This window comes from Phascolarctos cinereus, unplaced genomic scaffold (genome assembly GCF_003287225.1).
Source record: "Phascolarctos cinereus isolate Bilbo 61053 unplaced genomic scaffold, phaCin_HiC Scaffold_3;HRSCAF=262, whole genome shotgun sequence".
NCBI lineage: Eukaryota > Metazoa > Chordata > Mammalia > Diprotodontia > Phascolarctidae > Phascolarctos > Phascolarctos cinereus.
The window spans coordinates 13,250,361-13,352,512 of NW_027555736.1; the positions used below are offsets into that span (position 1 = coordinate 13,250,361).

At 44.7% G+C, this 102,152-nt stretch overlaps 1 protein-coding gene across 1 annotated transcript; it reads left to right on the top strand.

Moving 5' to 3' along the window:
• Window positions 1–36,028: 36,028 nt before the first annotated feature.
• On the top strand, window positions 36,029–99,398 carry ASAH2 (N-acylsphingosine amidohydrolase 2). Its single transcript, XM_078150712.1, is given in 22 exon segments — window positions 36,029–36,155; window positions 39,470–39,484; window positions 43,361–43,425; window positions 43,428–43,523; window positions 45,788–45,937; window positions 51,139–51,315; window positions 55,103–55,230; window positions 55,787–55,864; window positions 63,623–63,743; window positions 66,510–66,635; window positions 70,515–70,601; window positions 74,973–75,077; window positions 77,291–77,372; window positions 78,878–78,993; window positions 80,088–80,182; window positions 82,512–82,551; window positions 83,871–83,966; window positions 84,081–84,176; window positions 87,104–87,250; window positions 92,203–92,262; window positions 96,216–96,304; window positions 98,842–99,398. Coding segments are annotated over 22 exon segments (2,307 nt in total). The 3' UTR covers window positions 99,053–99,398.
• Window positions 99,399–102,152: the final 2,754 nt, after the last annotated feature.

The following is a 102,152-nucleotide window of genomic DNA, read 5'->3' on the forward strand; positions in this document are numbered from 1 at the left end:
ATTTTCTAGTAATCTCTGCCCTCCGTATTACAACAATGGAAAACAAACTGGTTAAGAAGCCATCTTGGTACAGTGGCTGAAATCGACAAGTATAAGTGACATTCCTCACATGTTTCCACCACCTCTCTGCTGAGAAGAAAGAGTTGTGTTTCTACATCAATTGCCTGCAACCTGTGGTGTGGCACCGTGGAAAAAATACTGGACTTGGAGTCATGGCACCTGCGCTCCAGTCCCAGCTTGGTCACTTGCTACTTGTGTGACACTGGCCAAATCACTTAACCTCTTTGGGCCTCAGTTTCTTTTTCTGTAAAATGAAGAGTTTGTGCTAAATGACCTCTGATATCTGTTTTAGCACTAAGACCTATGATCTTAAGATTTCAATGCTCTTTTTAAAATGAGGGAAACGTAGTTTGGGGGTTAAAATTGAGGAGCTGGTACTTGAGGAATGTGGTTGTGATTTCAAACCTCCTTTTGTATGTAAAGATGTTGTAGTGAATAGTAGGTAACTAGCTGGCCTCACTGTCAAGAAGTTCTGGGTTAAAGGCTGAGGGACCCTGGGCAAATCCCTTAGTTTTTAAGTGACCCGAGCAAATTTCGACGACTATGTATGAATTGCAGAGAAAGTGCCCATGTATACATTTGCGTGATGGAGGGAGTTTCCTCTTCAGGAATTCCTTACACTAATAAAACCACCCTGGGTTTAGTTTCAAATGAAAAAGTAATGGATCTACTAACGTCTTCCTTGATGACTTATTGAGGTATAGACGCACCTCTGGGTTCTTGAAGTCTTGGCCCACAGAGTATGTGCTCTGGCTGGTCATGCTAAGCTCAGAGGACTTTCAGGATGGGTGGGACCAGTGCTAAACTGCAGGTAAGTTCACTGGCTGCCATCTAAGTTGCAGAGAGTTATGAGGCTCTCAGCCCCCCAGGCCAATGAAGTCATGGATGCTTGATGCATGGAGGTAAGGACATAGAGCAGATAACCAGGTGTGTGTGTGTGTGTGTGTGTGTGTGTGTGTGTGTTGGGGGTGGGGTGGGGTAAAGGGCTTATCCACGGATCTATTTCTACTTCATTCAGGTTTTTTTAAATGAGATTATCTTTTTTTTTTTCTGTCCCCAGTAACCTCCAGCTAATGGGTGATTTTCTGAATCTACAAAAATGATAATAACCACTATGCTCAGCAGAGGCCACTGCTCATGGTCCTCTGTCATGCTTAACTAACTTTCCATATGCATTTGCAATTTGGAATTTATCCAGCTGATTCTCAGGAAAGTAATTGATGTATCTACCCCCGCCACCCCCCCGGCCAGGAACAATTTAGCTTTTCTAATAATTGGTGGAATGGCTTTGGCCTTAAACCACTGATGTGGGAGGACTAGTAAATGGAGTTTTGGAAGGCAAGGAAATAGGCTTTGAAGATGAGGGCCTAGTAAGGGAAGAAGAAAGAATACTTCCTCTTTCCATCGTGGTTTAAGATTCCTGGAGCCCTTTGCTGCTAGAATGTGAGCTCCTTGTGAGTGGAGACCTTGCCCAGTGGTGGGCACGCAACTGGCACTTAATAAATGTGTGCTGATTAGTGGTGCAAGTATTACATTTCTACTTTTTCCATAGGAAAAAGCAAGCTCAGAGCGATGGACTGGCTTGATTAGGGTCGCAGAACTGGTGAATGAAGGTGCCGGTATTAGAACCCAGGTCTCTGCTTGACTTCATTTTGTGTACTTGACTGGTTGTTCTAATGTTAGAACAAAAGGAAACAGAAAGATCCCTCCCTGTGATGGTAGCCTTGACGGAAGCCGGGGAAACAGGAGGGGAAGAGAGGACCAGAGCACGCCAGGCCTGGGGGATAGTCACGTGTACTTGCATTCATACTGCTGTCCAGCCGCTTTGTAGCTTTGGAAATGCAATGAGTGAGTTTTGACTGAGGGGTCTTAGCTTTGCTGCTTTACCCGGAGACAGCTTTGGGTCTGATTCTGCCTGGCCCACAGTAAGTGTTCAGTAAATGCCCGTCGATTTGTTGACTGTACAATCCTGGAAAATCGCCCCGCCTTTCTGTACCACCTCTTCCTCATCTGTAAAATGGGGTTAATAACCCTCGCCCTAAGGTTCGTGGCGAGGAAGGCTCTCAGCCTCACGGGCTCTCAGAAGCTCTTGCTCCCTGGGCTGTGCCTCCTCTCTCTTTGTTGTCCTCAGACCAGCTTTTTTGTTAGAGGTTAGATTTGTTAATGCTGAGAAGCAGAAGACCTTGAGCCTGGGGCTCAGCCGTGTCTAAGCCGTGCTGGCTTCGAAGCCCCCAGCTTTGGGGCTGCCTTTCAGAAGGGCTTGGCAAGCCGGAGCAGCCTCTAGCAGCCTCTTGTGGTGAATGTGGGAACTGCCCGTGAACAGGCCTGCATTGTGGAGGCAGTTTCTCTCAGTCTTGAGTGCGCTCTGGTCATTTCAGAGCCTTGCTGACCTCGAGCGCTCCAGGCAGATAGATGTTGCAGTGGATAGAGTGGTGGGCCTGGAGTCAGGAAGACCTGAGTTCAAATCCAGCCTCCAACACTTACTAGCTGTGTGATCATCCTGGGCAGTCACTTCTGTTTGCCTCAGTTTCCTTGTCTGTAAAATGGGAATCATAAGAGCACCTACCTCAGGGTTGTTGTGACAATCAAATGAGATGATAATTGTAGAGCGCTTAGCTCAATGCCTGGCGTGTCGTGAGCACTATATAAATGTTAGATTATTATCGTTGTTATTATTACTGGGGGGGGGCTATCATGGCAAAGGGGATCAGGTTTGTTTTTGCTCCCAGAAGGCTGAATTAGGAGTGTTGGGCAGACGAGTCCTGATATCAGGAAAACTTTCCTAATGATAAGAGCTGCTCCACAGTGGGACCCTGTGTTGGGGATATCATACAGAGAATTATTCTTCATGTCTGAATTAAGCCAAGTGACTGCTGAGGTCTCCAGCTCTGTGATTCTGTGATAAGTAGAGTGACACCACACTTTGGAGGGCCTTGAATGGAAGCAGAAGTGTTTTAATCTTGACACAATAAGCAATATTTGTCCTAAATGAGGCAGCCGAAGGTTCCCCACCCCTGTAAATGTTCCCAGCATAAAAAGAAAATTGATTGGGAGGAGATGCTACTGCTTCCATAAGAAAAAGTGTTGTTGTCTTCTGCAGACACGTGAAGCCCACGTACTATTAACATGCACAAAGTGTGAATTTACAAACAAACAAAAACTTCCCCCAAATTAGACCTTTGTAGCTAAAATGTCATTTCAACACATGGTGGGTCTGGAGAATCTGGCTTCCTGCAAAGTCGGGCTGTCAGGCTGTCAGAAGTGCTTGAATTCCCCAAGATGCTCTTGATTTAATCACCAATTAAAATCAATCTCAACTTTGAGTTTTCTGAGGAACTAAGAAAACCATTTTCTTTTTGAGATCAAGGAAGGTGCCAACTTGATCCATCTGGGAAGATGTGGATGGACAAGGCAGGAGAGGGTATCAGGCAACTGATTTCTACCTTGGGTTGCTTTGGGAATCTCACAGATGCCTTGAAGATCTCCCCAACCAACCCCCACAGAGAAGTCTCTTCTCCAGGCAAAATAGTCTTTAGCTAAGTCAAAGACTTGAAGCCTGCACCCTCTGGCAGGATTGTGCCGGGTCCTGCTTTTACCCCAGCTGATCATCATATTTTCAGTGTATTTGCACATTAGAAATCAGCAAATGCTGTAAATCAAGAGAACTTACTGTTTTTGAGTGTCTGGACTTAAGAAAGTGATGGGAAAATGTTAATGATGCAGATTAACCTTCAAAGCGTGCCATGATTACACTGTCCTCCCTGTCTTCCCCTCCAGCCAATTGTTAATTGTACTAGCATGTCCTTGGCCTCTGGTGCCCTCTTCTCCAGCCCTCTGTGTGTCCTGACTAGGGCAGAGTACAGCGTGGCCTGCCGAGTCCTGGACACCAGGCCTTTCTTTATGAAGCCCACGATGGTGGTAGGTGGTTGGTTTTTGTCTACTGTGTCACTGTTGATTTCTATTGAGTTTGCATTAATAACTGCTCTTTGATGTTAGTCATTCGGCAAGATCTAAATCCACCTAATAGTACAATTATCAGGTCCACATCTTTTCCCAAGGTTGTCTCGGGTTGTCTCTTAGGCTCTTTACTTGCAATGTTGACTTTTATTTTTTAAAATCTGAATCTGGCATCTTAGATTTGTCCTGATTAAATTCCATTTTATTTCCTTTGACTCTATTCTAACTTGTTAAGACCTTTGTGGATCTGAGCTCTGTCATCCTGTGTTTGTAGCATCTCTGCCTTTGTTCAACTCGTGGAAAACAGACAAAATAGCCTCGGGTCCAGGACAGATCCCTGGGGCACACTGTTAAAGACCTCTCTCCAAGGTGACATTGAACTGTGAATGACTTCCTTTTCTGGTTTTACTCATTCAACAAGATCTAAGTCCACCTAACGGAACCACTCTCTGGTTCCATATCTTTCCATATTATTCACAGGCACAAAATTGCCCAGTGATTTGCTGAAGCCCAAATATGTTTCACCTATAGGACTCCCCTGATTTATTAATCTGCTCACCTAATCAGCAATGTAAATGAGTTAGGTCTGGCCTATCCTCTTCTTGATGAAACCATTCTGGCCCCTCTTGGCTCACTGATTCCCTTTCTGCATGCCCACAAACTGTCACTTTAATGAGCTACTCTAGAACTTTCTAGGAAGAGATGGCAGGCTTCCTGACCAGTAGTTTGTAGACTTCGAATTCTCTTCCCTCAAAGACAGGCTCTGTCTTTTCCTGCTCTGGCAGTACCTCTCCTCTTTTCCTAGATCTTTCAAAGATCAGGACATAGAGGCTACAGACAGTGGCCCACAATCCCATCTACCCCTTCTCTTGTAGCTCAGCTGGGCCTTTTCACTTGAACTGATGGACAGCAGCCAGGTACCCTCTTGCTGTGCTCTAACTTATCTAGGCTGCCCATTCCCTGCTTACAATTCCATCCTTCCTGTCTAAAGTTCATTCCCCTTGCAAAGAAAGCCTAAGCAGGTCAGCCTTCTTGTATCATAGCCAGCAGCAGCATTATCATCATGATAGCAATAATAACTGTCGTTTATATAACGTCTTAAGGTTTGCCGTGCACTTTACGTACTTTATCTCACTGGACCATCGATCATCATTGTCCCATCTTCAACCCCACCCCCACCCCACCCAATGGCCCTGTCCGTTCCTTGATCCTTCTCTTGTCCTCCCACATAACACTAAAAAGAACGAACGAATGAAAAACAAAAAAATAAACCAACAAAGCCTGAACAAGAATTCTCTTTCTAACATGCTTGACCACCTTCAGGGAAGGGAAACCTTGTCCCGGCAGCCCATCGTATTTTTGGATTGTGTGAACAGCTTGAGGGTGTTCCCTGACTCCGAGCCTGATTTTTTCTCTTGAAACTTTCGCCCGTTGCTTGTTTCCGTGTCCTTCAATAAGCAGTCCGTCAGGAGTCCGCCCACGCTGCTCTGGGCAGCCTTTTTCATCGGCCAGTGCCTTGTGTGAACGCTGCAGCCCGACTCTCCGCGTGAGCTGCCCTTTGGCATGGACTTCTGTTTGTATAATTCAAGTGATGCCAAGTGCCGCAGGGCATATACTTGAGCCGCTTGTGTGTCTCTGATCTCGGGAGATTCCCATCCAAAGTACAGGAAATCTAACCCTCTTCTACTTACCCATGAGGAATTAATCATCGTCTTTGCAGTAGACCATTAGCTGCTTTTAATTTCTTAGCTCATCTATTTAAAGTTTGGTTTTTTCCACTTTCATATTTTTTCCCCCAAAGAGCTCACTCTAAGATAATAGCACCGATGTTGTGCAGGCTGCCCACTCTGTCATGCCAGCTGCCTCCCAAAGTTATTAAATGTGGAGCATCCTTAGACTAATCATAAAAATCCTGTCCAGTACCATTCTGCCCCCTTGCCCACCCAGATGTAATTCTGCATCAGAATCTGGACCTGGGTTAGAATAATCAGAGACAGAGCTGCTTTCCCAGGATTCTGCTAGCCGCTGATGTTATATGGAGCCATAGTGGTGTCTGCCAGTATTCATAGAGAATTTGAGGAAGAAGAGGAGAGGAAGCTGGGCCAAGAGGATTCATCCTCAGGCTCACTCTCCATCTTCATGTCATGCGGAATTTGCAGAGTTGAACATTTGTGTTTCTTTGCCCCTTTCTAGAAAGATGTTGACAGCTGCTCTTTGGTATCAGCCCTGCTAGAGCAGCAGGTGGGGTCCTGGCTGAGCTGAGCGCTGCTCATAGACTGAGCAAGGATTGGGTAAGCTGGTCTTCATTCTTCCCTCCTTACTTCAGCTGGGCAGGATGCTGCCCCTTTAACTGAACTACTTCTCGGAAATCATGTTGTCCTCTTCCTCACAAAGGGAGAAGTTGGTATGCAGAGGAAGCCACTCTTGCTGTGGAAGTCAAACTGGGCTGCTGTTTTTTCCAACAAACTCTATTAGTTGGTCCTTTCCCACCAACTCCCCTTTTCCTGTACTTTCTGTCCTTTCCCTTTGTTGTTTATTCTTATTGTTATATGAAGAAATTAGTGGCCACTAACCCTTGTCTTGTGTTTTGTGTCAGTCTGGTGATGGAAAGTGTGAACCTTGGGGAGTTTGGATATAAGCAGAATCCACACCCAGAACTTGTCAAGAGGCCACAGAGTAATCCTTTCTGCCTAATCTTTTTGGTTATTCAGCTGTTATATCCTATCCCTTACTCTATTGAAGGTGGTAAGCAGAAGGAGCAATCAGCAGAGAGAGTAGGAACCCAACAAGAATCAAAGAAATAATCCCCTGTTCCAGAGATTTTTGCCAGCCGATACATTGGGCAGGACTGAGCCCTTCCGTGGCCACCAGGACGGTTGCTTTTGGAATCCTTGGTGGTGCTTCCCTGGGCCATCCCTTATTTCCCCTTCTGACTACTTAGTGGTGGCTGAGAATATTTGTAGGGTAGAGAACTACAACCACCCAATGACATCATCACGTAGATGCTATGATTTACCAAGTCTTTTCATGGAGACTGGTTTGTGCAAAACTCACATGATAGAGAGAAGGCCAAGCCTAGGCTGTCTAATCTCTGCATTTTATTTTACCTGTGGGAAACAAGCCCCCTTCATTCTATATGGAAGGTAACCATAATATAAACCACTTCCGTGGCTTCTGACTGGTTGATGGTACATAAAGCTTGGGTTCCCTGAAAGACAGATTCCCAGACACAGGAACGTCAGGACTCATCAGAGGTCGGGGAAGAATACCAAAGGCATTCGTGTGCCAGCCCCTTCTCCATCATCTTGGGTCCTGGCCACTTGTGTTATAGCCTTCCATAGTTCCCACTTGAATCTATGTTATACTCTGAGCTCTGCTTTCCCTTTTTGAAAGCATAGCAGAATCATTTACCCAATATCTACCAATTCAGAGGCTATTTGTTGTTAAATGTTGAGGAGAGAACAAGAGAGTTCCTCCTCAGCCTTTGAAACTCTTGCCTCAAATCCAAGATAGCAGTGTTCTGGGGTTCTTCCATCCAGCCCATGTACCCCAGGGGCTGTCTGTCTGTTACCCCTTGCTCTTTCCACAAGACCTGTCCACCTCTTGCCAAGCCCACCTTTCCTGGATCTTTTATGCCTCTTTTAAAGTGTGAGCCATAGAATGATAGTTTTAGCAGTGGAAGAGACCTTAGTATCGTCATGGATGAGGTGTTAGAGAATACTTAGGACCTCTGTGTATATTTCCATTGCTTCTCCATGACTCATCATTTGGATTCCTGGGAGCTTACCTCACCTTTTTGTCTTAGGATCACAGATTTCAGTCTGGCAGAGTCCTTAGAAGTCATTTGGTATAATTCTATCTTTTTGCAGGTAAGGAAACTGAAGCCTCAAGAGTTGCCTAAGGTCACCTCACTGGCTGAATCAAGATAAGAACCAGGTCATTTGGTTCCAAGTCCAATATTCTTTCCACTGCACCACACTCGAACCCAGGGTCACTGCCTCATCAGGATGAGGCAGCAGAGGAAAGAATAGAAGGCATACCAGCAACAGTTCCCTTATCCAGAGAGCTTTAATGGTTTATAAGGTGCTCATTTCTGTCCATCTCTGTTTGGTCTTTTTCACTCATGTCTGACTCTTTGTGACCCCATTTGGGGTTTTCTTGGTAAAGATGCTGGAGTGGTTTGATATTTCCTTCCCCAGCTCATTTTACAGATGAGGAAACCGAGGCAAACAGGGTTAAGTGCTTATCTCGGGGCTACCCAGATAGTAAGTGTCTGAGGCTGGATTTGAACTCAAGAAGATGAGTCTTTCTGTCTCCGGGCCTGGCGCTCTGTGCACTATGGTGCCCCCTAGTTGTCTCTCTTCAGCTTTAGTCTAAAGCTAGCATCGTGATTTGTTTTCATGCAATTCATTGCCTCTCTGGCAAAGATTATGGTTTGTCTTGGAGGAGCCCTAAGTCAGAGTCAGCTGGGTTTTTGCAAATGACCGGGCCAGTGTTCGTGATTTTCCTGTCTGTGGTGCTGCTCTCTCAGTGGGGAGAGGAGCGGGTCCTGGTGGCTTGTCAGCTTCCTAGGAAGTCAGAACAATACCCAGTCAGCTTGGAGTAAAACTGGTCAATATTTACCCATGACTGTTTTCTGTGCTACTTACAGGAACAGAGCTTTACAGCTAGGAAGCGACTCAGAGATCATCTAGTTCAATCCTCTCATTTTAGAGATCAGGAAACTGAGTCCTGCTAAGGTTAGGAGATGTAGCCAAGTGATGGAGGTGGCATCCAGATCCATATTTGCCACCCACATAAAACCTAATTTCAGACTAGGAAGAAAATTAACCATGGGGATTTACTCACTGGGAGTGAAATGGAGTGCAGTAACCTTTCTGGCATCTGTCCCTGTCTCCCTATTCTCCTCGCTCACCTGGACTGTTACCCCAAGCTTCTTTCTCATGGGCCTTCCTGGCTTCCAGGATCTCTGCTCTCCTCTGAACAGCTGCCACTATGACTTGGCATGATTTTCCAGGGTCTGCGGTGGAACGGCATCTCTCCAGACTGGATGACACTACTCATTTGTCTCTGCATAATGATGCTGTGATTCTCTGTTTATTTCCCATCAGAGCCTGGTAATAAGGTCAGCAGCAGCACAGGGTCAGTGGATGCCATAGCGGTTTAGTACTCATAGAAGGTGATCTGATTCAAGCCCTTTGTTGTACAGATGAAGAAGCTCGGGCTCAGAGAGGTGAAGAAATTTGCCCAAGGTCACCCACATGCCCTTCCATGTGGAATTCTCATCTTCTAACAACAAATCCAGCAGCCTTTCCTAGTTTGGTTTTATACATGAGGCAATGGAGCCTACAGTCACAAGGTCACAGTTGTGCCTGCTCACTGCTCTACTCTGTCATGAGCATCCCTGACATGCGTCCATAGTCCATGGAGCATCCTTCATCCTTGACTGCTTCTTCTCAAACTTCTTCCATATTCTTACATTCACCAAAACCTGGTCCTGTCCAGAAGATGCTGCATTCCTGGCCACCCTTTCCAGGAATGCTCATTCCATCCCTCATAGCCCTACCACAAGAAGCCAGGAGGACTGGGAAGGTAGACTCCTCCTCTCTCCTTCCCAATGTCTCCATCACTTTAAATCACTTTAAGTTTTACTCTGTCCATTTACACCAGTGGCCTCCAAAGGCTTTTGATCACACATCCCTATCAGTGAAAAACTTTTTTGAGCAGGAATATACAATATATGAATTTGTTATCATATAATATGAATAAAATATTGTTTTTATCATATAAATGATATAAATTATTCTGTAATAGAGAATGTACATAGTGAGGCATAAAATAACAAGGAATTTTAAAAGGATGAGAAAAGAGGGAATGCGAGCAATGTTTTTGAATATGCCTAATTATTAAAAAAATTTTTGTGTACATCCTAGGGGTTAGGGTGGACTTGTGAATGATAATGATTAGTAATTAATTATTTGGTTAGTTTGATCAATATAGTAGCCAAGCAGATGAATTTCTTTTAGATACTTTTTAAAATGGAAAGATATAGAATGTATCAAAGATTGGTCAGAATTGTTGAGGCACAGAATGACTTTTCCACAGAGCTCCATTTCTCTGTGGGTAGATCGACATTCAGGTAGATCAACTTGTTTCTGATTTTGACTCAGGAGAAAGTTTTCCTTTTTTTTATTTTAAATAAGCAATTGGGGTTACTAGTAAATGTCTGAGGCTGGATTTGAACTCAAGTCCTCCTGATGCCAGGGCTGGTTCTCTATCCATTGAACCACCTAGCTGCCCTTGCTTTCCATATACATATATATAAACACACATATATTTATACATACACGCATATATATATACACATATGTACACATATACGCACATATATACATACACGTATACATATATATACTCATAATATCTCCATTCATCTTTATGTACATGGTGCTGCCAAATGGATGATACTGTAATTTTGTTTCCTATTCACAAACCGGACATTTCAGTTGTGTTTTTGTTAGGAATTAAGCCACAAGAAGGTAAGCTTGGATAGATGATAGAGTGTGGAAAGGGGAGTAATGTATGATAATTCTGAAAGGTTGGGGCCAGGTGGAAAAGAGCTTTAGATTCTAACAAGAGGACTTTATCTCTGATTCCAGAGTCAATGGAGAACCACTGAGGTGTGTTGAAAAAAAAAATGGTCAGATCCAAGCTTTAGGAAAATCATTTTGGCAGCTATGTGAAGGATGGATTGGAGTGGGGAGAGACTTGAGACAGAAAAGCCAACCAGAAGGGTATTGAAATAGAGCAGGGGAAAGATGATGAGGATGTGAACTGGGGGCGGTGTAGTTGAAGGAATGGAGAGGAGGGGGTGGATGCAGAGGTGAAGATGGAAATGACAAGAGTTGGCAAATCCCTAGATGTGTGGTGTAAATGGAAGTGAGGAGTTGGTGATGATGGCAAGATTAGGAATGGGGATGATCTGAAAGATGGTGGTGCCCTCAACAGTTGACAGGGAAGCTTCAAGGAGAGGGTGGCTTTTGAGGGGGGAAGATAATATAGCAAGATCTGTGAGGGTGAGTACAGCCCAGGCATTCCTGTTCCTCCTATAGAAGTCTCTCTGTCCCACCCAAAACAAAAAGGATTCGGTGATGCTTTTTGTCCTTGATCACTTTGCCCTAGAAGAGAGCCCACCCTTTGAGAGGGTTCTACTGTAGCCATATGTTGATTTTGGTGTGAGGGGGTAGAGATTCTGGGAAGGAGGGTTTTCCATGGCACCTGTATAACTGTTGTATTTAGGCTATACCTGCTCTGAGAAGGTGACACTTAGTGCAGAAGGGGGCAAGAGAAGTTAAGAGTTTGCACAGTAATGGAGGGAGCAGAGTGAGGAGTGAGGGAGTGTCGGTGGACAATGGATGAAGGGTAGGTGTGGTTGTCTTGGAAACAAACCCTACACTTGGTTATCACCTTAAGGAAAGGATGTGACACATCTTCCCTCTCTCTCATTGGTTAATTGTATATCCCTTGGGATCATACGAAGACCCCACAAAGTTTAAGAACCCCTCTTTGGAGACTATTAATTTATGTCTCACCTTCTCCATAACTCTTTCCCATGGAATTCTGTACCTCTCAATCCTGACCCCTGTCCTGACATATTACACTGATGCTCCATTCACTTCCCAGGTGGTTAACCTCTCTTCTCATATCTTGCATCTCTGTTCCACCTCAGGTACCTACAGGTCACAGTGATGGTCACACCTTAGGTCTTAACCTTACCCCAAACCAAATATCCTACCTTCTAATCACCCTTGCTCTCCCTCTCATCTTTAGTCTCTCATTTATTGGCTCCTCTGTGGGCTGAAAACATTCCCGCCTTTCCCTCATCCTTTGGGGGAGGGGAGGGAAACACCTTTCATTTGACCTTTGCATCCTCTCCAGTCAAGACATCATCTTGTGATGTCACTGGTCCTCTTTGAAATGAAGGACAGACAACAGCATCCCTTCAATCTATTGCCCTTCATCTCTTCTCCCTTTCACAGTCGAAAGAAAGGGGTATGGACTGAAGCTGGGATTCAGTGTGTATAGAGAACTCTGGGGTGAGGACATCCACTTTACTAATACCAGTTGGCACTTTCTCTGTAACTTAATGGTCTTAGGGAAGTTTGAAAGATTGGTCCAGTAGGTGTCAGGTCCTCTTGGTTTCAGGACCATCTCTCTGTCCACTATGCCAGCTGCTTCTTACAAAGAGCTGCCCACCTTGGTTACCTCCCCCTCCCATTTACTTCTTACTCCTTTGCAAGCTGGTTTCTGACTCCCAAGACTTAGGGAAATTAACTTTCTCTATGGTAAACTTGAACCTGAAGCCTTCCACGGTCTGCTTCAGCCATTCATTCTAATCTCATTTCTCATGACTGTCCTTCATGTGCTCAACATTCCGTCCAAACTAGATAACAGGGAAGGCAATAGAGTTGGGGAGGATTCCTACCATTCCATGACCTTGACACGGCAATGCCTGCATCTCTGGATTTCTCCAAGCTGTCCCTATTATTTGGAGGCAACAACATCTACAAAGATAAACAAATAGAATAGAACTGGGAGGGGAGTGCTCTCTTGACCAAGGGAGTTAGGAGAGGGTTGCTGGAACCCTCTGAGAAGTGGCCCCGGGGTTGAGCCTTGAAGAAGTCCAGGGGTTCTAAGAGGTGTAGTTGAGTAGGAGGGGATGTTCCAGGCAGAGGGGACTGAGTTACCCCTCCTCTTATCTCTACCTCCCCTAAGCCTCATGCTCCTCTTTCAAGACTCAGATTGGTGGTCACTTATTCCATGAAACCTTCCTTTATTCACACACTCCTCCCCTCCCTCTGTACGCTGTCCTTTTTCAGAATTCCTTATATGAGCTTATTTGTATACATGCTCTATCTTCCCAAAAGAATAGAAGTAAAAGCTCTATTATCTCTGTCTCTCTGACTGTCTGTCTCTTTCCCTGCCTTTCTATCGAGCCACACATCCCATGTACCACACTCATCCAGCCCACTACAATGTGGCATAGCAAAAGAGCATTGGATTTGGAGAAGGGAACTGGGTTTGAATCCTGCCTCTGCTTTCTCCCTATGTGGTCTTTTGCAAATCACTTGTCTGGTCTCTGAACCTCAGTTTCCTCTAATGAGGGAGTTGGATCAGCCAGCTTATGAGATTCCCTTCCAGCTCTAGATCTATTATCCTGTGACCTCTGAAGTCCCTTGCAGATCTACATCAATCTCCCACGTGACAGAGGAAAGGGTGGGGGGAGAACGGTGTGGGGACCGGCTGGTCCAGCTCGGGAAGCAGCACACAAGTAGTTAAGAAGTGGCCAATCCTTTTCTTCCCTTCCCTTCCCTTCTCTTCCCTGGTTGGTGTCTCCAGCCTCCTAGCAGTTAACCTGCAGCACTCACTCCCTTCTTGGAGAGAGAAGCAGACACTGCTGCTGCGGGACAGCGGGACCACAGAGCTCCTGCCCTGTCGTGGGGCTCCCAGAGGGGGGAGGAGAGGCGCCTGAAGCAGCTGCAGCAGCCTGCCCGCCCGGTACGTAGCCTGCTCTCTGCTTGCTGCTGTTTGCTTTTCTCCCCAGAGAACAACCCCGCGGCTTGTTCATGTTTGCACACAAGGTCCCCTGGCCGTGGAGCAGCAGCAGATGTAGGTGAGCCTACGATTTCTGGTGACAATGAGGGCCAGGGGCTGGGGGAGCTCCTCCCTCTCCTCTCCCCCCAGCTCATTACATCTGCATCTTGGCTTGAATTCTGCCTGAAGGCCAGCACTGTTTGGTGAGGTCGTCTGAATGTCATTATCGTAGCAGCAGCATCCTGAGAGAACTAGTTCTTAGCTAGAAAACTCTTTTTGCATTACATACGCATATACGTACATCAATGTATATCAATGTACTTGCATGAGAGCTGGTAAGCCATAGCGAACCAAGTACTGGGCTTGGAGTCAGAGAGACCTGGCTTCAGGTCCTACTGCTGGCCTATACTGACCGTGTTGCCCTGGGCCAGTCACAACCTCTCAGTGCCCTAGGCTGCTCTCAGGAACCAGAAGTTGCAGGCAGATTACAGATCTGCATCAGTGGAGGGAGTTTTCACACCAGGAGTTCCCCATGCCGATGAAATGACGGATCTGGACCAAGAGTGTTAGGTCCAGACTCAGAGACCCCAGTGGGTCCTTGATCTCATAGATGTCATTGTTCCTTCCAGTGAGCCAGATCCATCCATCCATGCCTGGTCATCTAGTGCCACTCTAGCTCTGCTCTTCCATAAACTCAGTAGAGCAATGAAATATACGTACTCACTGCCACCACCCCATTATCCACAGAGAGCTGGGCTAGAGTCAGAGACTTGGGTTCCAATCCACCCCCTGCCTCTTCCTAGCTATGTGACCCTGACCAGAAAAGTCTCTTCACTTTTTTCAGGCTTAGTCACCTCATTTATAGCACTTACCTCCTCACAGGGTTAAGCAGAACATCCAATGAGATTTTATGTGTGTTTGTCTGTCTGTCTATGTATCTATCTAGGTATCGATCATCTATCTATCTATCCATCCATCCATTTATTTATCCATCTATCATCTATCTATCCATCTATCTGTCTATCCATCCATCCATCTGCCTATCTATGTCTTTGTGTATATAATTATATCTACACATATATATGTATAAACACATATAAGTATATATGTATAAAAGTGCTTTGCAAACCTTAGGATGCTATACATATCCTGGCTATTATTATAATTATTAAGGTTTATTTATTAATTGTCAGGGCCAAGTGGTTAAAATACATTGTTCTATAATTAGGAATATAGCATTCAGATCCTCTGGACTAAGAAAATGAACTTTTTTGAGTTTATCCTATACCTTAGTGAGAGAGAAGTCATCTGGAAGGAGACATTTCCCTTAGACCTGGGAGACTTTAGTCTCTGGCACATTTTCTGGCTGGAAATAACCTTTAGAATTCTGGCTTCTCATCAGAGATTTCACTCAATCATTGTCATCAGGGCCTTGCTGACCCCTCATTATCCCACGATGCTAATTGGGCTCTTTATCCCTACTCTACAAAGGATAAAATGAAGGTCCAGAGGGAAGCAGGAGCTTCCTCAATTCTGGGGCACGTAGGATCTTGGAGGACACTGAGATGGAAGTGGTTTGTCAGAGAGGACCAGCCCTTCCTGATGCTGCAGTCTCTTTTGGCTGGCTGATTGAAAAGGCTAGCTGACTTGTCCCAAGGTCAGTGGCCCTGGCTCTTGGGCTACCTTGAGCTTCATCCGCTGCTTCCCAATTTGGCAGCTGCCTGCCTCCCTACCTGTGGATGGAGGGAACATCTTTTGCCAGGGTTATGTATGGAATGTCCTGAAGACACTCCCCACCCTCAAATCTGCTTTACAGACTGTCTAAAATAGCACCAATTAGAGACTGATTAGTATGAAGGCAACCTCTTTTAAAAGACAAAAACTCCTTGGTAGGATTAAGCAGGTTCTCAGTTATTCATGCCTTAGCGTGAATTAGTTTAAGAAGTTTACTTTCAATGACCACCCACATGTATGCATATATACATAACACACATATGTACTTGTGGGACAGAACCCTTTCCTTACTGTTCGCCTGTGAAGTGGCTAACACAGATGTTAATTCTTACGAGCTTTTAAGTGATAGAAAATGAAAAATTGTCCATGGTTGTACGGGTTAATGGTCATTAGTCCTTCATTCTGGAAGAGGACCAATGACGTGGAGAGGGTGATATCCTGATTTGGATGCGAATTGGATTTAAGTGAGGCAGAGTTGTACAAAGGTATCAGCCTCACTTTCTCCTCCAGAGTCATCAAAGTCCAATGGCAGGACTATAGTCAAGGCGACTGGCGATGGCCCAGGATGCAGTAGGGCATCAGGAAGTGGCTTTCATCCAGGCCTTCCGCTGACTCCAAGGTTAATCTTCTGTTTACTATAAACCTTCTAGCTCAGACCAACCTCTCTGACATGGAACGTGTGGCTCCTGTGATGAACTTCACCTTGGTGGGACGATGCAGCCCGGTGCTGCCTGCTCTCCAAAGAGAGTCCAGCTGACACCTCATCCTTTCACTTGCAGTCCATCCCAATGCTCAGTGTTGTCATTCTCTTCCAATTGGAACCAGTAGATAGATTTTAATGTGAAGACAGGAGAAGGCACCAGGGAAGGAGGTGTAGCAATAAGGCAGTTTATGGGTCATTGCCTCTGTGGAAAACAATCACTGACTGCTGTTTCCCTCTCCTGCCCCTCTACAGAGAGGACAGGAGCTGAAACTAGAAGGAGCCAAGAGGCATACTGAATCAAATGGCCGGTTCCTTCCTTTGTCTGAAGGGGAGACATGGATTTCTGTGAAGTCTTTTGGTTATGGGGGCAGAGACCGAGGGGCTTGGGGATTTCACCTTGATGTCCTTGATTTTGCTGCCAAATTGGTTCTTTTGAGGAGGAAAATCTCTTTGAAATTTTCTCTTTTTCTTTGGCCCTGCATGACCAGAGAATAAAAATCTTGAATCAGTCTTTTTAAAAGCAAGCAAGAAAACCCATTTGTTCCCTTCCCATTATCCACTACTTAGACCTCCTTTCTAGGATCTTGGAAACTGTGCTATATTGGGTAATTGTCATTCTCTTCTTCTTTGCTCTAGTAGAGATGTTTTATTTCTTGGGATTAGCCAGCAAATCAGGATGTTAGCCAGTGGTCTGTATCCAGTCTTGACACTTGCCTATACTAAAGATTGACAGTGCTACTGTGTGAGGCAGCTAGATGAGGCAGCAGATGTTAAACCTGGAGCCAGGAAGATCAGAGTTCAAATCCAGCCTGACACTTACTAGCTTTGTGACCCCGAGCCAGCCACTTCACCTCTGCATACCTCAGTTTCCTCACCTGTAAAATGGGGACAATAATAGCATCGACCTTGCAGGGTTATTATGAGGATCAGATGAGATAATCAATAAATAAACATTTATTAAGCTCCTACTATGTACCAGGCAAGTGCTAGGGAGACAAAACAAGACGAAACATAGTCCTTGCCCTCAAGCAGCTTACAATCTAATGATAGAGTCAAAATTTAGGGATAGAGTATGACATTTAAGGAGGCAGCTAGATATCTCAGTGGATAGAGTGCTGGGCCTGGAGTCAGGAAGACCTGAGTTCAAATCCAGCCTCACACATTTACTGGATATGTGACCCTGGGCAAGTCACTTAACTCTGTTTGCCTCAGTTTCCTCATCTGTAAAATGAGCTGGAGAAGGAAATGGCAAACCTCTCCAGTATCTTTGCCAAGAAAACCCCAAGTGGGGTCATGGAGAGTTGGATACAAATAATTGACTCAACAGCAACAAACAATATTTGGGCAGTTGTTAGTGTTATATTATCATTGTATTAGTCATTGTTGTCTCCTGGCTGTTCCACGAACAGACCCTCCGTCTCTTGGCTCTGGCATTTTCTTTGGCTATTCCCCATGTCTGGAACACTCTCTCTCCTCTGCTTCAACCACTGACCTCCCCGACCTTCTTTAAGTCCCAACTAAAATCCCAGCTTCTATAGGAAGCCTTCCCCACCTCCTCCTAATTGCAAATGCTTTCCTCTGTTAATTATCTCCTATTTGCTTGCTGTGTGCGTATTCGTTGTCTCCCCCGTTAGACTGTAAGCTCCTTAAGGGCAGGGACTGTCTTTTGCCCTTTTGTATCCCTAGTGCTTAGCCCAGTGCCTGGTACATAGTAGGCACTTAATAGATGTTTGTTGCTTTGTTATTATTTAAACGATCCATGATTTTGTGGGGGACACAGCTTGCTATAATCTAGGCCCCATTCAATGGTGTCTGAATATGGCCAAAGAAACTCAGTACTCAACCCACTGTGGTAAAGTGGGTGGCAGAGCACTTTGTCAATGCCGGGGCAGGGCTTTGGATGACAGACACAGAGTTCATCACTAGGTTCCCACTCAAAGCTTTTCCAGCTCAGTAGAATCTTAGGTTCATTGATACGGAGGTGGAAGAGACCTTAGATGATATTGAATCCAAACCCTCATTTTTCAAATAAGGGTGGGGTTGGTTAATATTTTATCAACCAAGTCACCTCATTCAACTTAATGTAAGGAGTAAGATGCCTCATCCATCAGTTTCAGTCATAGGCCTTGGACTAAGAATGAAAAGTCTTTGAAAGCCATTTGATGGAATGAAATATAAGAAGCCTGTTCCAACTGGCTGTGGGATTTCATTACATTGTCTGGGTCTGCCATAATAGCATCAAGATGGCTGGGATTGGAGAACTGCCAAAAGTAGAGCAAGTGTGGCCGACCAGCACATCCTGGGTGAGGAATCACTTGGAGGGGATGGAGAGGCCTCAGCTTTATCCTGGCCAGGCTTCTTTCCCTCATTCTCCTTGTCTTTGGCCAGAGGAGGACCTTGAAAGTTTTAAGGAATCCAGAGGGTGCTGGTCTATCCCATCTTTTTATCAGCATCCTAGCGTCCTTCTGATACAGGGATAGCTGGTGGTAGTGTCTGCACTGGGGGGCCAAAGACAGACTGGGTACAAATTCACCCTACTTGAGGAGGGCTTTTTCAGGAGGACTAACCCTAACCCCATACATAGTAGAAAAGGATTGCGGCAACCAGGGACTGTGACTTTCTCACTTTCTTATGTGTACTCTCTAAGCTGGCGCCCACTCTCCCCAGAACTCAATGTGGACTTAGAGGAGAGGGTATCAGACTTTTTGGGAGGATATTTTGTGTCTCAACTAAATTTACTCTACCTCCTTAGTATATTCCCCTTATTAAAAACCACTTAAGGTCGGCTGACTACATTGATTCTCAACTGTTTATCTTGAGGAAAACACACTGGCCGGGGCTCGAGGCAATGGCATTAGAGAACACGCCCAATTTGTCAGCAACATCCGTGAGGGGGAGCGTCGTCTTGCCCTGGTACCTGATAGCCACCCGCAAGTTGGGAATGAGGTCTCCTAGAGCTTAGATGGGTTACAAATAGAAGAGGAAACTCAGTCTTTCACAGAGGTTAAGTGAAAGGACCTCAGAGGCCATTTCAGAGTCCAACTCCTTTATTTTGCAAATGAGTAAATTGAGGCACAGAGAGTGACATATCCCCAAGCTGGCAGTGTCTAGAGTGGGATTTGAACCCATGTCTACTACTGAGGAAAGATATAGTCCCAGACAAAGCATCATTCCAGCATAAAAATAAATTAACCCTGGGGATCTGCTCACTAGGGGATAGAAAAGTCCCTTGACCATTAGGTCCTTTTGTCTGCTCTTCCTCCATTCTAGTTCTGGCTCGGATACCTTCTGAGCTGGACTCTTATTAGCAGCTTCCTAAGTGGACTCCAGGCTTCCAGTCTCTCCTCTGTGCACTCAACTCTCCACCTTGCTGCTAGTAATCTTCCTACGGCACTGATTTAACCGTCTTCACCTTCCCGCCCAAAAATCTTCACCAGCTCCCTATTCCTTTAGGACAAAAGGAAGTTCTTTGCAGGTGTTATTTAAAGCTCTTCCCAGCATGGCTCCAGCCTGGCTTTCCTGGCTGACTCCGGTAGCCTTGAAGCCTTCTACATTCCAGCCAATGAGCCGACTTGTATTTCCTGAACTCAGTAGTCCATCTTCTGCCTCAGGGACAGCTGCCGGGATGCCCTCCCTGACTGCTCGCCTCTGCTCCTCGGAAGTCTTGGCTAGTGCCCATCAAGGCTCAGCTCAGCTGCTACTTCCTAGACAGGGCTCTCCCTGGTCACGCTGCTATTGGGTGTTCTCTTCCGCCTTCTGATGGTGTCATCACTTACTAGCCATGTGACCCTGGGCAAGGCACTTAACCTCCATGTGCCTCAGTTTCCTCATATGTAAAATGGTGATAATAACAATAGTAACCCTACCCCCCAGGGTTCTTGTGAAGCTCAAATGAGACGATAATTATAAAGCGCTTAGCACATAGTGAACGCTGTATAAATGTTAGCTGTCTTTACTTTTCTGTGTCAATGCTGCACATCTGGGTAGAATGAAATCTTCTTGAGGGCAGAGCCTGCATTTCATGTTTCTTTTTGCACCCCTGCCCCTTAGCATAGTACTTTGCACATAGTAGGAGCTTATTAAGTATTTATTGAATTGGAGGAGGTAGTTTGATACCGTGGAAAGATTCTTGGCCCTGTAGTGAAAAGTCCTGGGTTCAAGTCCTGCTCTTGCTGTGACTTAGGACTCACAGTTCTCTAGGGCCTCGGTTTCTTCCGGGTCTGTGGTCTGATAATGCAGCACATTCTGGAATTGAATTGAGAAAAAATATACAGCAATGCTTTCAACCACTTGTAGACTGTGTGACTTTGGGCAGGCAATTTATGTCTGTTCTGTTTCTCAGCTGTGAATGAGGGCTGGCCCCGGGTGACCTCCCACGTCCCTCCCAGCTCTTTGTTCTCATCCCCTTCTCTGGGATGGCTTGCTTTGTCACAGCCCTTATCAGCTCCCTTCTGTAAACACCGTGTGATTCATCTTGCTCAAGGGTCACGTTTGTCTCTGCTGGCACGTGATTGGAAGGGCAAAGGCTCACTTTGGTCTCTGCCCAGCCAAGTGAAAAGGGCTGGCACTTTCTGCCAGCTCGGGGGCCGACTTGGAAGCAGCTGGTTCAGTGCCCAGCAAAAGGCCTGAAGCCCTGGAGCATTTGTCCAAGAGTCTATCCTGCCACCCCCTTCTGAGTGAAAGGATAGGCAAGCACTCAAAGAACCTGGGATTCTGGCAGGGTGGGATACCCCACTGACCCTCTTACACCACCATCCATCTGGGAGTTAGTGGACAAGACCTGCAGAATTGAAATAGCTCAAAGGAAATGCAGGATGCACACATTCAGAGAATCCGCCCCAAATGTTCACACGGACTCTTTGTGCCCAGTCTGCGGTAGGGCATTCCAAACTTGTATTGGTCTGATCAACCACTCTAACTCAACTCTACTCCTCGTGATGCCATGTTAGTCCTCTTCGAGAACAAAGCACAGCAGCCAGTAGAAGAGAACTAGGCAGTTGCTTAAGAGACATACAGGTTATGAGGTAAGTCTAATGTCAGAATTGGTGTCAGCGACGTGTTAAGGCACAGGTCCTCCCTCTATGCCCCACACTCTTTCCACTATACTATACGTTTCAAAGTACAATATAGTGCACATAACTTAAACCTTTTAAAAAACTCAACCGTGTCTTACATGAATTTCAACGGTCCTAGGGTCAATCAACCAATCAATAAACATTTATTAAGCATCTACTATGTTTCACAACTGTGTGCTAAGCACTGGGGATACAAAAGGAGACAAAAAACAAGTCCCTGCCTTCAAGGAGCTTGCAATCTAATGGTGGAGACAACTGCAAACACACACGTATACAAAGCAAGCTACTGTAGGATAAGTAGGAATTAAGAAGGAGAAAGCATTGGAATTGAGTCAGAGAGAAGGCTTTCAATAGGAGGTAGGATTTTAGTTGGGATGTTACAGAAGCCAAGGAGGTCAGTAGTTGGGAGAGAGGAGGGAGACTGTTCCAGACGTGGGGGGTAGCCAGAAAGAATGCCTGGAGCTGAGAGATGGAATGTCTTGTTCATGGAACAGCCAGGAGACTGGTATCACTGGATTGAAGTGTACATGAGAAGACTGGCAAGGTGGGAGGGGACCAGGTTATGAAGGGCTTTGAATGCCAAACAGAGCATTTTATATTTGATTCTGGAGGCGATAAGGAGCCACTGAAATTTAGTGAGGGAGGGAGGGAGGGGGGAGTGGTCAGAGCGCACTTTAGGAAAATCACGTCAGTAGCAGAGGATGCATTGCAGTAGGAGAGACATGCTGCAGGCAGACCCACCAGTAAGCTATTGCAATAGCCTAAGCATGAGGTGCTGAGGGCCTGCACTAGAATTATAATATCAGTTATTGTACTAGACTGAAAAGTAGCATTTTCCCTTTTTTCCCCCTTGCTACCAGTCAATCAGTGTTCCTGTTTTCAGTTGCCTTTCCTGTGTGATTTCCCCAGTTTCTCTCTGGTTGGTGGCTAATTTTCTGATTTTAGGAATCAAATCACCAAGGTTATGAGATTTGAATGTAAACTGAGAGTCAACAGGCCTGGATTCTTTTTTTTTTCTTTTTCTTCTTTTTTTTTTTTTTACATATATGAGGCAATTGGGGTTAAGTGACTTGCCCAGAGTCACACAGCTAGTGTGTTATGTGTCTGAGGACAGATTTGAACTCAGGCCTTCCTCTCTCCTGGGCTGCTGCTCTATCCACTATGCCACCTAGCTGCCCCAAGCCTGGATTCTTTTACGGAGCATGAGTTTTGGGCATGGGCCTGGTTGTTGTTTGTCCTTTGTTTTCAAAGAGGACCAGTGACATCATGGGGTGATGTCTTGACTCAAGAGTGAATTGGATCTAAGCGAGGCAGAGTCGCACAAAGTCACCAGCCTCACTCTCTCTTCCACAGTCATCAGGACAAGTGGTGATGGCCTGGGATGCAGGCAATGACCTTGGCTTCTGCAGTGGGCTTTGTGATGATTGTTTCAGTGACTCAGAGACGTTTATTGCTTACTTCCTTATGGCTGAGGTTAAAGTTTGTAGATGGAGTTTTGGATAAGTTAGGGTGCTATTATATTTTGAAATACTACTTGGTTTTTGTTTTTAAAGGAAAATGCTTATAAATATCTATTGTCCAAGGGCCAGAGTGCTGGATTTGGGTTTGAAATCTGGATTTGAACTCTGGTTTAGCTGTTTACAACTTCTGTGACTTTGGCCAAGTTCCTTCACCTGTTGGAGCCTCAGTTTCCCTTTCTGTAAAATAAGGGGTCAGGACTGGATGACCACGGCATGGTGGAGTGGGTAGAGATTGGATATTCCAGTCCTAGTTACTAGCTCTGGATGTGGGTGTGGGTTGTGTGTTCATAGGTGTGTGTGTGTGTATGTGCATATACATATATGCACATACATGTATACATGCACACACATACATGTATGTACATGTATATCTTTAGCTTGGGTGGGATAGATGCCTCATCTATCTGAATATGTTATGAAGCCTATTTGCATAGCTCCTTAAGGTTTGCAGTGCATTTGTGTAGAACACTTCATTTGGCCCTCACAGCAAGCTTGTGAGCTAGGTACTATTAGTCAAATACTGTTTGACAGATAGGAAACTTAAGTCAGGGTTTTGCCCAGAGCTACAAAGCTAGGAAGGGTCTGAAGCAGGGTTTGAACTCAGGTCTTCCTGACTCCCAAATCGAGCACTTTGTCCATTGCTGCTCAACACGCCACGTGGAGGTTCCCTGATAACGGCCCTTAACCAATGGAACTGCCATTGCAGAAGCACAAAGCTCTCGGTTCTCATCAAGAGGAGTTCTCCTCTCCCTCTGCCAGCCACGTTCCCCAGTATGCACATTGCTGGGCACGGCCGTCTGAGCTGGGTCGGGACATCTTTGTACCGGGCTCCCCTGTTCCCTGATTTGCCTCCTTTGCTGGAGGGACCATGGGCTCAATGGCAGCCCACTTTCTTTCTGCTTCCCTCCCCTATTTGCTTTGCTCCTGACTGCATCCTGTCATGATGGACTTCTTTATAAGCAGACACAAGCCCTGGATTGAGAATCAGAGTCATGGCTTTGAATCTTGACTCCTCTGTTTCTCAGCTGTGTGACCTTGGACAAGTAACTTGGCCTCCATGGCCTGAGTTTCCTCTTCTGCAGGTGGAGGGGGTTGGCCTCAGTGGCGTCTGAGGGCCCTTTGAGGTCTGGCTGCAATGATCCCGTGGCCTTACAATGCACATGGGGGCTGCTGAGTTGTGGACCTTTGGGCCCAGGGAAAGGGGAAATGTTTCTTTGGAATATTCTGGCTTCGAGTCCCTGCAGTGATGACAAATAGAGCAACAGCCTCCTCTTAGCTCCCCACCCCCCATCCCATCCCAACATCTACCTTTGTAACCTTGTAGAGCAAAGCTGATGAGATTTACTTTTGACAGATGCAATCAATTCTTATCTGTAGGCTTGACAAGGGATAAATTATTGGCAAAGTATTTCCAAACGCTCCCTCCGAAGAAGGTTCTTTCTCACCAAGCTGTTGGTATAGCATATGCTAGCACCATTCTTTTTGGTTTTTAGTCATACACATTTCCTAAATGGTCTTTCTCCTCCCCCCCCCACTCCCATCCCCCGGCCAAATACCTCAGTGGAGAGTGAGCTGGAAATTTGTGGGTAGATTTCTAGGGCTCTCTGTATACATGGTGAGCATGAAGGGAAGTGAAGATGGAAAAGGCCTACTGACTCGCCCTTGGCTGTGGGCTCCCCCTCCTTGGAAAGCTCTCGTCAATCACCTGGCCAGATGACTAGGTCTGATGGAGAGAAGATTCTTCTCAGATACTGGCAAAGGTTCCTTCCAACCCTCACATTCTGGGATTCTGTGAACTGAGATTTTATATGGGAAATGTTACGCAAACCTCAAAGTTATCATATCAGTATGGTATTATTAGCTAGATCACCACAGTACAAATACTCACCTTCAGGCCCTTCAGGTCTGGAGGCCCCTGGGAGGGTTGAGGCCAGAGTTGTGAATAAAATAGAAGAGAGACAGGAGAGCGAAGCAATTGCCCTTTGTAGCTTCCACAGAGTTTCAGGAGGGGAAGGACAGGGACTCTTAGTTGCTAACAATACGTTGAAAGCCCCTTTCTTTTCTAGCAGGACAAAAAGGGCAGGGTATCAGCTCCTGCTTTTCACTACTAAACTTTGAAAATATCTCCTGAAGCAGCTCCAGAGGTTGATGAGATTCAATAAGTGACGGAAAGAAAAACAAAGCAGTCTTCAGAGTCTAAATTAAGGTGTATGGTGCATCAGAAAGAGCTGAATAAGGAGGCAGAGGAACTGAGGTAGAACGTGGCACTCTCCTTCTCTAGCTGCACGACCTTGGGCACATCTGGGTTTAACTCGGCTGGGCCTCCATTCCCCAGTCTGTACGACGAGGAACTTGGATGAGCTGACCTCTGAAATCTCTTCTGGCTTTATCGTTCTATGACCTCTGGGCTCTGCTTTCCTCACTGTAAAAGGAGGCTGTTGTACTAGAAAATGTCTAAGGTCCTTTCCAGCTGTAAACCCATGATTAATAATGAATGAGTTCTGGCCTTGTATCTCAGTTAATCAGGTTTCAAACTCATATTAAAAACTGAAGAAATGAGGTATCTCACTTAATTATTGAATCCAGTCAGGGAGTCTTAGAGTTTAGAGTTTCAAAGGAACTTAGAGGTTCTCTGATTCAGCCCCATTTGTATGGAAGAGAAAATTGGACCCAAAAAGAAATGATTTAACTGCCCAAAGCTATACAAGTATAAGTAGCAGAGGGAGGATTTGAACCCTGGTCTTCTGACTCAGAATCCAACTTTCCTTCTTGGTACCAGGCTGCAGATGAAACACTCAGAAGCTCTTGTATTAAACTCAGTGGGAGGTTCTCCCCACATGTCTTTTTTTGATGCTCATGGACATGACCTTGGGATCTGGAGGGAGAGGCCACCCTCTCAATCTCTAACATGTTCTATCATTTTGGGGAAGGCTCTGAGTGCAGGGACAGGCTCTGTGTCTGTCACCTGAGGACCAGCCTAGCTGAATTCAGCCAAATTCATATTTTGCTATTGTGGTAGTAGATGGCACAGCAGAGAGAATGCTTAACTTAGAGTAGAAGGACCTGAGTGCAAATCCTGCCCTAGAAACTTACCACATGTATGACCCTGGGTGAGTCCTTTAACTTCTCTCAGGCTTGGTTTCCTTATCTGTAAAAGAGGGATAAGAATAGCACCAACCTGACAGAGTTGTGAGGATCAGATGGGATAATGTACATAAAGAGGCTGGCAAAGCCTAAAGCGCTATCAAAATGTGAGCTGGGAGCTGATTGTTTTAGCTACAGCAATTCTCAAAGGTCATCTACCAAGACATAGAGGGGTCACTATCTGCACTGGTGGAGAGAGGCCACACGCTGGCAGAACCATTCCGTAGGTCCTCAAAACGTGGATGTGCCACTAAATCATTTTGAAAATTGGTTGTTTTAAAAATTAAATCTTGAGTGAGTCAAAGGAAATTGATGCCACTAATATTTAACACAAGAAACCTTGGTTAGAGATATCACGAGCCCTGCCAGGCAAAAATGAGAGTTATTCCTTACTACTCTTTTCTCAAGCTAAAGGTTTTGCTCCCTGGTTGCCTCTAATTCAGCCTAGAAGCATTTATCTGGACCATCCTCCCTCCTCATAGAATCCTGAGCATCCTTCTTAGCAAGTTCACCCACCGCCTTTCACATGAAGGCCTCCCTGATCCTCCAGGAACTCCCTCTTAAAATTACTCTGTATTATTTTGTATTTCTTGTGCTTTGTGATTACTGACTTTTGTCTGAGTTGTATACACCCAGGTGAATGTAAGGAAGTGTTCCATTTTTGCCTTCCTGACGCTGACAACTAGTATATGGTGCCTTGTACAAAGTAGGTGTTAATATTTGAATTGAACAGCATTTTAAGGGTCTGCAATGTGTCAGGATCTGTGCTGAGCCCTGGGGATATAAAAATGCAAAGTCTCTACCCCAAGAAGCTTACATTTTATAGCTCACATGGTTATTATGAGCATAAAACGAGACTGTGTATGTAAAAGGGATTTCTAACTGGAAAGTCCTGATTCAAAATCCAGTTCGACAAACATTTACTGAATAGTAGTACGTACAGAAATAGTATGGAAAAAAGTACTTTGCATAAGTATTTTTTTTCTAAATACTCATTCTGAAGAAGGTCGTGCAAGTAAGTTACTGTTAGAATTATTTTATAGACATGGAATTTTTTGGGAGGGATTGAGATCTTGCACTGTTCCCCTAAATTCCTTTACGTTCTGTTGAGTGTTCTTGGCAGTCAGGGAGCAAAGGTGAGAGCTTATTCCTTATATCAACAGGGACCATAGATTGAGTATTTTCTAGAAAAGTCCTAATTTCAAATGAAACCCATGTCAGATCCTGACCTCTCTGTCAGAGAGATCGGGTTTAATCTTGAAAGTCTGCCTCTAATAAATAATCAGCATGACTTTGCTCCCACCCCAGAGTTATCTGTGATACCACTATTCAGTGCATCCTGTCTTCATTTGTTAATTTACAAATTAGGGAAATATTTTCTTATGCTAAGGGGCTTGATGTGAGGGTTGGGAAAGATGCTTACTCTATTTAGTGGATGAGAGTCAAACGTGTGGATTTCTACAAACTCAGAGGTTGCTGTCTCCGGGGTTAGTGGCAAGTGTAAGCACTGGCCCAGGGGTTAGCAATCTTAGATTCTCATCCTTCTGCAGCCTTGGACTTGGTAGATGACATTATGTAAGTCCTGCCTGAAGGTTGGACTGGGACAAAATAAGGCCCTTTGGACTTCCAGGATCTAGGATTCTTTCCATCACTTAATACCTCGGAGCTTCAGTTTCCTCATATGTACAAAACAGCAACAATAGTTCCTATACCAATTTCCTCCCAAGATTGTTCCAAGAATCTTTAAAAATGAGGAGGTAAGATTTGACCTCTAAGGTCCCTTATGGCTCTAAATCTGTGATTCTTTGATATATGGGAAGACACAGAGATGGATCCCACCAGATGAGAAGGAAGGGGTTGCTATCTGTACCAATGGAGGAAATACCACGTGAATTAAACCATGAATCTGTCAATATGTTCTAGTACCCAGGTTCTCATCCAGTGGTTGTTTACAAATTTGACATTTCATATCAGCCTTTCTCATCCGCAAAGGGTCGCACAGCTCTTAAGTGCCTGAGGTGGGATTTGAACTCAGATCTTCCTGACTCTATCCACTGTGCCATCTAGCTCCCTCTGTGTGGTATGTGGTCTTCTATAGCGGCACCCTTCCATCCCTGGGCCACCATTGGAAGTGCGTCTAGCTTTTCAGACCAATCTGAGCTTGTCTTCCCACTCCCCAGCCTTTGAGAAGCCGGAGTCACCTTGGCACCAGGATAAGTCATCCAGGTGGGCTTCAGTGGGCCCATTCTTACATATGAGTGCCCCCAAATGAATGATTCACTCTCTTCATGGATATTACCAAGATGGCCAGATGACCTCAGGACCCCACATTGCTTTCCCCATAGAGATGATGACCTCATTAGGCAGCAGCTTTTGGCCAAGTCCCTCACTGTGAAAAGTCCTTGGACTGTATTGAATGGCCTGGTCTCCCCCTGGCAGTGTGACCATGACTAGCCGTGCTGTGAGAGTGCCTTCATTCGGGGACATTCTTCCAGGGCCACCCATACTGGTCTTCAAGCCAAAAAGCCAATGGAGGGGTTAGGCTAGGGTAGAGGAAGCTAAACAGTGCAGTGGACACAGCACTGGGGGCAGACTCAGGAAGACCTGAATTCAAGTTCCTCTTCAGACACTCACTAGCTGTGTGACCTTGTCCAAGTCACTTAACTTCTGGCTGCCTCAGTTTCCTGATATGTAAAAGTGGGCACAATAATAACACCCATTTCCCATGGTTGTTGTGAAGCTAAAATGAGATAATATTTGTAAAGAGCTCTGCAAACCTTACAATACTGTGTGAGTGCTAGCTGCTTCGGTTGTGCTGCTGTTCTGTTTGACTCCAGAGGGCAGAACCAGGGGTGGTGGGGGAGATTCAAGGAGGCCAGCTTAGGCTGGAGGTCAGGAGCCGCTTCTTAAGCTATGGAGCTCTCCCAAGGTGCACTGGGGGCTGCCAGACCGTTGCGTGGGTGACAGAGGGGACTCCTTCAGTGTCTGGGTTGGACCAGAGGCCTCTGAGGTCCTCCCCCTTCTCCATTTCCATGGTTTTGTGAAGGCCTCTCAGGCTTCATTTGGTTCTAGACTATACACATCTGAGGACTTTTCCCATTGCCTCTTTTTTTTTTTTTTTTGCTAGGCAGAGGGGTTAAGTGACTTGCCCAAAGTTACACAGGTAGTGTGTGTTCTGTGTCCGAGGTAGGATTTGAACTCAGGTCCTCCTGACTCCAGGGCTGGTGCTCTACCCACTGTACCACCCAGCTGCCCCCTCCCATTGCCTTTTGGGCATGTGGGAAGTGTTGGAGAATGGATATCTACATCCAGGATTTCATCAGTGGAGGAAACTCCCCGCACCAGTGCAGGTCAGCATCTCACTTCGGTTCACGATAAGTTTATTAAGCATCTCCTGTATACAAGAGATGGTGCTGGGCACTGGGGTCACAGAGACAAAAATTAAAGAATCCTGTCCTTATGGAGTCTGTATTTTACTGGTGGAAAAGAAAATGTATTCAGATAAACCCAAAACACATATGACAGAGCAATCTTGGGGCAGGGGCCACCCTAACAACTATGGGACTCAAGAAAGACTCCTCTTGGGAGGTAACCCTTGAGCTTATTACCCCTGAGGGGAACTAGGGATTCCAAGAAACACCTGTGAAGAGGGAGAGCACTTCAGGCATGGGGCACAGCCTGGGCAAAGGCCCTGAGGCAGGAGGTAGAAGGATGTGTCCAGGGAACCTCAAGTGGGCCAGTTTGGGCTAAACTTGAAATATGTGAGGGGGTGTAGCAACCTACAGAGAAAGTGAAATTGGAGCCAGACTATGATGGGCTTTAACTACCCATGAAAAGAGTTTGTGTTCAACTCTCCTAGAGATGATAGGGAGCTAAGGAGGCTTCTTGGGCAGTAACAAGGCCAGATGTTCTTCAGTAAAGAAGGAACTAAAGGGAGCTTAGAGCCTTTGAAAGCTGCCTGAGGCACTGAGAGGTTAAGACCCTTCCCCAGGGTCACACAGCCAGACTGTGTCAGGAGCAGGACTTAAACTCAGGTCTTCCAGTCTCCAAAGCTGCACTTTAGCTGTTCCTCCATACCATGCTGCCTCACTCATGCTTATATGTAAAATGGGTGCAGTGGCAACTCTACCACCTACCTCCCAGGGCTGTGGTAGGAGTCCAGTGAGGTTGTGGACCTAACCATTGCATGAATGTTACTCATTATTAGTGGGGTTCGTAAGAAGAACCGGCATGGACCGGGGTGAGGGATCCACCTGAGGACCTTTCCTCTGGATTTTAGCTGGCAAACCTTCAAAACTCCTGGCAAAGAGAAGGAGAGAGTTCCCTCGGCCCGAGATCCTTCCGCAGGTCACCTTCTTAACGAACTACCTGCTAAGTCAGAGTTCTGCCTCTTATCGACTCATCCTTATCTCGCGCTCCTTTCAGACTTAGGACAGTCCAGCCCTGCAGCAAACTGATCTCATTCCCTCTCGAGAGCCCGGACTCCGTGCAGAGGAGCAGCTCCGCCGGAGACCCGCCGCCTGAGTAGTGTGGAATGGGCAGGAGGAGAGCCTTCTAGGAGCCTGCTTCTGGGAATTCTCGGGCTGAGACAGTGTCCTCAGGTGAGGACGCCTGCTGTGCTTGACTAGAGGACGGTGAGGAGGGGATGGAGAGGGTCCTAGTCTGGGCTGGCCCTAAGGAGAGGTCTGGGTTCAAGCCTCGGCTCTGCCACTTATCATCTGTGAGACCTAGGACGCGTCACTCAAGCTTTCTCAGCCTCAGTTTCCTCATCTCTTAAATGGACACAATATTGACCAGTCCCTGCCTCACAGGGCTGCGGGTAGGAAGACATGGATGTAAAGTGCTACACGAATGTGAGCTCAGATTAATTCCGTCTTGAGGAAACACTTGTGTTGGGTTACTTATCCTTTTGGGGGCTCCAGGTTGTCATGTGATCTCTTTGAAGCATCTGACTGTCCTGAGAAGTCAGGACTGTGTCCTGTAAGATTTTAGCATGAGAGGGCAGAATAAATGCCGTATTAGGACCAGGATTCAAATCCTGCCCCTTCCATTTACTGCCTGTTTGGTCTTGGGCAAGTCATTTTGCCTCTTGTGACTCAGTTTTCTCATCTATGAAGCGAGGAGGCTGAACTCGGTCACCTCTAAGGTCCTGCTGCCACCTCCACCCGTCTGACCCTTGCTATGACCTCTCATGTGAGGTCGCACTATGACTGGGACTCCTGAAACAGGGGCAAATCCTAGATGTAGGGCTGTAAGGGCACCTTACGGGGCATTGAGGCCACCTGCCTCATTTTACAGAAAAGGACACTGAGGCCCATAGAGCTTACACGACTTGCCTAGCATCAAGCAGTTAGTGTGTCAGACAGGATTTGAACCCAGGTCTTTCTGACTCCAGGTCCAATTCTCTCTCCACCACATCCCACTGCCTGGGGAAATCCAGCCACCTAGATTTTCTGGGAAACGGCTCTCCCTAATTAAGGAAGAGATAGTTTGGCAATGGAAGCTCTCTAGTGCAGAAACCAGGAGAAGCCTGCATGTTTTCAATGTGGGTTTCCATGTGGGTGGTGGCAGCAGTCACCAATGTTAATGAGAGAGTCCTTCAATGTTTGCCTTAGAGAAAAAAGTGGCAGAACCCAGACGGACCCTGGCTGTGTCTAACCGGGAGTCCAAGGTCTCATCTCCAAGCCTCTGGCTCCACAGTGTTCTGCAGGAGGCTCGGCCATCCCTGGCACTGTCAGCAGTGCTGGCCAATGCAGCAGAGTGTGGGGAACAGGAGGGGTGGGTGTGAAAAGAGCAGGGCTGAAGCAGGGCTGACCATGGGCTCACGCTTGTAGCCCACTTGCTCAAGGAGACCCTTTAGAGCCCCCTCCCAATTTCTGGGTCTCCCCAGGACCACTTGTCCTTTTGAAAAGTGCCCTTTTTGTACGTGGCTTGGGCATCACTATTGCTGGGTATTTTGCATGAAGTTTCATGAAGCCTTGGTGTTTGAATATAAACCAAAATGTGTTCTTTTTCTTCTTGTCTTTCTTGTCTTTGTTTCTCATCTTTCTTTCTTTCTTGTCTTTGTTTCTCATCTTTCTTTCTTTCTTTCTTTCTTTCTTTCTTTCTTTCTTTCTTTCTTTCTTTCTTTCTTTCTTTCTTTCTTTCTTTCTTTCTTTCTCTTCTTCTTCTTCTTCTTCTTCTTCTTCTTCTTCTTCTTCCTTCATTCCTTTCTTTTTCTTTCTTTCTTTCCTCTCTCTCCTCCTCCTCCCTCCATCCCTCCCTTTCTCCCTTCTTTCTTTCTTTAAGTTTTCATCCACAATATGAGTAATATGGAAATATTTCACATGATTACACATATATAACCTATATCAGATTGCTTACCATCTCGGGGAGGATGAAGGGGACAGAGAGAGGGATAGAATTTGGAAGTCAAAGGTTAAAAAAAAAGAACATTAAAACATGTTAATTTGTCTTTTTCCATGTAATTGAGGAAAAATAAAATATTGTTTTAAAAGTTTATAGCCTTGGGGAAACCTGAGATTCTGGATCCAGACATCTAGTACTTATAGACACTATTTTGACAATATAGTCCATACCTATACAACAGAGACAATATCTTGCAATACTTAAAGGGAGTTCTCAGGTTGCCCCTGAGTCTTCTCTAAGCAAAAATCTCCAAGTCCTTTAATTAATCCTCCCAGGATGGAATCAATCAACCAACAAGAATTGATTCTTTTTTTAGGCAATTGGGGTTAAGTGACTTGCCCAAGGTCACACAGCTTAGTAAGTGTCAAGTATTTGGTCTGAGGCTGGATTTGAACTCAGGTCCTCCTGACTTCAGGGCCAGTGCTCTATCCACTGCACCACCTAGCTGCCCCACAACAAGCATTGATTAAACACCTACTATGTCTCCAGCATAGTTCTAGGTGCTGAGAATACAAACACACCCAAAAAGAAGCAGTTTATGCCCCCAAGTATCTTACATTCTATTGGGAGAGACAACAGATAGACATATAAATAAATACAAAGATTCATAACAAAGTAATTTGGAGAAAGATTTTGTTAGGAGCAGGGAGATAAGGAAAAGCCTCTTAAAGTGGGCAGCAATGTACTGAGCTTTGAAGTAAGCCAGGGATTCTAAGGGATAGATGTGAGAAAGGAGAGGATTCTGGGCATAGAGGGTGGCTCCGTGGGAGTCTTGTGCAGAGGCAGGGAGGTGGGAGAATATTGCTTAAAAGGATCAGCAGATGGGCCATTTAGACTCTCTTCTTCATCTTGGTTACCCTTCTTGGGACACACTCTAGCTTGCCAACATCCTTCCTAAATGGAAGTGTCCAGAAGTAAGCACAGTTCTCCAGATGAGGTCTGACTAGGGCAGAGTGCACCAATGCCCTCTGGTGGTCAAGAGATGCTATCTGTTAATTACTATGCAGCACAGACATTGAGCTCTTGGTAGCAATCCCAGTCAATATTCCTCATGCACTACAAGAAACTGCTGGCCTCTGGAAAGAGGTTTTTATGGTGCTGCTGGGATGATGGGGAGACCATCTAAGGGATGGGGAGAGAGAAGGACAGATTCGAACTCCTGTCCATCTCCACTCAGCCTGTAAGTGGGACCAGGAAAGATGGAGTTGTAGTCAACTTGGTCTCTCTTTGGACAGCAAGGACTTAGTTATTAGGCTATGCAGACACTCCTCCCACCTCTGGGCATTTATATAGGCTGTCCTTCATGACTTAAATGTAACCCTTCCTCATCTCTGCCTCTAAGGATTCACAGGTCAGCTCACTTTCATTTTGTGTAGGGATTCTGGGAGCTTTGGGTGGAGGAAAGGAGATGACCGCAGAGCCTCCCGAAAGCCCATAATATCAGATTCTTTTGAAGTGCAGGAGTGAGGTAGAGATGCCCTGCCAATTTGGAGGACAACTCTTTGCCATCGCAGGTGCTCTTAGGTATGCCAGTACCCCTAGAGCTAAAAAGATTACAAGGTGGTGGGCTGACAACAATCCCATGAGACAGGCCCTGTTTTTATTGAATTTAATTTAAATTAAATTAAATTCAACAAACATTTATTAATCAATCATCTGTTCTATGGATGAGAATAAAGCAGTTCTCCCCCGCCCCCACCCCAAAGGAGCTGACATTTCACTGGAGTGGGGTGGGCAGTAGGAGAAATATTCATCAAGCTTGTCACTTACCCACAGTAACAGGTATTTGAACTTACTCAAAGCCCAATACTGTATCTTCCATGACATCAACTCCCATAGTCCCTGGGGATGGAGAATCTTCCTCATTATGTCCACAAAAGAAAGTGCCCTGCAGAGTCCCCTAAGGCCCTGGGCCATTCTGGGTGGGCTTCTGGGACACACACCTCCATACCATCTGTGGCATCCTTATTCCATTTAGTGGTCAAGCATTGATTTGCCTAAACAATGGGATGTGGAGACAATAGAGAACCCATCTTCTTTGTATGTGATTTGATCAAACTAATGATTACTTGGTTAGGACTGAGTACTTAGTGGACCAAAATCATTGGTTCATTGTTTGTGAGAGCCATTTGGCTTCCATTGATACAATTGAGAAGTTAAGTGAAAGTGACCTAGGTGCCTAGGGTATGTGTCTCAGGCAGGACTTGAACCCAGATCTTTGGCTGAGTTCATCTTGCTCATTTTAAAGATGAGGAAACTGAGGCTGAGAAAATATAAATGACTTGCCCAGGGTCATGTAGCTTGTAAATGTCAGATTCTAACTTGGGTTTTCCTAACTCCAAGGTTTCTTGTCTATCCATTACACTATACTGCCTTACTCATGCCTTCACATTAGAAGTAACACCTGTTCTACTGATCTCACTGGGTTTGGTGAAAATATCATGACACATAATGGGTGTATTTGATATATAAATACCACAGCTTGAAGCTTTTGCCCCTACTGGTAAGCTCTCCAATGTATGTCATTGGTCCCAAGGTAGAGTGGAGCTGGATGAATTAGGGCAGATGGATGAACATAAATCCATCCCTAGTGCTAGGAAACACTCTTGGCCCATGACCTCACGATGAAGTCAGTGGCATAGTGAGATGAGTGTGGGATTTGAAATCAGAAGGTGTGGGTCTGAATCCTGGCCCCCGGTTATCAAGTGTGATGTAGGATAAGCTTTGTCACCTCTCTGAACCTCAGTGTCCTCCTTTGTAAAATTGGGTCAGATGTTATCATGGTTAGAGCTTCCTTCAAAGGGTTCCTACGCCCTAACTGATGGAGCAGACTCAGCTGGTTTGGGTTTTGTTTAAGGACACACTGAGGAGACAGGCAGATTAGCTGTCTAGAGCTGGCCCTAAGCAGTCATAGCTACATTGCATACTTCTCCTGGCCTTTTGACATCCTACATTGTGGGGTTATGCTGTTTAGTGATGGGAATTTGCTCTGCACAAGTCAGGACTCCTCTTGGAGATGATGAATTCACAGTCCTTAACTCTCTCTCCCCAATACATACTCATATCCACTTTTGGGAAGGTTGGGATTATGATCCAATCCTAGACCAAGGATTTGGCTTCAGCGGAATCTGGTTCATTCTGAAAAGAGTTTTGTCTACTCTGGCTTCAAATACCAGGCATGTTCCCAGGCTTGAGTGATCTATGAAGGCTGAGACTCTTAGCATGCACATGATTCCACAAATTCCATAATGCCTCAGTTTCCTTAACAGTAAAATGAGGGGGTTGGACATTGAGATAGCCGATATTTAGAGAGCACATTTGAGTTTGCAGCCCAAGTTTGCAACAGATGACATCTGTGTTTGCTTCCAGCTCGAAAGCTGGGATGGGTTGGTCGCATCCTCAGCTCAATGGGCACTTTGCATTTAGATTGGAACTGTATTTATCTTACCTATAGAATTTCTTGTATGTTAGGCAATAGTCAACACATGTTATTAAATGCCTCCTATGTGCCAGGAACTGTGCTGCGTGCTGGTTGTCTCCCCCATTACAATGGGAACTCCTTGAGGGCAGGACCATGTTTTTGCTTTCTTTGCTTGTGCTTAGCACAATGGCTGACACATAGTAAGATCTTACACATGCTTGGTGATTGATTGGCTAATGGACAGACGGCATGATTCAATCCACTAACTTGAGGATGCATCTCCAGTGGGAATCTCAGCCGATTAGGAAGAGGAGTGGGTTTTTGGAGAGGATGTATGTTGATTTTTGGCTGCAATTGACTTTCCTCTTTTGTTATTCCCTCCACGTTCCTGCTGCTATTCTGGAAGACAACAATGGCTAAGCGTACCTTCTCCAGCCTGGAGATCTTCTTAATTTTCCTCCTTTTGATGATGACAGCGATCACGGTGGCCCTGCTCACTCTCCTATTCACCACCAGTGGGATCTCAGAAGACAATAAAGGCAAGTGATATCACTTCTCTAATCTCTTGGGTGGTCCCAAAGCATCAAGCCTTGAAAGACCCATGGAGGTCTGGGAACATGGAATGAGACTGATGCTGACTCACTGGGAGCCCCCAGTGGAATTATCTGGGCAAGACCTGTCTTGGTGGGCAGCAGAGTGGCAGGAGATCTAGCTTTGGGATAGGAGAGCTTGGGTTTCCAATCCCAGCTCTGCTGTTTACTTTTGCGTGACCTTGGGTGAGTCACTACACCTCTTTAGACCTCAGTTTCCTCACCAGTAAAATAAAGGTGTTGGGTAGTGGGGTAGCTGATATTTGGAGAACATGTTTCAGTTTGCTATACCTTAGAATCTCATCTTGAGTCTCTGAGGTAAATGTTACTATCCCATTTTATAGAGGAGGAAATAGTCTCAGAGAAGTAAACTGGTTTTCCCACAGTCACACAGCTGGCAAATGTCAGGGGCAAGATTTGAATCCAAGTGGCAGCTAGGTGGCATAGTGGATAGAGTACCAGCTCTGGAGTCAGGAGGACCCGAGTTCAAATCTGGCCTCAGACACTTACTAGCTGTGTGACCCTGGGCAAGTCATTTAGCCCCATTGCCTCCAAAACAAACAAACAAACAAATGAACAGATTTGAATTCAGGTCTTCCTGACTCCAAGTCCAGGGCTCCATCTGTTGGGTGACACTGCCTCTCACAGATAATGCCCCAGGTCTCTCCCAGCCCCGTCTATGATGTGTAGTGGCCAGAACTCTAGTTTTCTCTGCCTCTAAGGAGTCCTGAGAGTGTCTTTTTCTTCCACATGGCCCGAGTTTTCTGCATAAACAACCTTCAGGTTTTCAAACCTCTGCTCATAAAACCGTGTGAGGTAGACAGACAGCATGGCCTGGAGCTGCCCCAGTGACAATCTCAGCTGGCTAGTAAGAGGCAGGAGTACTTGGAGAACATTGATCTTGGCTTATGGCCCCAACTGGCATCTTCTTTTGGATGTATTAGCATCAGATGAGGAAACCAAGGGTCAGAGAGGGACCACTGACTCTCCCAGAGTCACACACCTTGGCTGGATCAGAAGGAGAATTTGAATGCAAGTCTTTCAAAGCCCAACATTCTTTCCCCTCAGTCAAGCACTTAATAAATGTCTGTGGAATCAAATGGGAGATATGATAATTCCCCCTCTTTATAGAGTGCTTTATGAATGATTTCTTCCCAACAACCTTGCAAAGAGAGCTGTCTCCATTTGGTACAGAGGGAAACTGAGGCTCCAGGTGATTTTTCCAGGGTCCCAGCTGGCAGCCGGCAGAACTCAAATTGAAACTTGAGTCTTCAGTGTGTCTGGTCTTTGTTTCCTGCTGCCTTTCCAGGAGTTAGCTCATCTCTTAAGTGTAAAAGCATCTCCTTTCCCCACCAAGCCCCCTGTCACCCCAAATTTCTTACTACTATTAAGGGCAACTCATCCTCCCCATCACCTGGGCATGTAACCTAGCTGTCATCTTTGACTCCTCAGTACCTCTCACTATCCCCCATATCCAATCTATTGTCAAGTATATGCACATCCCCTTTTCTTCTCTGACACTGCCCTAACCCTGGTGTAGACCCTCATCACCTCACACCTGAATTATTGCAATAGCTGCTGGGGGGGGAAGGGTTCCTGCCTGCCTTAAGTTTCTCCCCACTCCAGTCCATCCTCTAAAATGATTTTCCTAAAGTGGAGGTCCGTCATGTCACACACCATCCTCAACCCCACCCCAGCAACCCAATAAACTCTTTGTTTAGTCATTTTTCAGTGGCATCCAGCTTTTTATGAACCTGTTTTGTGTTTTCTTGGCAGAGATACTGGAGTGATCTGCCATTTCCTTCTCCAGATCATTTTATAGATGAGGAAACTGAGGCAAACAAGGTTAAGTGACTTGCCCTAGGTCACACATCTAGGAAGTCTCTGAGGCTGGATTTGAACTCAGGTCTTCCTGACTCCAGGCCCAGCACTCTATCTACTGTGCCACCTAGTTTCCCATGGTAAACTCTAGTATTTCCCTATTACCTACAGGGTCAAGTGTAAAATCCTCTGACACTGAGAGCTCTTCCCCGGCCCCTTCCTACCTTTCCAGTCTTCTTGTACTTTATTCCCTGCCTTGCACCAATCCATCTACTCTGGCTTCCTCCTTGATGCCCTCTCCATGGCTATCCTCCATGCCTGGAATACTCTTCCTCCTCCCCTCAGCCTCTCGGATTCTCCAATCGACCTTCAGAAGAAAGCCTTTCCCAGTCCTTCTCCCTCAAATTCCAGTTCCTTCTCTCTGACATTACCTTCCACTCAAACCTTTTATGTACATAGTTACTTACATGTTATCTCCAGGCAATCAGTGAGTAAACATTTAAGTACCTTCTATGTGTTAGAAGGGGGCAGCTAGGTGACTCGGTGGATAGTGTGCTGGGCCTAGAGTCAGGCAGACTCATCTTCCTGAGTTCAAATCCAGCCTCAGACACTCACTAGCTGTGTGTCCCTGGGCAAGTCACTTCACCCTGTCTGCCTCCGTTTCTTCATCTGTAAGATGAGCTGGAGAAGGAAATGGAAAAACCACTCCAGTGTCTTTGCCAAGAACTGAGTCTCCTCCCTCCCTCCACGGGGTTACAAAGAGTCAGACATGACTAAAATGACTGAATAACAACAATGTATGCTTGGCACTATATTAATTGCTAGGGATACAAAAAGAAGGTAAAAAAGGCGCTCACAGATGAATGGGGGATACTACAAGCAAGAAAATATATGCAAACAGCCTATTGCCAGGATGAATAGGAAATAAGCCACAAAGGGAAGTGTTAGAATGCAGGAGCTTCTTGGAGAAGGTGGGATTTTAGTTGGGACTGGAAGGAAGTCAGGAAAGCTAGGAGACAGAGATGAGGAGGGAGTGCACGACAGGTGTAGGGGACAGGCAGTGCAAATGCCTGGAGATGGAGTGTCTTGTTTATGGAGCAGGCAGGAGACCAGAGTCATTGGATGGAAGACTACATGTTGGAGAGTAAGGAGAAAGAAGCTTGGAAAGGTAGGAGGGCCAATACCACTACTAGGTTTGTATCCTGAAAGATCAAGGAAAAAGGGAAAAGACTTATATGTACAAAAATATTTATAACAGTTTTTTTTTTTTGTGGTGGCAAAGAGTTGGAAATTGAGGGAAAACCCATCAGTGGGGAATGGCTGAACAAGTTGTGGTATATGATTATGTTGGAATACTATTGTGCTATAAGAAATGATGGGTGGGATGCTTTCAGAAAAACCTGTTAAGACTTACATGAACTGATTCGAAGTGAAGTGAGCAGAACCAGGGAAACACTGTACCCAATAACAGCAATATTGTATTGCTGCAATATGACTTAGCTATTCTCAGCAATACAATGATCTAAGACAATTCCAAAATTATAAAGAGCTTGTTATACAAACAAAATCAGATTTAAATAAATGAAGAAATATTAATTGTTTATGGGTAGACAGGGTTAATATAATAAAAATGACAATTTTCCCTAAACTAATTTATATGTTCAATGCCATCCCAATTAAATTACCCCCAATTTTTTTTTTACTGAATTAGAAAAAAATTAACAAAATTCATTTGGAAGAACAAAAAAATCAAGAATATCAAAGGAACTAATGAAAAAATGTAAAGAAAAGAGGTTTAACAGTACCAAATCTTAAACTATATTATAAGGCAATAATTATCAAAACTATCTGGTATTGGCAAAGAAATAGAAACATAGACCAATGGAATAGAGTAGACAGCAATATAGTGACCTTGTGTTTGATATGTAAAAACTTAAGTTTTGGGGATAAGGATTCATTATTTGGTAAAAATTGTTGGGAAAACTGGAAAGCAGCCTGGTAGACATTGGGTATAGACCAATATCTTACCAAAATATTTACCAAAATAAGATCAAAATGGATACATGACCTAGATATAAAGAGAGATATGACAAGAAAATTTGAAGAACATGGAACATTATTGCCTATCAGACTTATGGATAGGTGAACAATTTATGAATAAATAAGAGGTAGAGAGCAGAGTGAGGTGTAAAATTGATAATTTTGTTTACATTAAATTTAAACATTTTCATACAAATAAAACAAATTGGAGTCAAAATCAGAAGGAAAGCAGAAAATTGGGGGATGAGTTTTTATAGACAGTTTCTCAGATAAAGGTCTCATATCTCAAACATATAAACAACTTTGTCAAATCTATAATAATGTAAGCCATTCCCCAATTGATAAATGGTCAAAGGCTATGAACAGAGAGTTTTCCAATGAAGAAATCAAAACAATTTGTAGTCATGAAAAAATGCTCAAAATCTTTATTGATTAGAGAAATGCAAATTAAAACAACCTTAAGATATTATTTTACCCCTATCAAATTCGCTAAAATGATTGAAGGGGAAAGTGACAAATGTTGGAGAGGATGTGGTAAAATTGGGATGCTAATTCCTTACTTACATGAACTGATCCAACCATTTTGGAGAAAAAGCCAGAATTATATCCAAAGAGTTATTAAACTGCCTATACCTTTTGACCCAGCAATACCACTACTAAGTCTGTTTCCCAAGATGATTAGGGAAAAAGGAAAAGAACTTATGTATCATAAAATATTTATAGCAGCTCTTTTTGTGGTGGCAAAGAATTGGAAACTGAGAGGATGCCCATCCATTGGGGAATGGCTGAACAAGTTGTAGTATGTGACCATGATGGAATACTGCTATGCCATGAGAAATGATGAGCTTGATGGGCTTAGGAAGACGTAGACTTTCAAGAAATGAAGAGTGAAATGAGCAGAACCAAGAGAACATTGTTTACAGTAATGGCAATATTGTGTGAAAGTTTAAGTAAGTCATTTTGGCTATAGCAAACACTCAAATTAACTACAAAGAACCTATGAAGCAAGACACTATCTGCATCCAGAGAAAGAACTGATAAATAGAAGTATGTATAGAATGGTTTTAAACATAAATCAATTAATCTATCTATCTATCTATCTATCTATCTATCTATCTATCTATCTATCTATATCTATTTATGTCTAATGGTAGCCATCTCTAGGGTGGGGCAGGGGAAGAAAAAGAGAAATTTGCATGTTAACTTTATTATATATTTAAAAGGAATAGCAAGTTGTAGGTAATAGATTTGCAGTTTCATGTGCAATCTTTTTTTCTATTCTATTTTACTATGTTATGAAAATGCTTGTTTTATTTCTTAAGTTCAGAATAAAATAAATCAAATTTTAAAAACAGAAAGAAAAATGTAATCCACTTCCAGAGGAAGAACTGATGGAGTCTGAATGCAGATCAATGCATACTTTTTAACTTTATTATTCTTGTTATATTGGTTTGTGTTTTCTTTTGCAGCATGGCAAATATGGAAATACTTTGCATGACTACACAGGTTGTCATCTATATCAAATTTCTTGCCTTCTCAAGGAGGGGGGAGTAGATGGAAGGAGGAAGAAAATTTGAAATTCAAAACAAAAAAACCCCAAATGTTAAAAATGTTTGTTCACATGTAATTAAAAAAAAATAAAAATTAAATATATGAAAAAGGAAAGGTAGGAAGTGGCCAGGTTATGAAAGACTTTGAATACCAAAGACAACATTCTGTATTTGATCCTGGAGGCGATAGAGAGCCAATGGAGTTTATCGAGTAAGTGTGTATGTGTGACATGTTTGGACCTGTGCCTTAGGAAAAGCACTTTAGTGGCAGAATGGAGGATGGACTGGAGAGGAGAGACTGGACACAGGCAGACCCCCAGCAGCTGTGGCCATAGTCCAGGCATGAGAGGATGGGGGGGGCGTGTTAGAGGAGAGAAGGGGCCGTGTTTAAGAGAAATTGCAAAGGTCAAATTGACAGTAGAATGTGACTTCCTTGAAAGCAGTGTGTGTGTGTGTGTGTGTGTCCCTAGTGCTTAGCACAGTCTATCATTCTTGGTAAGCATTTAATAAATGCTCGTTGACTGGCTGACAGACTGCCTGGGTTCCAGTCCTGACTCTGGCACATACTGACTGAGCATCTCAGGCAGCTCCCTGCTTAAAAGTCATTGTTGTTGTTGTTTCTTCGTTCTCAAAGAGGACCATGATATCAGGAATTACAAGTGAATTGGACTTAAGTGAGGCAGGGCTGTGCAAGGTCACCAGCCTCACTTTCTCCTCTGGAGCCATCTGGGTCCAGTGGCCAGATATGGATCAGGATGACTGGAGATGGCCCAGGATGCAGTGGGGAACCTTGGCTTTTTTAGGTCACTGCGCAGGTGGGAGGAAGTTTCTCCCCTCAGAATCCCTCATCTCAGTGGCATCACAGTTCTTCCCTCTACCCACTTTATCAGCCATTGTGTGGAAAGCAATTTGTAAACCTGAGACTGAGATGGGAATATGGGTGTTCCTCAGGAGGAGAGGGGGGGAGGGAGGGAGAGTATAGTACCGAATGTGTTTCAGAGTAGCTCTGAAGGTCTTAGAGATGGGTTGTGGAGAGGGCATGATTGATAGAGAGAGTGAGATGAGTTGGGATTTGGCAGGTTGTTTTCTGCGAAAGTGGAAATTGATTTGCTTTGACAGAGTGGAGGAACTGGAATACTGAACCACAGAAAATGAGTTTAATCAAGTGTGGGATGAAGGAAAAGGGACCATAGAATTAGATATTTAGAACCAAAAGGAACCACCCTCCCCCATTCGTTAATTTTAGGCCCAAGAAAGTGCAATGACTTAGGATCTTAGCTCTAGAGTCAGAAGGGACTTTACAGACTATCTACTCCCATGCCTTCATTTTCTAGGGGAGAAAAGTCAGTCCCTGAGGAGTTCAGTGATTTCACATCGCTCAGGCAGTAAATGATAGAGCCAGCATCTGAACCCAGATTGTCTGACTCCTTGGTACCCTTCTGTTTTCGTAGGGCTTGAGAAATAGTTTCCATCCAAGAAATAAAAGACTTTGCTTAGCTCTGAGTTGGGAAAAGATTACATTGTTAATTGGATGCCTGCAGTTATCACTCACCTGACTGGCTTCAATGTGAGAGGTTGAGTAAAATCATAACTTGTGTGTCTTAAATCCATGAGCCAACCATGGAGAAGGCTTAAATATTGACTCAATGTTCACTGCAGCACGTTCCCTGCAATATCTTGCTCTATATTTATACTCAACAGGCCCCAGTTCTCTTGCCACCCAGGGCCCCACAGCCACCCAAGATTCTTCAACAAACACAGGTCCTCTACCCACCCAACAGCCTCCAGTCACCCATGGTCCTTCAACAACCACCACCAAGGTCCTCCTATATTCCAGAACTTCAGTGGCTACCATATTGGTGTCGGGCGAGCTGACTGCACAGGACAAGTGGCAGACATCCCTTTGGTAAGAATACCCCGTGCTGCTTGCTGACCTCATGCAATGCCTCAGGATCTGACCTTGGTGGAGTTATTCTCCCTATCCCCAGAGATGGGGCACTCCTGAGGCTGAAAAAATTCATTATTCTCTGGCACACTGAGGGATGTCTTTCCAAATTGGGATGGGCTAGTCCTTGAGAGACAGACAGTCTGTCATTGGGCCCAAATTTTCAGCCAAGTTGGACCTGCCAGGCACTTTATTAGAGCTCTCTGTTGAGAGCTCGGGGTCACCTCTAGCAAAGCGTGTAACTGTGTTAGATTCTTTCTACACCAGCACGCAGAACTACCCTTTTCTATCACCTCACTGCGGGCAGATTAATCTCAGAGTCCTAGAGTGGTAGGGACCTCATTGGCCATTGAGTAATGGTCCCGAGTAACGGTCCCGAGTAATAATGAATCATAGCAGTAAAAATAATAACAACGGCTAACATTTATATAGGATTTCAGAGTTTACAAAGTCCTTTATGGATCTCATTCGGTCCTTGTGACCATCCTAGGAGGTAGGTGCCATTATCATTCCCATTTTACAGATGAGGAAACTGAGGATCAGAGCATCCAAGTGACTTGCCTGGGCCACAGAGCTAGTGACCATCTAAGTCAGGATCTGAACTCCAGCCTTACTGACTCTCGGTCCAGTGCTCTCTCCATTGTGAGTCTCCTAGAGCATCCCCGACAGTAACTGGTCATCCAGCTTTTACTTGGGACCTCTGGTGATGGGGATCCCACTACTTCCAGAGACAGCCTATTCTGCACAGGAATAGATCCAGTTGTTACTGTAAAGGTGGGAGAATCTTTTATTCACCAATAATTTCCTTGGAAAGTCAACCTATCATCCACTATCAGGTCAAAATGGCCACAGGACATCAAACAATCAATAAGCATCTGGTAAGAGCCTCCTGTGTGCCAGGTCCTGTGTCTGCCAGGTGCCAGGGACACAAAGACCAAGATGAACAGTCCCTGACCTCAGGAAGTTTACCTTCTATCTGGGTGGGGGCACACGTATATAGAAGAGGGATACAAGATGGCAATGGGGAGGGGCAGGAATCAGGAAAGCCCTCATGTAAAAGATGGTGCTTGACTTGGGTTTTGAAGGCACTCATATCCCCCCAGGGGACTATTAATAATAATAGAAAATCATAGTTGGCATTTTATTAGCACTTTATAGACATGATCTCATTTGACCCCCATAAAAGCCCTGTGAAGTAAGGGCTTTAAATATTCCCCTTTTACAGAGGAATAAACCTGCCTGAGGTTCAGAAAGGTTGAGTGATTTGTGCAGAGTCACACAGCTAGAGGTGTCTGGGATAAGATTCAAAACCGGTTCTTCTTGACTCTAAGTCCAGTGTCCTGTCCGTTATGCCACACTGCCTCTGGGAGGTGAATAGTTTGTCCAGTAGCTTTCTCTCCCTGCTTTTACTTAACTCTCTAAACTACAAAGGCTGTTGGTTATAGCCTGTGCTATAAAGGACCCGGGAATATGGAGTTTGAGAAAACACCATTTGTCAGGGGTAAAAAAGCAGATCCAGGTGACCTGGGCACTGCCCTGGCTACTGTCACATATTTGGAGAGGGGGCTTTGACAGCCGACCTTGTTCTCTCCTGGGTACATTTATGTGGGGGAGCGCACGTACATACACACAATCTATATGAACGATCCCACATATGGATCATTATGAGGGAACTGGTGATGTTTAATCCGGAGAAGAGAAGACATATAAAGCAACATGAGGCAGCTTGACATATTGTACAGAACACTGGGCTTGGAGTTAGGAAGACCTGGGTTCAAATCCCACTTTAGATTCTCACTAGCCGCGTGATCTTGTGAAACTCATGTGAACTTTCTGTTTCTGCATCTGTGAAATGAGGAGGTTGAACCCAGTGGCCTCTGATGTCTCTTCCAGCTTCATGTTCCTAAATATTTGAAAAGCTGCCATAAGAAAGGAGCAGAATTGTTCTACTTGGCTTCGGAAGGCAGAACCAAGAATGATGGTGGGAGATGTAAAGAAGGAGATTTAGAGATTTAGCCTAAAGAAAAACTTCCTAATTAGAGCTGTCTCAAAAAGGCATTCCCCATCACGGCGTCTCCAAGCAGGGACCAGCTTAGCCTTTGTTGGAAATGGGAGATTCATGTTCTGGTGGTTGGGCTGTGTGGTCTCTGGCTCCCATCTAAATCTGGATTCTTGGATTCCCTGGGTCTCTCAGAGGTGGGTAACTTGCTTCTGTTCCTCTCCAGATGGGCTATGCCAGGGCAGGCCAGACAGCTCGCGGGATTCTCACCCGGCTCTACAGCAGGGCTTTTATCCTGGCTGAACCAGATGCCTCGAAGCGAGTGGTGTTCGTCAGCATTGACATTGGCATGGTGTCCCAGCGAGTTAGGCTTGAGGTAAGAAAATGCCTACCCTTCAGGAGAAGAAAAATGAATACATTATTTATTGATAGGATTGCCTTTCAGACTGAGGCTAGACTAGGTTCAGCTATGAGTGGGCATTCTTGGGAACTAGATTTCATGAGACATGAACATGCATAGGTTATCTAATAGGTAACCAAAGGAAGTCTGCTTGTCTATAGCAGGGAAAGGATACTCAGCAAGGAGACAGCATTGGTCCAGGTAGTTGCGGCACCCGCCTCTCCATGCGGAAGCCTCTCTGCTGTGCATGTAGCTTGCATGGCCGTGCGGCATCCACCAAAGCCGAGAGGCTGAGTCCTTACGCGCTAGCCTCTTCTGTGCTTTCAAGAAATGGGGAAGTTGTCCTGATGGCTTGGTCCTGAGCCCTCTGGACCAGGAGGCAAACAAAGTGACCTGCTGGCTCCGTGTGGCCCATAATGCTCCAGAAATGAAGTCTGAACTAGATGAAAATGGAATTGGGGGGCATTTAACAAAAGAAATAAAAATACAATAGAACACAGATGATGTGACTGTGTGGTTTTCTAAGACAATGTACAGCAGTGAGGATACTTGTACAAGGTTAATGCCTCCTTCAGTTTTCTATTTGAGTTCCACGCCCCTGCTCCAGACAACCAAGTCTCAGGAAAACTCCCTTGCCTTTACAAGAAACAAACACGCAAGTCTAACCTCCTAACAAGGGCTCTGGGAGACACTGGTCGTACCGCAGACCCATTGTGAGTGCTTCAGAACGCCGAACCAATCAGTTAGTTAATAAGCATGTTTCAGGTGTCTCTGGCACACCAAACATGGTTCTAAGCTTGGGGATGTAAAAATGGAAGTGAAAGTCTTTGCCTTCAAGTTTATGTTCCAATAAGGGAGACATTTGTCTAAGTCTAAGTATATACATGGTTCATATCACCCAATCAATAAGCAAGTATTAAGCACTAACTGCATGCCAGGCACTATTCTAGATGTGAGGGATACAAAACCAAAAAGAAACAGGTCCTGCCTTGCACATAAAAGGAATGAATCAACTAGAATTCACCAGCAGAGGAAAGGCGCTAGGAGGAAGAGGAAATCAAGAAAGGCTTCTTGCAGAAGGTGAGGTCTCTACTGGGGCTGGGAGGAAGTTAGGGAAGCAGGAGGCAATGATGAGAAGGGAGAGGATTTTAGGCATGAGAAATGCCTGCATTCAGGAGATGGAGGAATGTCGGATTCAGGAGCAACAAGGAGGCGAGAGCCTTCCAAAGTGTGGAATTCCTTCCATCCCGGAGAATTCCAAGAATGTCAGCGATCTCCAACTTTTTTTAAATCTGTTTTTCACCAGACCAGTGATTTCATGGGAAAATCATTCCTTGTGAGGAAATGCCCTTTACCACAGCAGGGCCATAGGCTTAGGGAAGTGTTCAGTCACTCTGCCAGCGTGGCACTGCCAGTATGGGTAAGAAGCAGGACTGGAAGGAGGATTTGTCTTCAGATGCCTCTGATAAGGGAGGCAGCAAGGCAGAGGCAGAGGTGTGGAGAGAGACTTGAGGTGGTTGTGTGTTGATTATAGTTAAGCTTGTGAAGAACATTTAAATGAGGAATGAGACCTACATTCCAGTCTCTGTTCTGTCCCAGAGTGACCATGGGCAAATTCCTTCATCTCTCTTGGTCTCAGTTTCCTTCTCTGCAAAATGATGGGACTGCCTGGATGACCTTTACAGGGAACACAGCTCCACCATCATACGCTTTCCCATCTTACAAGAATGGTTCACCACTCCCCCCCCCCAATTTGGAGCATTTGGGGAATATATGCATAGATTTGGTCAAAAATGCCCCTTGGCAGGAATTTTTCCTCCCCTGGGACCAGTAGGCAGGATAGACTCTGAGCACTGAGTGGATGAGTGAGTATTTGTAAAAAGCGAGTCTGCCACTTGGTACAGGGGACGGAGAACAGTCTTTTGCATACAGTGAAATATGCGAAGAAGAGGAAATTAGTTCCACCCAACACGGAGTAAGCATTTATGCACTGGGCAGGACCCCCGTGCTTTGTACTGGGCTTGTTACAGAGAAGCCGACCCTTAAGGAGTCTGTCCTGCCTGGAGTCACCTTATACGCAGCCTGGTGGAGTCTTGGGAGAAGCTAAGGATTCTAGGAAGGTGACTAGAAGAGGGAATATATTTCAGGCATGAGGGCTAACAGCCAGGACAAAGGTGCAGAGTTGGAGCTGGGAACAGTGAGCAGGCTAATTTGGCAGGAATACTGATGCTTGTGAAATGTCTGGAAAGGTCAGCTGGAGTCACGCTGGGAAGGTTTGTTTATGTCAAGGTAAAGAGAAGATAGGGATACCATAGGGAGCTATCTTATCTGACTTCCTTCTTTTAAAGAGAAGAAAATGGAGATTTCTTCCAGGTTGGACTGTTCACCTGTGACCTTGAACTCAGGTCTTTTCTCTCCAAGCCTAGTGATATGACTCCAAGTCCTTTCAGTCCAATGGGTTCACACTCAACCTGGAACATTAGGGCAAGCCTTGCTATCCTTGGTCAAAGTCCTGTGCTCACAAGGAGTCCTTTCTCAGTCTATCTCCTAAAGCATAAACCGTTCATTAGTTATATAATCATCCTTATAAAGAATTTTGCAGCTTTGGGACTCTTGGCAAAAAGTCTACCTCAAGCTGTTGAACTGCATTAATATAAAGAAAATGTTCCTCATGCATGATGCCGAGTTTGGAGTGAACAGCGAAATATTTCAATACCTGAAAGGACTGAAATTGAAAAACAAAGAAATAGAAAATAATCACTGGCTACTTTGCTCTCTTATTTCATGAACCTGGGATTGGCATGTCTAGAGCCCTCTTTTTGGGGACTGGTGAATTCCCAGTTCTCCTGGATTTTTAATTTCTCCGGTTAACTTTTTCCAAAATTTTCTATACCTGACAAACTTACTTTTGCTTACAAGTCACCTTTATTCCAGAAGTTACAGCTTATTAAAACATTTCCCTGGTGTGTTTTTGGCCTTTTTGTTATGTTTTTGTTGTTTGTCCAACCATCCATCTGTCCTTCCATACATCCATTCATCCATCCATCCATGAATCCATACATCCATTCATGCATCCATCCATCCATTCAGCCTTCTATCCAATCATCCATCCATTTGTAATGCTTAACTCTTTGAATGGTCAAAAAGGTATACACTTGGCACCACTTTCTGGGCCTTATATGGTTTAAAATTATTCTAGAAAAACCAAGTTCCAACATTAACCCGTGGCATCATCTTACCCTGGCAAAATGTAAACTCCTTGAGGGTGAGGAATCCCTCATTGACTTTTATCCTTGAGGTCCAACACAGAGCCTGGTCACAGTAGGTGTTTAATAAATGCTTGCTGATTGATTGAATGCCCATTGGTTTTGGAGTCAGAGAACCAGGTTCAAATCCTCCTCTGATATTTATGGTGTGACTTTGAGAAGGTTACTTGATCTCTTCAAGCATGGTCGCACTCTTCCCCTTTCTTTCCTTCCAAGCTAATGTCGCTAATACTAACTTACTAATGTAAACTCTCTGAAGATTTATGAAGACCTTTCTGCACAATTCAGGCCAGAATGATGGCATGGCATTGGAGTTTCTGAGCTGGAAGGGACCTCCGAGGCTCTCTAATCTAAACCTTCCATTTTATAACTGAGGTCAAGAATGGTAAATTGATTTTCTGAAGGATAAACAGGCAGTGAAATAGGATTCAAGCCCAGGGCCTCAGACTCCAAATCCAGCTGTCCTTCAATTCAATTCAACAAACATTTTAAAAGCATTTATTTGAGGTAATATATTATTGTTTTAAAGCATTAAAAGCATATTATTATTAAAACATTATTTGAAGCATATATGAAGAAACAGATGTAATATTACAATTGTTAGGGCTCTGGAGGTAGAGTCAGGAAGACCTGGGGTTGAACCCTGTCTCAGACACTTACTGACTGTGTAATCTGGAATCACTTAACCTTTGTAAGCCTCGGTTTCCCCATCTGTAAAAAGAAAAGGTTGGACTTCGTGACCTCTTCAGTTCTTCCGGTTCTAAATCTACAATCCCACATATACAGTGCTGGGGATACGAGACAAATAAGAGTGATCCTTACACACAAGAAGACTCTCCTCTAGGGGGTGGGGCATCTGGCTGAGTATGCGCCCTCAGAGTCGGCAGGAGTTTCTGCCACCATAAATCTTCTGGATTCTTCAGACTTGAGCGTGCCTGACTAGCTCAGCCATCCCCTGAGATGGGACCATGACTATTCTGCAGGACCAGGTCTCTGTGGTGTTTTCAGTGGCACAGTACAGACTAGAGGTGGGAGGATCGGTCTGTGCTTCTGCCAGCTGCTGCTGAGTCCCAGGGGACAGCCAGGGCAGCTACAGCCTCAGACCCATTTGCGATCCTCTCAGCGGGGCTGAGACTCTCCTCTACAACATCTTGGTTATTGTGCCTAACGCAGCTAGACCTCTCCTGCCTGCACCAGGATGATTTCTACCCTAACTTGTTGGGTTTTTAAATCTGTTTTTTTTTGGCTAGGTAATGGGGTTAAGTGACTTGCCCAGGTCACACAGCTAGTGAGTGTCATGTTCCTGAGGCGGGATTTGAACTCAGGACCTCCTGACTCCAAGGCCGGAGCTTTTCCACTGCACCGCTTAGCTGCCCTGAGGGTTTTCAGATCTTTTTGAGTATGAATGCCCAAGGGGACTTCAATAAATTGGACTGGCTGGTTGACTGATTAAAAGTCTGGCCATGGAGAGGTATGGTGGTGTAGTAGAAAGAGCCTTTGTCTGGGAGTCTGAAGACCTGGGCACCAGTCCTGACCCCAGTGACCTTGGGCAAGTCACTTAATTGTCTGATGCCAGAATTTCCTTATCTGGAAAAATGGGATCCTCTGGCTCCCAGGATTATGTGAGGAAAGCACTCTGTCAACCTGAAAGCTCCTGGAGAGAGGAGCCTCCAGGATTGTCTTCTGAGTCCTGCACCTCCAGGCTCAGTGACTTCAGGAACCTCGTCCCCTTTGTGTATAGGACTGAATGCCAGCAGGAGCCATCCCCTGAAGGGCTGGGTAGCCTGGCAAAGGGAAAGGAGGCGTTCTTCCGGATTTTGAGTTTTGGGGGTGAAGAATGTAAACTTTAATCTCCTCCCCCAACTGTTCATTAGTGATATGTCCCTGTTGTGGCTTGGATTTTCCGTGAAGGTGCTGAGCAGGCTGCAGAGTCAATATGGCGACCTGTACACGCAGGAGAACGTGGTTCTGAGCGGCACTCACACGCACTCGGGGCCTGCCGGCTATTTCCAGTACACCATCTTTGTGCTTTCCAGTGGAGGATTTAGCAGAAGGACTTTTGAGTTCATTGTGGATGGCATCGTGAAGGTAGGTGAAGAACTTCTGGAGTCAGCCCCAGCCTGGGTCCTCCCCTTCCTAGGCTTTAAGCCAAAGGCGGCTGCTGATCTGTATAGGGAGAGAGATGTTTCCACGTTGGAAACTCCCCACACTGATGAAATCACAGACCCATCCCCGAAGTGGGGGGAGGGGATAGGGAAGCCGAGAGATGACCTCGGCCAGCTTCCTTGTCTTCTAGACAAGGTGCCATGCCTAGGGCGACAAATCTAACAAGTGACAGAGCAGGATCAGGACCCTGGTCCTCTGCCTCCGACTCGGATGCCTGTTACCTGCTCCTGCTGTCTGTGTTTGGGGTAGTGGGGTGAAGGTAGGGCTGGAGGTAGGGGAGGAGGATGACTTACTTGTTAGACCCGAGCTTGACTTGGAGGCTTCAGCTAAGTTAAAGTACAGATACGTGCTCTGAGGTCGTTCTTTGCCTTGTAAACAGATAAAGCAGAGTCCAGGTCCAAAGGGCAGGAAGCAACAAGCATTTTCTAAATACTCACTAGAGCTAGGTGGCTTGGTGGGTAAAGCACTGGGCCTGGAGTCAGGAAGACCCGAGTTCAAATCTGGCCTCAGACACTTCCTAGCTGTGTGACTCTGGACAAGTCACTTCACCTCTGTTTGCCTTAATCCACTGGAGAAGGAAATGGCAGACCACTCCGGTCTCTTTGCCAAGAAACCCCATGGGCAGTGTAGGTGTGCTATGGCCCATGGGGTCACGAGGAATTGAACGTGACTGGGTAATGACCGGGTGCCAAGCGTGGCACTTGCTGGGAACACAAATCCACGTGGAAGGAGCTTAGGGAAAGCTGACCCATGGAGGGAGCTGAGAGAGGGGAGCGGGGGCCTGGTGGATGGCCTGGAGAGGGAGGAAGGAGTGAGTCCTGGGTCCTTCCTTCTGAACTGGCCGGGAAGGCTCCCGTCCTCCCTCCTGGGTGATGGCAGCTAGTCTGTAGACAGCAGTCCTTTCCCCACTTCCTGCCCTCCACCCAGCTTCTGAAAACCAGGGCTGGGCACTTCTGTGGGGTGAGAGGGGATAGTGAAGGACCCCCAGATTCTCAGAATTGCCAGAGGCCTCAGAGGAATGAGATCCAGATCAAGCATTGGAAGAGGCATCGGAAGCCATCTAGCCCAAACCCTCTTATTTTCAGAGGAACAAATCGAGGTTGGGAGTGTGACTTAGCCAAGGTCACACAGCTAGTGTTAGTGATAGGGTTTGAGCCTAGGACAGCACGACTGCAAGTCTAGCTGTTGTTGTCTGTCCTTTGTTCTCAAGCAGGACCGTGATGTCAGGGAGGTGATGCCACGACATGCGAGTGAATTGGGTTTAAGTGAGGCAGGGCTGTGCAGAGTCACCAGCCTCGCTTTGTCCTCTGGAGCCATCTGGGTCCAGAGACAAGATACAGATCAGGACGACTGGAGATGGCGCTGGATGCAGGGGGAGACCTTGGCCTTTTCGAGCTAAGGTTTTTCACAGCAACGCCCATTCAGTGATTAAGGCTAGGAAAGAAATGAGGCAAAGAGTGGCCTCTTTTACCTAGTCATAGCACACTATTAGGAGCTACCTTTTCTGGGCATGTAATCCAGAAATCCCTTCTCTACTAGCCCTGACAAATGGCCTTCAGCTTCTGCTCCAAGACTTCCAATGATGGGGAACTCACCCCCAACGGAGCCAATCCCTTCCATCTGTGAATGGCTCCTGTTGTCATTGAGAGGCAAGTTAGTATGTTGGATGGAGAGCTGACCCAAAAATCTGGAAGGTCTAGGTTCAAATCCCACCTCCGACCCCTACTGGCTAAGTGACCCTGGACCATCCACTCATCCACTCGCTGTTCTAAGCAATTCTAAGACAAGAAATTGCAGTTCCGACCTACACTGGCAGTTCCTGATACCAATGAAAGCACAGCCCAGGCCATGTCCCTATCTCATTCTTAGGAAACTCTTAAATGAGTCAAATCTGCCTCACTGTACCTTCTACTCTTTGCTCATGACTCCGGCCTTGGAACCCAATTAGAGCAAGTTTCATTCATTGTTCTTCCCCCCCGACAGCCCTCCAGGTCCTCAGGCACAGCCGCCATCTTCCTCTGCAGCTTCTCCCTGCTAGGCTCCACAATCCCAGTTTGTTTCAAGGCTCCTGTGGTTCCATTTCCAGTTCTTCACCACCTTTCACCAAAGGCTGGACGACCTCTTGGGAATAGCGTAGAGTTAATTCTGCTCTGATACAGTTTGGGTAACAGGGCTCCTGGGGTCCCTTTAATAATGATGATAATGGTGATAACAATAGCTAGTATTTACACAGTGCCTTCTAGTTTGCAGAAGCACTTTATCCTTGTTATCTCATTGAATCCTCACAACCACCCTGGGAAGGAGGTGCTATTTATTATCCCTATTTTACAGTTGAAGAAAAAGAGGAGAATAGAAGTTAAGGGATTTGCCCAAGGTCACATAGCTAGTAAGTGTCTGAGGCTGGATTTGAACTCAAGTCTTCCTGATTCCAGACCCAGAATGTACTGTGCCAGTAAGCTTCTTTATCATAGGCTTTCCTTACCATTACAAATATGATGGCTGGGTGATTAGAAAAAAAAAACTCTCTGATATCTTCATTGGATTTTAACTTCTTACCTCTGAGGGCTCCATTCTGATGATGTAATGCCATCTTATCAGCTGCTGCAGGAAGACTCAGTAAAGCCACATCATGTTTCAGAGATAGATGGAAAGATAGGCAGATGGAAAGATGGATAGCCAGATAGATGGAAGGATAGATAGGTAGATGGATGGATAGATAGGATAGATGGAAAGATAGGTGATAGGTGGTGGAGAAAGACAGAGAGATGGGGGGATATCGAGTGAATGTTATGTAAGAGCTTAGTATATGCCAGGCACTATGTTAAGCACCGAAGATGAAAATACAAGCAAGCGAGACAGTCTCTACACTTGAGGAGTTTAGTTCTTATTGGAAAATATAACATCTGAAGTGAGGCTAGGAGCGTGGGGGTGTGTGTGCTTGCATGTGTGTGCATGTGTGTGTGTGCACGCGCGTGTGTGTCTACTTGTGTGCGTGCGTGTGTCTGCTTGTGCATGTGTGTGCATGCACACGTGTGTGTCTGCTTGTGTGTGTGTGCACGTACATGTGTGTGCTTGTGTGTGTGTGTGTGTGTGTGTGTGTGCATGGGCATGCCTGTGGCAGGATGGCAGCTTGTTCTAGAGTCAGGTCCTGAGGCTGAATAACCTAATTATCCAGGTTATTCTCACGGTCATGCCTCATTTTTGAGGATGTTTGGTGTCCAATGGCTAGCGCTTTTCAACTTTTACATATTGACATAAACAATGGTTAACTCTTGTATAAGATAGGTTCCCAGTCCCTTCCTCAGTACTTCACATCTTTGTGGCCCTGGGCAAGTCACTTTATCTTGCTGAGTCTCAGTTTCCTGATCTAGAAAATGCAGAGATTCCTACTTGTAGTCCCAGCCTCCAGGATTGTTATGAAGGCAGTACTTGGTCTTGCATAAAGAGAACTGCTTTAGCATCAGAGGATCTGGGTTGGAGATGTCCAGCTCTGCAGCTAATTAGCTGTGTGACCTTGGTGGGGTTACTTAATGCCCTCTTGTCCTCAGTTTCCTCATCTGTAAAATGGAGGCAGCAGACCTACCCTGTTTCCCCCTCCTCTGTTCTGGAAGCAAAGTATGTTGTTGCAAACCTTAAAGTGCTATGGAAATGTGAGTTATGATTATTTTTCCATTGTTGCTAACACAATTCTTTTCCTTTACATCCTCAGAGCATTGATATGGCACATAGAAATTTGAAACCAGGCAAGATCTTTGTCAATAAGGGAAATGTGGAAGGTGCCCAGATCAACCGGAGTCCTTACTCTTACTTGCAGAATCCACTCTCTGAGAGAGACAGGTGAGGTGGAAAATGTGGAAACTAGAATAATTAAAAACAAACAAATAAACAAACCTCCCACCGCATAATAAGCACTTTGTTGACTCTAGCATAACATGTAGCTTCCTCTGTTTGGCTTTTAAAGCTCTGCATACTCTGGCTCCACTTTATCTTTCCAGCCTCAGTGCGCATCTCTCCAGTCTCTGCACTCTGTAATCCAGTCAAACTGGCTTTCTCTCTCTTCCATACGATACTTCTTTGCTCAGGCCATCTCCCATGCCTGGAATACGCTCTCTCTCCACCTCTTTCTCACAGAGTCAATCTCCTTTTCAGGACTCAAGTCAAGCCCTATCTTCTACACCAGCTGTAGCAATGACATCAGGAGACAGTGTTCCTCTGCTGCTAGGGACATTAATGCCATGGCTCTTCATCATAACTCTTGTAGTGAGATCTTCAGAAGCGCAATGGTCAACACATAACATTCATCCCTTTTAGGCAGGGAAAGTCCAACTCTGGACCACTAAGTTCTAGCAGAGGGACTGGCTGAGCTGACCGTTTACTCTGTTTTACTGACTAGGTATTCTGCCAACACAGACAAGGAAATGTTGGTCCTGAAGATGGTGGATCTGAATGGAGAAGACCTAGGGCTGATCAGGTACTCGTTAGAAAATGAAACAGAGTTAAATTTGAAAGATCATCCTTCTTTGCAAAATGAAACATGTGCGATAGTCTCTTGGTGCCTAGGATCCAGCCAAACGGGTAGACCATTGAGGTCAACTCTCCATCTCTCTAAAAAAATAAAAAAACCCCCTTAAGCTATATGTATTCTCCTTTTTTTCTCCTCCCTCTCCTCGTCTTTCTTAGCACTACTTTCCTCCTCTCTCCTCCTCTCTCCTCTCCTCTCTCCAGTTCTTTCCTCTTCCCTCTTTTCTCCTCCCCTCTTCTGTTCTCTTTTCTCTTCCCTCCCCCCTCCTGTTTCCCTCCCTTTTCTTTTCCTTCCCTTCCATTTGTTCTTTTTCTTCCTCTCTCCTTCATGTTGTCATTTCCCCCCTTCCTTTCTCTCTCCCTTCCTTTTTTCTCATGATGTTCAGTGAACATAGAACACAAACTTACCTCTATTTCAGATAAAAGTGAAGAGATGCCATTGAAAGGAAACAAGGAACCTGACCCATGCTTCTGTCATAGACCAACTGGACACAGTTGGGTTCTTGAAGCTTTCCAACAGCTAAGGCAAAAAAGGGAGATGCATATTGTTACGTTGTTTTTGCTTTCTGGTAAAATAAAAGCACACACATTTATGTGGGGGGGAAACCTTTTTTTCTCCTGAATGAACAAGCATTTATTAAGTACCTGCTGTGTGCCTCGTCTGAAGAATATTGCTTTTAAAAAAATGGGCCCTTGTCCTGAGGAGGAGCTTGGTGTCACTAAAATCACTGTGCAGTTTCCCAAAGGCTACCTGACTCCTCTCTTCCTCCTCTTCCTCCATTCCCGGGCCCAGCTCGTTGTCCATTTGCAACATCTGTCTGACATCTGGTCAAATGAGAAAATACATGGATAGGAAGTGCTTTGCCAGCCCTAAGGAGCTAGGGAATTGTTAGTTATTATTCTCATTGTTATTGGCTACACATACTGAAAGATCCTCTCTAGGGCTTCACCTTCCAACTGCACATCAAATTTTTCAAAATAATAATTATGTTATCTCACCTTCCTATATTACTCAGCAATTTATAAAACATTGTCCTTATAAACCTGTGAGGACAGCAGGGAAGTTATTTTTATCGCTGCGACACAGATGAAGGGACTTCACTGGCAGGAGAAGGAGCTGAACATTGACCAGGATCTTATGCCTCCAAGGCGTGAATGCTCTCCACAACACTAAGGGCGTCCTCCAGGGTGCTCCTAGATGAGCACTGTCAGAACCAGCCCTGGGCGACTGGGCGTAGCATCAGGACACAGGACCCCAGTGCTCAGGCAGCAGCTTTTTCCTCTAGGGGTCAATGAAGACAAATTTCCGTCCCTTCACAATCTAACTCAGATGGGCCCATCCATCATTAGGCTATCTAGTTTGTCTGTTATCTACAGATGAGGAAACTGAGGCACCGGAAGATTAAATGACCTACCTCAAGGTCACAAGGCAGTAAGTGTCAGAGGTGGGATTTGAACTCAGGGCCTCTGGTTCTAGAGCCAGCTTACCATCTAGGACCACCAGTGTACCAGATCTTTTTGCTTTTAAGGCTAACCCTCTATCCACTGCACCAAAATGGCTTCTTGCTAGTATGATTACTGTTGCTGTTATAGTCTCCTCTCCCCCCAGTGGAGTTCAGATAGAAACAGTCCTGGGACAAGTTACTAGTCTGTGATTATTTTAAAATATTTTCTTTTTTATTGTGAACTTAAAACAGTCAACGAACACGACCACTTTAATATACAAAGGAAGATTCTGTCTGAAATTATTAACATCTTATATACAATTTATTTAAAGGATATATTAAGTTTAACATGGTAGTAACAAAAATCATCCTGTTTGTTTATGTCAGTCAGCAAGTCAGTGAACATTTATTAAGTGCTTACTATGTTCCAGGCACTGTGCTGAGTGCTAAAGATACAAACACAGAAAAAAAGACAGCTCCCTCCCATGAGGAGCTTACAATCTAAAGGAAGAACACAATCCCCCAAAGAAAGCTGACCTGGCAATGGGACTTGAAAGGTACCCCTGGGGGCATGATGGTGAAGTCAAAGGCATCTAGAATGAGTGCAGCTGGATGGGAAATAAGGCACTGTCTGAGGAGATATACGTCCTGTCCAAGCTTCTGGGGCTGATCGATGGTGGGGTTGGCTTGGGGGTAGCTGCTGCATTTCTAGTTCGAGCAAGATAGGGCTCCCTAGTCTCAAAAAAATGACTCTTCTTTCCTTTAGCTGTCTTGAAACCTAGAGAGCCATGTGGGGTATTCTATTTGTAGTAATCCATGTTATCTCAAGTTCTGGCTGCATCTACTACAGATGGCAACATAGTGTTAAGTAATCGTCAGACCATAAAGAACTGTGCCCATGGCAGCTGTTAACAGTTATTCTGTGTCCCCAAGCACTCTGTTCCTCCTTCCTTGCACCTGTGGAGTGCTTTGTAGCTGTAAAGAACTTTCATATATGTTAATTATCTCATTTCATCTTCAAAATAACTCTGACAGGTAGATAGTGCAAATATTCATCCCATTTTGCCAATGAGTAAACTGAGGCTCAGAGTGACTTGCTAGCCTTGTGTCCGTGGGCAAGTGATGGGCTCAGGACTCAAACCTGGGACTTCTGATTCCAAACCCAGAGCTCTTTCCAATGCACTGACCAGCTTCTTTCAACCCTTTGTTCAGGGCCCAAGTCCATGCACACTGCCATGCTCTTCTGTTCATCTTGGAGTCGTTGAGTGAAGTGAGAAAGAGGCCCTAAGGGCTGCCAGATTTCATACACCTCATTTTACACACCTACATGAGATATTGTGGGAGGCTGCAGTGCTGGCTGAGGCGAGCTGAGCTTTTCCATCTGCTCCTGAGCGCTTGGTGACGGCTCTCCATTATTCCTATCGCCCGTGCGGTCCTCTCAATGTAACACTCCTGCCATTGCCTCTCCCCGCCCCATCTATTTAGCGAGGCTCTGGGAACACAAAACAGCAGCCTTTGTCACTGAGTAATTCAGCCACTCTGGTGCCCACAGATAGCGCCGACTGCCTGGGCCTAGACAGGGTAGATTTGTTTATTGACTACCCTCAGTTTTATTTTTTAGTTCCTGAAGTCAGCTAGATCAGATTGGCTTCTTAAAAAAATCAGTTCTATTGACGCCTTCCTTCTGTTGTGATATCCCAGTAATTTCTGTGGATCAGCCTCCATCAGCTCAGAAAGCAACCTAGCAGAAACAGACTATACTGTGCACACAATGTTCTCCTCCTAGTCCCTCCTTCTCTGCTGAGGTCAGGGCGTTACGTCTCACCGTCTCCTTCCAAAAACTGACAGCAGCTGTAAAGTTCGTCAGGATGAGCCCCTCTTATTGATGTCGTGTGTTAAGAGCCTGAATTCTTTAGGTATATTGCTCTTATTCTGCTGATTTCACTCTGTGTCTGTTCACACAAATCGCAGCATGTTCCTCTGCATTATCGACGATAGAAAATAGAACCCCAGCATGTCAGAACTGGAGGGGCCTTAGAACATGGAAGGTCGAAGCCGTCAGGGGCCTTAGATCAGAGCTGGGAAGGACCTGAGAAGAGAGAGCGTAAGAATGTCGGAGCCAAAAAGAATCTGAAAATCTAGAACATGGATTGTTGTAACTGAAAGGGACCTGGGACCTCAGGAATGGTAGAGAAAACCTTCCTCTTACGTTGCAGTAAGCTGAGGCCCAGCCAGGTGATGTGCTTTCCCCTACGTCACCAGCTTGGTTAGTCCGCAGAGCTGGGAGGTGATCCTGGTATCCGCTTCAGCTCTGTTCTCAATACATTTGGAAGGAGCCAGAGAGAAAGGTTGTCCTTATCTGCTGAATGAAGCCCCTTCCTTGGGTTCTTTACTCTGACAAGAGTTTAAGACTTGTTTTCCAATTAGAGTTGCAGAAAGAGGGCGTCTGCATTCATAATCCATTATCTCCGTCTCTTGAGGCAAGGCAGAAGGTTTTCTCAAGAGATTGCTCGTACAGTGGACATTTTTCATGTTGTCAACTCCAGGTTTTAGCTATTTTTTCTCTCTTGCTTCAGGGGCTGGTAGAACACGTCCTCCATTAGTCTCTGGATTTTTTGGGGTGCTCTAGGGTATAGTCTGAACAGGTGTTAGAACTGAGAGATGTGCTGTTTTCCTCCATTCAATTATCTCAATGCAAAGGAAGAGGGCAGAGGAGAAAGAGAGAGGAAGAAAATACTCTTTAAAAATATTTAGATCAGTTATGGGAAAATTCAGTTTCTTACAATACTAGGACCAGTTTGTTTCAAGGCTATTGACTCCATTAAAGTCCTATCACAGTAGCATAGAGGTGGGTCCTTGAAGGTTATGCCTTCATATGACAAGTTTTGGCAGGCACAACCAAATCGGATAGACTTTGGTATGGAGCCCATGATGGACGCCATGTTTATCATCCAAAGACCAGCCAGGGTAAATATGGACATGACCTTCATCACTAGGAGGGCCACTGGCAGATGAATTCTTTGGCCATGGCAACCGATGAAACAAAGGAAAATGAAAGGTCCTGGGCTCCCTTCCGTTTCTCCAAGGATACAAGGTAGATGGGAGAAATAATAATAATAATATAAAAAATGATGGTGCTGATTCCTGGCATTGCTTTTTTAAATTGTGCAAATTACTTTTGCATATGTTATATAGGAGGCTCTATAGTGCTGGAAAGAACACTGGATCTGTAGTCAGAGCACGAGGGTTCAAATCTGGGTTCTGCCACTTATTACCTGTTTTATCTTGGGCAAGTCAACTTTCTGGCCTCAGTCTATTAACCTCCAAAATGAATGGGATGGGCTTGAAATTAAAGTTGTAATTTCTTCCCATCTAAGGCCTTAGACCACCTGAAATCTATCCATGAACTCTTTGAGGAGGGGGTCCATGGGCCCCAGGTTAAGAACCCCTGGACTAGAGGATCTCTATATCTCTTCCAACTCTTTTAACAAACCTAGGGGCTAAGTCAAATAGGTATTATTATCCCCATTTTATAGATAAGGGTTACACACTTAGCAAGTATGAGAGGTGGGTTTGAACCCAGGTTTTCTGTCTCTGGTATGGGACTAGAGTTACCAGGCTTTCTTTGGAAAGGGGGCAGAAGGTACTAAGAGATGGAAAATGAGGAGGGAGCTTGGATTTCTATTTGCCTCACTGAGCATGCTGTTGTAAAGTCTCTTCTGCAGAAATGCTGAGCTGGGGAAGCTCTGAGCTCAGCCATTTTCTACCTCCTCTTCCCAGGACTGGATTCACATGGCTTCTAACACTTTCACTGTTTTTTATTTAGCCCTCTACTCCAGCTGGAGTAGATTCTGAGAATGGTTTTAACTAAGGCTCCCTGATAACTGATTGATTCAAGTGAGTCACGAGCTAATAATCTGTAGACCTGTCTGTCCAAAGTTCAGAGGTCAAGGCTAAGTAATACGATGAGGATGCTCTGGCCAGTCCCAATCATGGACTTTCCTTGAATGCAGGCTTATAGGTAGCTCTTTGACGACCATGCATACCGTGCATAGACCAAGGGGTCTATCATTTCATTCAACCAGAGTCTGATGGCCAATCTCATATATATATATATATATATATATACATATACATACATACATACATACATACATACATACATACATACATACATATATATGTATATATCTTTTAGTAGTTAATAAACATTAATTAAATGCCTGATATGCACCAGATACCACCCTGAGCCCTGAGGATACAAAAAGAGGCAAAAACCAGTCACTGCCCTCAGTGAGTTCCCAGCCTCATGTGTTTCAGAAGGGCCACTTCGGTGGTAGTTCATAGCATTGGAGAATGGCCAGTTTCAGACCTGGAGGGGACCTTCAGGTTCCAGCATCCTGGGAGGAGAAGGAACTGCCTCTAACTTCTAACTTCCAGCTCTGCCTGGAAGAGGCACCAGAGCCTGACTCCTGCCTTTTTACAGGCCAGACAACCGAGGCTCAGAGAAATTCAGTGACGTGCCCAGGCTCACTGCCCATAGCAACCGGTGGGAGGCCTGGGCCTTTTCTTCTCAATCCAAATCAATCAATTGGCCTATCAGCGAGCACTTAGCAAGTGCAGCCCTTGCACTTTGTACTGGCTGGCATGCCGGGCTCCAGGGTTATCATGAAAGACAAACAGGGGCCAGGCTTCCTTTCCCTTCCCCTGGCTACATTCCTTTGTCACTCCAGTTATACCATCATTAGCATGTTATGAGGTTATTCCGTTTTGGTCTGAGTGCTACAGCACTCATTATACAGGATATAATGAGCTCCCAGTATGCAGTCTCCATCCACTGATGCAGATCACACCTCTAAAGTGACGTGCCCAGGGCCAAACAAACCCAGGTGTCTCAGGGACATGACTTGGACCCAGTTCTTGACCTGGAGGCTGGCTCTCTGTCCAGTATTTATCATTTCATGTTCCTTCTTGTGATGCCTTGCTCTCAAGCTGGTGGATCCTTGATAGGAAGCAGCGTCACACATGGACTAAGTAGTGGGTTTGAAATCAGAGGGCCTGGGTTTGAATCCTGCCTCTGTACTTGTTTCCTGTGTGGCCTCAGGCAAGTCACTTGTTCTTTCTGGGCCTCAGTTTCTTCCTCTGTAAAATGAGAGGTTTAGACTAGATGATCTCTTGATACAGTGGAAAGGATTTGGATTCAAAGGCCCTGGGTTCAAATGCTGACTGTAATTTTTACTACCTGAGTGACCTTGGATAATTCACTTCCCTTCTCCGGGCCTCAGCTTCCTCATCTGTAAAATGAGGGGATTGCATTCCACAACCTCTAAGAGCCTATCTGGCTCTAAATCAATGACGCTTCATCTCTACCTCCCATGTAAGCCTTGATTTTCTTTCTTTTTCTCTTTAATTGATGAATGTTTTCTAACTTGGTGAAGTTGTTTGTGCAAAGTTCTCATGGCCACATCAATTTCAACACCTTTTTCTTCCTTCATCTTTGCACCTGTCCTGCGATACGCTGCTCCTTCATTAGGGGATTCTGGGGTTGCCACAAGTCTGCTCTGTGAATACCAAGCAATACGAGGGACAGAAGGGAAGATCAAATGCCATGTGTTCTTTTCCTTAATTAATTTTGGGAATAGAGCTACTCTCATTCCACAGGATGGAAGTGGAAATGATTTTCCAGATTCAGGCATTACATAAATTGTTGTCCAGGAACTTTGACTCAGAGATTATTGGGATTAGAAAGTAGGGAAAAAAGCAGAAAAAGAGACTAAAATTCTTGACCTTCACCCCTAAAGCACATACATTTATGATCTCTCCATCTTCCCTCCATACACTGATTTTATTCAGCTTTCTGTATAGTTAGCATATGTACATGCCTTGGTGAGAATGGTCTATGCCTACCTGCATATAGCCCTTGGCACCATGCCTCATGTAATTAGACACAATCAATGCTTCTGAAAACAACAACAATGGTTGTAGCTCATGTTCACATAACATTTTAAGGATGACCAAACATTCGTGAGAATTAGTTTTGGGATTTCAACACATCTGAGTCATCAGACTCACTTAGCAACTTTGTGCTTACTGCAAACAGCACGGCGGTGTCAAGGGACTCTGGCAGTGGCCGCCGTGTTGAAATGACGACCATTTCTATGATGTCTTCTTTGTGAGATGAGATAAGGACCAGCTGCTCCCTCTCGTGGCGCAGTGACCGTTCCAGACGTCATGACACACGCCTGGCCTCTTATTCTTCACAGCTGGTTTGCAGTACATCCAGTGAGCATGAACAACACAAACCACCTGGTCAACAGTGACAATGTTGGCTATGCCTCTTACATGTTTGAGCAAGAGAAGAACAAAGGAGAGCTGCCTGGACAGGTGAGATCCCTCTGTATTTTCTCCCTCCTTTGGGGGATGTGAGCACAACTCCATTGGGGTCATCAGGTCACAGGTGCATGGAAGGTCTTAGAGGTCATTTAGTTCAACACCCTAATTTTATGACAAAATTTTTTTTTTTTGCTTAGGCAGTTGGGGTTAAGTGACTTATCCAGGGTCACACAGCTAGTAAGTGTCAAGTGTTTGGTCTGAGGCTGGATTTGAACTCAGGTCCTTCAGACTTCAGGGCTGGTACTCTATCCACTGCGCCACCTAGCTGCCTCAACACCCTAATTTTATGGCAGAGGAAACTGAGGCCCAGAGAGATTGCGACTTGGCCAAATCACTTGAATTATCATCGTCATTCATACGGTGCTCAGAAGATTGAATTAATTTCCCCAGAAGAAAATCCCAGAGAGCGATAGTTTTCTTCTCTGTGAAATAATAGGGTTGGACTAGATGCACCCCCAAGTCCTTACCAATTCCACATTTAGTCATCCTGTGACCACGGATTAGCAGATGGCACAGATTAGCCATAATCCAGTTGCTCCCCTAAGGAAAAGGATAATGAAGAATTCCAAAGTATCTGCTCTGCCTCCCAAATGGCCTTTTCTTAATTTTTTAAACTTTTCACTTGGATTTTGCCAGGGGCTAATTCAGGAGGCAGGCTGGCCTCCATGGATTAATAGGCAGGTCATACTGCAACACAACTTCTTAGTTGTTTATTTAGATATTAGCATGAATTATCCTTTAGAAATGGGGACGTAACATAATATTTAACTTCCTGGAATGTCCACAAAAACTCATAGAGGTAGAAGAATAAAACCAGCATATTAAAACATAAGAGCTTGAAGAAGTTTTTTTTTTGTTTTTGTTTTTGCTTTTTGGTGAGGCAATCAGGGTTAAGTGACTTGCTCAGGGTCACACAGCTAGTAAGTGTCATGTGTCTGAGGCCATATTTGAACTCAGGTCCTCCTGACTCCAAAGCCAGAGCTCTATGTACTGTGCCACATAGCTGTCCCCTTGAAGAAGTTTTAAAGGCATCCTGTCCAAGACTTTCAGTTTACAGGTGAAAACACCTTACCCAGAGAGGACAGGTAACTTGCTGGGGGCCACACAGCTAGCCAGGGGGAGAATATGCTTGATACATAGGATTCTAAATCTGGACTAACAGTGCTGGGAGTCTAGCCAGCCTGAGAACCAACTGTGGTTTGGAACACCAGCTGTGGGGATGGGGCCCATCATCACGTTTCCCTCAACTTGGCTGTTGAAACAGTGGCTTCTCCTTGTAATACTCTCTACCTGAGTAGAAGAGGGTTTCTTCAGCCCTACTAGGGCCAGCAGGCTGAGTGGCTCTGAAGAGAATGAAAGGGTGGGTGCAGGCAGGAATGTGAATGAGGGCCCTAAGGGCTCAGTTGATAAGAAACTCTTTTTTTTTTTTTTTTGGCTAGGCAATGGGGTTAAGTGACTTGCCCAGGGTCACACAGCTAGTAAGTGTTATGTCTCTGAGGTTGGATTTGAACTCAGGTCCTCCTGAATCCAGGGCCAGTGCTCTATCCACTGTGCCACCTAGCTGCCCCGATAAGAAACTGTTCTGATGGTTAAACCCTTGGGATACTTCCTGGTTCCAGGCTGGATTCCCAGAAAAATCCTTTTTATTTTCTCCCTGGGGCCAATTCCTAATGGGAGGTCTGCCTAACTCCAAGTCCAGAGCACTACCCACTACCCAGACTGTCTCTCTAGGAATTGCTTGCTGTCATTATCACCTCTATCCCCATTCCCATCCCCTTCCCCATTCCCATCCCCATCCCCAATGTCAAAATCAACATAAGGTCATAGGACCACAGATTTAGAGTTAGAGGGGACCACAAACAGTGTTTGGTCCAACCTTCCATTTAGATGAGTTAATTGAGGCCTGGAGAGGCAACCAGCCTGTCCATGGTCATTTAAATCATCTGTAAGCCTAGTAGGGATTTGAATTCAAATTAAAAAAAAAATCTCTCAATTTTACATTCATTACCCTGCACCCCATTGCTTCACCATCCACTGTGAGTTGATGATTCCAAGAACATTCAAATCACTAATTCCATTATATGTATATTTTTTCATGCTTATCTTTTTTTCTCCTCCAAATAGAAGACAAACAAATAGAAACAAAAAATCTCATCAACTGAGATATGATGGAGCACAAACATTGGCAGTGAATCACCTGTTTAGATTGAGCTTTGCAGCAGATATGTGTGTGTTTGTGCGTATGAATTTGTTAGAAACCTAGAACAATTTGTTTTTAAAAGGCAAGTAGGTGTCCTGAATTTCAGGAGAAATCACCAGACATAGGGTTGACTCATCGGCACTTCCTGTCTTCCCAGAGTTTAGCACAGTGTTTGCTACATAGTAAACACGTAATTTTTTCATTTGTTTATTCATTCATTCATTCTTCCATTTATCCATCCATTCATCTTCCATTTACTCATGCTGTTAGCTTTCGGTGTTAAGAGATTTCTGACTCCTTAGATAAAAGAAGTCTTCCACTTGGAAGTGACATATTTGTATTTTAGCCACAGTACAACTGGTAATATTCACACTTCCTTCAGTGTGAGAATTTTCATACATTTGACTTTATCCAGAACACTTCACCATCTCATCTTTTTATTGTTTGCAAATGGTTTGGAGAGGGGAGATTGATAGAATCTGCTGTTTGCATTTTTAATACTTCTTATACGGGAAACTAGGACTCATGAAAAAGTCATTGGGTTTCTTTTCTGGCAGGGGCCATTTGTAGCTGCTTTTGCCTCTTCAAACCTCGGGGATGTGTCCCCCAATATCCTTGGACCTCACTGTATCAACACTGGGGAGTCATGTGACAACTTCAACAGCTTTTGTCCAATTGGTGGGGTAAGTAGTAGACATGGTATAGCCTTTCAGTGCTCAGAAATTCATTTCATTTGCATTCTTCAGCTTGGGTCACCATCATGGAATGACCAACAGGGCTCCCCAATGTCCACTCTGCTTCTTACTGGAATATGAATCCTCAGTGGTTCCTTGGGTAAGATTATAATTTTCACATATTACATTGAATGCTTATACCATGAAAAACTGAAGGTGAAATAGGGGGAAAAACCGTTCACCTTTTTATAAAATCACCAAATAGCCAACTATGAAGGGACCTCAGGGGCCATCTAGTTCAGCCAATATATAAAAAGGAATCCCTTCTTTATTACCCCGATGAATGGTCATCTAGCCTTCCATCCAGGGAAAGAGAAATCGTTATCAAGGATAGTCCATCACACTCCTGGACAGTAGTGGTGGTTGCTATTTTTGCATGTGGCCAACATTTTTTAGTTAACTAAATTTCTTTTTCATACATAAGCACAATGGATTCTACCAGTTTATTGGATTTTGGCAACTAAGTAAATAAGTAATAAACAAAACCCAACAAACAGCCTTGTATAGAACAATGAAATGTCAAGCATGAGGGTAATCTGTAATTTTGCCCTAGAATCAATCAATCTAGCTATCTACTCATCGTCTCTCTCTATGTATCTATGTATCTATGTATCTATTCTCTTCCCTTTGGCTATGTCAAGTGTAACTTTAGATCACTGAAAATGAGCAAATTTACAAAAAAACATTCTTTTACTTTGCCAAGCTCCTCAATGCCATCATTCACCTGTGATTGCTTCTCCTAACTTATATCAATGACACCACCTGTAAAGTCTTGAATGAGGAGTTCATCTTGGCCACTCCGGAGAATTTCCAAGACAAAAGTCATTGTGCTTCTTTCAGCTCCATTTTGAAAAGTTGCAAGGCCATGCTGTCTTGTTCCATTTTCTTCTTTGCTCTGGAAATGTCGGCTGCTCTAATCTCTTGTGATAGCGTCCTCTTCTTTTTTTATTTGTCTGACTTCACTGCTTCCACCTGTGCTTTCATATTTCTACTCCTTTCTCTCCACTCCTGCTGTTCTTTGACCTTCACCAATTTCAGATTCTTATTTAGGGGAGTTTCGTACAAGTGAGTTTTATAACCTATTTGGAAAGTTCTTCTCTAACTCCTGCCTATATTTACCACCATCAGGCACAGATCTATAGTTGTCTGGTGGTACTGAGCAGACTCCACAGTAAAGGATAGGAAATGAATAGTCTAGGTCTGTCTTGGTATTATTGCCCAGGCCTTCTTTGCGTCCAGGGACAGTGGACTTAGGAAAGAGTATAACTATTTCACAAACTTGTGGGCTTGCACATTGCCCACCACCTCTGGTCACTGGAGATCCCTGCAGGTCTCATTCTAGTCCAGGCCTGGGCTTCATAGCCCTGGCCACCCAATTATCCCTGTCCATTCCTCATTGGACATAATAACCTCATTCATTCAAGAATCCCATCACCTGATAGTTTGAACTGTGAAGGCATTTTATCCTAATGAGGTAAGGTACACTTTGGCTCCCTCTTATAATGACAGGCATTGCTTCTCAGGTTTGTAGGAAACCCTGAGTTTTGTGGGTATCTCTTCTCTACCACCATCAGCTTAAGGGTTCACTGGCTGAATTCTCCCAATGGCCTGTGTGATTCTGCTTCCGTTTAACCACTGAACATAAATTAGCTTTTATGAAGAGACACTTACTTCAAAGATATGACAAGAACAAATATTCTTGCTGGACATAGCATTTTGGGGCCACACTCTGCCCTATACCATGTCTGTCTCTGGGAAGAGTAGGCTCTATTTAGCTCAGTTCCCATCTAGCAGAGGTTCCATCAAATTTGCAGACAAAGGTGGCATTTCTAATAGAGCATTCATTTTCTCAGCAACCATTGGGCTGGGAACCTGATGGCCACTCCCAAAGATCTCTCCTTGCTCCTCTGAGCACTGATGCTTCACTGACTCTGGACTCAGACTCTGAAACACGGGAATGTCAAGGAATCCTTGACCTTTTGAAACTTGCTCGGTTGAAGAGGCTCCATTCCCTTCACATCGAGTAGAAAAGAACAAATCCAAAGGCCAAGGGCCAAGGCCTATTTTTGGGGGCCATGTGGCCTCCGAAGGAAGAGTGACCTCTTTCCTGCAATATGCTTTCTTGCCAATGCTGTGGGCAAAGAGCCTCACTACCAGAAATAGAGTAACCGAAAGGACTGAGGCTGAAAAGGGGTGGCGGAAGCCATGTGCCTTGCAAGCCAGTCAAAGAGCCCTTCCTCCACCACATGGCTGGCAGCCCAGAGTTAGTCACAGCATTTCTGCGCACGCTCCACAGGCACTTCCCTTATTCATCTTTGTGCCTTTCCTGGAGGCAGACCCCCAGATTCTCCATGTGGAAAGGCTGTATCACCTCAGCAAGCTGATGGGGTCTGCACTGACCTCAGGTCTGAACCTGTCTCTTTGCCAGCTCTACCCATTACCCCGGTTTTCTCTTCGGGGGCCAAGCAGAGCACACCTAATCTCCTTTCCACTTCACAGTATTTCAGGTACTCGAAGAGCGCTATCATTCAGAAGCCCCTGCATCTTCTCTCCTCCGAGCTAACTAAACATCATCCAGTCCTTCAGTTTATCTTTCCATGGCATGGACTCATCCTTGTTGGCTCCTCTGGACACTTTCCAGCTTGTCAGTATCGTTCCTAAACTGGGCCAGCCAGAACTGCATGTGACCTTTAGACATGTCCTGACCAGGGCGAGGGCCAGTTCCACGATCACCTCTTCCAACATTGACACGCTGCTTCTCTTACTGCTGCCTCCGACAGTGCTCCTTTCTTGCTCTGCTTTCTTCCCTCTGAATTTTGTTTAGAAGTCTGAAGATTTGAGGGGCAGCCAGGTGGCACAGTGGATAGAGCTCCGTCCTTGGAGTCAGGAGGACCTGAGTTCAAATCTGGCCTCAGACATATGATACTGGCTAGCTGTGTGACCCTAGGCAAGTCACTTAACCCCGATTGCCTCACAAAAAAAAAGGAAAAGAAAGATGTCTGAAGACTTGGGGGTCTACTTTTTTTTTTAATTTTTGGAGCTCTTCCAACTTTGCTGAAGTCATCGTTTCAATCATTTTTAGTTGTTCCTCAAGGGTTCTTTATGCACAACATCCTGTGGTTTACAAAAAGTGATCATTTTGCTTCCTGTCTGCCTGTGCTTATTCCCTCGGTTTCTTTTTCTGTACTTGCTGCTATAGCTAGCATTTTTAGTGCTGTGTCAAATGACGATGGACATGGACATCCTGCCTTTGCCCCTGACCTTTGAGGTTTCTCTTTATGCTGACGTACTGTGGGGTGAGCCCTGGTTTCAGTTCTAGCTCTGACATTTACTAATCTTTTCTAAAAAACGATGAGTCTGAAATAGACATCTAAGGTCCCTTTCTGTTTCTAACTTCTAAGATTCAGCATTTTTCTAGTAAAACTTGGATTCTATATTTAAGAGAAATTGGTGGAGAAATGACTTTTTGGTCTCAGTGCTTTGAATGAATGAGCGAAAGGCATTTGTTAAATACTTCTGAGTGCTGGAGAAGAAAGGGCCTGTCCTCAGGGAGATGAAACTTCAAGGGAATGGTGGTCAGGAAAGAGAAATCCAAAGGGAGCAATCAGGTTGGTGTGCAGAGGCACTAGACCTGGTGATTTGATCATGGTTCTCAGGGAAAGAGGTAAAGGGAGAGGTTGTGGGTCTTGGGGGAGGTACATGGTCATGGGCAGGCAAGAAAATGGCCCCGGGGCTCTCCAGGGATTGTAGAGCCATTTGATCAGGCTCAAGTCCTTAAGAGATTCCTTGTATTTCAACCAGTCCTGGTTTTGTTTGATTTCCTGCCAGTCTGACATGTGCATGGCTGCGGGTCCTGGGAAGGATATGTTTGACAGCACCCGGATCATAGGAGACACCATTTATCAGAAAGCCAAGGTAAGCTGGGAGCAGCCTCTGTCCTCCCATACGCGTCCTACCCGCCAGCTTAGCGGTGGCCCATGCCATTGTGGGACTTCATTCCACACACCAGGGTAATTAAGGTTCAGCAATGATAAGAAAGTCAGCATTTTCCAGATCTGCCACAGAAGCTATGAGAGAGGAGGGAAGGTACCAGATATGACGGTAACGCTGAGAGATTGTAGCCAGAGCAACCTTCTCCTCCCCCAGCCCTTCTGTTGCTTTTCACCTTCTGCTCTGTCTACGCTAATCACATTAGTGCTGAACTCACAGTAATCACCCTGGGTCTGACAAGGGCTGTCAGGCCCACACGCCTATAGTCGCCTTCCCTGTGATTCCTCAGACCAGACCTCTCGTTGTGGGCCACCTCTCCCCTTTATGTTTCCTCCCCCACTGGAATGTAAGCACCTTGACGCACTGCAGGGACTGACGCCTTTGCCTCTGTCCCCAGTGCTCAGCACAGTGTCTGGAACATAGGCAGCATGGGCAAATGCTTTTTCACTCATTAATTCTTTTAGGATTCAGAACCCCTTAGAACCAAGTAGTAGGTCAAAGGTTATTGTATAAAACTAAGTACGTGTTATAGGATTTAAGAACATGATCAGATAAGAAGAGATAAGGCCTAGTAGCAAGAATTCTTCACTGGGAGTCAGAAGACTTGGGTTCAAATTTATGTTAACTTGGGAAGGTCATAACTCCTCTTTGGGCCTCTGTGTACCCATTTGTAAAATGAGGACCTTGGATTAGTTGATTCCTAAGGTCTGTTCCATGGTATGGCTGAAGTCACGCTGAATTTGGAGTCAGAGACTTGGCTTTGGTTTCTACCTGTGTGCCCTTGGGTGAGAGGTGGTCCACAAAACCTTCCAGCTCTGAATTTGTGATTCTATGCTCCACGTCAGGACAATACCAGAACATTACTAGGTGTCTCTTAGTGGCCCAAGAAGAAATTATGCTTTTTCTGCTTGTCTAAGATAGGTAAGTAGAAGAAGACCCTTTCTCTATGAATCTAGTTCAACTTAATTTTGAATATTCTCTGACTTGGCAAAGATTTTAATTTTGTTTTCAGGGAATTTAACCTCTCCTAGCTGATAAGAAAAAGAGAGGAAAAAAAGGACAGTCTCATTTCTTTCCATAAGCAGGAATTTCTCCTTGATCTTTGCTCTCCCTGCCCCCATTCTTAAATCTTTCCTGGGCTAATCATTTTTCATCAGTTCTGTTCCCTCATTTGCAAAGTGGGAATTAATAACAATAATAATCTTGCCCTGTTCAATTCTCAGGGAGTTTCAAGGATCAAGTATGCCCAGATGCTTGCAATCATGTCCCAGGAACAATAGTTCTATGTGTATAAGGGATGCTGAGGGTCACAAGTATTGGGATCTGTAATCTGTGAATTATTGTCTCTGATGGAGGAGTAGGCAGAGTGCTCTTAGCAGTGGTCATTCCTAGCACAGATAAGTACTCCTCTTGCTTGTTTTCAGAACTGTCCCATTCACAGCCATGTTGTGGGTTTTAAGACACTTCTGAGAGGCACTGGAGGGAATACTGGTGTCAGGGTCAAGAAGGCCTGGGTGCATGTCCTGCCTCTGACACTTCCTAGGTATGGACCCTGGACATATTACCTTTCAGAGCCTCGGTGGGACAGTAGATAGAGCCCTGGCTCTTCAATCAGAGGAACTAGGATCATTTCCTAGCTCAGCCACTCTGTGTGACCTTGGGTGTCTTCTTTAACCTTGACAGGCCTCAGTTTCCTCCTCTTTAAAATGGATTAACTGCACATGTATAATATATCAGACTGCTTACCATCTTGAGGAGAGAGAAAAATTTAGAACTCAAAATCTTTCAAACAATGAATGTTGAAAATTGTCTTCTCATGTAATTGGAAAAATAAAATACTATTAAATAAAAAAACGGACTAGATTCTAGCAAACGGTCAATTTCCTCATCTGGAAGAAGGGGGCAATGTTACCTGTAGCACTTGGCCTACAGGCTTGTTGGGAGCCCCAGAGGAGATCATGAGCATGAAAGACTTAAAGTGCTCTAGAAGGGTCAATAATTACTGTTAACGAACCTATGCTGTAATTAGTGGGGATACCTCCTCCACAGCACAAATTGCAACCCTTCCCCTATTGTCTGTTTCCAATGATCTAGAGACCTTTCTATTGAATCAAAGTAAACTAGGGTTTTCTCATGCATCAGGACCATTCAGGAGACAGATCAAGAGAAGGCCAGAGGGGGCCCACTCTTCTCTCTGTCCAGACTGACCTAGACTCAGAATCAAATGTTGGTATTGGAGTCAGGGAGCTTGGACCTGAGTTCTAGCATTGCCACGTATTACTTTTGTGATCTTGGGCAAATCACTCGGTGTCTCTGAGCCTCAGTTTCCTTCTCTGAAGATAATGGGATAGGGCAAGGTGACCTAATTAGCCAGACTAATTAGTTAAAATAGGAAGCAACCAGATGCACCTGAGCCCCTAGGATAATTAATTTGACTTTCCACTCGACTCAATTGGTCTTAATGACTTAAGTCTTCTATTGGTTTCACATGATGAACCACGAAGTTGATCCAAGTCGACCCATTTTGTGGTACATGCCTCAGGAACCAAGATTCCTGGTTATAGCTCTGTGGTTTTGCCATGTAGGAAGAGTGAGTGTTCTCTCTGTCCTTGGCTGAGACCGCAAGAGCTGAGCTCTCGCTCTCACTCAGTCAGGTCATCCCGACTGTTGGTTCAAAGCCTCCATGTCTGCTGGGTCCCGGCTGTTTCTAAAGAACACTCCCTAACCCATGGGGAAGTGACACCTTTTGGGGTTCTGTCTCCCCTCAGACTCCTGCCCCTCCTTCTTTGTGACTGTCCTCACAAGATTAAAGCAAGAAAGGATCCTGGAGCTGAGAGAGACCTCCAAAGTCATCAAGGCCATCCCCCTCCTTACAGGGGAGATAACTGAGGCTGAGAGAGACCATGAGACTTGAGCAAGGTCACAGAGGTAGTGAGCTTCTTATATGGGTTTTGAATCCACGTCCTCCAATTCTGAAGTTAGTGTTATTTCCTCATATCATGTGAGCTAATGAGACTGGCAGCTAGTTAAAGCATTTATTAGATACTTTATTAGATTTTATTATTTATTAGGCACTCATTAGCATTTCTTAGACGTTTAATATGTACATATCATGTGGTCTAATGAGATAGGTAGCCAAAGCATTTAGACACTTATTATCATTTATTAGATACTTTGTTAGATTTTATTATTTATTAGACACTTATTAGCATTCCTTAGACACTTAATATGTACACATCATGAGATCTAATGAGATAGGTAGCTAGTTAAAGCATTTATTAGACACTTAATATGTACTATGCAATGACTTAGCACTGGGGATACAAATACAGGTAAATAAGACAATCCTTGCCCTTAGGAAGCTTCCCTCCCGATGGGGGAAGAAAATGTACAAGGGGGAGCTGGAAAGGGAGAGGGGAGTACCTGTGCAGGGTTAGGACAAGGTTGCACAGAGGCCTGGGCCCTGGCCACAATAGGCAGAGTTCACCTATCAGATTCAGGGGGATCAGGAGTGGAGTCTATAGTAATTAAAACTGAGGCCTGTGTAATACTTTAAGGTTTTACAAAATGGTCTCATGCCAGCAACTGTATGAAGTAGGTCATGCAAATAGGTATTATCATCATTAAATCTTAAAATGAGGAAACTGAAGCTTGCTCAGCAAGCTTAAGAGGCTTGCCTGCAGTCACACAGACACACACAGAGACACACACACACACACACACCTTCTAAGTGTCAGAGCCAAGGTTCAAACTCAGGTCTACTCTTGATTTCAAGCCCAGCTTTCTTTCTACTAGGCCTCTTCTTTCAAGGAATGATGATGTAGACTGCAGCCCTGGGTTTCCAGCTTTGGGCCTCCAAGACTTTAAGGGGTCATGGGCTTCTGCTGATAGTCACTTGTCAAGTGTGACTTCCTCTGGTCTTCTTTCTTTCACAGTCTTGGCTCAGTTTCCATGCCTGGAGTCTTCTCCCTCCTGGCTACCACTATAAAGTACCTGGCCCTCTTCAAAGCTCCGCTCAGGCACCAATCATCTATGAAGCAAGGCCCTTCTTGATCCCACCATTTTTAATACACCCTTCCCCTTGAAATCACTTCATGTTGCTTGGTATATAATTTGTATTTATTTATCTGCACCCAAGCTGCAGCATCCACCTCTCCCTGCCCCAGTTTCTTGAAAGGAGTGGTTCTTTCCTTTGTAACCCCAGGGCCAAGCACAGAGCCAGGCACACAGGCTTAATGTGTGACTACTGATAACCACTGAATTGACCTGCTTCCCTTTGACACGTGTGTGTTTCAGGAACTGTACGCCACGGCCTCTCAGGAGATCCTCGGTCCTCTGTCCGCAGCTCACCAGTGGGTCAACATGACGGATGTCACTGTGCAGCTCAATTCCACACACACGGTGAATACCCCTCTGTCAGGCTGCTGAGCCAGTCAGCCTCTGTGGTGGACATCAGGCGTCTCAAAGGTGGCCTTTGAAGCCTCGTCCTGGGCCCTCCTCCCTTCTCTCTGTCTTGCTCTTGGTGATCTCATCAGCTCCCATGGGCTCGGTTATTATCCCTGGACAGAAGCCTCATATATATCCACATGTATATATACATATATATATATGTATATATATATATATATCCACATGTATATATACATATATATATATGTATATATATACACATATATATACATATATATATGTATATATATACATATATATATGTATGCATACACACATATACATATAAATGTACACACATATACACATGCCATCCCTGTAATAGGCTTTGTATATATACATATATGATACATGCCTAATTTATACACATATAGGAGCCGTATGTGTATTGTGCATGTATGTGTATACATGTATACATGAGATATATGGGCATACATATATGTACACATCTGTACGAGGCTGCTGTACAGGGAAGGTATATATTTGTGTATCTTTTTACATATATATATCTATACACACATATACACATGCATACATATATGATTCACATCTGTATGTATGTGTAGACATGTACATGTGAGATGTGTGGGCATATACATGCATACATATATGTATATACATGTATGAGGCCTCTATACAGGGATGATATATATTTGTGTATCTATCTATGTATCTATACTCACAGTTACATATACACACATACACACATATTTATACAAGACCCGCGCATAGATCCACATCTATCTGATCTCCAGCTCTCCGTCTCTCTTCCCTCTTCATCTCTCTCCTGAGCTTGTCTCATATCTCCAGTTGCCTGCTGGGTACCTCCACCTGCATGTATTCCTGCCATCTCAAACACTCCACATTTGAAAGAGCTCACCTCTTCCCCTCTAACCCCACCTCTTCTCCAAAGTTCTCTGTTTCCATTGGAGGCATTACTATCCTTCTGGTCCCTTCAAAGTTATTCTTTATTCTTTGCTCCCTGTCATGCCCTGTAACCAATCGGTTGCTGTGTCTGGTCTGTCTCACCTCCAATCCAATAAAACCCATCTGATCCACATTAATTAACTGCCAATGATGTGCCAGGCACTGTGCTAAGTGTTGGGGATGCCCTCAAGGAGCTTGCCCTCTGACTGAGGGAGACGACCCACCAAGGGAGGCTGGAAAGTGAGGTGGGGGGGAGGCTAGGTGTGCCTGGCACAGCGGCATCTTGTTTCATGGAGATGAAACCAGGCAGAGCAGCAAATGCAAAGTGGAGTGAGCCGAGAGGCCAGTCTCTGCCCCTGTAAAGGAAGGCAGTGGGAAGAGTTTGGCACAGCACCTTCCAGCTCTCTAAGCAGAGGTGAGAGGAGGCTGAGGGAGGAGGAGTCCATCACAGCTTGAGTTCAGGGCTTGGTGGTGAGATTTCGGGTGATGGGTTTGTCCCAGGAAGGGCAGAAACCCAGCAGAGCAATAGATGCAGAATGTCTCTGGTGTCCATCCTCACCATTCTAGTTCAGGTCCTGGGAGAAGCAAGAAAACTCTGTTGGTCCTCTTGCCTCTAGCCCCCTTCTCTCCAGTACATCTTCCACAAGAATTTTCCTAAGGCCCAGGTCTAACCACATCCCCCCCTGCTCCAGAATCATCCCTGGTTCCTTATCGCCTTCAGGATAAACCCGACGTCCTCAGCTTGACCTCTGAAGCCCTCCACAGTGGGGCTCTGGCTTACTAGCGTTTATGCATATGGTAGCATACATTCCTCCTCCTCATGCACTCTTCCAGATAAACCGGGGACTTATTCACCCCAAACTCCATCTCTTGCCCATAAACCCTTGCAGAGGCTCTCTCCCATGACCTTGACTCCACAGCTTAGAATTTCTGCCTTCCACCCAGGGTCGGCTCAGAAGCCACCTCCCAGGATCCCCTTCCCTGATTCCCCCAGGTGTTAGTTTTCTCTCTCCCTCTTCCCTGCCCTTAAATTATCTGCTTATTTATTTGTATCCCCCTGAAGAATGTAAGCTCCCTGAGGGCAGGGGCTGCCTTTTATTCTTGTTTTTGATTCCCTACACAGTGCCTGCACATAGTAAGTGCTTAACAAATGTTCATTTAATTGAATCGAACTTTTGGAAATGGGGATTTATGCCACTAAACTTTTATTTCTTGTTTGTTGAAAACCACTCCTTTAGGCAAAAACCTGTAAACCTGCCCTCGGCCACAGCTTTGCAGCTGGTACCATTGATGGCGTTGGAGGCCTCAATTTTACCCAAGGTGAGGATGACCGAATTGGGCCCAGATTGTAAAGCATCAATGATCGAACCAGGCAGGGTGGGCTGATTATGTCTGCCAGGATGTTTGTTCTTTGTTGTTTGTCAGTTTGACCACCTTTTACAGGACTTCCTTGGTCACTTGACTGGTTCATAGGATTCAGAATTGGCAGAGCCTGGGAGATCCCCCAGCCAGTCCTCACCCCATTTTTACAGAGCAGGAAGCTGAGGCACAGAGAGGCTGGTGACTTACTTTGGGACACACCTGTAGGATGTGGAAAAACCAGGGTCTAAGTCAGGTTTTCTGACTCTAAATACAACACTCTCCCCACTAGGATATGGCTCTTCCCTGGGCCAAAGTCAAAGGCCATTAAAATTCCCGCGTGGGGATGGCTGGCGCTAGGGATATGAGCAGAATTTGGATTTATGTGGGATTACAGATGTCCAAAGGGCAGGCAGGCATGTGGAGGGTCTGGGATGGGAGGGTGGGAGCTGGCACAGGAGTAGAGAGAAGTGGGTTCTTCTCCTGGCTTTGCCACTTCCTAACTGTGTACCCTGAGAGAAGCAAGATGGACAATCCTCAACGTTAATACCTGGGCCTCAGTTTCCGCATCTATAAATTAAGGAGAATGGATTACATGATCTCCAGGGACCCTTTTGGCTCTGAAATAATATTATTCTAAGCACATTTATCTATGATTTAGGGTCCATATCTAAACCATATACTAAATATAGCATAACCATAAAGGACAAACATAAAATAACCATAAATGAAATATAGAGCACAGGCACATCCCAAACGTGTTCCCTCTAGTCAGTCATCCCGGGACACTGTGGTTCTCCACGCGATCTGGGCTCCCAGGAAGGGAAAAAGTGGAATCCACGTAGACTTCTCCTGACTTTGGAAGGGCAGGTGAGCCCAGGCATAGAGCACAGGCACATCCCAAATGTGTTCCCTCTAGTCAGTCATCCGGGGACACTGTGGTTCTCCACGCGGTCTGGGCTCCCAGGAAGGGAAAAAGTGGAATCCATGTAGACTTCTCCTGACTTTGGAAGGGTAGGTGAGCCCAGGCATAGAGCACAACCACATTCAGAAGAGAGAGCTCTCACCTCTCTTCTCCTCGAGTTGGGAGGGGAACAAAATGCTTATAATTGATAGAATACTGGGGACTAATGGGCAGGAGCTACTTGGTGCTGTGTCTTTGGATACCCCGGACCCCACACAATCCTAGGCACACTGCAGGTGCTTAATAAATACTTGTTGGTTGACTGACTGACTGACTGAATAAATGACTGAACACCAGAGTCGATCTGATGCTTTGTTTATTAGGCAAAGTGGAGCCATTGACATTTTTTTTTAAGCCAAGGAGTGGCATGATCAGAGCACAATCTACACCGTGTGATTAGACAGAAGAAACGTTAGGAAAGGGATGACTTCATCAGACATGGGGGCAGTAGTGGTGGGGGGAGATACTCAAGGCATCTTATTTATCGTGTGGCTTCTCACAGGTGCAACTGAAGGAGACCCTCTTTGGGACAGCATTCGTGACCAGCTACTGGGAGAGCCATCCGATGAGACCAAGGATTGTCATAAACCGAAGCCCATCCTCCTCAATACAGGAGAGGTGCTGGAAACACATATCTGCCTTTATTCGCTTGTGGATTTGAATGGGATCTACGATAAGTGCCTATATAATCTTGTTGCTGTGGGATCCTGATCAAGTCTCTTGACCTCTGTCTGCCTCAGTTTTTTCTTCTGCAGAATGGAGATAATAGTTATCCCTTCCATATCAGGGCTTTCCCCATCGAGGTTTTGACATATCCTGGGTCAGCATGAGAAATTAAATGGGGACTTTTTGGGGAGTTTTGCAGAAGCTGTGTGTGACACACAGACAATACAGAAACATTTAGAAGCTCAGAAATGCATAAATGTATAGCATTGCATAACACCAACATATTTTATCTTTTAATTCAGATTTCTTCTCTGGTAAGAAGGGAGGGCCAAAAAAATTTTACATGGATTTTCCAGATTGAGTGGGCATCATGCCCCTAACTTCTATGATGTGGAAGGGATAACTGTAATAGGAGTTACCTGCCAGGGCATGAAATGAGATATTTGTACTTTACAAATGCAGTAACACTACAACCAGCCACTCCTATTCTGGAGACCTTGTTAGGAGGCTGGTGAGATTCTCTGATTCTGTAAAGTTCATAATGCTAAAAGGTGGGGAGAAGGGGCAGGGAAAAGGAGGACCCTCCCCTCCACCCCCCCCCCATCTCCCCATTCCTTCTCAGTGGTTGGTTGGCATTGTTCTCTCCTCTGCACTGGCAGACTCGAATCATTCTGGGTTCTACATTGACTTGATCTTTTATGGAAGACCCCCAGGGTATGACATGGTATATGTTAGCATGATGCCTTTTATTGATTGACTTATTCAATAGATTTGTCCTCAGCTGATAAAGGTATCAGGTCTAGAGTATGTTATATGTTCTTTAAAGTGGGGGTGGGGTGACTGATCTGTACAATCGATCCCCACCTTTACACTTGACTTACCTGGGGGCGGGGTGGGGTGTTGGGCATCTAATATGTGTTAGAAGCAGAGTTTGGACCAAGTCTCCAATACAAGATCCATTATTCAGAAAGCGACTGGAGGGAAAATATAGCTATCCATCTAATAAGATAAAAATTAAAATCCTTACTTCTTTTTTTATACTGAAGATGTCAAGACCTAACCCCTGGCATCCTGAGATTGTTGACATCCAGATCATCACTCTTGGATCCTTGGCGATAGCTGCTATTCCTGGAGAGCTGACGTATGACCCTCTCCCCCTCCCCTCTTTTGTTGGCAGTTTTTTAAATGTTAACTGAATATATGTTGTTCACTGTTGGAGCCACTCTGGATGGGCGATAGAAGATGCTCAGCTGGACATTTCCATTCCCTACCAAGAATCTGACTCTATCAGAATTAGCATCAAGGAGTAATAAGCAGATTAAAATCTCCCAATTCCCAAGGTTATTCGGATGTCCCTGGAGAGTGTACATCTGTTTTTTCTTGTTTAGTGTCAGCTGAAGATAATATCAGTGGAGATGCAGACTTCATTCTGGCATGAGCACACAAATGTGGTTTAGGGGGAAGGAGAGACCATCCTCAACCCTAATTAGCAAGTACTAAGAAAAAAAAAAGCTGCCATCATGAATTATATCGACACTGCAATGAAAATATATAATCTGTCCTTTGAGAAACCTAAAATAATATTACACAGTATGGAGGCAGCCTCACAGTGATATTAATACTGTATTATTTTTATATGTTCTGACTGTCTTACCCTTAGAATGCTAGCTCCTTGGGAGTAAGGAGTGGTTCATTCTTAGTCATTGTTTTCACTGTGTCTAGGACAGTGCCTGGTACATGGTTGATTGATTGATTGATGATAGCACTTTAACCAGCCAGCATTATATACTGTATGATAAATGAATTAGGCATTAAGAATGTTGAGAGTCCTTTGTCAAGGACACTGGTGAGCTCTCCCCCAGCACAGGTTGTATCATTTCCCCTCTACTTAAGCTATTCTCCATCAATCATCAGATAGCAAGCATTAAACACTTATGTTCTAGTTACTGAGCTAGGTGCTTACAAAAAAAAAAAGCCCAAATAGTCTCTGCTTTTAAGAAGCTTGCATTTTTTAACTTGAATTTTATTTTATTTTTCGTCTGAGTTCTCTACCTCTCTCTTCCCTCCCCCACTGAGAAGGCAAGAAAAACAAAACTCATTAATTTTTTAAAAGTTTATTATCAATATTGTTGTTATTTTTATAAATTGTTCTCTTCGCTCTACTCACTTCACTTTGCATCAGTTCATACAAGTCTTCCCATGTTTTTCTGAAACCATCTTGCTTGTCATTTCTTAGTATTCCACCAAATTCACATGCTATAACTTGTTTGGGACAGCTAGGTGGTACAGTGGATAGAGTGCTGGGCCTGGAGTGAGGAAGACTCATCTTTATAAGTTCAAATCTGGCCTCAGACACTTACTAGCTGGGCAAGTCACTTCACCCAGTTTGCCTCAGTTTCCTCATCTGTAAAATGAGCTGAAGAAGGAAATGGCAAACCACGTTAGCATCTTTGCCAAGAAAACCCCAGATGGGGTCACGACGAGTCAGACATGACTGAAGTGACTGAACAGCAAAGAACTCGTCCAGCCATCCTCCAATTAATGGGCACCCTATCAGTTTTCAAATCCTTGCCACCACAAAAAGAGCCGCTACAAACATTTTTGTACATATGGGTCGTTTTCATTCTTCTTTAACCTCTTTGGTATATAGACATAGTAGTGGTTCAGGGGACCTAGATTTCTGGATCAAAGAGTATGCATAGTTGAATAGTTTTTTTGGGCATAGTTCCAAATTGTTTTTTAGGTTGGTTGAAGCGGTTCACAGTCCCACCAAGATTGTATTAAAGGACCTGTCTTCCCATAGTCCCTCCAGCATTTGTCATTTTCCTTTTGTGTCAATTTAGCTAATCTTATGGGTATGAGGTCATACCTCATAGTTGTTTTTATTTGCATCTCTCTAATTATTAGAGATTTAGAGCTTTTTTTTTCCCATATGGCTATTGATAGCTTGGATTTCTTTCTCTGAAAACTTCCTATTCATATCCTTTGGCTGTTTATGAATTGGGAATGGCTCTTATTTTTATAAATTTGGTTTAGTTCTCTATGTATCTTAGGAATGAGGCCTTTATCAGGGTAACTTGCTACAAAGATCCCCCCACCTTAATTTCCTACTGCTCTTCTAATTTTAGCTGCATTGATTTTATTCGTGTAATTTAAAAAAAACAGTGTAATCAAAACTGTCCATTTTACCAAGAAGTTTACATTTTAATGGGGGAGACAGCATATATATGTGTGTGTGTGTGTGTGTGTGTGTGTGTGTATACACATATGTGTGTATGTGTACATCTATATATTTATATATCTATGCCTCAGCACATACAATATAAATACAGGCGAGATTGAAGGAAGCCTTAGTGGGGAAGGCATCAGCAGCAGTAGAGAAAGGCAGTGAAACAGGTCAACAGGTTTTTGTACTTTTCAATTCTTAAAATACCTTCCTTTGATTTCAAATATCTCTTTCTCTGGCTCAGGACGATGTCTGGAAGGCGACTTCGAGAGGCCGTTCAAAAGGTAAGTGAAAAGTTAAAATCCTTGACATTTTAATGATTGTCTCCAATTTTCAAGAATTCTAGATGTCTCTACCTTGGTACCTCTCATTATCTTGCTTAACATCATGGGATACTCTACCTATCTTAAGGGTATTAGTTGGTAAGGAGAAATAAAAACTAGGAAATTGAAGACATAATGAAGATTTTAGCTGGCCTTCATTAGCCTTGACTGCACTTTAATTTTTAAAATCCACACAAATGATTGTGATTTGGGGATCTCTCAGTGAGGTAATAGATTTCAAGATGTCTGTGACTAGGAAGCAGTTACTGAGAGATTAAATGACATATCCAGGGCCTCATAATTAGTAAGCATTGGTAGTCGGAAGCCCTAAGATGAGACTTTTTTTTTTCTTAAATAAGCACCCTATAACTTACACATTCAAAAGGGACGCATCGTGGTGTAACAGAAAGACCAGTGAATTTGGGATACTCATTTTATGTAAATTTCTCTTTTACAATCCAATTGAAAATGGCTAAATAATTGATCTCACTTTATTAGGGCTGTTTATGGGGAAAGAGATTTGTAAACCTTGCATTAGGCTGTGAGGCTCCTGGAGATCAGGTTTTGACTTTTGACTTTCTTTGTATCCCCAGCTCTTAGCCCAGGGCCTGACACATAGTAAGTGCTTGATAAATAAATGCTTGTTGAGTGAGGTTGCTTACAGTGCTATAGAAATGTTAGCTATGACTATGACTTTTCTTTCAGAGAAACTTTAAGGAAATCTTAACCTTAAATAGAAAGAAGCTTAACTGCAGTGTCTCAAAAGAAACAGATGTGTAAATTTAGAGAATCCACCCCAAATGTTCACATGCACTGTTTGTGCCTGACCTGTAGAGCCTTCTGAGCTTGGGGCAGTCTGATCAGTCACAGTCGGACACTCCGTACCTTGACTCCAACATAATGATGTCATTTTGGTCCTCTTTGAGCATGAAAGACAACCAACCAACCAGATACAAGGTGTTTATTTTTTTAATCAAATGTTTATTTTAAAAACTTCACGAATTACAGCACAGAATTAAAAATTCTCAGTTACACGGAGTTACACCTGAGCTCCTTAAGGCACTAATTTTTAATTGAAATCACTCAGTCGCCTGTGTGCGATAAGAGAGTTGGGGTCACTTCGAGAACTTTTAACATGGAATATTTGAGTTGTTTAATGATGAGGACAAGTCCCTACGCAAGACTAGAAAGACGAATGCTCGTTCTGTGACTGGACTTTGCCCCGAGATGTGCTTTGATTATGTTCTTTTCTCTTTTGTACTCCCTCTCCTGGTGCTGAGGAATTCGAGACTAGCGGGAGGCAGAACATGAGTGTGGTGATTGCCGGACTCTGCAATGTTTATACGCATTACATCGCCACCTATGAAGAATACCAGGTGAGCCCCGAAGCACCAGCTGCCTTGAAGTCCGTTTCTCATTCACACGCCCATGGGACTGTGCGGGTGAACACTGATGTCTGGGTTACAGATGCCTTTGTCCTCTCCCCGCAGGTTCAACGCTATGAGGCAGCGTCCACGATTTACGGTCCCCATACTCTCTCCGCCTATATTCAGCTGTTCAGAGGTCTCGCCAGGGCCATTGCCACGGTAATGCCGGTGCTTGCATGTTGTAGAGAGAAAGAGGGAGGGCTGCATGGGTTTTCATTTATGTATTCAATTGTTTTTGCATCATTATTTCTCTCTTAAAAGTCACTCATTTTTGAGGTGGATGGGATTCTGAAATAACAAGGCAGATTTTTTTCCCTATTAAACAAACACCTTGTAACTTGTACATTCAAAGGGCTTCAATGCATATAGTGGTATAATGGAGGGACCAGTGACTTGGAGCCCTCATTTTGTGTGAATTTCTTTTCTGTAGTTTGAAAGTGGTTAAAGTATTGGCCTCATTTTAATAGGGGGATCGTCTCAAAAGAGATTCATCTCCCTATGAAAAATCAGCAAAAGAGTTTATTATAAGTGTCAAAATAGAAGATTTCACAAGCTGACATATACATTCATACACGCACATGCGTATATGTTCACCATTACAATAAATAACTATCCACTTATCTGAGAAATACATATGGACAAGTATATCTACTTAAGGAAACCCAAATTGTGAAAAATCTTTCCTAATGCAAATAACTAGTTATAGTAATGACCCTGGTAATAATAATGATAATATTACTAGTAACCAACATTGATTGTAACACCACAATTTTGCAAAATGCTTTGCATACATTATCTCACTTGAGTTTCAAGGAGCCTGTGAGACAGGTAATATTGGTGCTATTATCTCCATTGTGCATATGAAGAAACTGAGTCTTAGAGAAGTTAAGCGAATCAACTGTAATCGAATAGGTCTCTAACCTGTTGGACCAGTATCTAATTCCATACCTAATAGCCATTTTCTATCAGATCCTTTACCTTATTAAAACTAATAACATCCATCCTCCATTTCAGACCCGTATGTAATGTTAACTCTAACCCACTGTCTATCTAGTAAATGTTGGAGACAAGATTCAAACACTGATCTCACCTCATTCTATCTTGAGTGTCCTTACCACCCCAACATGGATCACTACCAATAATTATGGCTATTTAAGGAAATAGCCCTGAACTTGCAGAACTTAGGAGACTAAAGCCATGTAGAGGAACCCATAGCCCCAGCAGAAGTTGTGAAACAATGAAGAAATGTCCCAAGATAAACCTCTCAATCAGCCAATCCATCCATCCATCCATCCATCCATCCATCCATTAATCCATCCATCCATCCCTCCACATGCTTTTATTAAGCACCTACTGTGTTCTAAGTGCTAGGGATACAAAGACAAAAAATGGACCAATCCCTGCCCTCAGGGAACTTACATTCTACAAGGGGAAAACATGTACACATATAAGTTTATACAAACATACACAAAATTAGCTTAGGGTTTTCAAAGAACATTTTAATCTTGGAGTAGAAGGATACATTAGGCATATTTCAATCAATCAATCAATAGTTAGTAAGCACCTACTATGTGCTAGCCAGTGTGCTAAACACTGGGAATGCAGAGAGAAGCAAAAAACAGTCCTCAAGGAGCTCATAGTCTGGTGGTGGGGGTGGTGGGAACAACACCTTCTCCATAGGGAATGTAGTTTCTAGGATGACCTTTTAATTTTCACTTCAAAACATAACCTGTAAAATTTGTTTCATTATTACCATATTTCATTAATTTATTTCCAATTAAATATATAATATCAATATACTTAAGGCATGATGCATTCTTAAATATTATTTTTATTAAATTTTGAGCCAATAACATCCACACAATATTGAGAGTAAATGTGAAAGCGTGATTTGATTTGAATAGATTTGTTTTGGGGCTCCCTTCACAGGAACCTAGGTATCTGTTTTGCAGAGTAAGGTTCATCCTGATAACAAAATGTCTTGGCTTTCCACAGTATTGTAGTTAAATGTAGGATGAAGGAGAAAGTGGACTGCTTATTGAAGTGGGGACTTTCAGAGTGATAAGACCTTACAACATCCCCTCTGGTCCAGGGCTTTGGCCTCGTGATTTGAGGAAATTGGGTTTTACTAATAAACCCATTGATTAGGTCCTGGGAAACTGAGTCATGCTAATCAAACTCACCAGTTATAAACCTAGTATAACAGTTAATTAATTTGTATTGAAAAATGTGAATGCTCAAGAGACCTGAGCTAGACAGCCAATATATTTTCTCCCTAACAAGGAAATCCTCATGGAAAAGCAGATTCATAATGGAAATCTATTTGATGAACATGGTGAGTTGGACAATTTGAAGGAATCAGCTACCCTCAAGTTATAAATGGCAGAATCATAGAAACTCAGAATTGGAAGGAGAAGGGGTTGGAGTCTACAAGAGACAGGCACACTTAGAGAGGTAGAGCCATAGCACCAGCTCCAACAAGGAGCAGACCGAAGGCAGACACAGACTTGGAATCCCCCCAGATCCATTAAAATACAGGGACAAGGATCCCCATCCCTCAACAGCCTCAGGGGTGTCCCTGTCCCATAGTACAGCGAGGAAACTTTACAACAACTACTCTAAGCCATCAATGACAGGAAACCTTCTCCTGTGCCCAGAAAGTGCGGGACACATTTATGTTGGCAGCAGAAGGGTTTTTACAAGGGATTGTGCTTTGCTTATGTGAAATGCTTTCTTGCTCAGCAATGTCAGATAATTGAGAGATTATCATTTCTGAGAAGGAACATGAACTTGGAGTCAGGAAGACTGAGGCCAAATCCTGTCTCAGACACTTGTTAGCTGAGTGACCCTGGGCAGGTCCCTTCCTCCAGCCTCATTATCTTGTATATGCTACTGGTCATTTGGAGAAGACATATGTTTAAAAGAACAGACACCCAGTTCAAATTTCAGAAAGCCTCCCTTTTAATCACAAAATCAACAATGCGGGGCAGGAGTGAAGGGGAGACTTCCTACAAATCAGGGGCCTCTCAGTGAGTGTTCGTGCATTGGATTTCCAAAATAAGCAGATTCTCTCTACCCTACTGTAGGACACAGTGGCAAATTTAAGCCGGGGGCCAGAGCCACCCTTCTTTAGCCAGCTGATGCTGCCCTGGACGTCCAATCAAGTTGATAGAACCCCAGAGAACACGACGTTTGGGGATGTGCTGCATCCAGCCAAGCCAGAGTACCAAATGGTAAGAACCTTCAAGACACGCCAGCATCTTGACTTGATTTCTGAACTTTTGTGTGTCTGGTGTTTCACTTCCCCTGTCTTCAGTGGCACCGCGTCCATTCCCACTCTTGGCTGCCACCATTTTGGCTGTCAAGTCCTCTCAAGAAGCGATCAATAGAGATGGGGCTACTGGAGATGATGGTTTTGAACTCTTCCTACTGTTCCTTTAAAATCCTTTGGTTCTGAGAGGCGGTGGTGGCAAGAACACTGCCCTTGGAGTTAGGAGGGACCTGGGGTTCAATCTGGCCTCCCACATTTATTAGCTATGGAATCAAGAGGAAGGTGCTTCAGATGACTTCTCCACCTCTCTTCTGCCCAGAGCACTCTGTCTCCTTCCCTTTGCTGGAAGCTTCCCTCAGCTCAAATCCTGCTTTCTGCAGGATGCCTTTCCTGGTAGTGCTTTCCCCTCCCAGATCACCATCATCAGCCTTGTATGTGTGCATGCATATGTGTGTGTGTGTGTGTATGTATGTATGCATATTTGTATATGTAACATACCTTGTAAATAAGGTATATTCATATACCATATATATCTTATCAATAACAAGGCTCATTCTCCATTTATATATGCATATATACATAGATTGTATCTTATTACATATGCATTATATATACCTATATATCAAGCTTCATGCTATATAGAACAAGGTATAGACACATATTTGTGCATGTATATACATGTACGTCTATGTCTATCATTTGTATTTTGTTATTTATGTATTGTCTCTTTCATTAGATTGTCAGCTCCTTGAGAGCAGGGACCATTTTTGCCTTTCTTTATATCCCCATCACTTAGCACAGTGCTTGGCACACGGTAGGTATTTAATAAATCTTGCTGCCTGACTCTGCTTCCCTTGAGGTGAAATAGTGGTGATAAGGTCTGTGGTACCGACTTCACAAGGCTTTTGTGTGACCCTGGGTAAATGACTTCATGTCTCTGTAGCTGTTTTCCCATCACTAGAATGGGCAGGGGTAATGATGTATGAAGTACCTTCCTCACAGGGCTGTCATCAGACTCAAGGAAAGGACACACAACAGAGACGTAAAGTACTTTGTGAGCTTTAGGGAAGAATGCTAATGGTGATAGGTAGCACATGGATGGCATTTTAAGGTTGGCAGAGTATCTCACAAATACCTCATTTCATCCTCACAGCAGCCCTAGGGAGGGGAGTAGTTACTGCTATCGGGCAGTGGGTTTTATGTGGCCAGACTTGGTTTGTCTAGACTTGTGGTTTTAATTGGCATAAGGAAGCTCCTTCTATCAAGGCAGATTTTCAGGTTCTAGTCTTAGAGAGTGCCTGGGCATGAAGACAAAATAAAGTGACTTGCCCAGGCCACACATCCAAGATGTTTCCGAGGTGGGACTTGAACCCTGGTCATCGTGATTTGGACCATCTCTCTAGCCTCTCCTCCAGCTGCCTTTCCTTAAGAACTCTTAAAGATGACCAAACCATAGAGGAGCTGCTGCCTGCATCAGCTACACCCACTGATGAAAGCTCACGCTTTCAAGAATTGAGGCAGAATTGCCAAGCATTTGTTACAGCCTTCTGCATACTAGGCAGTGTGCTACAGGAGCTGGGGATGCACAAATATACACGAACTGCTCCGCACCCTCAAAGGGCTTACATTTCAGTGGAGGAGACAGGGTGTACTCACATGGGGCTCCACCAAGTACATACGAATGGAGCCCAGGTAGTTTTGGGAGTGGCTGGAGACGTGATGAAGAACCTGGTGCTTGATCTGAGTCTTGAAAGGGAAGCAAGCTTTCTAAGAGGTGGAAATGAGGAGGCAGGGCATTCCTGGCATCGGGGTCAGGCAGTGCAAAGGCTTGGAGATGGGAGGCGGCGTCATCTTGCGTGTAGAGCAGTGAGGAGGTGTCTGGAAAGCAGAGCGTGAGGAGGAGGATAAAGAGTAAGAAGACCGCTAGGGTTGGGAGAGCTTTAAATGCCAAACCTAGGGTTTCTGTTTGATCCTGGAGGCGAGAAGGAGCTGCTGGAATTTATTGACGAGGGTGATGATGAGGCATGCGGGAAAATCCCTTTGGCAGCAGCCAGTGACCACCGGATGGGGTGAGAGGGGAGAGATGAGTCAGAGATGTTCCAGAAGGCTTATGAGTAGCCCAGGTGAGAGGCGATGGAGGCCTTAGCCAGCATGGTAGCTGTGTGAAGACACATGGGGAACGTTAGTAGAAAAGACAAGATTTGGCAGCTGATTGGATGAAAGAGGTGAGGAGAGGGAGGAAAGGAAGAAGGGTTCAGTCAATGACATCATGCTTATTCTGCTCAGCCCCGGAGCTACCTGTGGAAGTTACCAAGGCATAGATCAAGGCTGGCAATGAGGACAAAGCTAACAGCGGTGCTCTGCCAGCTCGGAATGGACGAGCCACGGTCGGGATGGGTGAGCGGGGGTGAGTGCCCCCTCCCCTGGAGCACTGGCTGGCAGGAGCCCTTCTCCAGGTGCTGAAGGGGAGTTTCCTATTGGCCTCACTGGCCTCCAGGGTCCCTGCGGGGCCTGAAATCCCTTCAGACTCAGAGACCCTCTTGGCCCATTCCTCTTTGCTAATATGAAGCCGAATACATTTTTCTCTTTTCAAAGGACTCTCCCAACGATGATTGACAAATCACTTCTGTGTGTTGTACACCTAGGCCAGGGGTGGGGAACCCACGGTCTCAAGGCCCCATGTGGCCCTCTAGATCCTCAAGTGTGGCCCTTTGACTGAATCCAACTTTACAGAACAAATCCCCTTAACAAAAGGATTTATTTTGTGTCATTCGGGTTCGGTCAAAGGGCCGCACTTGAGGACCTAGAAGGCCACATGTGGCTTCGAGGCCACGGGTTCCCCACCCCTGACTTAGGACTCTAGGGCAGTAATAAGAAGCTTCATTCAGGAATGAAGAAAAAGGGAGGCTGGTGCAAAACCAGCCCGGTCTGTCTCCACGGTCCTCCAGTGTCTCCTTGGCTCTGAGTGGATGAAGGGCCAGAATCTCAGGGTCATTGACCGTGAGCTGGAAGGTGCTGAGGAAGGCACCTGGTTCAACCCCCTCATTGTAGGGGCGGGCAGACTAGAGGCCAGAGGGGGCAGAGGAAGGAATCAGCCAATCAGCTTGCATTTGCTGAACACCTCCTATGTTGGAGGCACTGTATTAGTGACTGGCTGAGTTGGAATTCAAACCCAGGTCTCTTGACTTCAGATCCGTTTGGAAAATTTGAATAATTGGAAATGTTGTGGTGTTCCCTTTCCCATCTCTGCTTTTGCATTGGCTGTCGCCTGCATCTGGGTCACAGAGTCAGCTGGTCCTTCATCTGTGCTGACCTGCATTTCCTGAATATTCCCTGCTCTTGGCCTTGGAGCTGTGTTGAATTTCACTTATCCACCTTGGAGTGTCTGAACAAGGAGTAATAGGCTTACTTGCCATCCTTGCCTATCGAATAATATCAGCAGTAAAGCAAACTGGAATGTGGAGAAGGTTAGAAGGGAGCCCAAGGCTGTGGCCTAGATGTGCTGAGTGGATTCAGAATTGATGGAACGATTCCTTGCAGCCCATCCTCAGGCCCTTGGAACCTGGGGAGATGCCTGGTGCTCCAGGACTGATTTTAATGAGCCGTCCTCAGCCAGCATCCTCCCTGCTTCTTCCCATAAGTTTGAGCTGCTGCGGGTGTACTCAGGCTTCTGGAGAAGCTGGTGGGCTGTGAACCTTTGTATGATACTGCCTGCAGACTGGATGGTTTTTAAAATAACTGCTATGAATGCAGGGGGACAGAACTTCAGTTGGAAATGACCCCAGTGGCTGTCCATCCTGTCCTGCCCAAAGCAGTCTCATTTACCTTTGGGATAGGGGGAAAGGTGCTGACCTCATAGGAGCACTTTACCTGACGTGGGCTGAAGTTTGGCTCTTGGCAACTTTTGCACATTATTTTTGGTTCATTCCCCTTATAGACTCTGCTTAGCCAGTGGGGGCCTTGGAAAGTAAAATTTAATCAGTCTGGAGCTAGCTGGATGGGACTGAAGGAGATGTGGGGAGGGAGGTGACTTGTCCAAGGTCATGTAGGTAGGGAGTGTCATTGTTAGGATTTGAATGCAGATTCTCCAACTCCTGAGTCAGTATTCTTGCCATTTTATAAAATTCAATCAAGCATTTATTAAGTGTTTGCTGTGTGCCAGGGGTTGTGTCAAAAATTAAAATGCAATTAAAATGAGATAGTCCTAGTGTTTAAGCAGCTTGTAGCATAGAAACACGAGAACATACAGAAGATGGGAACAGGGAATGGACCCGGGATTTCTTTGAAGTGAGGAAAGCTCCTCTACCAATGCAGGTTGGCACCTTCTTTGCTGCTGAGAGCCTTGGACTGGTGCTCAGAGCCCTGAGGGGTCGGTTATGTGACCTGTCGCTGCTCAGAACCAGTGGGGGCCAAAAGCAGGGCTTGGACCAGTCTGGTCCTTCTGGCTCTGAGGCTGGCTCTCTATTCCTGACATTGCACCACCTGGAATACAAAATAAATGAGTTAATGAGGGGTAGGGGGCAGTAGCAGCTTCCCAAAATATGGATGCAATATAGACTGTGCAGACAATAGAGTACTGGACTTGGAGTTAGGAAGACGTGAGTTCAAATCCAGCTTCAGACATTTACTAACTGTGTGATCCTGGGCAAGTCACTTTAACCTCTGTCTGCCTCAGTTTCCTCATCTGTAAAATAGGGATCATAATTGTACCTATCTCCCAGAGTTATTACATGAAGCTCAATTATATATATATATATGTGTGTATATATGTATATATGTGCATATATGTATATATGTGTGTGTGTGTGTGTATATATGTAGTACTTTGCAAACCTTAAAGTGCTATATAGAGGCTAGCTGTTTTTAAAGAAATGTCCTCATCATATCTCACCAGATAACTTCTATTTTCTTCAGGGTGAGGTTGCTGAGGTCGTGTTTGTTGGTGCTAACCCGAAGAATTCAGCAGAAAACCTGGTGAGAATCATTATAATACTACACAAAGGTGGTCTGAAGGAAAACTGGAGTTAGCACTCCTGCACTGTTTCTTTGGGTGCCTCTTACCCTCTCCCTGCACTTTCCAGCTCCCTCCCCACACCCAAGGACACCCAGTGTCAGACATGTCTCTTGTCAACTCACAGTCCCCTAGGATGGTAGTCATTGGTCTGGGATGAAGCCTCAGGTCGTTGACCTTCAGTCATCCAAGTCTGCTCATCTTGTGTGTGTGAGGCTGAGGAAGCAAAAAGCCCCCGACAATGAACGAGGTGATGTTCTTCAAAAGCTTGGTGCAGCTGAGTTGTGGGGGCGCTCACGTGCACACTGGCGATTTCAGCCATAGCGGTGGACTGCAGGGGCAAATATTTTTGGTTGAGGGAATATGGTGGTGAGATTTCAATGCCTCTGAAATCCTATCAGGTCTACTTCACCTATATGTAAAAACTCACCCTGCAATGATGTGCTCTCCCTCTCCCCTCTCTTCCTTCCTCTCTGTCTCTCTCTGTCTCTCTCTGTCTCTCTCTCTGTCTCTGTCTCTCTCTCTGTCTCTGTCTCTCTCTCTCTCTCTCTGTCTCTCTCTCTCTCTCTGTCTCTCTCTCTGTCTCTCTCTCTGTCTCTGTCTCTCTCTGTCTCTCTCTGTCTCTCTGTCTCTCTCTCTTCTCCTCCTCCTTTTCCTCTCCTCCCCTCTCCTGTCCTCTTCTTTTCTCTCTCCACCCTCTTCCTGTACATACATACATCACATACATACAGAGTATGCAAATCCATGTGCTCACACAAACAGTTTCCTACATCAATGAAACTACTAATCAGGCTAAAACAATGTTTATGGAGGGTATATGTGTAAACATGGATCTCCTGCGTGCACACATAAACATACAATATCAATCAATATATGTTTATTAAGTGCCTGCTGTATTGCCGATACTGTATTAAGAACTAAGGATACAAAAGACAATCCCTGTCCTCAAGGAGCTAACACTTACATATCACACATATCCATATACAGACATAACAGACACACATAAGCACATACATGTATGCCATGTATGCATACCAGACATGCAGTGCACATTTTTTGGGGGGTTGTTGGTATAGAGAATCCCAGGTAAGAGGACTCTGTCTGACAATGTAGATTGGCCCCTGCTCTACATCTGAGAGTCTTAGACAATTTTCTAAAAATACTGAGCAGGTAATTTGACTCTCCAAGGTCACATAGCCAACATGTGTCAGAGGCAAGACTTGAACCCAGATCTTGCTGACTCAACAGCCTGCTTCCTATCTGCTAGGTCCAACTGCCTTTCATATATACTCAAATATACGCACACACATACACACATGTACACCTATATAATATAACACACATGTACATCTGCATATATGCATATGTATATGCACATATACATATGTACACGTATACATATGTCTAGACCTGTGGTTTTGTTGGCATTCGGCAATTTCCATTGTGAAAACTCTCTTCACCATTGGAAATCGGCACCTCCTTAGTCACTCAGAGTCTCAGAGCACTGTTTGGGGCATGACAGGTTAGTGACTTGCTCAAGGTCACACAGCCAGGATGGGTCCAACTTGCTTTTCCTGATTCCAAGACCAGTCCTCACTTCTCCATGGTATCCTGCTGGTCCTTTGAACAAATGTCTATACTTGGTTTCTATTTCCAAAGACTAGGCAGAGAGGCTTACTGGATTAAGAGCTAGCCTTGGAGTCAAAAAGACCTAGATTTAGATCCTGTCTAGGATTTCGATACGAGCTGCATGACCCTGAGCAAGTAGTCACTGGACCTCTCCACGATCTCAGTAATTCTCTAAGACTCTGAGTGATGCATGACTTGTCAATGTCCATTTGTGTGGGGACTATCCACACCAGAAGCTCCCTACACCCATATCATCAACAGTCTAGTCACCTCTAAACTCTGTTCAAAAGATGATGCTATTTGTAGCATCATTACTATCCTGGGCTGTATGCAATCTTGGTTTAATCTGTGACCCCTAGGTCTCACTGCCCTGAAGAAGTTGTTTTTCTGCTGGACAGCCAGCCTGGACAGGCTCCATGTCATTTGTCATTCTGCCTTTCTGCTGGTAGACGTTCTTGCTAAACAACTCCCTTCCCCCTGACTCCTGTCTCTGACCAGTCACAACAACGTCATTCTTGTGTAGCATTTGCTGGTCTAGATCTGGCCCCGTGGGGGATTTTGGACTTCTTGGAAATTCACTTTTTTAAAAAGCAAGTAAGAGCCGTGCCTAATGATGTTTGATACATTTTGCATTTTTATATAACGATTTTCTGGAGGATATATCAAAGGGCTCTTTGGAAAGGATATGATTAATCAGCCTATTTGATATCCATGGGAACCAGGCAGCCAGGGAAATATGTTCTCTGTCATTGCCATGGAGAAACAGCAGTGCCTAAAGTTGAAAGGCTAGCCGTGAAAACAGATTCTTTTCCTTCAGGAGACTCTTGACGCCTCCAGGTAAATGATTTGCATGGTCATTTGCATATATGGAATTAACTATGCTTCTGGAAAAGTGGGCAGGGGTGAAGAGAGGCCTCTTGGGTTCCTGAACCTGGTGTCCTAACACAGGGTTCTTGGCTAATTAAGCCTCTGCCTCACTAATAATAATAATAATAATAATAATAATAATAATAATAATAATAATAATAATAATAATAAAATAATAATAACAACAACAACAACAATTTATATAGTACTTTAAGGTTCATAAAGCACATTGTATATGCTAAATCATTGGTCCCCACAACAACCCTGTGAGGTCAGGTGCAGGTTTCAAACTCAGATCTTTCTGACTTTAAGTCCAGTGAGCTACCCACTGAGCCACCTGGTTGCCCTGTGCCCTAGTCCCCAGCCAAGTCAGCAAAAAGGAGAGCTCTTGGATTCCTCCCAAACCTATTCAAGTCCCAGGCACATTCAACTTGATTTAATTCAATTATATAAGCATTTAGTAAGTACTTACTATTTACTAGGCATTGTATGAGGCACTGTGGTTACAAATGCATAATGGATACCCTTTAAGGAACTTGCATTGTATTTGAGGAGACATGTTCACAAGAAAGTCCAAAATATAGCAAATGTGGACATAGCACTGAGGAGCCGGGCAGGCTGACCTGCTAATTATCCACCGAGCTAGTGGACCTTACTTCCCTTCCATCTTGTGGTCAGCTCACTGCTCTTCAGGGGCTTTTCCTTTCCAAGGAAGAGCCCTTTGGGGAAGAGACCATCCTTTGGGGTCTGCCTTGCTTTGGAAAACCTCTAAGGGCACAAGAATCCCAAGTTCATTGCCAGGTTTGTCACAGTTCAACATTAGTCTCTTACGTTGTCCAGCTGTTCTAAATGAACTGTCCTGCTCCCAGGTTCAGTCTAAATCAAATATTTTGTGTCTCTGGAAAAAGGAATTTTCTCTTTTCCCTCTCAATTTGTAACCATTAAATGCAACATAATACACAGTTTAATACTTCGGTTAATCAAAAGCTTTGTCCTATTGGATGGCTTAAGAAACATCGAGTAGCCTGAAAAACAAAACCCAAGCCCAGAGGGCAGGGAGGAGGTGAATGTGAGTCAATGGCTCAACAAATGTTGGACCTTCTTTGGAGAAAGGGAAGTGAGAAGGGTGAAGACAGCCACTGGTCCTTCTGTCTACCCAAACTGGATCCTCTGTGCGTGATTTGCCCCAGATATAGTTTGGGCTGTCATCATCCTCACAGTTGTGACTCGGTACTTCCAGCAGTCAAGGGACTGCCTTCCCCCACTCATGGTGTCCTCTTGCCCCTCCTTCTTGCCTGTTTCTATGGTCTTCTTCTATCGGCTTCTGCATTTCCTACCCATAACCCCCTGTTCCCAGATTAGGGTCAGTGGCACTCTGGGTATTTTCAGTGTCCAACTGGATAACTTATTTATATTCTAGACAGATCACACCTTCCTGACAGTTGAGAAGTATGAGAACACTTCAGCGATGTGGCAGACAGTGCATAATGATGCCTCATGGGATACCAGGTGAGTCGCTCTGTCCTGTCTCTTAAACCTTGAATGGGGTTGGTTCCTGAAGCCTGGATATGAAAGTGAAATGGGCAAGACCCATTGGCTATGTGGTGCTGAATGAATAGCATTGGGTTCACCAACTGTCTTACGGACTCATTGGTTTTTTCTACTTCGTCTCACCTTGGCCCAGGGGTGACCCTGGTTTCTTGGAGGCCATTCCAGCGGAGGACACATGCTGTGGCAGGCTTCACCTGGCTGGAAAGGCTATGAGTCTGACTCTGATGATGGACCCTGTGTCTACCAGGCTGCCTAAATTCAGAGGGGCTCATGCCAGGATAGCTGCTAGGGATGGGGCATGGTGGTGGTAAATTTTGGTGCCAAAGTAAATCATCCGCAGAATTTTCATTGACATCTTTAGTTTTTACATCATTTTCATTATATATTCTTTCCCATGCTCCCAATCCCTTATAGCAAAGAATAAAAAAAGAGAAAAAAAACCCAATACCTAACAATTCAGCAGCTCCTGAGCCACGTTCTCTGCTAGAATCCCTGTCGCCTGCCCATATCGTATCTTTGCAGAGAAGGGGAGGAAGGAGGGGATTCTCCTCTCTCTTCTTTGGGCTCAAGCTCAGTTGTTGTAACTTCACAGCAGTCAGAGTTTTTTGCTCTTGCTTTTTCTATTTACAACCTTTTACGTGGCAACTATTTAAAAATAACTTTTATTGATATCTTTTGTTTCTGTATTTCCAACGGCTTTCTCTCTCCTCCTCCTCCTCCTTCCCCCCTGGGAGCTATCCCCTTTAATAGAGAGTAAAGAAGAGGGAAAACACCAGAAGCACACTGTTGCCATCGCATGCTGTGTTCCACACCCACAGCCCCTGCTTCTGCAAAGTAGGGAGGAGGGGGCATTTTTCCATCTCTTCTTTGGGACCAAACTTGGTGGTCATGATTTCTCAGCTTTCAAGGTCAATTCTGATGTTCTTATTCTTTCCTTTGACATCATTGCACACAACTCTTAAAGACCCAAGGGATCTGGATTCAAAGCTTGGCTTTGCTACTCACTATCTGTGTGACCTTGGATAAGGCCTCAGTTTCCTCATATGTAAGATGAGGGGGTTCATAGGATCTGAGATTTAGATCTATCAGACAGCTTAGGGATCATTGAGTGCAATCCCCAACCCACTCCCCATTTCACAGGGTTGGACTGTACAATCCCTTTTAATGCTAAGTGTATGATCTTACTAAGTCATGGAGGGTTATAGTCTAGGTTGGTAGAAGGAATAATAATAATAGCCCTTATAACTAGCGTTTATGTAGCACTTTAAGGTTGTCAAAATACTTAACAAATTTGACTTGTCCTCACAGCAGCCCTGGGAGGAAGTGCTATAATTATCTCCATCCTATAGGTGAGGAAACTGAGATTAAGTGACTTGCCCAGGACCATACAGGTAGAAAGTATCTGGGGCAGGATTTGAATTCGGGTCTTCTGACCCATGGAGCTGCCTTGAAGTAGTGAGATGTTTTGTTTGTCGCTTTCTACCAAACTAGGTATATGTCTGTGGTTAGTGAGCTCACTTGTGTAAAGAGCAGTCTCTGCCCTCTGCAATCCAGCCTCCACACAGCTGCCCGGAGCATCTTCCTAAGAACCAGGTGTGACCCTGTAATTCTCCTGCAGAGAGAACTTCAGTTGTTCTCTGTTGCTCGGAGGGCAGGGCACTTCTGGTCCCTGGGACTCCTGGAGGTGGGAGCTTCGTTTGTGAAATGGGAAAACGAGAGAACACATAACGATGAGGATATGTGATCTATCCTTCATTATCCTCTTCCTCTTCCTGACACCAGATATTGACTGCACACCTACTATGCTCCAGGCCCTGAGGATCGTACAAGGCATAGTCCTGTTCTCTGAAAACGTCAGGTGAAACCTGAATACAAACAGATTAAATATGTGTGTGTGTGTGGGGGGGGGCAGGCTGTGTGAGAGGCAGCCCAGCAGAATTCACAGAGGACGGTGGAATCAGGAAGCCCGGGGTTCACCCTCTGTTGAGGGCATATGCTGACTCGAGGCAGGTAGGCAGTGATCCGGTGAATAGAGGGGAAGACCTGAGTTCAAATTCCACTCAGGCAACATACTAACTTTATGACCTTGGGCAAGTCACTTAACCTGTTTGCCTCAGTTTCCTGAGGCAAATATATAATAATATATATGATATATTTGTGTATCATATATATTATATATATAACATATTATATGATAATAACACCTACCTCCCAGGGCTATTATGAAGCGCAAATGAGATAATATTTGTAAAGCACATAGCGAAGTGCCTGACACATAGTAGGCTTTTCCCCCGCTTCAACCTTTGTGACTCTAGGCAAATTACTTAAGCTCTAGTTGTCCTGGGCAACTTACCAGGACTCTAAGGTACAGACACCTTCCTTATTTGTCCCTCCTAGGGAGGAGGGTTCCCTTCTGGCCATCCCTTCTTTCAGACTTTCTAAAAATACCTCATTTCATTAAGATAAAACGTTTTTCCTTTTATTTTTGACATCAGGTTTTACTGGCATCAAGGATCCTCCGGTCAGAGCAATGTGACGATCGAATGGCACATTGCGGACACCACCCCGCCGGGCCTTTACAGGATCCGCTACTTTGGGCATAACAGGGAGCAGAATTTCCTGCAGTCAGCTGTGTTTCCTCCCTTCCAAGGCACCTCGGCCCCATTCTGGGTTGTGGGTGCCTATCATGAGCCAACAACCAACTGAAAGGGCCGTTCTCTTCTACGCCCCCTGTAATTGGCAGAGGATGGGCACCCACAACCCGCGCCTTCAAACCGGACGTTTAGCGCTCACGGGGAGAGTGGGTGTCCACACACATGCTCGTGTGTGAGTGTTTGGGGGCGGGTCTGGGACCCATGCAACGCTACGGCCTCAGGAGCCGTGAGGTGCGCTGGGAGAAAGCCAGAATCCTCTGATTTCATTCCCGACTCGCTGCTGATGCCATCCAGAAGAGCAGATAGCTTCAGAGCAAAACCTCTGGTGTTTTGACAAGAGTGACAGAAGACTTGTAAATAGTGATTAAACAATTTATTCATGAAAGGTTTTTTTAAAATATGTGTGTGTATGAGTGTGTGTGTGTGCATGTGCCCACTTTGGTGGGATCACAAATGAATTTCAGAAGATCCCATAATCATAGCTGGGTGGCATAGTGGATAGACCAGGCTTGGGGTCAGGAAGACTTGAGTTCAGATACAGCCTTTGACACTTGCACTAACCAGCTGTGTGACCCTGGGCAAGTCACTTAACCTCTGTTTGCCTCAGTTTCCTCAGCTGTAAAATGGGGATAATAATGGTACTTCCTTCTCAGGGTTGTTGAGACGATAAAATGAGATAATGCAGTATTTGTAAAGCACTTCGCACAGTGCCTGGCACATAGTACGCACGAAATGCTTATTCCCTTCCCTCCCTTCATCGGTCTAGAACTAAAAGGGACTTTGTGGTCTATCTAGTCCAAACTCAGATAGAAATAGGACAGACACCACTAAACCACAGATAAGGGTCCCTGCCTGCAGGTGGTGAATTAGAAAAACACATTAACATTACCTATGATCTATTGAATTTTTATTTATTTTATGAAATATTTCCCAATTACATTTTCATCTCATTGGGCCACACTCAGGATTTTTGGGCCGTGTGTTTGAGTCCAACTCTCTGATTTTATGGAGGGGGAAACTGAAGCTCAGAAAGGGTGAGTGGTTTGCCCAATGTCGCACAAACCGTAAGTCTGAGGTGGGATCTGAGCTTGGGTTCTCGGAGTGCGGAGACGGGTCTTGGAACTGTGCCACATACGAAGCAGTCAGCTTGTGTGGAAAGAGGATTAAATTTAGAATGGGAGGATGTGTGTTCAGGTCCCAGGCCTGAAGATTGCTCACTTTGTAAGCTTGGGCCCTTAACCATCTCAGTTTACTCACACCTGGGAGTGAGAGAGAATTTCCTCCTCCCTGTTTCAGGTGATACAGTTGTGGAGGAACTGCAGTGAAATGACTGTGAGCAGGTGTGAAAAAATTTACTGCAATTTCCAACAAGGTGTGAATAAGAACTTGGTCTACTTGAGAAGATAATACGGTCTCTGTCATTGGAGAAAACAACTGATACCACGTAGGAAGTATCTTGTGATTGTCTGAGAAAATCACTCGTGTCCCTTAGGTCTATATTTAGGAACAGCCATTTGTTTAGCAGTTGTGGGGTCCAGGCTGAGGAGCACTTTGTCAAGGTAGAACTCTTCTCCTTGTACTAGAGGGCAGCATGCAGGGAGAGGGGACTTTGCTTTTTCTCCCCAATGCTAAATCATGAGCAGCAGGAGACTATGAATCCCACTGGGAGAAGAGAATCACTGCAGAAAACACAAAATCCAGTCACCTGAGGGAGAAGTTAGCTTAAAGGAGCATGACTCCTTGTAGCAGAGAGGTGTGCCGGTCATGAACGCAAGAAAGGAGCAGAACAAGGAGCCCAGCAGAGTGGCTTGACCAGAAGAGATTCATGAAGACTCTACAAAGAGACTTCAATCAGGAATTGTGAGTTATTCTCTGCTTGTGTGTCTCACGACCATTGTGTTCTAAGTTTGAGCTTACTCATCCCATATGAATTTGTAGGACTGTTACTCAGTATATGGAGCCTGTCAACTTGGGGAGGGAATGTTTTGTATTAACTGTTCCAAGTAAACGTCTTTGCTAAAAGCTAATTAAGTATACGGGCAGTTTGTTGACAGGAGGCACACCTGTGGGGGCTTCTGAGCTACAGAAGTAGGAATAGCCACTACAGGGTTACCTAAGAATAGCAACCACCTCTGGAGAGCCAGCCTATGAGTTTGAACACAAGTTGTAGGAAATAGCCAGAGGGGTTATTAGTAGAAAATGAGGGAGTCAGATGAGATAGCCTCTGAGTTTCCATCCAGCTCTACATCTATGATTCTGTGACCTTTAAAGTTCTCTGGTTTTTTTTTTTTAATTTTAGAGTCACTCTGGCATAGTGGATAGAGAGCTGATAGAGAAATCTGGAAGTTCTGAGTTAAAGTTCTTCCTCTGACATATAATGTCCTCATGACACAGCAGTTAACCTTTCTGCACTCTAGGCATATCTCTAAGACCGTAAGTTGCAGATAAAGTTCCCATCTTCATTAGTAGAGGGTTTTTCCTCATCCAGAAGTTCCCTATACCAGTGGAATCACATATCTAGTCCTTGTTTCTGCTTGGGAGTGAATGGGATGGTGATAACCAGTTGAAGAGAAGGTGGCACTGTTTAATTCTAATTCTGTTTTCTCTGCCAAGGAGAATGCCATTTGGCCTTGAAAAGATAAAACAGAAATGGCCAAGAGGGAGTTGATATCCAAAAGATGTGAGCAGATAGGTAGTAAGAGAGCACCTGACTGCCCTTGAGGAATTCAAGTCATCAGTCAAAGATGAACTTTGGGTGGTGAGAGGACTGGAGGGTTTGACTGCTCAGCCATTGCCAGCGATTTTTGAAAGAAAAAGAATGGGAGAAGTACCATTGGATTGGACAAGGGTACATACCCTGATTTTCAGAAAAGGGAAGTATATGGAGCCTGTCAACTATAGGCCAGTAAACTTGACTTTGATTCCTGGCAGAATTCTAGGACATATTAGTAAAGAGTTGGTCACTGAATTTCTGGAAAAGCAAGTGGTGATCCCAAAGAGCCATTGTGTTTTCATTAAGAATAGCAACTTTATTTCCCTTTTGGGACATGGTTCTTAGGTTGGTGGATTAAAGAAATGCTCTAGATTTTAGCAAAGCATTTGATTAAGTGAGAGGCAATGTGGCATAGTGGATAGAGGGCCAACTTGGCAGC